At 37.4% G+C, this 118,238-nt stretch overlaps 8 protein-coding genes and 1 long non-coding RNA gene across 15 annotated transcripts; 6 read left to right on the plus strand and 3 right to left on the minus strand.

The window, feature by feature from the left end:
* Window positions 1-33,879: 33,879 nt before the first annotated feature.
* Window positions 33,880-39,147, plus strand: LOC131942755 (uncharacterized). Its single transcript, XM_059302675.1, has 4 exons — window positions 33,880-34,040; window positions 35,342-35,535; window positions 36,388-37,534; window positions 39,004-39,147. Exons 1-4 carry the CDS (start codon window positions 33,880-33,882, stop codon window positions 39,128-39,130), a joined length of 1,629 nt encoding a protein of 542 aa, XP_059158658.1. The 3' UTR covers window positions 39,131-39,147.
* Window positions 39,148-42,948: 3,801 nt separating this feature from the next.
* Window positions 42,949-46,197, minus strand: LOC131942752 (exosome complex component RRP46). The gene is made up of 2 exons (XM_059302671.1): window positions 46,103-46,197; window positions 42,949-43,811 (listed from the first exon to the last, which is right to left on the minus strand). The coding sequence occupies exons 1-2, from the start codon at window positions 46,134-46,136 to the stop codon at window positions 43,141-43,143; spliced, it is 705 nt and encodes a 234-aa protein (XP_059158654.1). The 5' UTR covers window positions 46,137-46,197; the 3' UTR covers window positions 42,949-43,140.
* Window positions 46,198-46,219: 22 nt separating this feature from the next.
* Window positions 46,220-48,727, plus strand: LOC131942753 (p53 and DNA damage-regulated protein 1). The gene is made up of 4 exons (XM_059302673.1): window positions 46,220-46,310; window positions 47,585-47,758; window positions 47,955-48,058; window positions 48,374-48,727. The coding sequence occupies exons 2-4, from the start codon at window positions 47,628-47,630 to the stop codon at window positions 48,529-48,531; spliced, it is 393 nt and encodes a 130-aa protein (XP_059158656.1). The 5' UTR covers window positions 46,220-46,310; window positions 47,585-47,627; the 3' UTR covers window positions 48,532-48,727.
* A 1,677-nt stretch (window positions 48,728-50,404) lies between these two features.
* LOC131942761 (annexin A7-like) lies at window positions 50,405-59,204 on the plus strand. Of its 2 annotated transcripts, none has more exons than XM_059302683.1 (17): window positions 50,405-50,477; window positions 51,526-51,550; window positions 51,707-51,830; window positions 52,066-52,175; window positions 52,421-52,519; window positions 52,639-52,668; window positions 52,976-53,053; window positions 53,468-53,723; window positions 54,410-54,504; window positions 54,963-55,076; window positions 55,508-55,598; window positions 55,889-55,989; window positions 56,490-56,571; window positions 56,946-57,121; window positions 57,328-57,403; window positions 57,550-57,662; window positions 58,107-59,204. In XM_059302683.1, exons 2-17 carry the CDS (start codon window positions 51,539-51,541, stop codon window positions 58,230-58,232), a joined length of 1,683 nt encoding a protein of 560 aa, XP_059158666.1. In that variant the 5' UTR covers window positions 50,405-50,477; window positions 51,526-51,538; the 3' UTR covers window positions 58,233-59,204. The 2 variants fall into 2 exon arrangements, with proteins under 2 accessions (XP_059158666.1, XP_059158665.1); XM_059302682.1 differs by lacking the exon at window positions 50,405-50,477 and adding an exon at window positions 50,679-50,802 and having other exon boundaries at window positions 58,107-59,203.
* A 6,337-nt stretch (window positions 59,205-65,541) lies between these two features.
* Window positions 65,542-70,621, plus strand: LOC131942757 (signal peptide peptidase-like 2B). Of its 2 annotated transcripts, none has more exons than XM_059302680.1 (4): window positions 65,542-65,681; window positions 66,698-66,848; window positions 67,208-68,035; window positions 68,522-70,621. In XM_059302680.1, the coding sequence occupies exons 2-4, from the start codon at window positions 66,765-66,767 to the stop codon at window positions 69,251-69,253; spliced, it is 1,644 nt and encodes a 547-aa protein (XP_059158663.1). In that variant the 5' UTR covers window positions 65,542-65,681; window positions 66,698-66,764; the 3' UTR covers window positions 69,254-70,621. The 2 variants fall into 2 exon arrangements, with proteins under 2 accessions (XP_059158663.1, XP_059158662.1); XM_059302679.1 differs by having other exon boundaries at window positions 65,542-65,673; window positions 68,522-70,620.
* A 607-nt stretch (window positions 70,622-71,228) lies between these two features.
* Window positions 71,229-76,059, minus strand: LOC131942751 (uncharacterized). The gene is made up of 6 exons (XM_059302670.1): window positions 75,825-76,059; window positions 74,309-74,578; window positions 73,456-73,620; window positions 73,216-73,284; window positions 72,542-72,777; window positions 71,229-72,008 (listed from the first exon to the last, which is right to left on the minus strand). The coding sequence occupies exons 1-6, from the start codon at window positions 75,901-75,903 to the stop codon at window positions 71,736-71,738; spliced, it is 1,092 nt and encodes a 363-aa protein (XP_059158653.1). The 5' UTR covers window positions 75,904-76,059; the 3' UTR covers window positions 71,229-71,735.
* Window positions 76,060-81,891: 5,832 nt separating this feature from the next.
* On the plus strand, window positions 81,892-86,408 carry LOC131942763 (vesicle transport through interaction with t-SNAREs homolog 1A). The gene is made up of 8 exons (XM_059302686.1): window positions 81,892-82,109; window positions 82,912-82,970; window positions 83,103-83,213; window positions 83,416-83,490; window positions 83,928-84,012; window positions 84,588-84,658; window positions 85,187-85,248; window positions 85,439-86,408. The coding sequence occupies exons 1-8, from the start codon at window positions 82,019-82,021 to the stop codon at window positions 85,533-85,535; spliced, it is 651 nt and encodes a 216-aa protein (XP_059158669.1). The 5' UTR covers window positions 81,892-82,018; the 3' UTR covers window positions 85,536-86,408.
* Window positions 86,409-92,875: 6,467 nt separating this feature from the next.
* On the plus strand, window positions 92,876-106,945 carry LOC131942756 (axin-1). 3 transcript variants are annotated; one of them, XM_059302678.1, is made up of 10 exons: window positions 92,876-92,977; window positions 100,298-101,330; window positions 101,638-101,775; window positions 102,091-102,199; window positions 102,477-102,629; window positions 102,865-103,523; window positions 104,823-104,957; window positions 105,418-105,639; window positions 105,764-105,931; window positions 106,408-106,945. In XM_059302678.1, exons 2-10 carry the CDS (start codon window positions 100,369-100,371, stop codon window positions 106,535-106,537), a joined length of 2,676 nt encoding a protein of 891 aa, XP_059158661.1. In that variant the 5' UTR covers window positions 92,876-92,977; window positions 100,298-100,368; the 3' UTR covers window positions 106,538-106,945. The 3 variants fall into 3 exon arrangements, with proteins under 3 accessions (XP_059158661.1, XP_059158659.1, XP_059158660.1); XM_059302676.1 differs by lacking the exon at window positions 92,876-92,977 and adding an exon at window positions 93,279-93,430; XM_059302677.1 differs by lacking the exon at window positions 92,876-92,977 and adding an exon at window positions 97,569-97,683.
* A 1,749-nt stretch (window positions 106,946-108,694) lies between these two features.
* Window positions 108,695-116,433, minus strand: LOC131942760 (uncharacterized). 3 transcript variants are annotated; one of them, XR_009386809.1, is made up of 4 exons: window positions 116,273-116,433; window positions 113,265-113,362; window positions 112,607-112,734; window positions 108,695-109,072 (listed from the first exon to the last, which is right to left on the minus strand). It is a non-coding gene; the product is annotated as an uncharacterized LOC131942760 (long non-coding RNA). The 3 variants fall into 3 exon arrangements; XR_009386808.1 differs by lacking the exon at window positions 108,695-109,072 and adding an exon at window positions 112,216-112,269; XR_009386810.1 differs by lacking the exon at window positions 108,695-109,072 and adding an exon at window positions 112,425-112,444.
* Window positions 116,434-118,238: the final 1,805 nt, after the last annotated feature.

Raw genomic sequence — 118,238 nt, forward strand, 5'->3', positions numbered from 1 at the left:
AATTAGTCAGATATACTGAGCTTAAGTACCCTAAAGTCTGCGTTGAAATGACCCTCTGTTTTTCCCATAAAATACAAAGATTATATAGGGAAATACAACTGGTCAGTTTTGACCGCTTTACGAAGTTTTCCCAGATATGCCGAGTTTTTTGTGACACCCCTAGGTGTTCTTCTACCACCTCACAAAATATCAAGGGGGGTCGTCGGAGGAAATTTTTTTTCGTAATAGAGCTCATATAAAGAGAATTTCACTCGCGGTCACTTTTTAGCCCTCGTCGAGGGCTTTGAGTAAGACCGACAGTTTTCCCTAAAGGTCAAGCCATTGACCTAGGAGCATGCAAAAAATTAGCCAGATATACTGAGCTTAAGTACCCTAAAGTCTGCGTTGAAATGACCCTCTGTTTTTCCCATAAAATACAAAGATTATATAGGGAAATACAACTGGTCAGTTTTGACCGCTTTACGAAGTTTTCCCAGATATGCCGAGTTTTTTGTGACACCCCTAGGTGTTCTTCTACCACCTCACAAAATATCAAGGGGGGTCGTCGGAGGAAATTTTTTTTCGTAATAGAGCTCATATAAAGAGAATTTCACTCGCGGTCACTTTTTAGCCCTCGTCGAGGGCTTTGAGTGTAACCGACAGTTTTCCCTAAAGGTCAAGCCATTGTCCTAGGAACATGCAAAAAATTAGCCAGATATACTGAGCTTAAGTACCCTAAAGTCTGCGTTGAAATGACCCTCTGTTTTTCCCATAAAATACAAAGATTATATAGGGAAATACAACTGGTCAGTTTTGACCGCTTTACGAAGTTTTCCCAGATATGCCGAGTTTTTTGTGACACCCCTAGGTGTTCTTCTACCACCTCACAAAATATCAAGGGGGGTCGTCGGAGGAAATTTTTTTTCGTAATAGAGCTCATATAAAGAGAATTTCACTCGCGGTCACTTTTTAGCCCTCGTCGAGGGCTTTGAGTGTAACCGACAGTTTTCCCTAAAGGTCAAGCCATTGTCCTAAAAGCATGCAAAAAGTTAGCCAGATATACTGAGCTTAAGTACCCTAAAGTCTGCGTTGAAATGACCCTCTGTTTTTCCCATAAAATACAAAGATTATATAGGGAAATACAACTGGTCAGTTTTGACCGCTTTACGAAGTTTTCCCAGATATGCCGAGTTTTTTGTGACACCCCTAGGTGTTCTTCTACCACCTCACAAAATATCACGGGGGTCGTCGGAGGAAATTTTTTTACGTAATAGAGCTCATATAAAGAGAATTTCACTCGCGGTCACTTTTTAGCCCTCGTCGAGGGCTTTGAGTGTAACCGACAGTTTTCCCTAAAGGTCAAGCCATTGACCTAGGAGCATGCAAAAAATTAGTCAGATATACTGAGCTTAAGTACCCTAAAGTCTGCGTTGAAATGACCCTCTGTTTTTCCCATAAAATACAAAGATTATATAGGGAAATACAACTGGTCAGTTTTGACCGCTTTACGAAGTTTTCCCAGATATGCCGAGTTTTTTGTGACACCCCTAGGTGTTCTTCTACCACCTCACAAAATATCAAGGGGGGTCGTCGGAGGAAATTTTTTTTCGTAATAGAGCTCATATAAAGAGAATTTCACTCGCGGTCACTTTTTAGCCCTCGTCGAGGGCTTTGAGTAAGACCGACAGTTTTCCCTAAATGTCAAGCCATTGACCTAGGAACATGCAAAAAGTTAGCCAGATATACTGAGCTTAAGTACCCTAAAGTCTGCGTTGAAATGACCCTCTGTTTTTCCCATAAAATACAAAGATTATATAGGGAAATACAACTGGTCAGTTTTGACCGCTTTACGAAGTTTTCCCAGATATGCCGAGTTTTTTGTGACACCCCTAGGTGTTCTTCTACCACCTCACAAAATATCAAGGGGGGTCGTCGGAGGAAATTTTTTTTCGTAATAGAGCTCATATAAAGAGAATTTCACTCGCGGTCACTTTTTAGCCCTCGTCGAGGGCTTTGAGTGTAACCGACAGTTTTCCCTAAAGGTCAAGCCATTGTCCTAGGAGCATGCAAAAAATTAGCCAGATATACTGAGCTTAAGTACCCTAAAGTCTGCGTTGAAATGACCCTCTGTTTTTCCCATAAAATACAAAGATTATATAGGGAAATACAACTGGTCAGTTTTGACCGCTTTACGAAGTTTTCCCAGATATGCCGAGTTTTTTGTGACACCCCTAGGTGTTCTTCTACCACCTCACAAAATATCAAGGGGGGTCGTCGGAGGAAATTTTTTTTCGTAATAGAGCTCATATAAAGAGAATTTCACTCGCGGTCACTTTTTAGCCCTCGTCGAGGGCTTTGAGTGTAACCGACAGTTTTCCCTAAAGGTCAAGCCATTGTCCTAGGAGCATGCAAAAAATTAGCCAGATATACTGAGCTTAAGTACCCTAAAGTCTGCGTTGAAATGACCCTCTGTTTTTCCCATAAAATACAAAGATTATATAGGGAAATACAACTGGTCAGTTTTGACCGCTTTACGAAGTTTTCCCAGATATGCCGAGTTTTTTGTGACACCCCTAGGTGTTCTTCTACCACCTCACAAAATATCAAGGGGGGTCGTCGGAGGAAATTTTTTTTCGTAATAGAGCTCATATAAAGAGAATTTCACTCGCGGTCACTTTTTAGCCCTCGTCGAGGGCTTTGAGTGTAACCGACAGTTTTCCCTAAAGGTCAAGCCATTGTCCTAGGAACATGCAAAAAATTAGCCAGATATACTGAGCTTAAGTACCCTAAAGTCTGCGTTGAAATGACCCTCTGTTTTTCCCATAAAATACAAAGATTATATAGGGAAATACAACTGGTCAGTTTTGACCGCTTTACGAAGTTTTCCCAGATATGCCGAGTTTTTTGTGACACCCCTAGGTGTTCTTCTACCACCTCACAAAATATCAAGGGGGGTCGTCGGAGGAAATTTTTTTTCGTAATAGAGCTCATATAAAGAGAATTTCACTCGCGGTCACTTTTTAGCCCTCGTCGAGGGCTTTGAGTGTAACCGACAGTTTTCCCTAAAGGTCAAGCCATTGTCCTAGGAACATGCAAAAAATTAGCCAGATATACTGAGCTTAAGTACCCTAAAGTCTGCGTTGAAATGACCCTCTGTTTTTCCCATAAAATACAAATATTATATAGGGAAATACAACTGGTCAGTTTTGACCGCTTTACGAAGTTTTCCCAGATATGCCGAGTTTTTTGTGACACCCCTAGGTGTTCTTCTACCACCTCACAAAATATCAAGGGGGGTCGTCGGAGGAAATTTTTTTTCGTAATAGAGCTCATATAAAGAGAATTTCACTCGCGGTCACTTTTTAGCACTCGTCGAGGGCTTTGAGTGTAACCGACAGTTTTCCCTAAAGATCAAGCCATTGTCCTAGGAACATGCAAAAAATTAGCCAGATATACTGAGCTTAAGTACCCTAAAGTCTGCGTTGAAATGACCCTCTGTTTTTCCCATAAAATACAAAGATTATATAGGGAAATACAACTGGTCAGTTTTGACCGCTTTACGAAGTTTTCCCAGATATGCCGAGTTTTTTGTGACACCCCTAGGTGTTCTTCTACCACCTCACAAAATATCAAGGGGGGTCGTCGGAGGAAATTTTTTTTCGTAATAGAGCTCATATAAAGAGAATTTCACTCGCGGTCACTTATTAGCCCTCGTCGAGGGCTTTGAGTGTAACCGACAGTTTTCCCTAAAGGTCAAGCCATTGTCCTAGGAACATGCAAAAAATTAGCCAGATATACTGAGCTTAAGTACCCTAAAGTCTGCGTTGAAATGACCCTCTGTTTTTCCCATAAAATACAAAGATTATATAGGGAAATACAACTGGTCAGTTTTGACCGCTTTACGAAGTTTTCCCAGATATGCCGAGTTTTTTGTGACACCCCTAGGTGTTCTTCTACCACCTCACAAAATATCAAGGGGGGTCGTCGGAGGAAATTTTTTTTCGTAATAGAGCTCATATAAAGAGAATTTCACTCGCGGTCACTTTTTAGCCCTCGTCGAGGGCTTTGAGTAAGACCGACAGGTCTGCCCTACGGTCAAGCCATTTACCTATAAACATGCCAAAAATTAGCCAGATGTAAACAGGGTAAGTGCCCTAAAATCCGTTTTGAAATGACCCTCTGTTTTCCCCATAAAATACAAAGATTATATAGGGAAATACGACTGGTCAGTTTTGACCCATTTCCCGATTTTTCCCGGACATGGCGAGTTTTTTGTGACACCCCAAGGCGTTCTCCTACCACCTCACAAAATATCAAGGGGGGTCGTCGGAGGAAATTTTTTTTCGTAATAGAGCTCATATAAAGAGAATTTCACTCGCGGTCACTTTTTAGCCCTCGTCGAGGGCTTTGAGTAAGACCGACAGGTCTGCCCTACGGTCAAGCCATTTACCTATAAACATGCCAAAATTTAGCCAGATGTAAACAGGGTAAGTGCCCTAAAATCCGTTTTGAAATGACCCTCTGTTTTTCCCATAAAATACAAAGATTATATAGGGAAATACGACTGGTCAGTTTTGACCCATTTCCCGATTTTTTCCCGGACATGGCGAGTTTTTTGTGACACCCCAAGGTGTTCTCCTACCACCTCACAAAATTTCAAGGGGGGTCGTCGGAGGAAATTTTTTTTCGTAATATAGCCCATATAAGGCGCCGGTCAGTCGAGGTCAGTTTTGACCCCTTCTCCGTAGACTTTTCGGCCAACCGTCACCGGCCTTCGTGTTCTATTGCCCGAAGGCACCATCGTGCCAAATTTGACGCGCCTGCGGCGCCGGGAAGTGCCCTATCGGGCACTTGACCACTTTGCTTTATATATATATATATATATATATATATATATATATATATATATATATATATATATAGATATATATATATATATAATATTCTCAACGTGGGGACCATGCGGGACACCACCACGTACGCGCGCCGACCTGCCCCCTCCCTCGCTCTCTAGGCATGCACAACAAGCCATATCGATATTAGTTTTTAAAACTATTTGAAACTAAGGGGAGGTAAAGGGGAGGTAACAAGTTCTGCTTAATCATTTTCATTGTCGTCTGTAAATTGTCGTCACGGACGGCTGCTTTCACTGGAAGGGAGGGGGAAGGTTAATCATCCTTCATGAGCTACTGATAGTGTTTTAAAGCAAAATATATTTACATCACAGCACTGCATCGAATTCACAAATTATGAATGGACAGAAAAGTAGATAATAAAACAACTAAAAACGCTGGTCGGCTCGTTTAAGATATTACATTGACAACAGTGAATATATGATTACATTAAGGGGAAAAAACTGATTTGACGCTTATGGCGAGGTGGGTGGAGTCGTAATGAGATTGTAGGAGCAGGGATTTTTACGGCCCCTTTCTTTTGATAGCTGTAGTTAATTAAACATTTGGCTCAGCGTTCGTTGGTAACGGAGAAAGTTCAAAGTTGGAGCTTGGAGTAAAAGAGGCCAAACATATTTGAGATTGGTTTTATTTTGTGGTGTCTATGTTTACTTGGTTTACGGAATCTCATTTCGGATAACTGAATATAGAAATATACATTTACTTACACATCTATGTATATAATTCTCTTCATGGAGACCATAGAAAACACCAAGTTGTAAGCGCGCCTAGCAGCCCCCTCTCCTCCTCTCTATGCATATCCCTACCACCCCACCCCCCATGGTCTCTTAAGCTGTGGTTCACGCTAAATGTTTAGTGACGGCTATTTAAGGCAGATAAATTAGTTTGAAACGATTTTAAACTTAGGGGAGATAACTAAGAAGAGGCTGCTTTCACGGGGAGGGGGGGGGGGTAGGGTAGGGATTGGGGGAAAGGAGGGTGGGGGGGGTATCGTCCATAACGACCTACTGATAGTGTATTAAAGCAAATATTTTCAGTGGCATCATTGGTACTGTCGAATTCACAAATTATGAATTACTGAAAAGTAGAAAATAAAACAACTAAATAGCGGCATATGATACGCCGCGGGTCGGCTCGTTTTGCTTTAAATCGCTTTTTGACATGGCTCTTATTTTCCGGAAACCATGAGAGTGAACCGCAAACTTTGTCAAGAACAATTTTCCTGGAACCTACCTGCAAGTACCCAATCTAATAGGTGTGCAGTGTTTCTTCCAGACTTTTTTTCCGGGGGGGGGGGGCGCACTTGAAATTTTCGGGGGGGGGGGGGGGGGGGGCGGTAGACTTTCTTCGGGGGGGCGGACACTGTTAAAAGTATATATTTTCTATATAAATTATATAAATTTCATTTCGTTCGGGGGGGGGGGCGGTACAAACTTTTCGGGGGGGGGGGGGCTTAGCCCCCCCCCCCCCCGAAGAGATGCCTGGAAGAAACTCTGTAGGTGTGAGAAACAACCCCCCCCCCCCACTTTGCTCCTCATGATTTAGAATAATAGACATCTAGGAAATATTTTTTTCCGCATCAGACATGTAATTTACAGCGTCAGTTTGCCTTGCATGTTCGCTTTAGTTTTACAGTTTTCGTCATCGGCTTGTGAGGTCTGATTGATACCAGTGGCGTAGCCAGGATCGTCTCAAGGGGGGGGGTCCAATTTTTACCCGGGGGCAAATTTTCGATTTGCACCCCCCACCCTCAAACTTTCGATTTGCACCCCCCCCCCCTCAAACTTTCGATTTTCACCCCACTCAAACTTTTGATTTGCACCCCCCCCCCCCTCAAACTTTCGATTTGCACCCCCCCCCCTCAAACTTTCGATTTGCAACCCCCCCCCCTCAAACTTTCGATTTGCACCCCCCTCATACTTTTTATATATATACCGAGGGGTCTATGGGGAGTTTATGACCCCCCCCCTACCCCCCCCCTGCCTACGCCACTGATTGATACAGATGTACAATAGTAATACTTCTTTTTTACATACAAGTAGGCTTTTGGCCATGATCTGCATTTTTTTTTCTGCTAGGTCTATAGCAGACTCACGTATAGTGTACACGTTTTAAAGCGCCATATCTAAGACTTGTCAAAACTGGCCATGAACTGTTTCCTTATACTTTGCTTCAAAATAGAACGTGTCAAAATACGGCCTTGAACAGTTATCACACTTCCCACTGCAGTGTCACATGTCTTTTCATGTTGTAGTAAGTTGAACACCGCTTGCCGCTATCGCTAAGTTAGGTCTAAAGGGGAACAATTTCCTTTCCAAAAAAGAAAAGTTAACACCACCCTCAACCCATTTGGTATCCAATTAGTCCTTAGAATCTACTATGCATCTGTTTTTCGCTTTCCATCTTTTATTTACATATTGTTAATATTTCCTATTAATTTCTCACGCTGTTTATATTGTAAAAAAATTATCAACAAAACTGTAAAAACATTTAAGACTATTATGGTAAAAATACCATTTTTGTATTTCTTTATTTCTAAAATTGTTATCGACAAATCCTTTTTTTTTTATTAATATTCACCATTTTCTTCATGTAATGATAAATTTTGTAAATGTTTGAATCATGCTACAGACTTACGCACACACACACACACAGAGTTGTATATTCTGATGTAATTATTTCTATCTATATATATAATTCTCTTCTGGGAGCCGCTAGAAAACAAGCTGCAAACGCGCCTAGAAAACAAGCTGTAAACGCGCTCCCTACCTCCCCACCCCTACATGGTTTTAGTGAGCTGTGTTCACTCTAAATGTTTACAAGCAGAGCCAACGATTTTAAACGTAGGGGGGGGGGGGGGGGAAGGAAAGGGGGGGGGGGGGGGTTTATGGTCCTTAACGAGCTACGTATAGTGTTTTAAAGAAATATTTTCAGTGGCAGCGTTGGTACTGTCAAATTCACAAATTTTGAATTACTGAAAAGTAGAAAAAACAACAACTAAATAGCGGCGTATGTTATGCCGCGGGCCGGCTCGTTGAAAATAAAAGCATTTAAAAAAATGTAAAAAATAAAAAAAATGCCATTTACTTTTAACATTTAACCACTATGTAAACACTTTTATATGGTCATGTTTATGAACTGCATAAAACAGGGGTCAGCAACCTGCGGCTCGCGAGCCGTATGCGGCTCTTTTGATGTCGAGATGCGGCTCTCCAGCTCCTTGCACAAATATCAATATTTATATTATTTCATTTTTAAAACTTGGAACAAATATTATACTGTAAAGAAACAACTTCAAACAGGATTAAAAAAAAACTCATCATAGAACAGTGAGTATAGGTGCAGTAGAAGCAGACAGCCGTTAAAGTACCAGGTCAAGAGCCGTGCTGCGGACAGCCACGTTGCAACAATTCCGTGCTTGCCACTGCCCAAGTGACCAGAGTTTCTTCCAGGCATCTCTTCGGGGGGGGGGGGGGGGGGGTTCCCGAAAAAATTCTACCGCCCCCCCCCCCCCCCCGAACGAAATGAAATTTATATAATTTATATAGAAAATATATACTTTTAACAGTGTCCGCCCCCCCCCCCCCCCCGAAGAAAGTCTACCGCCCCCCCCCCCCGAAAATGTCAAGTGCCCCCCCCCCCCCCGGAGAAAAAAGTCTGGAAGAAACACTGCAAGTGACGACTTTAAAAAATATTGTTAAATGGGGAATGCTATTTTATTTAGAATGCATTTCCCTATCCGTCAGTAATTATTAATTTGAAATGAGTAACGTAGTTTTTTTTTAGTAATTAGCTTCCTACGGTCGAGTCTGCCTACTTGACGGTGGTGTACAGGTTTACCCTGCGTTCAGTGGGTGGGGGAGGGGGGGGGGGTGGAAGTTAAGCCTTGTGAATCTAAGTACAGAAGCGACAGATACACGGTAATCAAACCGATATCCAAGCCAGTTAGTCGGAGTTTGGCGTGTTGAGGCCTGCCTGGCTAATGGGAGACACCTCCTGAGCCGGTGATATCCGTAAATAGAGAAAAATAAAAGTTAGCAGCTTCTCAAGTGGATTGGGATAGTGCTATAGTTATATTATTTGATAACTAAGTTTATTGTTATGGCGAAACACGTGTATTTTTATATGAATAAATATTATTTCATATTTTAAACAACAAATAAAATGTATTTAACTAATCCAAATCAAGTAATAAAATATTGAAAAACAATTGTTAGTGGCTCTTTAAAAACTGGGAAATTTTGAAAATTGTAACTTTTGGCTCTTCCGTCTCAAAAGGTTGCCGACTCCTGGTATAAAACTACAAAATAAATGTCCCAATGTAGGGATCCAAAATTTTTTACAATATTTGAAAAGTTGTCAATGGTCACTGAGTGGTTTCACTGATGTATAAGCATAACTTAATGTAAAATTAATGGGTACATGTTTTATTAACTAGCATTTTATTTTCATTTGTAATTTGAAATATTGAAAAATAGACACATTTTCAAAAACATATTTAATAATTTTAATTTTATAAATAAAATTTTAATGAAAATGTTTTAAAATATATATTTTATTGTCCTTATTACTGGTTTCATGCATTTCTTTGAGATTGTCTCCCTTGAAAAATGTTTTGACTTGCAATTTCTAATTGCGGTCAATGAGAGTTTCATCCCACTCCCCTCCAACAATGTCTGTATTCCCGGTTTGGCGTAACCCCCTCCGCCGAACGATTTTAGTATTGGAACTGGATAAAAACATTGTTTCGACGGTAAATTTTACGATTTTTCTAATAAACATTTGCTCGCTATGGCATTCGACCATTCGAAAAGCTGATGATGATGAACATCCACTCCAGTGGCGTAGGCAGGGGGGGGGTTAGGGGGGTCATAACCACCCCCCCCCCATAGACCCCTCGGTATATATATAAAGTAATCGAAAGTTTGAGGGGGGGGGGGTGCAAATCAAAAGTCTGAGGGGGGGGGGGTGCAAATCGAAAGTTTGTCCCCGGGTAAAAATTGGAACCCCCCCTTGAGACGATCCGGGCTACGCCACTGATCCACTCTACCTGAAACGATTGACATTACCAAATAACATCAAACCACACCTACATAACCACATCGCCCTAATCTATAAATCCACATCATCATTCAGAATTCACAACAGCAAACGCCATGAATCCACATCACCCAACCCTTGCAAATCAACATCACCCAAACAAAAATCCACATCACCCAAACCCCTTCAAACCCACATCACCAAAAAAAAAACGACATCCACATAACGTTAATCCACCCCAAGACATCCCCCACCCACCTACACCCCCCCCCCCCCCTCTCCCCACCCGATAATTGATGAGAAAAAATGTTAGTTCAAGATGATGAAACAACCCCAATCTTCTGCCTCGCAAAATGCCATTCTGTTTTAACGTCGGCTTATGATGAGTTGTCTCCCCTGCGCCTCCAGATATTATTATTCTCCCAATATTTATCTCCCCTTCCATCAACAAACAACCAACGCGAGTTAAAGCGATTCGAAAAATTCCTTAATTCATTTACACGAACCACAGACAGGATCTCGAGTAATGGCACAATTCTGGAAGAACGTGGGGGGTGGGGGGCGATCCGTCCCAGATTGGAAACCCTGCCTTTGAATGGCCTGAAAGGATTGAACCTCCCCAGCAATCTTTGACTAGTCCAACCCCTGCAACCCCAATCAGGGCTCCGGCGCTGGTCCCCGCCTAAATTGTGTTGACAGTATTCGTGGGGTAGACCTAATGTTAGAGGGACGCAATTAAGCCAAACATAATTAGCTTAGCGCGGGGAGGCGGGGTGTGTCCGGAGGAGCGGGACGTTTAATTAAGATGAACATATTAGTTAGGAAATGGCTGTTTGAATGCTCAACCCAAGCTCAGGCAAGCATTTTTTTTTATATTAAAATAATGTAACGAAAAGAAACGAATGGGATTTCGGGCGTACGAAAAAAAAAGCGAAACAAAAAAATAAGATCCGGGTAATAGAATTACAGTTGATGGAAAATCTCGAGAAGATATGAATCGAAAAGTCGGCCGTACGTTTTGTATCAGCTTCAGAGTTGGAGGAGACTTTTGATCGTTATCGCTTGTGGTATTTTTTGCATGTATGGGTTGTTAACTTTGAAGATGTTTTATGATAGAAAGAGATATATTTTTAAACAATTATGCTGTAATAATATTGTTGTTACTATCTTCAGGCGTACACGAATATGTATAGTTATTTATAAGTTGCAACTGATGTGTGTATTAACATATAACAACATAGGATGGTTGATTGGATGGATATACGGACTGATGGATGGGTGGATGAATAGATGGGTGGATGAATCGATGGGCGGATAGACGGAAGGACGGAGGGACGTACAGGTAGACAGACAGACAGACAGACAGACAGACAGACAGACAGACAGACAGACAGACAGACAGACAGACAGACAGACAGACAGACAGACAGACAGACAGACAGACAGAAAGACGAACGGACAGATAGACAGAAAGACGAACAGACAGACGAACAGACAGACGGACGGACGGATGGACAGAAAGATAGGCGGACAGACAGACGGACAGACAGACAGACAGACAGACAGACAGACAGACAGACAGACAGACAGACAGACAGAAAGACGAACAGACAGACAGACAGATAGACAGAAAGACGAACAGACAGACGAACAGACAGACAGACGGACGGACTGAAGGATAGACGGACAGATCAATGATCAGATGGATTGGATCTTTCAAAAATATGCACTCAAGCTCCGCCATAACTAACCAAATGCTTCAAGATGTATTACTCCGCGGGAATGAAATAACCTGAAATATTTCTTCATGGCCAGCGTCTGCTAAAATTCTAACCCCCTTCCCCGGGGGGCCCCGCCATCTTGGGAGCACTGGGCCCAGCCCAATGGATGATCGGGATTAAATAGATGGTTTCACTAAATGGGGAAATATAGAAGCAGGCACTTAGTGTCACATCCGATTCCTGTACCCATTCGTTTTTTCATTCGGGGGTTTTCTGGCACCAACGGCCGAATCTCTACGGTCGGCGGAACACTTTTCATTCTGGGACGTGTGGATCCAAATTGGGATGGGTGTCATCCACCAGCCGGCACTTAGGGGTGGCCGGTCCGACATATTGTTTTTGACACGTGACACACCCAACCAATCACGGGGCGTTTTTAATCTCTGGGAATACGACGGAGGTAAAAGTATGAAACTTAAAGATTGAACGGTTTGGCTTTATGCACTAAAAACGAGCATTGGAAGACATACAATTTGGGCGTTTTATATTTTAACATAGGCGGGGATTTAACATGGGGTGGAACTTCAACTTGGGAGGTATTTAAGGTTGGGTGTAGCTTCAATTTTGGTGGGATTTAATGAGGTGTGGAGCTTCAACTTGGGCGGAATTTAATGTGGGGTGGAACTTAAACATGGGATGGGTTTTAACCACATTGTCTTTCGTACACCTCTTCATATGCCCCCCTTCCCCCCTCCCCCCCCCCTCATCTTCACCGGAGAATAAAGTATGAAAGAAACACTGGTTTAATCCACAGCGGGGTTTTAACCTGGGCGGGCTTTAACATGGGGTGTAACTAACTTTAACCAGATAATTGTTTTCATCAGAGCAGGGTTCTAATGGTTTTAATCAAGACGAGGGGTTTCGCCAGGACTTGGGTCGGCGTGGTCGGGTCGGTAAAGCTCATGGCTGCTAAACCGAAAAGTCTCGAGTTCGAACCCTCGGGCAGATGAGGCTAGTTAGCTGGGGACAGCCACTCTTCTAGAAGAGACCACTCCAAAAACAAACCCATCCCCCTCCCCCACTCCCACACACCATAAAATATGGAGATTTTGTGTTATGTCTCACATAACAGCAAGACTGCTACCAGAAATTCTCGAGTTCGAATCCGGGTTCAACTCAGCATAATATCTACGCGTCTGTGAGGGGTACCTAACTCACGTTAGGGAAAGTAAGTGCCTCCGACGCTATCTCTTCATATACAGAGGTCACAGAAACAGGTGAACGCTACTTCACTTGCCCAATGGACCCCCAGGTTCGAAAAGGGAACTTTACTTTTTACGTATGCACGTAATCCCTAATGATTTTATGTCTAATCGAGGGTTGGTTTTTGTTTTTCATGAGGTTTACATTGAGGATTTAAAAACAAAAAGCAAAGTACCCTTTCGAAACCTATTTGGCAGGTGAAGTAGAGCTCACTTGTTTCAGTGACCTCGGCATATAAAAGGATTGTGTTGTCAGCACTATGTCAAGACGTCTCAACTTTCCTTCAGAGCTGAGTTGACACAGAGCGTTCTGCACATTCAATTTCAGACCGAGATCCTAACTCGGCACTTTTTGGTTAGCAGTCGAACGTTCTACCATGCGTTGAGAATTAGTTTTTATTGTTATTGTCGAAACCCTGCGATTTTATTTCTGTATTTGATTACTTAATGACTTAATGACTTTATGTAACACCTAGTGGCAGAGGCGTAGCGAGGGGCGGGGGCGTGGGGGGGACATATGTCCCCGGGCGCCGACCTTAGGGGGGCGCCAAATTGAAAGTTTGAGTGTGGTGCAAATGAAAAGTTCGAGGGGGGGGTGCAAATCGAAAGTTTGAGGGGGGGGGGGGGGGGGGCAAATAAAAAGTTCGAGGGGGGGGTGCAAATCGAAAGTTTGAGGGGGGGGGCAAATAAAAAGTTCGAGGGGGGCTGCAAATCGAAAGTTTGTCCCCGGGCGCCGGGAAGGGTCGCTACGCCTCTGCCTAGTGGAGTACTCGTATTGTGATGATCATAGTGATGCTGGTTTTGTGGTCGTTGTTAATGATGTTGGCATTGGGGTGGTTCTTTGTGATGGTGGCATTCTGGTTGCTCTTTGTGATGTCGGCATTGGGTTTTTTTCTGTGATCTTGGCAATTTCATGGTTTTTTGTGATGTTGGCATTCTGGTTGCTTTGCTCTTTGTGATATTGGCATTGGGGTTTTTTTTTGATGTTGTCATTTGGATGGTTTTTGTGATGTTGACGTCTTAGCCACTGATGTTAACATCCTGATAGACATTGAGATATTCTCATTATAGTGGTCATCGTGTTCTTAACACTCGGATGGTAATTAACACGTTAATACTCTGGCAGTTACAGTCTTTAGCATCGTGCTGCTTCTTCTTCTTAGTTCTTAATCTTGATGTTGGAGGGGGGGGGGGGGTTCCCCCCAACACTATGAAGTATTTCGTGTCAACGTGTTATGCAGCATTTGGGCCCGTTGACTCTGACTCGGCAATCTTTTCTTTCTGAATTTGCGTCCAAAGATGTGCCCACCCACGGCGTAGCCTAAACGGTAGAGCGCTGGGCTGCTAATTTGAATGTCTCGAGTTCGATTCCATGTCCAAGTCAGTAGAACGTCCCTGAGTCCACACAGTAGATGGAAAGTAAAGGCGGCTGGGCAAAGTGCTGACCACACCATCATTTCATATGCCCAGGTCAAGAAATACATGAACTCTACTTCGTCTGTCCAATGGATCGCTAGGTCTAAATAGGATTCTTCTTTTTTTACTTTACTTTGTCCACCCACGAACAACCTACAAGGCGACGGTTGCTTGATCTTGGAGTTTTACTTTCTACAGCTGTTGAGATCACCTACCCGGGATCCGAACTCGGGACTTTCGGAGTGAGTAAGCATACTATTTTCCTCCCTCCCTACCTCCCCCCTCTATCCCTCGACAACTCCGCCCCCAGCATTAATCATACAATTTTTTAAATTAAAAGTATAAAATCTAAACAAGTATAATCATCTAGACATCTATACCTAGGATGTTTCATCATTTATACATCATCTCCCCCCCCCCCCCCCAAATGAATTCTATAGCAACAATCACTATGAAACAGTAATCCATGTCTATTTGACTTTACATCAACAATATCTTAGCTAAACATTAACAATCTCATAACTGTATCAGCAATCCCCAAATATATATCAACAAGCTCCTAACTACATTAACAATCCCATAACTATCTAACTACATCAACAGTTCTCTAAGTATATCAGCAATCCCCCAATTACATTAACAATCACATAACTGCATCAACAGTTCTTTAACTATATCAACAATCCTATAACTACATCAACCATGCCATAACTACATCAACAATCCCCTAACTACATCAACAATCCCCTAACGACATCAACAATCCCCTAACTACATCAACAATATTATAACTACATCAACAATCCCCTAACGACATCAACAATCCCCTAACTACATCAACAATTCCCTAATGACATCAACAATCCCCTAACTACATCAACAATCCCCTAACTACATCAACAACCCCCTAACTACATCAACAATCCCCTGACTTTATCATAAATCCCCAAGCTCTACATCAACAATATCCTAAGTCAGCATCAATAACCCCTAACGCAAAATCAACAACTCCCCCCCCCCCTCCACACACACTTAAACTAAACATCAACAGCTCCTTAACAACCCCTCCAACTCACCATCAACAACCCACTTACACACCAACCACCCTTTTCATCAACAACCATCCCCTCTTTACCTCTTCAACACCCCCTCCACCCTCCCTTTCTTTTCCTAACTCAACAGCTTATTTTGACTGGAGGGCGGGTATGACATCCATATTTGTGCAGCATCTCATCTTCTGGCACTCGTCTGCCCAGCAGATTGCGGCGAGTAGCGTCCCCTCGATTGTACGGCCCTGAGCCACCAATCAGACGCTGCTCTGTGGCGCCCAGCATAAACCACGGGGGAAAATTTTCAGGGGCCCAATACCGTGTTTGTGTTCACGGCGTATGTCCATCTCTATGCCCGCCTCATGTTCAACAAAAAAAAAAGATAAAGAGGAGGGGAGATGTTAATGAGCAACCCGCCCTTCTCACACATCGCCGTCACAAGATGGACCAATCGCGTGTGACGCTGAGTATTTTTTTTTTTTTTTTTTTTTTTTTTTGTGTGTGAATGAAATCAAAGTGACGGGGTGCTACGGCACGCGAAGACTTGGAAAAGGTCTTTAAGAACAGACTGACAAAAGTCCTCGGCTTGTGGATATCGCAGTCACACTCGGGCAGCTGAGGACACTCTTACTTGAGCCCCGGGGCCGTCTGGACGGGTCTGTGTTTACTTCTGGGCAGACGATATTATAAGCACCCAGGAGCCGATCCGAGACTTAGTGTTTACTTTCTGTTTGTTTTGGACTGTCCGCTAAGGTAAGATTTGTCGCTTCTTGGTGCCTTACAGTATTTTGGTCATTTTGGAAATTTCTTGTATGTTTTAGTTGTATTATTATTAATTGTGTCTTAATATTATATTTTGCTCCGTCTTCGTAATTTAAAGACGTTTGATCATTTCTTTGTGTCTTACGATATTTTGGTAATTCCCTAGTTTTTACATTTTTTTTTAAATTTCTTTGGCTTTAAACTATTTTGGTCTTCTGTTAGTCCTTAAAGTATTTTGGTCATATGCTTGGATTTCAAAGTATTTTGAAAATTGATTCATGATTTAAAGCTTTAAAGCTATGTGGTGATGTTGTTCGGTTTTAAAAGATAATTTAAAACATTACGATGAGTTATAAAGTATCTTTAAAACATTGCAATGAGTTGTAAAGTATCTTTAAAATATCCCAATGAGTTATAAAGTATCTTTAGAACATTGCGATGAGTTGGGAAGTATCTTTTCAAAATGTGATCTCTAGAGATGCGACTTCAAGACCTGGTTTCAGGTTAAGACTGTCTAAGGGAATCGTTGTCTAAAGATCCCCGAAAACAATTTTATTATCCTCAACTAGGATAAGCCATATTACCGGATTTAGGTATAAACTATACAAGAAGTTGTTTAGGCCCCCCCCCCCCCCCCACTTTGTTGGGGCCCCCCTCCAATTTTTTTTTCCAAGTTAGCAATAGTCATGTATACCATATATAGCTCTATTGTATGTCCCAATAAAAACTCCTTAGACCATTTAACAGCTTCGGTAACATAATATGGGATTATGCCGGTTGAAGTCTAAATCCGGTCAGGATTAGTTAAACTATCCTAGGTACCCTTCGGCTTAAAGTTAGGGTTGACATACCAGGCCTTTCTACAACACCGGATAACTTTTATTTTTTGACGGTTTGGATTATTGATGGCTCTAAGTGGTATGGCTAATGTGATTGGCATAAGCGATTTGTTTTTTGTTTTGTTTCGCTGATCGAACAGTACCCCCCCCCCCACATACACTGAAGAGTCACTGCTAAGCGAACAGCACCTAATCTTGCACATGTGTGCTACTATTAAGCTAATAGTGCCAAATCATGTGCTAGTATGATACAGCTAAGCTAACAGTACCCAATCATGCGCTAGTATAATAACATTAAGCAAGCGGTACCTAATCCTGCACTAGAGATATCACTAAGCAAACAGTACCTAACATTGCACTAGATAATATATCACTAATCTAACAGTACCTAATTTTGCACTAGATAATATATCACTAATCTAACAGTACCTAATTTTGCACTAGATAATATATCACTAATCTAACAGTACCTAATTTTGCACTAGAGATATCACTAATCTAACAGTACTTAATCTTGCACTAGAGATATCACTAATCTAACAGTACTTAATCTTGCACTAGAGATATCACTAATCTAACAGTACTTAATCTTGCACTAGAGATATCACTAATCTAACAGTACTTAATCTTGCACTAGAGATATCATTAATCTAACAGCACTCAATCTAGAATAACTACCGAACTAGTCTTCCAAGCTTAACTTTCGTAATACAGGATTTTTGTGATCAATGGAACTAAAAATTTATTTTTAGAAAGTCTTTCATCAGTGACGTGTCAAACCTAATGCGAAATCAAAAGGGGGGGGGGGGTATGACTTGTCATGATTTAGCGTGTTTGCAGGGATCGGGTAAGGGAGGGGGAGGGAGATTCTTAGAAACATGTAACATTTCAATAGCATTGTATGCAGTTGCGTGGGCAAACTGTGTTACGTCATTTTACAGAAGCGTGTGTGTGTTGGGGGGGGGGGGTGTAAAAGCATGTTACTAAATGGGGGGGGAGGGGATATTTGTAAAGATATCTTTTTGTTGTAGGTGTTCGATTTCTTTTGTTAAAATAAAAATTTTCTTTAGCCTAAAGATCGTCACCATCTTTAACTATGTAATTAACCATATGCTTAAAAAAGAATCTTTCTTCTTATTATAATAAGATATTAACACATTGGAATATCTCAATCATCTCCACTACCCAATCAGAAGCGAGTTCAAAAGGGAACCTTAGCTTCTTGAATAAAATTATATCGCCTATATTTAAATTCAAAACTTGGCTTTATGTATATCCTACACATACATAGGCATACACATTAGATTATTAGGTAACTAGATTAATATTTTAGTCACAAGCATATAACTAATTTTGCCATGTTTTTATCCAATAAATAAAACTACTATCAACAATCTTTTTTTTCTGTTGTAAATTGTTATCAAATTGTAATTTCAATTTAATTACAAGTTCTCTCCCTTGGTTTCAATTTTTATTTCCTTAAAGGGGAAGGGAAGTAGTTGTTTGTTTTTGTTTTAATTATCCCCCTTGCTACTACTGATTAAATTTTCGGTTTAACTCGCGCATGAGACCAATGGCTATCAAACTATCCTCATTTTCTAAAATAAGACATGGCCCATTTACTAGGCCAGGCCTGAAATTTCTAAAAAAGACATCGACATATGAAGGGATAGCGTAGTCAGCACCATGCCCAGCCGCCTTTGCTTTCCCTAACGTAAGTTACGTACCCATCAGAGCTGGGTGGACTCAGGGACGTTCTACTTATTTGAACACGGATTCGAAGACTCTCGGGTTAGCCGTCTAGCTTTACTTTCCCTAACGTGTGGGTAGACTCAGGGACGTTCTGCAGACTTGAACCCGCATTTGAACTTGAGACTTTCGGATTAGCAATGTACCGCTCTACCGCTATACCACGCCATCCCTATAATATTATATTATTGCGTGTTTATTAGCCGCCACAACATATTCACGTAGTATTACGCCTTAATTAGACATAATGCATATTATAGAAACATAACGTGTTAATTAGCCATACCCCCATATCCTCGTAATAATCTGCAATAATTAGCCATACGCATATAGTAGTAGTAATAGTATTCCGTCTTTATTGATCATACACATATTATCTTGGTAGTGCATGTTAATTATCCACACCAACATATTTGTATATACGACGTGTTAATTAGCCTCTAACCTCATATTTGTATATAAAAAGTTTCCCTTTCAAACCTGACGGTCTATGGGGCAAGTGAAGTAGAGTTCACTTGGTTCTGTGACCTCGGCATATGAAGAGATGGTGTGGTCAGCACTATGCCCAACCGCCTTTACTTTCCCTAACGTGAGTATATTTGTATATACAGCGTGTTTATTATCCACACCCACATAATTGTATATACAATGTTTTAATTAGCCACACCTACAAATTTGAAGTGCTAGTAAACGTTCGCAGCCATACATTAAACGTTAAAAAATAACCAACTCATTAATTAAACCTAAACCTTACAGGTTAGAGTATCGTTAACTTCGATACCACCTAATCCGGATCTTATATTTGTACAATCTAAATCACAGTTTAACGGCAAATGTCTACGATATAATTAGTAAGTGTCAAAGCGAAGGGAAGGCCAGAAACAGGGTTGACATACATGCAGGGGTTTGGCGACCCCTCCTCCCCCCGTGGGAGGAGTATGGAGTTTGGCGACCCCCAGACACAGGGGTTTGGCGACCTCTACTCCCCCCGACACAGATATAGGGGTTAGGGTGTGGAGTTTGGCAACCCCCAGACACAGGGGTTTAGCGACTCCCACCCGGCGACAAAGATGCTGGGATTTGGCAACCCACGACAGTCGTAGGGGTTTAGCGTTGGATTTGGCAACCCTCTGACATAGATCCTTGGGTTTGGCGATTCCCCTCCCCACCCCGAGGCAGATGTAAAGGGTTCGGTGTGGGGTTGGGAGCCCACCCCAACAACCAACCATTCTGTTTAGTGAACAACTACTATCGATTCAACAAGAAGTCAACTTTTCCTTACGACTTTTAACAGTGATTGGTTTTTCTCCTCCAATTTTTAATCATCTTGCTAATTATCTAATTAAATCTGACACGTTGATTGTTGAATTCTTATAGATTTAAAGCTTGTGTTATGTACTTTTTATGTACCTGTATTGGTACTTCGATAAATAGAAGTACTTTTAAGTGTTCTTTTTATAGGTAGAGGTACTTTTATAGGAACATATCTTCGATATATAAAGGGCAGTTTTAGATGTTCTTTTAGAGGTATATTTCAAGGTAATTTTCAAGTTTCCTTTAGATGAAAGCTACTTTTATAAGCACTTTTAAATGTACTTTTTAGATATGCTAATGTTAACCCATTACGCAGCATGTATTATTTGTCGTTTGGGCATATCGCTATTTCATGTGAGCGCTCCATTAATTAGATATTAAAGCCAGGGTTTAAAGGTCAAGGGTTGAGTTAAGGTTAGGTTAGAGCAGGAAAGAGGGTCGGAATGGGAATCGATACGCTTGACAAGAGCAGTTGTGGGTCATTAATGTGGGTCCAGTTCACATTAACGGAAAATAACTTAGGAGTAGTTCACCAAAATGGAGGATATCCGTTAAACGTTTTGTGTGTGATGTAAGTAAAATGTAAGATTATGTATGGTAGGAATTTAAGATCTAATAGGTCGGATGTTAAAGCGTACCACTGCTAATTCGAAAGTCTCGAGTTCCAATTACGGGCTTGATACCCTAGCAGTCATTGAGTCTCTACTACGCAATCGACCCATTTAAAAGGGTAACTACAGTTGTGGAGTTGTTTCGGTGAGTAGTTGTAGGGGGATTGTTGTGTAATGTTAGGGATTTTTAAGTTATGTCGTGTGAATGCCATATTATGATGACGAATGTTATGTTATGTCATGTTATGTTAGGGTATGTTATATTGTGTGAAGAATTGTTATGTAGTGTATAGGAGTGTTAAGGATTGTGTTGTTATATTTTTTTTGTAAGGGGGGGGGGGGGGGCGCTTGGCGCTTGTGATTTTTAGTGTTTAAGATTGTTACGGTTTGTTTTAGAACTGACAGGAATCGATGAAGTAGGAGAGCATGTTAATTAATTTAACTTCGTTCTTGTTAATTAATGTAACAAAATCTGCGGGGGTTGTTTTTTTTTTTACAGAAATATGAATGAGGTGGTTGGGGTGGGGTAGGCAGTAGAGTTGTTCGAGGCTACATGAGTGAGTACTTCCAGTAGTGTAAACATGTGCTTAGCTCTGTGTGTTGGGGTATCGTGTTAAACAAACGCCACCCCCCTTCACCCTCACACCCCATTCATCTCACGGACTTAGCCAAGTTTCCTAAACAGATAAGCTTTTTAAAGCCATCTTTTATCCTACTCATTAAATTATTAAGAATTAAAAAAAAAAATTTCTTTCTTAATTTTTTGGCATACTAAAAAAATAAAGCCTATGTAAAGTCATAATAAGAGAAAGAAAAAAATGAGACATTAAGTCACATTGCTATCTAGAGTTTTATTTTTGTTGAGCAAAAATAAAATAAAAAATAAACTGCCCGATGACCTCACGGGTCAAACCCACCCCCACCCCCATCCCCACCCCCACCCCCTCTCACCCCTCGCCCAAAGCACCTCCAACAATCACCCCGTCTTTGATTAAAACGGATTTCATTTTCCGTGTACAAATATCCTAGACTGGGCCCAGATATTCCTGGAGAGACTCGCTTCCCTTTTACTTGCCGTCCCGGCTAGGCGTCGCGCGGGCGTCATCCGCGGATGATTTATGGCGAATTTATGACGAGCGTTTGAAAAGGTTGCAGATGAGGCTCGGATGGGGAAAGCATTACCGGCCGAGACAATTATTGGGGAAGCAGATTGCTAAAATATATCCGGGTCATAGGTCAGCCACCATACGCGAATCTCGTCTCTTCTGGCACGGGCCCACCGCTCGCGCCCCGCACCCCGCAATAGAATTAGGACATCAGAATTTACTTGAGGAAATAATTCTAAAGGTTTAATGTGGCGCATATATATATATATATATATATATATATATATATATATATATATATATATATATATATATATATATATATATATATATATATGCAGAGAGAGAGAGTGGGGGGGGGGGAGGATCGTTCCGAAAATAACACATATTTCTCCAACACCAAATATCAACAGAGCTTAAAACCATAAAGAATTAAAGTTAAAAGTGTATGTGATGCATACGTATTAATTAAACATACGCCCCTACTTGAAACACCCTACAAATAAATATTTTCATTGAACGTTTAGATTTATTTATCTATTTATTTTTTTTTTTTTTTTTTGGTTTGTCATGCGGATGAATTATGGGTGTTTTTATTTCTTTTGACGGCTTGGTGGGCATGGATACGCTTTCAGGCTCACTCGCAATGTATGCGAGTCTTCTTAGCAGAGACATTTAGCTTTCCCTAAAATTTTCACACAACTTTGTCTATGTGTGTGTCCGTCTTCTCTTTATTCTCTGGCATGTGATTTTGGATAAAATGTCACAGTGATAGATCCACCACATAATTCACAGACGTAGAACCACACACGTCACAGTTTCAAGATCTTCATACATCGCAACTTTACCCCAGGTACGTCCCGCTGTAGTTCAACATACGTCACAGCTTCAGATACACCTATGTCACAGCTTTAGACATACATACGTCACAGATTTAGGTATACATACGTCACAGATTTAGATACAAATACGTCACAGCGTTAGATACACATACGTCACCTCGTTAGATACACATACGTCACCGCGTTAGATACACATACGTCACCGCTTTAGATACACATACATCACCGCGTTAGATACACACACGTCACAGCAATAGATCTTCTCAAATGACGTGCCTATTCATCCGTCATTCCTAGACCACAGACGTCACAATTTTAGAACCCCCCATCCGTACACGTCATTTTAACCCCCCACCCCTACCCCTATCCACCAATCCCCCCCCCCCCCCACCCAGCCCACCACAAAACTTTACACAGACCCACATCACCTACATTTACTCACCCTGTCTTAGTCCTCCCCCCTCCCCTCTCTACTCCTCCCCCTCCCCAATCAATCGAACTGTAATATTGTCATGAACGGGTCCAAATGGACATTATTTTCTCGTCAGTAAAGTCCTACCCTGACCCCCAGAACAAATATCCCCCCTCGTCCTTACATACATCAGCTCCCGGGGTCAGCACTGAGAGCCGGCGTCAAGAACCGGTTCCACCGGGACCGCACTCCTTGTCGGCCGGACCCGGCAATATTGTTTTCGCTCCTTCGCCAAATGGAGAAGCCATCCCCACTTGTCTGTTGTTTGAGCCGGCACGAAAAAGGGGCGACAACACGACCAGGATGAAATTACTTCCCCATCGGTATGGGCTTTCGCTTGTGTCTAAATATGAATATGTCAATCATACGAGGGGGAGTGGGGAGGGGGAGGATGAAGGGTGTGGGGGGAGTTGTCAGCTGGCGTAAAAAGTAATGGGAAAATAATTTGCTGTTGGTCGAAAAAAAAAGTTTCCTGGGTAGATAATCAGGGTACGTTAACAAGACAAGTCCTATCAACACTAGAACAGTTGTATCAATACTAGAAAAGTTGTATCAATACTAGAACAGTTGTATCAATACTAGAACAGTTGTATCAATACTAGAACAGTTGTATCAATACTAGAACAGTTGTATCAATACTAGAACAGTTGTATCAATACTAGAACAGTTGTATCAATACTAGAACAGTTGTATCAATACTAGAACAGTTGTATCAATACTAGAACAGTTGTATCAATACTAGAACAGTTGTATCAATACTAGAACAGCCGCATCAATACTAGAACAGTTGTATCAACACTAGAACAGTTGTATCAATACAAGAACAGTTGTATCAATACTAGAACAGTTGTATCAATACTAGAACAGTTGTATCAATACTAGAACAGTTGTATCAATACTAGAACAGTTGTATCAATACTAGAACAGCCGCATCAATACTAGAACAGTTGTATCAACACTAGAACAGTTGTATCAATACAAGAACAGTTGTATCAATACTAGAACAGTTGTATCAATACTAGAACAGTTGTATCAATACTAGAACAGTTGTATCAATACTAGAACAGTTGTATCAATACTAGAACAGTTGTATCAATACTAGAACAGTTGTATCAATACTAGAACAGTTGTATCAATACTAGAACAGTTGTATCAATACTAGAACAGTTGTATCAATACTAGAACAGTTGTATCAATACTAGAACAGTTGTATCAATACTAGAACAGCCGCATCAATACTAGAACAGTTGTATCAACACTAGAACAGTTGTATCAATACAAGAACAGTTGTATCAATACTAGAACAGTTGTATCAATACTAGAACAGTTGTATCAATACTAGAACAGTTGTATCAATACTAGAACAGTTGTATCAATACTAGAACAGTTGTATCAATACTAGAACAGTTGTATCAATACTAGAACAGTTGTATCAATACTAGAACAGCCGCATCAATACTAGAACAGTTGTATCAACACTAGAACAGTTGTATCAATACAAGAACAGTTGTATCAATACTAGAACAGTTGTATCAATACTAGAACAGTTGTATCAATACTAGAACAGTTGTATCAATACTAGAACAGTTGTATCAATACTAGAACAGCCGCATCAATACTAGAACAGTTGTATCAACACTAGAACAGTTGTATCAATACAAGAACAGTTGTATCAATACTAGAACAGTTGTATCAATACTAGAACAGCCGCATCAATACTAGAACAGTTGTATCAATACTAGAACAGTTGTATCAATACTAGAACAGTTGTATCAATACTAGAACAGTTGTATCAATACTAGAACAGTTGTATCAATACTAGAACAGTTGTATCAATACTAGAACAGTTGTATCAATACTAGAACAGTTGTATCAATACTAGAACAGTTGTATCAATACTAGAACAGTTGTATCAATACTAGAACAGTTGTATCAATACTAGAACAGTTGTATCAATACTAGAACAGTTGTATCAATACTAGAACAGTTGTATCAATACTAGAACAGTTGTATCAATACTAGAACAGTTGTATCAATACTAGAACAGTTGTATCAATACTAGAACAGTTGTATCAATACTAGAACAGTTGTATCAATACTAGAACAGTTGTATCAATACTAGAACAGTTGTATCAATACTAGAACAGTTGTATCAATACTAGAACAGTTGTATCAATACTAGAACAGTTGTATCAATACTAGAACAGTTGTATCAATACTAGAACAGTTGTATCAATACTAGAACAGTTGTATCAATACTAGAACAGCCGCATCAATACTAGAACAGTTGTATCAATACTAGAACAGTTGTATCAATACTAGAACAGTTGTATCAATACTAGAACAGTTGTATCAATACTAGAACAGTTGTATCAATACTAGAACAGTTGTATCAATACTAGAACAGTTGTATCAATACTAGAACAGTTGTATCAATACTAGAACAGTTGTATCAATACTAGAACAGTTGTATCAATACTAGAACAGTTGTATCAATACTAGAACAGTTGTATCAATACTAGAACAGTTGTATCAATACTAGAACAGTTGTATCAATACTAGAACAGTTGTATCAATACTAGAACAGTTGTATCAATACTAGAACAGTTGTATCAATACTAGAACAGTTGTATCAATACTAGAACAGTTGTATCAATACTAGAACAGTTGTATCAATACTAGAACAGTTGTATCAATACTAGAACAGTTGTATCAATACTAGAACAGCCGCATCAATACTAGAACAGTTGTATCAACACTAGAACAGTTGTATCAATACAAGAACAGTTGTATCAATACTAGAACAGTTGTATCAATACTAGAACAGTTGTATCAATACTAGAACAGTTGTATCAATACTAGAACAGTTGTATCAATACTAGAACAGTTGTATCAATACTAGAACAGTTGTATCAATACTAGAACAGTTGTATCAATACTAGAACAGTTGTATCAATACTAGAACAGTTGTATCAATACTAGAACAGTTGTATCAATACTAGAACAGTTGTATCAATACTAGAACAGCCGCATCAATACTAGAACAGTTGTATCAACACTAGAACAGTTGTATCAATACAAGAACAGTTGTATCAATACTAGAACAGTTGTATCAATACTAGAACAGTTGTATCAATACTAGAACAGTTGTATCAATACTAGAACAGTTGTATCAATACTAGAACAGTTGTATCAATACTAGAACAGTTGTATCAATACTAGAACAGTTGTATCAATACTAGAACAGCCGCATCAATACTAGAACAGTTGTATCAACACTAGAACAGTTGTATCAATACAAGAACAGTTGTATCAATACTAGAACAGTTGTATCAATACTAGAACAGTTGTATCAATACTAGAACAGTTGTATCAATACTAGAACAGTTGTATCAATACTAGAACAGCCGCATCAATACTAGAACAGTTGTATCAACACTAGAACAGTTGTATCAATACAAGAACAGTTGTATCAATACTAGAACAGTTGTATCAATACTAGAACAGCCGCATCAATACTAGAACAGTTGTATCAATACTAGAACAGTTGTATCAATACTAGAACAGTTGTATCAATACTAGAACAGTTGTATCAATACTAGAACAGTTGTATCAATACTAGAACAGTTGTATCAATACTAGAACAGTTGTATCAATACTAGAACAGTTGTATCAATACTAGAACAGTTGTATCAATACTAGAACAGTTGTATCAATACTAGAACAGCCGCATCAATACTAGAACAGTTGTATCAATACTAGAACAGTTGTATCAATACTAGAACAGTTGTATCAATACTAGAACAGTTGTATCAATACTAGAACAGTTGTATCAATACTAGAACAGTTGTATCAATACTAGAACAGTTGTATCAATACTAGAACAGTTGTATCAATACTAGAACAGTTGTATCAATACTAGAACAGTTGTATCAATACTAGAACAGTTGTATCAATACTAGAACAGTTGTATCAATACTAGAACAGTTGTATCAATACTAGAACAGTTGTATCAATACTAGAACAGTTGTATCAATACTAGAACAGCCGCATCAATACTAGAACAGTTGTATCAATACTAGAACAGTTGTATCAATACTAGAACAGTTGTATCAATACTAGAACAGTTGTATCAATACTAGAACAGTTGTATCAATACTAGAACAGTTGTATCAATACTAGAACAGTTGTATCAATACTAGAACAGTTGTATCAATACTAGAACAGTTGTATCAATACTAGAACAGTTGTATCAATACTAGAACAGTTGTATCAATACTAGAACAGTTGTATCAATACTAGAACAGTTGTATCAATACTAGAACAGTTGTATCAATACTAGAACAGTTGTATCAATACTAGAACAGTTGTATCAATACTAGAACAGTTGTATCAATACTAGAACAGTTGTATCAATACTAGAACAGTTGTATCAATACTAGAACAGTTGTATCAATACTAGAACAGTTGTATCAATACTAGAACAGTTGTATCAATACTAGAACAGTTGTATCAATACTAGAACAGTTGTATCAATACTAGAACAGTTGTATCAATACTAGAACAGTTGTATCAATACCAGAACAGTTGTATCATGACTAGCACGATGCATCAACACTAGCACAGTTGTATCAATACTAGCACAGTTGTATCAACACTAGCACAGTTGTATCATCACCAGAACAGCCGCATCTACATTACAACAGCAGTATTTACACTAGAAGTGCCGTATCATCACCTTACCACAACAGCCGTAATAACACTGGAACAACATAAACAACTTTTTTTTAACAGATCAATCAAAACCCACGATACAAAAAGTGACATCAAATATTGGCACAATGTGACTCAAATTTCTATCTGAGTCCCATTTCAATTCACCAATACAAGCCAGTAATTACTAGATGGGTGCTTATTTATTTTTTAAATAGTTCTGTTTCAACATGAAAAACTATGGGGCAGGGGGGGGGGGTACGACAGGTGAAGTAGAGTCCATGAGTTACTATGTCCTTGGGATTGCGTGGTCAACATCACGAGCAGCTGTGCTTGTTCGCCAGTTCATTGAATGAAACTTTCAGAGTCGTCTTATAAACACCGATCGCCAGACTTTCGGGTTAGCATGCGTTTGCTCTATCACTCTACCACGCCCCTCCCCCCCCCCCCTAAGGAAAGAAAACCGATCACCAAACTTTGGGTTTAAGATGCGTGGTCTTACCATTCGACCACGCCCCCCCCCCCCTCCCCAACCCAACAGAAAACCGATCACCCACACTTTAGGGTTAACACACGTAAGCTGTACCACACGACCACATCTGCCTACGCATCCCCACAAGTGCATATGTGTGTTAATTCATCTAACGAAAAACAAGTTTAAAAGGGTGAGCAAAAATGTGTTATTTCATCTTATGAATTTTTCTTTTCTTAAATGAGTAAAAATGTGTGTTAAGCTAATCCTAACGTGTAAACAAGTTGATCCTTGCTCGTGAGGCGTCTGAAGAACGTGCTTCACACCTCACGTGATTATTATTTATAGAAACCCTAGAGACGCCTCGTTTCACGTGACGCACAACTCTTTGCAGCACGCGTGACGTCACGGGCCTTCTCTTCCCCCCCCCCCCCCCCCCCCCCACTGATGACATCATCGGACACTGTCGGGTGGTGTTTGCACCGTCATTTAGCTGAAAAACAATTTCGTTGTGTTTTTTTTTTTTTTTTTTTGTCCGTCGCACTAATGTGACACTTGAGAAACCTAAAAGATTTCCCCCGCCCTTTCCCCTTCCGGCCGTCTGCCGGCCGCTGGTGCCGATTACCGGCTGATCAGTTCAGCGCTTTTCCCTCTGGGGCCGCCATCTTGGGAAGCAGTAAGCTTTGTTGATTGGCTACTTCTGGACCTGCATCCAACGCAATTTGGACCACATCACCGCTAAGATGGGCCCAGGGGAGACAAACCAGGTTGAATTGATGGAAATGGAAAAAAAGACAAACGGGTTGGCCGATCGGAAAGGAAATTTTCAGGAGAAAAAGGAAAGGGGGTAGGGAGAAGAAAAAAAAATGTCCACGTTTAAGATTTTAGGAACGTAAGACATCTTTCAGATTTATCTATTCCCGGGGCTTCGAGCGTCGCTACCGGTTTCGATTAGGGCGGATTGATTTCTGTGTACACAGCGCCGCGCTACGGTCAGGTAACTGAGTACTTAACAAAAAGTTCCGCAAGGAGTATTAGGATTTACATTTTGCTAGTATCGTTATCCTAACCCTAGCTCTGGCTCTAATTAACACATACCCGGCCACTAACAGTAATTATGACAAATAACCCTGACCATAATTCTACCCTTGATTGTAGTTCTTCTTCTGCGTTCTTAATTCTAGTGTCTGAAGAGACTCCCTCCAACACAATAAAGTTTTATGTATCAACTGGTTATGCGCCATTGAGGCCATTGACTCCGATTTCAGCCTGCTTTTCTTTTTGGATTTGGTCCCATAGCTTTTGTCCAAACAAGAACAAACTACAAGGCAGCAGTTGTTTGGATTTGTCTGTCGAGCCTCATCTGCCCGAGGGTTCGAAATTGAGACCTTTCGGTTTAGCAACTATGAAGTTTACCTACTCGACCACACCGACCTCCTTAGATTGCAGTAATAGCATATGATCCTGTATTATGTACACGCTTTTATAAAACATAGTAAAACGGCCATAAATGATGGAAGGGGGAGGGGGGAGAGTTCAGAAAAAAGAAAATGACGTGTTATAATTATACAACCCTTAACTAAGTTGACGCCTTTGGTCACAATTCATGGAATTTTTAAAGAATTCTACACGATGATTCTGGGGTGTTCTTAATACTGTTTTTCATACGTCGCATTCCATATGTTATATACCGTATGTTACATTCCATATGTCATGTTCAGTATTATGTCATGTTAAAAATGTAACAACCCGTGTGCCGTATTCTATTTGTCGTGGTTCATCCATATGTCATGTTCCATCCATATGTCATGTTTCATATTATGTCATGTTCAAAATGTCATACCCCATATGCCGTATTCCATACGTCATTTTCCATCCATATGTCATATTCCAAATGTCATACCCCATATGCCGTATTCCATAAAGTATTACCCAACAGATCCACATCGCTCCCCCCCCCCCCTCAGCTACCAATCATGAGGGCTAAAGCCTTTACTCACGTCAACGATGGCGGCCATCTTTCTTCTGGGGGCCGGGGAAAAAAAAGACATTAATTACTTGACAATGTGGAGAGCGCTTTCTGTCTTTTTTTTTTAGCTCAGTCATTTATTTTAGCTCCGTCGTTTGTTTTAGCTCAGACAATTGTTTTGAAATGTGTTTCTTTCACACTAAGTCCATCCGAATATACTTTCGATATTAAGACGCACCCCCCCCCCCCCCAAAATTTAACCTAACACACACACAACTATCATCACACATTCACTTAGGGGTCTTCAAATAAATGACGTCACACTCGTAGCGGGGAGGGAGGTCCGTAATTTTGTGACGGTGTGTAATGAGGAGGGGGGGGGGTCAGTTGGTCTGGCGTCACACTTTTGCATTTTAAAAAAGCATTTTTTTTAACTAATTTTAGCCGCTTTTTCGCGTTTTACATAAATATTTTAATCAATTGTAATAGGAATTGATTAAGCACTCTATTGTTGGCAGAGTTTACACAAGATTTTGGAAAAATATCGTATTTTAAGAAAAATTCAACTGGAATTTTTCTTGGGGGGGGGGGTTGAAGGCTGAGGTGTGACGTCATTTAGGGGGATGGGCGTGACGATGTGTGAAGGAGGGGAGGGGAGAGTTAAAAATCGTCAAGAAAAACGTGACGTCATTTATGGATGACCCCCTTAACCTCCACCCTCGCTTCCCTTCCCCCCCCCCCCAATTTCATCAGGTCTTAAGTTAACACTAACGTTGAGTGGTCGGGCTATATAGCACAGATCCACTTAAACCAAAAGCATCCCGTTTGGATCCCGGGTCAACCCAGCTCTAAGTTGTCATTGTCCCTCATATTGCGACAAAGCTTAGGTTCCGCCTGTTCTGCTTAGGTCATGCTTAGCTTAGCTCCTCCCTTGATCCTGTCTAAATTCTGCTTATTTCCTGTCTAGTTCCTGTCTAGTTCCCGTCTAGGTCCTGCCTAGCCAGTGTTTTTTCCAGAGTTTTTTCTCTGGGGAAGCACTTAATATTTTCGGGAGGGGGCGGTCAACATTTTCCTGGGGAGGAAGGGCGAACACTGGTAAAAGTATATATTTTCTATATGAATTCCATTTCGTTCGGGGGTGGGGGCGGTAGACTTTCCGAAAGATGCCTGGAAGAAACTCTGTGCCTAGCTCTTGTCTAGGACCTGTCTAGATCCTGCCCAGATTGTCCTGCTTGTTTTAGTTAGTTTTGATGTCACGCCCGTGGATGGTATCTCTATCCCCCCCCTTCCGCCTCTTAACACTGCTGGGGAGGACTATGTTAATCGACTGGCAAACTGCTACAACTGCCTGATAGTTTGAGGTTGTTGTTTTTTAGTTTTGGGTTGAATTTATAAGACTGCTGACTTTATGTTTGTGTTAACTTTATGACTGGGTTGACTTTACGATTGTGATGACTTTATCATGAAGGTGATGAAGTTGACTTAATAATTGAGATGGCTCTGCAATTAAGATGATTTTACGATTATGTTGAATGTGTTGTCTTTTTTTCCTTAGGATTAAAATAGACTCGGGCCTTAAATTAAAAAATCTAAGAAAAACAAACCTTCAATGTACAGTTTACACACTGTCATTGTTTTCTTTCTCGCAGAGCCCTAGCTAACGAGACAAAAAAACGAGAAAGAAAATGCCACTCCATCACAAAACAATTTAGCTCCCAGCCATTTTTTTTATCACACAGTATTTTTTCTAACGCCTACCTCACCATCTGCTAGAGATCGAACTTTTTTTTCCCCCCTACCCAAAATTTACGACGATAATCTGACACGAAGCCGACTCTGCCATCTCCCCCCACACATGAGATAGTCCGGCTAGCTGTAATCAATTCCAATTGACTCTATTAACGGGCAAACAGGTTTTTCATTCGGCGGGCCTTTGGCTTGCTGTTATTGGGTCCTACTTGAAATCACTTAGCTGGCTACAAAACATATTTTCGTCTCAGCCAGGCGTATGCGAGAGCGGCTGGCCTTTCTCAATCAGCTTAGCCGGAGACCCCCTTCTCGTGATGCGCTTGCCCCGGAAAATGAAGTGTGGAAAGAAATTACGGGTGGAGTGGGGCCTGATTGGTTTAGCCGAGTCACGTGAACCTTTTGGAAAGGGGGTAGATTGGTTTAGCCACCGGTCACGTGACCGACGGGGTTTATTACTGTTAAAATAGGGGAGGGAGGCGGGGGGGGGGGGGGGAGACACACGCTTGGTGGGACAGTTAAGTGGCTCTAGCATGATAGGACACACAGAAGTGACTTTAGCATGGTAGGACTCACAGCATGGTAGGACACACAAATGTGACACTAGCTTGGTAGGACACACAAAAGTGACTCTAGCATGATAGGACACACAGCATGGTAGGACACACAAATGTGACACTAGCTTGGTAGGACACACAAAAGTGACTCTAGCATGATAGGACACACAGCATGGTAGGACACACAAATGTGACACTAGCTTGGTAGGACACACACATGTGACTCTAGCATGATAGGACACACAGCATGGTAGGACACACAGCATAGTAGGACACACAAATGTGACACTAGTATGGTAGGACATCAATAGTGACTCTAGCATGATAGGACACACAGCATGGTAGGACACACAGCATAGTAGGACACACAAATGTGACACTAGCTTGGTAGGACATCAATAGTGACTCTAGCATAGTAGGATGTAACAGTGACTCGAGCTTGCTGGACACAAAAGTGACTCTAGTGAGACGCACAAATGTGACTCTAGCTTAGCGGGACACCAAACACTAGCCTTGTTGAGCACCGAATACCATCAGGGTCCTATTTTTTCCATACCCTATCGACCTTAGCATCCTAACCAATGAGCTACAATTTCAATAGAATTATCTGATCCTAGAGAATGCCATAAAAATATGTTTCTGTATTCCATAAATCTTCAAGTTCTGTAGACAAAAAAAAATGTCTTTTCTTGAGCTTCGACAATTTGTGACAGCCACTCATATTTAAACTAAGCAAACCTACTATATGTTTTATTGTGTCACGTTTAAACTAGAAAAAATTACCAACGGCAGGTTTTTGTAACAGACACTCATATTAAGACTAAGAAAACCTATAACATGTAAACTTTAAAGAAAAATACAAATCGAAGTGCAACTCTCATTTAAATTTAAAAAACCTACTAACTATAGGTTTTAGTGTCAAACTTTACATTAATTAAAACTAAGAAAACCCACCACATAAAAAGGGTCTATTGTGTCACTCACGTTAAAGCTAAAAAAAACCTACAAACTGTAGGTTTTTGTGTCAGACACAATGATTTAAACTAAAAAAAACCTACTACATGTAGGTTTTTGTATGATAGCCACTCACATTAATCTAAGAAAACCTACATGTAGGTTTTTATGTCATTCATACTAACACAAGCAAACCTGCTAGGTTTTTGTGTGAACCACTCATGTGTAAACATCACAAACCTATTACAACCTACATGTTTTTGTGTGAACCACTCATCTTTAAACCTCACAAACCTATTACAACCTACTAGGTTTTTGTGTGAACCACTCATGTGTAAACCTCACAAACCTATTACAACCTACAGCCCCCCCTCCCTCACAGAACTCTGGACCATGGGTGTGGTCACCATCACCGACATCGACTACGGTCAAATCTTCGGCCCCTTCCCAGCACACATCACTGACCCCGCCTACGTCATCGGGATGTTGACCAATGACAAGCCGTCAAACGGAGCGGTCGTACGGGTAAGTCTGACGTCATCTTGTTTAATGACGTCATAAGTCTGTGTGTTGTGTCATGACATATTGGTGTCGTTCAGAATCAGTATAACTTCATGTTACTATATAACTGCTGGCGTCTTGTCGCTATATTTGTTGTCTTGTGTCTTGTTAGTGTCTTGTCTTATCATCATGGCATGTCTTCACGATGTTTGACATGTCACAAATGCTTGTCGTATGTCACCTACTGCCATCTTGCTAGTGCGTCATGTCAGCTTATAATGTCATAATTACCATTATCTACAATCATCAGTTTGTAATTTTCGATTTTTATTTTGCGCCATTAATTTTGTTTTTCACGTTCGTATAATTAAACGGCGGAAGAAATTCGCATGTCAGAAATAGCAAACATGATATTTTTTAAACTGCTATTTGTCGTATTCAGTTTTAATTTTAGCCGTTTTCTTTACCAAAAAAAATATTTTTATTAAAAAAAACCACATTTTTTTTATAATCAAACCAAACTATTAACATCCTATCACCAGTATTTTTTTAGGCATTTAACTCCAAAGAAGGGGGGGGGGGAAGATTGCGGGCTGTAAAACCTTCCAGAGTTTCTTCCAGGGATCTCTTCGGGGGGGCGAAGCCCCCCCGAAAAATTTTTACCGCCCCCCCCCCCCCCCCGAACGAAATGAAATTTATATAATTTATATAGAAAATATATACTTTTAACAGTGTCCGCCCCCCCCCGAAGAAAGTTTACCGCCCCCCCCCCGAAGATTTCAAGTGCCCCCCCGGAGAAAAAAGTCTGGAAGAAACACTGAAACCTTCCGTGAAGGAGTTAAAACGTCCGGAAGGGGGTGGGGGGGGGGGGCACTCATTAAAGTACATATTTTCTGCATAAATTATTTGTTTTCTATGTTGTTCGGGGTGGGAGCACCCCCTGAAAGACGCCTAAAATAAATCCTACCCATCATACGTATCTAACATAATCGCTTACTACTTGAAAAGATAATAGAATAACTTTTTTTACGACGAAATCTTGACTGTTTCTTTAAAACCAAAAATACCATTTTTTTACTTACTATCAAATGCTAAACAAAGGACAAGAGGTTTAGTTTTACAAGCTTTTATTTAACTTGCTTCCTGTCTATCGTAATAAATCAAAAATGCCGAGCAAAATTTCGAGCACTTCTAACTTACCGATTCGTTTCAAACTTGGCACGTGTTTCAAGACCCGATAATAATGCAATTAAACATCAAATTTGACTTAATTAGATGTCTAATTAATATTTTACGAATATTTTACAATTTTTTTACAGGTAGACACCCAAGATCGGTCGCCAGGTTTTTGTAGCGTCGACTGGTTGCCCTATGTGTCTGTGGCGAGGGACGGTGACGAGCAGAACATGGAGGCGTATCCCAAAGATGGCGGCGTCTACTACAGAACGCTGAGGATAGTCAAGGCCGGGGAGGAGCTTCTCGTCTGGTACAGCAAGGATTTCACTCAGCTCTTAGGCGTACCGGAGCTGCAGACTAACTGTAAACGAGGTATTTATAGGTTGCATTCTTTTGGCGTTTTTTTTAAACAAAAAAAAAGTATCATGTAATTCTAAAATAGGTTTAAGGTGTCTTCTATTAACGATGTCACACTCCTAGCCTTGGGGGGGGGGGGGGGGGAATTATTTGACGATGTGGGACAAGAGGGTTGTTCGGAAAAATTATAAAAGTATGTAAGAAACTGAATTTTAGACATTATTTTGCATTTTTAAAATGCTGTTTTTATAAATTGTAATAAAAAATAAATTGAATATATTCAATGTTGGTCCAGAAAAGAAAATATTTTACAGAGAAAACGATGCTTTAAATGTTTAAAAAAAAAAGCAATGTAGGCGGAAGATGGTACGTCATTTTAGATTTATAGGTCTGGCTTTTTGTAATGTGTAACAATGGAGAAGGGGGGGGGGGGTGTTTGAGGTAAAAAAATATCTTCAAAAGCGTGACGTAATTTATGAATGGCCCCTGCAGTAGTTCCTTTCGAAGTACAATGCATTTTTAAAACCAAGAAGTTAGCCTATAAATAGAAGAGTTACGATTGTTGAAAGAAGTCGCCCATCATCCGATGTCGCACCTACAGCGTCACAACCTCCCCACCTCCCACAGATAGCCTCTACCTCCCTACCTCTCATAAATCTCCCGCTAACAGTTTCTTTCAGGCATCGGAAGAACGTCGACCCCCCCCCCCCCCCCCCGTCACACACACGCCCTTCCCTCACCCCCTAAATGAAATAGAATGTATAGAGATAATATATACTTTTAACCAGTCCCCCCCCCCACCCAGAAGAAAAAATTATGAAAGAAACACTGCCCCACTAACCGTCTCTTTCTCCTTTTCTTTCCCAGACGACGAGCAGTTCATCTGCTCACACTGCGGGGAGATGTTTGACTTCCCCTACCCGCTCAGGGCTCACCTCAAGTTCAAGTGCACGTTCACCGCCGACGATCTCAAACTCTCCCGAATTTTACCGGCGTCGCCGAAAATAAACGGAAACACAATCTACAGCAGGATAGCGAAAGTAGCTGAAGAAATGGGAAACCCCGAAGATCACGAACATAAACTGGCGTACCTGAACAACAATAACAACAACAATGGCGTGGTTTCGCTTTTCCATAAAAGAGCATACATCGGTGAGATGACGGGGGACGAGCCTTTCCCCAAAAAACAGGCCATTGATATCGAGAGGAAGAAAAAAGATTCCGTCATCACCCACTCCATCGAGAACTTGAGTAAAAGTCACGTGAGCAGGCTCAAGGACGAGACGCCGCGCGACCAGGGCCTGGAGTCCCACTCGGAGAGCATGAGCGCCTTCAGAAAAGTCGAGAAGCTTCAAACGACCTTGACATTCGCAGCCCAGTCGCCCTCCTCCCCGCCCGTCTCCCCCACGCGTCTCCCCGACCCCTCCCCCACTTCCAGATCGCAACCCAGCGAACCGTGTTCTTCTTCCATGCCGCCCCCTCCCCGCCCCCCAGTTAAAACCATCTCGTCACCCATGTCTTCATCATCATCATCATCATCATCATCATCATCATCATCATCCCACGCCGAATCCCCACGGGGGTCTGTCATGGGGCTGTACATGCCACGCCTACAAATGATCCCTCCGACGTCATCTCTCGGGGTCTCCAGCAGCTCTCTCATCGGCACCTCCCGGGGGATCCCCCTCCCGCACTCGGCATTCCCCGACCAGATCCCCCCGGGTCTGCTAGAAATGTGCCGGGCCACCATCCCCACCGTCGGGCCGCTGACCGAATCCTTCGCCGCCAACATCAGAAACAGCGAGTCCTTGGCCAAGCAGGCCCTGTTCGCCGACAGACACATCTCCACGCTCGGCTTCCTCAAGAGCACGAACCCCATGGTGGAGAAGCTGCTTCAGAGTACGAACCCCACCATCTTGTCCTCCCCTATGAACGCTCTAAACCTGTCGCAGAACTGGTGCGCCAAGTGCAACGCGACCTTCCGTATGACATCAGACCTGGTCTATCACATGAGGTCAGTAGGAGCATTGGTCTCTATTTAAAAAAAAAACTCTTCAACAAGATATATTTTAGGCTAACGACAATTATTTAAGTATTATGTTTAAGATTTGGGCAGAGTTTCTTCCAGGCATCTTGGGGGGGGGGGGGAGGCGCTCCGTCCCCGTCCCCCGAAGAAAGTTTACCGCCCCCCCCCCCCCCCGGAGGAAATGAAATTTATATAGAAAATATATACTTTTAACAGTGTCCGCCCCCCCCCTCCCGAAGAAAGTCTACCGCCCCGCCCCCCGCCCCCCCCCCCCCCCCGGAGAAAAAAGTCTGGAAGAAACACTGGATTTGGGATGGTGTGGTCAAATGGTAGAGAATTAGGCTGTTAACGAAGGTCTCGAGTTCGGATCCCGGTTCGGACCAGTGACTGTAGTACGTCCCTGAGTCAGCCCAGCTATGATGAGTACCTAACATACGTTGGGGAAAGTAAAGGCAGCTGATTATTGTGCTGGCCACACCATCCATACATATGCTGAAGTAAAAAAAAAACATCTACCCAATGGATCTAAAGGAATCTTTATTTTTTTTTATCTTTAAGATTAGATAAGCAATGTTGATGTCGATATTCTTAAAATAATCGGTGTTGCGAAAATTAAGGGGAAAAAATAATTATTATATTTGGCTTGAAATTGGTTTGTGACGTAACTTTTAAATGTAGATTTAAGATATAAGACATAACTGCTCCGGTTGTTAGACATGATTTACATAACGGTTTTAAAAACCAAGTTAGTGTACGCAAAGAGCGTGTATACTCCTGTACACTTAACAACAGACTGTAATGGCTGCATAAAACATGCTTAAAATAACTAGCGAGACGTACACCATATTGTCGAATTAATAACTGAAATAATTACACATGCGTGTCGATTAGTAAGTGGTGTCTTTTGTCATCACAAATATCTACTTGTCAATTGTTGACTATAGGGTCTGCTTGACATTCTGGGTTAATCAGCTCTATTGAGTACCCAGTTGGGTTTGGGAAAGTAAAGAAAGTTTTGAAATTGGCATACCAAAGCAAAACAAGATGAACTCTACTTCAGGAGTATTATGAGATTGTGAGGGTTTTGTAAAAATTATGTTAGCCCTACAGTTTGGTTGGGTGGTTTGCATTTTTACGAAAACAAAATACAAAAGTTTTGCAAAGCTAAATTATAATAGGTCTAATTTTAAATCTATTTACACACTTCTGATTGGTCGAATAGGAAAAGTCATGTGCCAGAAACAATCATTTAAGTAAAAAAAATTATATATAATGAAAATAATAAAATAATTAGATAAACAATGCCCAAATTATGATTATAATATAATAATAAAACCAATCGAGTTCCTGTAGCACTTTTAATCAGAAGCAAACTATCGATTTTACCGCGCGGACACCGCGCGTGATTGAATTAAGCGCCTCCTGCTGCCACTTCTAACGAGGCAACTATTTTTCAGATCTCACCACAAGCGAGAGTTCGACCCCATGAAACGGAAGCGCGAGGAGAAACTCAAGTGTAACATTTGTCACGAGGCGTTCCGCGAGCGACATCATCTCACGCGCCACATGTCGTCCCATGCGTGACTGCTGACAGATGGATGACGTCACTCCCTGTGCCAAAAAGTTTTAAAGTGTAGCGTGAAATTATCACTGTGCCAAAAAGTTTTAAAGAGGGTTATGTAATCTCGCAATATAGTGCCGGAAATTATCCGGTAATATTTGTTGAGTTTCCTAAACATTTAACTTTATTACGTACGGTAAACCATACATTTGACTACTGAAATACGAGTCACCATACATTTGACAACTGAAATACAATGTCGAGTGGGTTATCTCCCAGTATAGCGTCGGAAATTATTGGGTAATTTTTGTTAAGTTTCGTCAACATTAAGTATTGTAAACCATAGTTTATTTGACCGTTGAAATGTAAAGCCTAGTGTACAAAATTAATGTTTTAACTTCATTTCAAGTTTAATCAGCATAATAAGTAAACAGGCATAAAAACGGCGTGCAGAAGATTAGCAATATTTAGTAGCTTTAAATAATGAAGTCAAGTGTGTAAGTAATGCGGGGGTTTGTTCAGAGGCGTAGCGACCCTCCCGGCGCCCGGCGACAAGCTTTTCGATTTGCCCCCCCCCCCCCCCCCTCAAGATTTCGATTTGCACCCCCCTCAAGATTTTGATTTGCGCCCCCCCCCCCCCTCAAACTTTCGATTTGCACCCCCCTCAACCTTTCAATTTATTTTTCCAACCCATTTTGGCGCCCCCTAAGGTCGGCGCCCGGGGACATATGTCCCACCCCGCCCCCCCCCCCCCCCCCCCCTCGCTACGCTACTGGGTTTGTTTTAAAAGAAACACATGTAAAAACTTGAAGATTTGCAACTATTCGTAAAAAGATCATTATTAAAATAGTGAATGATGACTAGAACAGTATTTAGTAGCAGCAATAATTATCAATTAAACACTACAGAAAGTTGGCCTTTCAAAACGTTTAGCAAAACAGTATTTAACATGCAACTAAAAGTAATATATCCAAATTTGTGAACACTTTTTAAATAGATGGCGCCAGATAAAATATGGTTTACAGTACTTCCGGCTTCCGCCAATGTTTCTACTGTTTTTGTTTTTTGTTTATTTTAACAATTTTTACTGCTAAACTATTCCAGAATAATATTCCAACGCTACATTATGAGATTACCAAGGGTCATTATTTAACAGAAAGTAAAGCGTTGTAGACTGTAGATTATAAACTTTTGGGTTGTTGTTTTTTTAAATCGTTGACTTCAGCAAAAGACAATCAGTGTGCATACATGATGTTTGCATTTGTACATACATGGATATGTACATGGATATGTACACAAAGGATGTGAGTGTACATAAAGGAGTGTAAATGTACAAGAGTGTGCACAACACATGTGTGTCGTTGTACGCAAAAAAAATTGTTTTGTGTGTACACAAGAAAAGTGTGTACAGTGTACACAATAAATGTGTGTGATTGTTCTAAATAGATGTGTTACTGTACACGAACAATGTTTTTTGAGCGTACACAACGAATGTGTATGCGATAGAAGTATTGATTGTAATTATGCACAAAAAATCGTTTGAGTGTACATAAAGAATGTGTGTACTTTAATGATGTGTGTGATTGAACTCAATAGATGTATGATTATGCCAAAGGAAATGTGTTTGTAGTCACAACCAAACGTCTGCTTGTTCATAAAATTTACGTGTAAGAAGTGTTCACGAGGAATTTTTTTCAAAACACTCTCGTTAGATGAACGTTTATACAAAACTTCACTGAGGCGCTATGGAAATGTATGATTATTTAGCAAGTGGAATGTATGATTATTTAGCGAGGGAAATGTATGATTATTTAGCTAGGGGAATGTATGATTATTTAGCGAGGGAAATGTATGATTATTTAGCTAGTGGAATGTATGATTATTTAGCGAGGGAAATGTATGATTATTTAGCTAGGGGAATGTATTATTATTTAGCTAGGGGAATGTATGATTATTTAGCTAGTGGAATGTATGATTATTTAACAAGGGGAATGTATGATTATTTATTTAGTTATGTAGCTGCACGAGGTATATTCGTATGATTATGTATGAATGTGTTTTTATAAAACGATGTGTATGATTATTTCTATGAGTGCGTGGTTTCAGAGAAACATATGCCCATAAGATATGTACTTAAAAACATGTTTATGTGATCATGCAAAGAAATGTGTAGGGTTCTGATTACATAACATCAAGAGCTTATTTCAGGTATCTCTTCGAAACATGTCCACCCACGAAATGGAATTTATATAGAAAATATATAGGCCTATTTTTACCACCACCCCCCCCCCCCCCCCCACAAACACACACGAAGAAAACCGCCTGAAAAACTCTGCAAAGTATACTTGTGTGTGACGATAAAAATAAAATGTACAAAATGTGTGCACCATTGAACCATTAAACCAGACTACAAGCACTAACATAGGCTGTAAGCACTGTCTGTGTAAGCATTTCCCAAGATGTAAGCACGTTGTCTTAACTGGCCCAGAACTAACCAGCATGTAAGCATTTATTTTTGATTGAATCATCATATAATCATTGACATAGGCTGTAAGCATTATGTAATCGTTTACCCAAACTGTAAGCATCATGTAATCATTCACCTACACTGTAAGCCTCATGTAATCATTGGCTTACATAGTAAGTATCATACAACCATAGACCCATAATGTAAGCATCATGTAATCATAGACCTACGCTTGTTCTTACTACTGCTGAGATTGGCTGTTTTATGTGTATTGTCTGTAAACACAGAATGTTCTATAAATAGCTGCACGGATCACGTGCCACTGTTTTTCAAGTGATAACAAAATTGTATTATGTATTTTGAATTTTCGAATCCGACACATTTGCTTTAGTTGAGCGGAGATTTTTCTGCCCAGTGTAGATAGTGGACATATGAGCTTGGTTGCAATAAAATCATTTTTAATAATTTTAGTGTTGTTTCCCTTGATTGTGATGTTTATTAAAAATACCAACAATAAAAATGAAGGGACATAACTCTTCAATGGTGTTATGAAACTACAAGGTTGGCCATGAGAATGTGTCACCTTTTGAAACCAGTTGTGGACAGGGTCACCTTTGAGACCAATGGTATAGAATGCTTCACCACTTAAGGCAGAAGTGACTGGGTCACCAATGGGACCAGCAGTATACAATGGGTCACCACAGAAAGCAGTAGAGAATGGGTCATCTTTTGCAAGAATATTTAGACTGGGTCACTATTTAGACCAGTAGTGCAGAACAGGTCACCACTGAGACCAGTAGTAGTGGTGACTGGGTCATTGAAAGCAGTATAGACTGGCTCACCATAGGAGACCAGTAGTAGTGGTGACTAGGTCATCATTGAAACCAGTAGAGACTGTGTAGCCTTAGGGGCCAGTAGTAGTGGTGACTGGGTCATCACTGAAAGGAGTATAGAATGGGTCACTATTACTATTTGGACTAGTAAAGACTGGCGCACAATTGGGACGAGATGCAGGAGTTTGTTGGAGGGATTACTCAGTTAGTGAACAGTAAAAATATTACTAGTGCTCTTCATATGCTCATATCTCCTTTATTTTCTCATTTTACTCTAGCAGCCCCCACCCACCCAACCACTGACTGAGAATCTGGGTTTGATGATCAATTACGTATACACCTACAATTTCTTATAATCAAAACTTTAACTAAACAATCTACACCATCTAAGTCCAATGGGGTTTTTTTAATCAGTCTTAGAGTTGCTACCTAACAAGTATTATTTTATATCAATGACCAGCTTGTCCCTATATAGATCATATAAATACATGCACTTCATATGAATAACAATTTGAACTATTAAAAACTTTTACATCTGGATTTTTTATTTCATTTTTTACAACAATAAACAAGCTGTTATTAATTGATAACATGCTTGAGGAATATGTGCCGGGTCAAACATTAATTAGTGAGTATAAACATATTTTATTTTGGCCAACAATTTTGTTGTTTTTCTGGCTAACAAGTCTAGTTTATTTTATAAAACAAAGTTCTACACTCTAGATTAAAACCGTCACTTGCAGAGATGAAGCAGCTTCCTCGAGACAGATTCCCTGAAGAATGTGAACACATTGACGGCAGCCAGACGAGATAACTCCAGCCCTTGCTTGTACTCCTCATGGGTGAACTTCCCTGTCGTCACGACTGTTACTATTTTTAGATCCACACTCTCAAAGACAAAAGTCAAGTTAGCCCTGGCCTCCTGTTCTTGCTGGAGCGTGGGGTCCAGCTGAAGCTGCCCGGACTGCGACACCGCCACGGCGACGCCGGCCAGCAGGAATTTTAAACTGACTGCCGCATCGAGCAGCGCCATACATGCTGCGTTAATACAACAAGCTAAGTACGAGCCTGTATTTTCTGTCTCCTGTATAATCACCGTGATAGACGATCGAGGGTGTAGGCTTGTCATTATAGCGGCGTCCAGTGCATTTTTTAAAACAGTTTCGTACTTTCTGTCAGCTGGACTTGTCATCCCCACCTTGGGTTTGTAAATCAGCTCCACTGTTGCCCGGTCTATGAGCTCCCTGACCATTCTGACCTCAGCCGGTCCGTAGGTCACAGCTATGGCGGTTGTGTCGCCTTGGGATAAACTCACTGAGCCATCCTGACGTGTCAGGCAACCAAATTCTGAAGTTAAACATCGCAGTGTGTGGTTAGGCTCCTTCTGTTCTTCTGCCTCCAAATCTAATATAAAAAAAACAAATTGCTTTGGTAAATCATTTGTTTTATTAATAAATTCCAAAATGGTAAAAAAAAAATCTTTAACTGAAACAAGCCTGGTATAACAGATTTTATTGTAACTTAAATGGGCTGCTAATTATGACTATTGGTGAAGTCTTACAGAGCTTGTTTGTTTTCATTTTCCTTAAAATTAGCACCCCATTTAAGTTGAAATAAATTAATTTTAGTAATTTACTAAATTTTCAACACGATTTTAAAATATTAAGTTGGAACATTTCAACATATTCATACAAACAATCTGAGTTTTTAGAATATAAATATATAAAAGTTAAAATTTAATTTTCTATGAGAGTGTTACATAACCTTGCTGCATGCTTCTTCTACATACTCATATGATATCGCACTTTATAAGGGGTTGGGGGTTTGTAATTTTGTGATATGTGATGAGGTTTGGTCTGATAGTGTGATGCCACACTTTTGCATTTTTGAAAAGTAACGTTAGAATCTGAATTTCAGCCACTATTTCACATTTTAAAAAGATGATTTTGTAAATAGTAGGGCCTGGCCAATATAAATACTAAAATAGATTAATATAATGGCCGATGCTAGCCGGAATAAGATACGCATGTGATAGATGCTAGCCGGAAACTACGACTTGCAATTAATAACTTTGATAATAAGAATTCATTTATACTTTCATTACTAAATTTAGATCTAGACCTAGATCTAGTACTCTCTTGATTTAATATACATTTTTTGGCTTTGGTCTATGAAGTATGAAAGTCTTTCTCTCAAGGTGGGAGGGGGGGTTGAAGAAGTCCTTAAAATGCTGTCACACTTTTTGACACTTTTTACCTCACTTCTCACTGCCACACATAAGCACAAAAAAGCCATACTCTATCCCTCCTCAAAATAGCAGTTTTATTGTTTTTAAACATTAATTTCCTTTTTTAAAAATTGACTGAGCTCATTCAACATAAAGTAGATCTATATTATATTACGAAGTGACTACTCGGAAGAAGATTTTTCTCCCCAACGTCTCCACTTAGTCGGCAAAAGATAGCTCTGCTGCATGCGCAGTGACCTATGGCTAGGGTTAGGGTTAGAATGAGGGGTAGGGATAGGGTTAGGGCTAGGGTTAGGGATAGGATAAGGGCTAGGGTTAGGGATAGGATTAGGGATAGGGATAGGGATAGGGATAGGGATAGGATTAGGGTTGGTGTTAGGGTTCAGCGGTTGTAAACACACGCATGCGCAGTACCATCGAAAACATCGCCGCGAAGGCAAGTCGTAGTTTCCGGCTAGCATCTATCACATGCGTATCTTATTCCGGCTAGCATCGGCCTTATTATTAATACTAATAGGCTAATAAATTGAAAACTGAATTCTAAATCTAAGTACTAAGTATTAGTAAGTTTTATAAATCTAGATCTAGAATCTAGATAGTGGATAGATTCTAGATCTAGATACACTTGTTTACACTAGACTTGACTAGACTCTAGATTCTAGACCAAGAGACTCTAGACTAGAATCTAGATCTAGTTCTAGCTAGACTAATACTTTCTAGACTAGGATAAAATTTAAAAATCTAAATCTGTAGAGTAGATCTAGTCTAGAAAGAATAGGTAATCTATCGTTTTGGGTACGTAAAATCGCCCGCGGCTATTTATGTACGAAAACGTTACCTCATTGTCAAGGCTTTAATAGAAGTAATAGAAGTAGGGCCTATATTGTTATACTTTTGTGTCAAATATTATAGATAAATGAATAATAAACCTAAATCAATAGCTAAATATATCGATATAGGCCAGAAATTAACTTTAAACAGTGTCTGAGAGCAAGATTTGCTATATATTACAGCAGCCATTTGTAAAATAGAGTGGCTTCCTCCTGAATCTGGCGCTAAAGCTTATAAAAATAAAACTTAGACAAGATGGCTGCTATAGTAAATGAGCATGGTTGCATCTGTTGGAAACATCGCTAGTCTTCATTTATTACGGAAAAGTTTTAATTCAATTGTTTAAAAACAGGTACACAAATGAATCAAGGAAACATTTTTGAATTTTTAAAACATAAATCCTCCTCAAAATGTGAAATAATTATTAAAATTTAAGGAGTCACCTGTTTTTCACATTACAAATCGCGGGCGATTTTACGTACCCAAAACGATAGATTACCCTAGAATATGACTGCATAGCTGGATTGAGTCTAGATCTAGAACTTCTAAGCTTTTTAAAGTAGAATATAGAGATCTATTTATTTTAAGCTCCTCAAGTACTCTTTAAACTCTTTACCTTCTTTTTTCACTATTCGAAATGCCGCTGCCATGCTGAAAGAAGATTATCGGCGTGTTTTATCTTTTGTGTTTGTTTGGATACTTTTAGATCTACTTCCGGGTAAAGGTCACTGATGGAAGAAAAAGTGATGAATGGAAGAAGAAGCGGGTTGAATGATTTGAGCACCTTTGTTGACCAGATGATCTAAAGGCTAAGAGTAGTAGATGTAATTCATATTATTTTTAGGGATAGGGATGATTGCTTATACCAGTGTCTGACAATGTGTTCATCCGGCCAATGGTATGCAGTGGCGTAGCTACCGTAAAGTCGCGCGTAAAGCTAGGGTAAGCAAGCAGCAAGGCATAGATGATAGGGGCCCAATGGCCCAAGGCAAATAGCCTGAAATAGGGGCCCTTTTTCGAAAGTTTGAGAGGGGGGGGTGCTACGCCTCTGAGGGGCCCACTAACACTTTTTGCATAGGGGCCCAAAAATCCTAGCTACGCCACTGAGCCCATGCCATAGATTAGATAGATATAGATAGAATATAGATTATAGTAGATTCAATATTGACTCTAGAGCAGTTGTATTTCAAGTGCATAAAAATTAGTTTCTTTATTCTCTCAATCAATGTATGTGAATGATTATGATGAGGCATCTCTTCGAGAAGTAAAGGGGTAGGGGTCAAGCACGACTTACCCCTCCCCTCCCCCTTGAACAACATTATTTTTTATTCAATATACAACCATCCCCCCCCCCCCCCCAAAAAGTTTCACGTTCCTCCCCCCCCCCTTCCCCACCCGAGAAATGTTTGAAAGAAACATTGTTTAACTAATAACTAGTCAACTAATAACAAATAATTATTACTATGCTACTACAATTACTGTGGGATGGAGTGGTCTAGCGGTAGAGAACTTGACTGCTAACCCGTAAGTCTCGAGTTCGAATCCGGGTTCAAATCAGAAGACTGTCCCTGAGTCCACCCAACTCTGATGGGTACCTAACGCACGTTAGGGAAAGTAAAGGCGGCTGGGCATAGTGCTGACCACACTATCTCTTCATATGCCAAGGTCACAGAAACAAGTGAACTCTACTTCACTTGCCCTATAGACCGTCAAGTTTGAAAAGGGAACTTTACTTTACTACAATTACTAGATTTAGATATTTACCCTGCTAGATTTACTAGTTTAATTTACTACATTCTGTAAACTACTTGATTTCTAACTACTACTGACCCAATACCAGTAAAAAACATTTATCCAACATAAGAATAAATTATCGATTACTTACTGGGTCTTCTTTTCTCTATTTTCATTATTTTCTATATTAACTAACAGCCAAACACTCCTATTGTTGAAAGTATTTTTGGACACAGGTTGGAAAATTATACCCCCTTATATTTCATAACTTATAGTCTAATGCTCTAATAACTCGTTTCAAAATAAAATCATAATTAAGGATTTAGTTGGTGAAGTAGCATAACTGTTTATTATCAATTAACAGGTCTTCAAATACACATGCATTAGCTATTTGATATAAGCAAGCCATGGATAAGGATATGAATCAAATGCTGGAGGACTTGTCTCGGATTGAAGTGGTTGCTGAAGACATTCTTGCTGGTCGCAGAGAGTTAATAGACTTGGACAGACAACGAAACAAAACAAGAGAGGCTATGAGGTTAAATTGTCTGTTTGTATTTAGAGTTATAATTTCACCACCATTAGTATTGTTTTCTTCATAAAATGCATAAATAAAATAAATCTTGCAACAAATTATTGAGTTTAATATATCAACTTTTCAACAACCAATTTTTTTTCTAGCAATACAATTTAATATTATTTAGACAATTTTATCATACTTTCCTCTGTTTCAGAGCACTACAGCAGGATAAAGGAGCGGATAAAAAGGCATGGATTTGTGCGGGGAAAATGTTTTTAAAAGTTGATCAGAAAAAAGCAGTACAGATGTTGTCTAAAGGTAACAGCTTTTATTTTAAGTCAAATTAATCAACCATTTAAACCAAACAGCTTTATCTCTGAAATTAAAATAAAATTTTAGAAATATGTTTCCTATAGAATTAGGAAATTATATATCTTAGAAACATTTTTTATACATGTATCACAGGAAAATATTAAGAAAATTATTTATAGCTCTTCTTTCCACCCCCACATGCATATTACTGTTTTTTAGTCAACTCTTTATAATGTATATTTTTATTTTATGTTTCATTTAGCAGCACAGTATTCAACTGTATTGTACTTGGTAATTGGAAGTAATTTTTTAATGTTCTAGATTACGATATTCTTGATGGTGAAATGAGCAGAGTTCGTACAAGTTTAAAAGTTAAAGTGAATGAGCTGCATGATCTAGAACATAAGGACCATCTAAAAGGATTTAATCTCTCTCCCCTTTCATCTGCTGAGCTCAAGTCTGTACAAAGTCTTTTATGATTTATTTTTTGTTTCTGGCATTTTTTCATAGGATATTCGTACATTTTACCATTTTGTTTTTATCTGTAATGGCTTGTATAAATATAATGCCTCATGTTCAATGCTTGTTGATTTTGAAGTTAATGTTTTGAAATAATGTCATATACTATTTAAGATTTTACTAGTTGAATGTTTATTTATTAAACTGTTGATTTAATATCATATTTTGTTGTTTAATTCGTTAATTGATTTTAATTATAACCTTTCTTTAAATTTCATATAATATATATATATATATATATATATATATATATATATATATATATATATATATATATATATATATATATATATATATGTATGTATGTATGTATTTATATTATACACACATAATTATATACACATTATAAACACATCTGAAAATTTAATTGGAAGAAGGTGTTTTGTAATACACCCCACCCATTTAAAAAATACTGCTCAAAACACTGCAAATAGTCTAATTGGCACTGTACTACACTCTTCTTGGGGTAAAGGTGGATAGGCATAATGTTGACCACGCTATACCTTCACGCGATCCCTTCGTACGCCTAGGTAACAGATGAACTCTACTCACCTGTCCTGTGGACTGTTTTATTTTGAAAAGAGTACTTCACATTTTTTTAAACAGGAAAATCTTTTTATCTGTACCAAGAGTACAGTTAAGTCACAATATGGGTTGTAAATATTTAATCAGGTAAAATAAATAATCACAAGGTCATTCAGTACTTGGTATACAATTACCTCCCTTTAGTTTCAGATCATTTAAAAACTGTATTATCTGCCCTTAATAGCCGTCATTAATTCGACCCGGCTCTACAATTGTAAACATTCAGCAGGAACCTCAGCACAACAGACGGGTGGGGATAGTAGCGATATGATCTGTTGAGCATGCTTGGAAGGGAGGGGGGGTGTGGGTCGGTGTGCGTATAAGTGGTGGTGTCCCTCATGTTAGGTTGATGTAGAGAATTATATATATATATATATATATATATATATATATAAGATGTTTGATCTACTATGAAAATAAGCTGCAATAAACATTTTATCCTTATGGTTATGTGGGCCTCATAAAATGTACAAAGAAAAAAATGTTTCTTTAAACTGATGTGTAGTTAAAGTGTATGGGGATAAAGTAATACAGGGAAGGTGTGGGAGGTGATAAACATTAAACAATACACTCAAGCCGTACTAGTCAAACTACCAAACAAAGTAATTAAACTGTGATAGATTTTATGCAGACAGCAATATAACAAGTGCTGTCTCAAGCACTGAAAATAAAACTTGAACATTGCCATTATGTTTTTTATGACACGCTATTACAATCAATAGTTAAATGAATCAAGAAGAGACTTGAAGGATAAAGTCAATTAAATTGAAGAGTACATTCGTGTTCTTGTACATGGTCATGGATTAGAATATATGGGAGGGGATACATTTTTTTTACAATCCATTATAAAATATTACAATTTCTATAATTAGGCTTTAACTGCAGCAAGACTATAGACCTAAACAGGTATAGCTAAACAGATTTTTTTTTTTGAAAATTGTTATTTTAACAGATTCGTATTAATCAGTTTGAATTTCATTCTATTCATGTTACTAAAAATAATTTCTGTTATGTAGATCCTATTTGGGTCACGATTGTTTTTTAAAAGCATTAACTCTACCACCCTCCCCCCCCCCCCACACACACACACACGCATAAAGTTACACACAATCGGGCTTTAAAAGTTATTTTTAGAAATATTGCCAAATCGATTTCCATAGACCAGCTATACAGTGTAAAAAAAATATAAAAGGGGCTTTCGTTGGTGGTTACTCTGACGTACTTTTTCTATTTTCTTTTAGTTTGTTTACAATCACCATGGTAGATTTTCCATACGTGCTTGACGTCAAACACTTTTTTATTTTCTAGATTCTATTATTGGGTAATTTAATATTTTTGTAGGGCCTATTAATCTAAATATAGGCCTATACTATGTATATAAATCTAATCAACGTGTTGAAAATAAGTGGATACTAAAAATATCTCTTAATAAACATTTCAGTATTATTAATATTTCAGATATCGACTAGGACTAGGGTCACTAGGCGTAGGGCGTAGGCCTACTAGTACTCATCTTAATCTATTCTATTATCTAAACCTAGATCAATATCTCCTTACTAATACTATAGGTTGCATAGGGTTTTTGTATTACTTTGTTACCTTGCTACTGCCAAATCTGGACACTACTCACTACTGACTGGACACTGGTAAGTAAAGTGAAGTCAAATTCAAATAACTCACTATCTACTAATCACTATAAAAGGCCTTGTGTTAACTTTAACTTTTATTTAGAATGCTGTTACCTACTTTTACTTATATATATATATATATATATATATATATATATATATATATATATATATATATATATATATATATATATATATATATATATATATATATATATATATATATATTTGTTTTAAAATGAGATATAGTTCTAGTTATTAAAAATTACTACATTACTATATTAATTTTGAAAAAGTTTATCCATATCAGAATTTGAATTAACACTACCTAACTAGTTACTAGTTGATAAGCTACTACTCAACTAATGTACTACTAGAATAAAAGAGGAACAATGGATAATAATGCAAACGTCTTTAAACTGAATGTTTTCACATCAATTAGTTTATTTGTATCCCCTTCCTTATATGATTGCAATCCATACTATAGCTAGGCAAAAAGACAGTCAATAGGTCCCTTTCGACTATAACTAAAATGCCATTAAGAAGTACCCCCCTCTCCTTGAATTGACACAATAAAATGATAATTGATATTTTCAATAAATTTATTTCTTAAATATTAAAATTGAATTATGTGGGGCCTTTTATTAAACCCATAGCATATTACCATAAAAGTCACCCCCCCCCCCCTCCTTCCTTACTTGATTATTCAATAACATATTCTTTCTTTTTATATTTATACAGAAAGGACCTTAAAATGTATTATCAGGTATGTGATGTACATTATATATATATATTTGTATTGAGTTATTATAGATAATGAAAATCAGAACCTCATAAATCTGTACCTAAGAAATTATTTGTACAATTTAAAACAAAATGAAATTAATTTTTTTGTAAAATGGTTTACTTATATTGCTTTCAGTCTAACTATCCGCCATACAACCCTGGGGATTCAGTGTATCCTCCACAGTACCCCAACTCCGGCCCTCCACCACCCCCTATGGCTATGAATGCATACAGTGCATATAATGTCAATCAATATCAAGGTATGTTAAAAAAAAAATTTTACATACATTAATTTGTTTCCAGTTTCTTAACTTGTTAAGTTATATAAATACTATGAATCAAGCATATTTATAAAAAAAGTTATCCAATATGTTTTTAAAAAATTGAATGCTAATTCCAATCTATATTGAAAATAAAAATAATTAATTATGGTTCAATTGAATTTAATATAATATTCAATGTATGTAATTTTTCTCTGTTACAAAACTTTCTCAGTGCCATCAAACAATTATACCTATTACCAACCCCCTGGCATGATTCCTGGCTTTGCAAATGTCCCCAATGTACAGCAGATGCATTTACAGTCTCTGCAAATGACAGAGCAGGTTTGTTAAATATCTCTGATATCATTGGATTCATTTTTTTAAATATATGTTTGTTAATATTTTTTAAACAGATTTTTCCCTTCTTCTCTCTCTTTTATAAATTTCTTTATCCTTTTACTGCTTTGTGTAAACAACAAGGTGGTTTAAATGAGGCAAAAAACAACAACACATTAAGCCACATGTCTTATAAAAATGTATATATCAATTGAGTGATCGATAATCGTATATTATTTTTTACCGATCAGCCACCCCAAGTGATGGATATGCCTACATCAACCTACCTGAAGACAATGGACTCTCACCTGCAGTTTTACCAGAGGCAGAAACAGGTGGAGCTAATGGAGGTAAGAACTTTAATTAGCTCGTTATCTGTGAAGATTAGGATATGTATCTTGTGGGAAAGATTGAATTTATATCTTCTTTTTGCATTTCTTTTTCTATAAATTTTTTTTTTTTTTTACAGAGACTTGAAGAAATGATAAGGAATGGACAGGTAAATTTTTTGTATTTATTTCAATGTCTTAAATCAAATAAGAATACTTACTTTACTTCACGTGTCATCTATGTGATGTATGCTTATATACTTCATGCACAACGAGTAAAGCGATGTGTCGCACGCTTTAAGGGTTAAGAAGATCAGTGATGTGGGCAGTATTTTGTCATGCTGGGTGATTTTCAAATTTTAAAAAATATGATGGTCCATTGAGACCGCAAAATGGAGAATCTGTTTCTGTAATTTCTGCGTACAAAATACATGATCAGCACTATGCCCAGCCACCTTTTGTAAATTATATTTCCAGAATGTGAAAGAAAAAAAAGCAGAAGAGATCCTAGAGCCCCAGCCAGTTCAGCCTGCTGAGCCAGTAAAACAGGTTCCAGTAAGTAATACACTGCTGTTCCCTAACATAATTTATACAGTTATCTCCCTACAAGAAGGAATACTCTTACTGCAGGTCACAGTGATTTTTTTTTATTTAAAAATACTTTATTTTCATAGCTTAATTTTTTTGTTTTTCTTATTTTGGCTTAATTAATTCGAAAAGCTTCAGTTATTTCTAAGGTTTTAACAACATTCTTTTTAAATGTTTAAACATTTTGTCCGTATTAGAGTAAAGTAAATTAACCCTCAGGAACCCGATTGCCCACTGAACAGAGAGTTCATCTTTTTTCTTGACCACAGCATAAGAAGGGAGGGTTAAGTCAGCCCAAGCCCAAACGCCTTACTTTCCCTTGTAGGATTAGAGTAATGTACCTAAATCTCTCTACATAGACCTCATTTATTGTTTTAACAGACACTGTCAGAAGAGGCCATCAAACAGACACTTAAGGAGGAGATGAAGAGAGTGTTTGTCGCTGAGTTACTGAGACGACAGAAGGTTTCCGGCACCTTTGACATGACGGAAGGGACTGTGAAACCATTCAAGAAGTACGAGACCGGAGACCCTGTAGCTGAGTGGTACCTCAAGAACAGAAGCATGAGCATGGTTGGCAAAGCCTGGGACCCAGAGTGTGATTGCGAGTACCTAAGGGCGGCCATGAAGGGATTAGGTTTGTGTTTTTTTGTTGATATCTGAAGTAATGTTTTCTTTTGATTGTAAAATAGTCAGTGGCTTAGGCAGGATTTTGTTATGCAAATTGCTTGAGTTCAAATACCGGGTTCTTGATTGTAGAATGTCCCAGAGGTATGATGGGTACCTGATTCATGTTAGGGAACGTAAAGGTGTCTGGGCATAGTGTTGACCACACTATCCCCTCATATGCCAAGGTCACTGAAACATGGGAACTCTACTTCACCTGCCTTGTGGCCCGTAGGGTTAAAAGGGTATTTTACATTTTTATGGGACAGAGAGCTGGACTTCTAACCCGTTAGTCTCGAGTTCAAATCCGGATCCAAGTCAGTAGACCGTCCCTAAGTCCAGCCAGCTCTGATGGGTACCTAACTCACGTTTGGTTAAGTAAAGGCGACTAGGCATAGTGCTGACCACACAATCCCTTCATATGGTGAGATCACAGAAACTAGTGAACTCTTCATTTGCCCCATAGACCATCAGATTTGAAAGGGAACTTTACTTTACTTACATTTTTTTTAAATTAATGTAACTTAACATGAAAAGGGAGTCCATAGTGGTTTTTCCAAACCCCCCCCCCCCCCCCACACACACAATACTCATTACATTGTATCTTTACTACTTGAAAGACTATGGTTTAACACCAACTTTTTTTGTATCCTGCAGGTACAAATGATGATGCCATTATTTTAGTTGTATCAACCAGATGCAACCAACAAAGGCAGGAGCTCAAAGATATGTTTAAAACTCTATACGGCAGAGTAGGTTATTTGTTGTTGTTGTTGTTTTTTTTTATCTTTCATGTGTATATAAATCCTTTTTATGGCAGTATAAGATTTTTTTAATAAGTTTATGTAAGCCTACATTAGATAGGTATTAAGTACATAAATTGCAGAATTGTTTATCTGATATATATAAATATATATAATAAATATATCATTCATTTTCATTTAAACTTATATAAATTAATGTATCCTAGTAGGCCCCTCACTAACCATTCTTTATTACTATTTAAAATATTGAAACCAATTTAGTTGGAATTACATTTAAGGAGTATCTGAAAATATAATGATTATCATTACACTGATTTCAAAGTGTTAAGCATGTAGGTAGACAAGTTATATTGTCTATTTAAAAAACACAAACTTCACTAAATAAATTTATTTTTTCTATTAATAACATTGATGAAACTGAATGAAAATCTGTTTTTTTGTTAAAGGATTTAATCACTGACTTGAAGGGTGAGCTAAGTGGTGACTACAAGGAGCTGGTCATGGCACTGTTTGTCAGCCCTGCTGAATTTGACGCCTGGTGTATAAAAGAAGCAATTTATGTACGTAAACAATTGCTAGTGACTCTCAATGAATTGATTAAATTTATTAATTAATTTAAGTTGCCAAAGCAGGCATAGTTGTTTTCAAAGTTAGTTACTCTTCATTTTATTTCTAACAACATTTGTGTGTACATTAATAGTATTCTATTGGTGCTTTTTTTACCTTGGAAAAAATACGATATTGTATGTTGCTGTTGGATTTACTTTTTTGTAGCGTAAATTATGCAGGCTTTTTTTTTAATAATTAAAAAAGTATTTAAATTCTCTTTTCATTTCCTAAATTTTTATGACATCTTTACTTGATATGTAAGCCTATACACATAAAATCATTGATATTTAAACATTGTAATGGTTGTTTATTTGTTGAAAGAAAACTCAAAATATTTAATTTATATTCTTAAATTAAGTTTTATCTATCCCAATCTTAATAGGGTCTAGGTACAGATGAGCAGGCACTTGTGGAAATATTGCTGACACGCACCAATGATCAAATAAAAGAAATAAGGGCAGTTTACCCTAAAGGTAGATTATCCAGTTATTTAAAAATCTAACATTCATGCAATCTAAGGGAGGTAACTTCATAGAGGATAAAATGATATTGCAGACAGAAAAATCAGTAGTTAACTTAAAAATAAAAAGTAATCTCCCATCTCCCACCACCAGAAATAGACAATAATTAAAGTTTCCTTAGTAAAAAATTATTTAATTGTGTGAATGCCTTTTTTGGTGTTATGATTCCCTGGTAGATCTATTAAATGTAAATATTTGTACAGACCAATGATTAACTCCCTTACGTTCCCCCCAAAATGTAGTTGTCCATAAAACCAAACTTGCCAAGGACTCTCAGTTTGAGAAAGACATAAGAGATGACACAAGTGGTGACTTTAAAAGGCTTCTCATCTCAGCTTCAATGGTAAATAGCTAATTTATTCAGGGTTGTTTTTTTCTTTTGACATTAGTCCTTCAGTGCTTCTATATAGCTAGCGTAGAGGCTCATAACAAAGTCTTTATATAAAGTGTTTATTATTAGAGTAAGCTCCAAATGAAGTTTAACACTTTGATACTAAGTGCTATAGGGCCTCTATATAGCTAGTGTAGAAGCTCATAATAAATTCTTTATATAGTGTTTATTATTAGAGTAAGCTCCAAATGAAGTTTAACACTTTGATACTAAGTGCTATAGGGCCTCTATATAGCTAGTGTAGAAGCACATAATAAGGCCTTTATATAGTGATTATTATTAGAGTAAGCTCCATATGAAGTTTAACACATTGATACTAAGTGCTTTATAATTGGACATTAATCCTTCAGGGCTTCTATATAGCTAGTGTAGAAGCTCTTAATAAAGTTTATATAGAGTTAGCTCCATATGAAGTTAAGCACATTGATACTAAATGCTTTACAATTGGACAGGGCAAGAGATATGAGATCCCACCGGAGAAGTTAGAGGCTGCGGTGGAGGAGATCATCAACCCACAAGATGGAACAGGAACAGGTAACTTTTGTTCACTCTAGCAAAGGGGCAATAAGTCTGTATGCTTCGAGAGATAAATTTCTATAAAACTTTTAAAGGAAATTTTAAAACTTCTAAATTTTGTGTTGGAGATTGTTATAGTGTGAACATATTTTTTTGTGAATTTCTAAAAATTCTAAAATTGTTGGTGCAGTCATTATAATCACCATTAGTATCTTAATTATTTGGCCATGTATTCTGGACAAATACAGGAAAATATTATCTTAATTGATACAAGTTCTAATCAAACTGAAATACATTTCAGTATGTTGACTTGTAATAGCTAAAAAAAAATGTTTTTAAATCTACTACACTCCTATACTAAACTCCTAATACTAATTGTTGCTTTAACTCAGGAATGTTTGAAGTCAACTACAGCAAACTTTGTGACCCAGAGAAAGCTAAAATTGAAGCACAGCAACTCTACAAGGCTGGGGAGGCGAGATGGGGAACTGATGAGGAGACGTTCAACAGAATCTTTTCATCCCGTGACTACTACCAGCTACGGGCCATATGGGACGAGTATGTCAAAGTGAGTTACAATAATAAAAACACAATTCTGATTGTAATATTGGATTTATTTATAATTTTTGTAATGATAATTTTTTGAAGAATTTATGGAAATGTGTTTTTGATGTCAGTAAATATTATTTATATAAATATATTGCCTTGAATTTTAAAATTTACCATGTTATAATTGTGGACCATGTAAATTTATTATTTTAATAAATTCATCAGATAACGCAGAGAGATATCTTAAATAGTGTTGACAGAGAAACCTCTGGAGATTTTAGGCAAGGCCTCAGAGCCATTGGTAAGTAATTATTAAGGTTTTAATATCCATACATACATACACATTCACATACACACAAAAAATACATCACATAGCTAAATACAGTTGTTATTCTCCTAGCTATTCTTTTTTTTTTAATTTAAACATTTTTTCTGATGAATATTCAGTTATGAATATCAGAAGTCGGCCCATGTTCTTTGCTGAAAAACTAAGGGATGCCATGAAAGGTCTAGGCACTGATGAGAGAACCTTGATTCGTATAATAGTTTCCAGGTCTGAGGTATGTAGTTAAATCTGCCCTGGTGTTGGCAGTTTGAATCTAGCAAGAATTATTAAGACATTATCAGGCCATTTCCATGGGAACACGATCTGACAACTGTCTTCAGTGTTGCTTTATAAAATATTTTTAAAAATAGGTATTTGAAAATAACTATGTGGTTCAGATTAGTTATGTTTTGGATATTAGTTATGTGTTTGACATTAGAAATTTGTTAGACATTAGTTATAGGTTTGACAATAGTTATGTGTATGAGTAAAGTTATGTATTTGACAATATTAATGTATTTGACAATATTAATGTATTTGACAATAGTCATGTATTTGACAGTAGTTATGTGTTTGACAATAGTTATGTATATGAGTATAGTTTTGTATTTGACAATAGTTATGCTTTTGACAAGAGTTATGTATTTGACAAGAGTTATGTGTTGACATAAAATTTCAGATTGACATGGTGCAGATAAAAGAATGTTTTCTCAAACTTACCAACAAGACATTGTGGCGATGGATTAAAGAAGATACCAGCTTCAACTTTAAGAAACTACTTCAGGCTATTGTCGGGAAAAATTAACTTTTGTTTTCTTTGTACTTCTTATATAAGAGTTGAAATTTTCTATCACAATATTTATTTGAATGTGATAACCCATTTACTGTAAGCCACATGATAAAGTAGTGTTCACATAAATTTAGTAAAAATATTTGTTAGATGTTTCTTTTTTCCTGTCTTTCAGGATTTGGGTTAAATTTGTTTATGTAAGGTTTGTTTCTTGACTTTATTTACACATTTTATAATTATACAAGAATATAATGAAAAGTTATTTTACAATATTTTAATTTTATATAATGTAAATGAACTTATATTTATTTTTGTATAGTAATGTATAGGACGATTTTCTCATATAAAAACATGTTACATTTATTTCAGTTAAAATAAAATAGCTATTTCAGTTTTTTATAAGGTTTTTTAACCTAAAAACCTGACCTTCAAAACAAAACAAAAACAAACCCACAGTTATAGATATTATTAGTATACCATTGACATATATTTGTGTTCCCTTTACAGTTTTATTTTTTTATCCAGTCAACAATATATTTTTTTACCTTAGGGCAATAAGATTTTAATTACTGTATATACACATTTAATTTACAATCTTATATATTTTATTTTATTTTTAATTTGTCTCCAGCACAATGTATATTTCATTACTCATGTTGTTAAAATGTAAGTAAAAAGTTTAGTAGTAGATGATAATGTATGATAGCGGTATGACTTGTATTTTTTATTACAAAATATTCTTTAAAAAATAAAAACTTTTGAATTAAATTTAAATTATTTTTACCCTGCAAAAAGCTTTATGGAACTTTCTAAACTTTTGTATTGTTAAATAATGTTAGGGAGTGCAGATTCCTGTTATAAAGTGTTAAACTACTGTTTTATTGAACATATCTATAAAAATTGAAACCACTGTTTTATTTAAAGTATCTAAAAAAATGTATTATGTGCAGTCCTTATACTATCAATATTGCATATCAGAATTATATATTAAGATACAATACAGCATCCTTTAGATAACATATTTAAATGCATTATATATATATATATATATATATATATATATATATATATATATATATATATATATATATATATATATATATATATATATATATATATATATATATATATATATATATTTGTGTGTTTCCAAGAAAAATGCGCAAATGGAAAACTGCAATGGAAACCTGCACAAACTACTTATATAATACACTTTAATTTTGTCATAATTCATGGAAAAGTTTTTTTATTATGCTACATTGTACATGGGTAATTCATTGCTAATGTCTATAAATACTTGATTATAGGAAACAAAAAAGCCCTTGCGGCACTCTTTTGTGCAGTTTTCCATTGAGCGTCTTTCCAGTCACCATTTATATATACAACTAGAACTAGATTTGTAGTATCTTGTCATAATCTGTTTTTATACTAGAAAAAAATAAAAATTTATTAAAATGTTTCAACAAAAATATGTGCTTATTGTAAGTATATTTAAAACTAGAGTTTTGTGAGTCCGGATAGCTCCCCCCTTAATGAACAACTTGTTGTTCTAGCAAAGATGTGATAAGGGCAATCTTTGAAGAAGTATGTGTTACATTATTTAAGTTTGCTTTGTAAAAAGTTTCCTTAAATCTGTTTTGTTGTGTTGATGTCTAAATAACCAAACAATAAACCAAATGATTTGGTTTTGCAATAGTTGTTACTTGATAAAAAGTATCTAATCTATATGGTGTAATTGTATATATATATTTCAGCTTTAACAACAAAATGAGGAGGAGGTTTTATTTTTTTTAAATTGGCACCTTAAAGACAAACCCAAGAATTATCACTAATTACCAAAATTTTAAGTATTGAATTAAAAGAAAAGTAAACTCTAGTGTTTTTAGTGAATCTTTTTATGAAATTGTATTATTAAATATATATTGGCTATTATAATTATATATGTATGTAATACCAAAGTTTTTTTGCTTTGAGAGAGAGCTCCTTTATAAAATGTTATGTAATTGTGTGGATCTAGGGATTTGGCATAGATCTGAAAATGGCAAGTTTTTGTGTCATATAATACATGCACAATCCAACTCAGTCATCTAGGGCAATAGAAGAAACGGTACTGAGTGATGGGTAACTATTTACTAAACGTGATGTATCCCGAGGGATGTAAGAATACACTTCCACATGATTCCCTATATGATACTATAGATGTCAAAGATAAAGTTGCTATTATGATGATGGAACGACAGGACATAGTTACGTAGTGGCGTATATATATATATATATATATATATATATATATATATATATATATATATATATATATATATATATATATATATATATATATATATATACTAGCCGTCCCGGCCAGGCCCTGCTCTGGCTTCTGTGAAAAACCTTTCTGTTAAAGACCATTACCTGTGTGTTTAGTAATCATCATAAACCCGGCATTGCCCACCCAAACCACAACCAACCAAAACAACAAAACGCAAACATAACGCTAACACAATTACAAATACAAACGAAAACAAAAACCTAACAACAAACCCAACCACAACCACAAACACCAATACAAACACAAAGAAAAAACAAACAAAAAAGCAAACGAAAACAAAAACCTAACAACAAACCCAACCACAAACACCAATACCAACAAAAAAAAACAAAAAAAAACCGAAAAAGCAAACGAAAACAAACCAAATCCAAACGCAAAACCAACCAAAAACACAAATACAAACCCAAACAAAAAAAAACAAACAAAAACGAAAAAAGAAAGAACAAAAACGAACCAAATCAAAACGAAACCACTAACGCAAACCCACCTAAACACAAAGAAAACACTAACGCGAACATAAACGCCCGGGGCGGAATCACCTGTTTTAGCTTAATGAACGACTATAGTACCCCAACTTATTCATAGTCTTTTGCACTCACTTAAACGAACGCGCCTGTTTCAATTTAATGAACAATTTTAATACTCCAAGCTTATCCGTAAAATACCTACAACATTTGCACTTGATCAATCCCCGCTAATTATGTAATTATTTTTTTTTTCCCAACACCAAAACAAAGTTATTAAAATGTAAATTATTTACCACAAAATGCAATGGTTTTATAAAGGGAAGTAATTTTGTTTTCCTAATTTATCAAAGGGAAGTAAGTGCTATAGGACTAAATAAAGACATAATTAGAATTTTTGTAAAAGATGATATTTTTTTAAAACTTGTGTTTAATGAACATGCCGACAATTATTATTATAATTTGAAAAATGAAAATTATTTCCCAATACTTTCAATAGTAATTTTTTAGCTCATAAATTTAGACAAATGCGCACGATAATTTTCTAACACTTAAATTCATCCAAGACCAACGACAAACATATGCATTACATACAGAACTGAGCTTTATATATATATATATACTAGCCGTCCCGGCCAGGCCCTGCTCTGGCTTCTGTGAAAAACCTTTCTGTTAAAGACCATTACCTGTGTGTTTAGTAATCATCATAAACCCGGCATTGCACACCCAAACCAAAACCAAAACAACAAAACGCAAACATAACACTAACACAATTACAAATACAAACGAAAACAAAAACCTAACAACTAACCCAACCACAACCACAAACACCAATACGAACACAAAGAAAAAAACAAACGAAAAAGCAACGAAAACAAACCAAATCCAAATGCAAAACCAACCACAAACCCAAAGAAAAAAACACAAACGAAAAAACAAACGAAAACAAACCAAATACAAACGCAAAACCAACCACAAACACAAATACAAACACAAACGCAAAGAAAATAAAACACAAACGAAAACGAAAAAAGAAAGAACAAAAACGAACCAAATCAAAACGCAACCACTAATGCAAACCCAACCTAAACACAAAGAAAACACTAACGCGAACATAAACGCACAGTGCTCAGAGTCTAGCCCGGGGCGGAATCGCCTGTTTCAGCTTAATAAACGACTATAATACCCCAACTTATTCATAGTCTTTTGCACTCACTTTAATGAACGTAGGCGCGAAACCGAACACGGGAGGCCCGGGACCCCAAATAGCACCCTGTCTGGGCGCCAGAGGACGCACCATGACGTCACCGCCTTATTGAACTTAGTAAACGACTATAGTACATAACTTATTCATAGTCTTTGGAACTCACGCGAACGTAGATACCATAGCGTACACCGGAAGGCCCGGGGCGCCAAATAGCACCCTGTCGGGGTGCCGGAGGACGCCCGGATTTGATTCACTTAAAGACTATAGTAACCTTTCTTATCCATTGTCTATCGCACTGTTCAAAACAAAATTATGCAGCATAGCGCTCACATGATAGCCCAGGGTGCCAAATCGAACCGTGCAAGGGCGCCGGCGGACGCGCCTGTTTCAATTTAGTGAACAAAAATGATAATACTCCAAGCTTATCCGTAAATGGAAAGAAATAAACATATAGGATTTGTAGGACCTGGCTTATTAAATGTTATTGATTTAAAAAATAATAATTATTGAACAGTATGTTCAGTGTATAGAATAAATAAAAGGCAGTGTTAAAAATACCTAACGACATTGCACTTAATCAATCCCCGCTAATTATGTAATTATTTTTTTTTCTTAACACCATAAACAAAGTAATAAAATGTAAATTCTTTCTTCTTAAGAATTTTTTTTATTAAAGGGAAGTAACTGTGCAGTCAATACATTTCCGATACAATTTTAGAAATTTTATAAACGTCGATACACTTTTTAAAAATTTTATGTCGCGTTCATAATTGAAAATTATTCTTCTAAGTAAATAGAGTGAAAATTGTTTTTAAAGACTTTCAATGGTAATTTTTTGAATCGTAAATTTAGACTATGAGCACGATAAAAAATCTAACACTTAAATCCATAGAACTGTCAACGACAAACTTTTTTGCCACACGTTACAGAACTGAGCTTTATATATTAGACTAGCCGTCCCGGCCAGGCCCTGCTCTGGCTTCTGTGAAAAACCTTTCTGTTAAAGACCATTACCTGTGTGTTTAGTAATCATCATAAACCCGGCATTGCCCACCCAAACCACAACCAACCAAAACAACAAAACGCAAACATAACGCTAACACAATTACAAATACAAACGAAAACAAAAACCTAACAACAAACCCAACCACAACCACAAACACCAATACAAACACAAAGAAAAAACAAACAAAAAAGCAAACGAAAACAAAAACCTAACAACAAACCCAACCACAAACACCAATACCAACAAAAAAAAAAAAAAACAACGAAAAAGCAAACGAAAACAAACCAAATCCGAACGCAAAACCAACCAAAAGCACAAATACAAACCCAAACAAAAAAAACACAAACAAAAACGAAAAAAGAAAGAACAAAAACGAACCAAATTAAAACGCAACCACTAACGCAAACCCACCTAAACACAAAGAAAACACTAACGCGAACATAAAAGCCCGGGGCGGAATCACCTGTTTTAGCTTAATGAACGACTATAGTACCCCAACTTATTCACAGTCTTTTGCACTCACTTAAACGAACGCGCCTGTTTCAATTTAATAAACAATTTTAATACTCCAAGCTTATCCGTAAAATACCTACAACATTTGCACTTGATCAATCCCCGCTAATTATGTAATTATTTTTTTTCCCAACACCAAAACAAAGTAATTAAAAAGTAAATTATTTTCACGGAATGCTATGGTTTTATAAAGGGAAGTAATTGTGTTTTTCCTAATTTATCAAAGGGAAGTAATTGCTATAGGACTAAATAAAGACATAATTAGAATTTTTGTAAAAGATGATATTTTTTTTAAAACTTGTGTTTAATAAACATGCCGACAATTATTACTTTAATTTGAAAAATGAAAATTATTTCCCAACACTTTCAATAGTAATTTTTTAGCTCATAAATTTAGACAAATGCGCACGATAATTTTCTAACTTTTAAATTCGTACAATTCCAACGATATACAAATGCATTACATACAGAACTGAGCTTTATATATTAGATATATATATATATATATATATATATATATATATATATATATATATATATATATATATATATATATAGTTATATATAAAATTAAAGGTTTGTGAGCCGTGCATGAAGAAACAAAAAGGCGTAAGGAAAGAAATAGTAGTGAAGCCTTTGGTATTATCTTATTTTTAATTGCGCTGCCAAGTAGATGTAATCGACTTTCAATTATAATGGTGTACCAAAGTCATCTCACCAAGTTTTTGCTTCTCAGGCCATTCAAAACAAATACAGTAGTAGAAGTAGCTCACAACTTGATCGACATATTTACCTTGTTTGATGCACCATTGATGATAGACATATTTACCTTGATTGGTGCACCATTGATGATAGACATATTTACCTTGTTTGATGCACCATTGATGATAGACATATTTACCTTGTTTGATGCACCATTGATGATAGACATATTTACCTTGATTGGTGCTCCATTGATGATAGACATTTTTACCTTAATTGGTGCACCATCGATTTTACAGTCCAATAACGGTCGTGAATTTGCAAATAAAGTGGTCAGGGCCTAAGGGTACACTGGTCTACTTTGAAGATTGCATGCACACGAACGAGTACACTCAATCGTACACATACATGCTCACACAATTGTACACATACACGTATACTCACAAGTACACTCCCACATACATGTAGGCCTACACTCACACATACAGTACCATGTTTCTTCCAGACTTTTTTCACAAGGGGGGGGGGCACTTCAGGACATACATCAAATTAGTATATATAGGCCTATATACATATACATATACGTATACGTATACCTATACGTATAGGTATACGTATGCGTATGCGTACGCATACACATACACATACACATAGGCCTATAAATTATATTTATATATATATATATATAGGCAAATATTTATATAGGCATATATATATATTATATAAATAGGGCCTAGAGAGAGAGATTGGTAATACAAAATTTAAAATCTTATCCCCTATCCTAAAGTAACAAAATCCTGCTGTGTAACTTTGTATCATAATAATAAAGACTATGATTTGATTGTTAATTAATCATGACAAGAATCTTACTAAACGGCTATTTTAAATGCCCCATTCCCAAGTTTAACTCTAACACAAAGTGTTCGGGGCTTGGAAGTTAATTGATTTTGGATCTATCAAAATATTCACATTTTACAGATTGCTAGGCCTATTTTTGTTTTATTCGGTACATTCAGTAACATTCGTTTCTAGCTAGCATTTAGCGTAACCCTTTTGGTATCGATACTTTTTAAAAGGATTGCTTCATTTAGATCTATATTTATAAACATTCTTTACGAATCTTTAGACCTAAAAAATAGACTAGAAGAATCTATTCAAGATTATCTCGATTAGTCAACAGGATTAGACTGCCTTCTAGTAAATGGAAGTTGAAACTAATGTCTCCAAACAAGCAGGTCAAAAGGTTTAATCGATAGTAGATTTAGATTTTGATCTCTAGGCTGATAACTAGGCTACTTAACTGTAAAAGTATCTTACTACCCTAAATAATAATAGTATAGTATAGGAGTATAGGCAATTATAATAATATAGCGGCAATATACTATAGCCAATAGGCCAGTTAGCAGTATGAGTATTTTTATTTTAGGCAGGCCTCCTAATTACTAATTACTATAGCGCCTATCTAGAATCTAGCCTAACTCTAGTCTAGAATTTTTCTAGACTCTATCAACTCTATACTAGACTATATCTAGATCTAGAGACTAGATTCTAGCTAGAAGTCTAGATCTAGAATCTATATCTTATCTAGATTCTAGACTAGATTAGTTTAGTTACATGTAGACTGTAGACTCTTTTTGTAGAGTATTGTAGAGAGTAGAGAGAGCCTTAGAGTAATTTTTAGCGCAATTTCCATACGGACAACTGCGATTATTAACTCGTCATTTCTGGATGGATGGATGAATGAATGGATGGATGGATGTGTGTCCGCAGCTTTAAGTCGTATCTCCTCCTCAACGAAGCAATATCGAGGACTAGTTCCAAAAGCAAATACGTTAAGCAAGTTCCGACGATGATTGTGGGCCAAAAAAATTCCCGGAATTCCTTCCTGGATTTCCCGGAAAAACCAAAAAACCTTGAACAAATGGAGTTTTTGCTCCATATCTCGGCAACCAGACCACTTAGCGACTTGAAACATTTACCAATCGATTCCTGCTATAATTTAGACCAATCTTGCCGAAGAAAGTTTTCAAAAATATCCTTTCGTTTGGTCACAAAAAATTAATTAAGAACATTTAAACTGAGCATCGTGTAGGCCTAGGATGATTTAAACTGAGCATCGTGTAGGAGTTTATATTTATTGGATGATATTTACAAAAAATTAAAAATTGTTATGGATAACATGAGAAAATTGCGCTTATATTGTCACTACACTTTTTATTAACTTGTTTAGACTAACTTAAATAAAACTGGATTCCACAGACTTCTGCCTCAACTGATTGATAATTGAACTAGATCTAGAATCTAGATATCTAGTTGTAAAAAGAAAATGGGTGGAATCAAAGTAAAATCTAAAGGACTAGGAGCCATTCTGAACACTTTTTCAATATTCTTCCTTATTTGCCAATTCAAGGTAAGCTTTTAATTTACTTTTTTCACAACTTTTTAAGGCAGACCGAGATCTATAAGACAAGTTTAGTTTAAGTAAATAAGCAGGCCTTTTGGCCAAGTTTATTCATCACACCAGAGCATACACTACCATTTTATCACATTATTATTAAATTTTCAATTTATAGGCCTAATTAGTTTTTTAGTAGGCCCTAATTATAATTAATCTCTGCTCAAATGACTAAACTAATCTTCTGATAATCTCAAAGTGATTTAAGCTATTTAAAGTTTAAAATTAGATTACTAGCCCATATATTACAGATTGTACTACTCTATAGCTATGGTTAAGCTTTGAATTTTATCAAACAATATTCAACCCAACAGTTATGTGGTGCTGGTGGCAATGCTCTTCTGGAAGCAAGTGGCAGTGATGGCAAGAAGATGACCTTCTGCGTTTACTACAACAATGAATTCCAACACCTCCCCAGCTCTTTGGATAAAACAGTACCACATAATTTACTCGACTTTTCCACATCTCAGGGGTGTAAACCTTCTGACTTTAATTCGTCTTTAAAGTTTGAAAACTCTGCCGTGGCTGTGTCCAGAGGCGATTGCACTTTCACCCAGAAAGCTAATTTGATTGAGGCGGCGAAAGGAAAAGCTGCTATAATAGTCGATGATAAAAATTCTAGTAAGATTCCAATACCTGGTGGGAATGCATCAGACTATCATTCTACTAACATCACTCTGGTCATTATCTCTTTCAATGATTACCAGCAAGTTTTGCAGCTTTCAGGACCTGTGGTGGTGAAGCTGTTTGCTCCGGTACAGCCAGAGTGGGATGGAAACATGCTGGTTATCATATTTTTTTCAACACTGTTTGTAATGCTCGGCGCAGGCTGGGCTGCATACAATGAAGCGAAACTAATGTCAAGATCGCTTGACAGGAGAGATGAAGACATGAAAGGAAAAGAATCCAGTGAGCCCAGGATAGAGTTCACAGTCTGGGTTGTCGCAGTGTGGTTCATTGTCATCTGTGCCGTCCTGTTGCTACTTTATTTCTTCTTTGACGTCATGGTTTACTTCTTCATTGGAATATTTTGTCTGGCCTCCTCGTACAGTCTTTATCAATGCCTGTTGCCATTGTGGTCAAAAGTTGTGCCAATATCGTATGATATACCTGTGAATAGGCTTCCTTGCATCAAATCAAAGGTAAGTTAGTTAGTGGATAAAAGTTACCTTTAATTTTATCTCCTTTATATTCTAATTATGAAGAACCAATTTTCAATGACAGACTGTTTTATATTCATATTCATTATGAGTTAACCAGGGTGTAATAACTCATGTCAATACAAACTGTTGAGATCTTTTCTCTATCAGTGCAGAGTCCCTGACAGGTCTTTTGTGATTATGGCCTTAAATAAGCAGTTAGCACTAAATCACAGCTTATGAAATTGCATTTGTATTTTAATAATAAAACATTTACACTAGTTTTTAACTTGAAAACATGGCACGTATAAGTAATAAATTACTCAGTATCACACTGGAATTTGTTTTATAAATTCTAAAAGGAGTAAGTTATAGATTTTTAGTAAGAAGATATACCAGAAACAGTTATTATTGTTTATTTTTTGTATTGCTATAATGATTGTGATATTATTTGCTTAAGATTCAATGTATTTTTTTATCATATTGCAGATCAAGCTTCGAAGTTTTCTGCTGTATATGCCTTGCCTGACCCTCGGAATCTTCTGGGCCGTTGAACGCCATTCCAAATTTGCCTGGACAATCCAGGACTTGCTCGGGTCTTCCTTCTGTATATATTTTATCCACAACCTCCGCCTCCCCAACTTGAAAGTGATCGCCATCTTGCTGGTACTGCTGCTAGTGTATGATGTCTTTTTTGTTTTCATCACCCCACTCTTCACCAAAGATGGTGGAAGCATAATGGAGTCTGTTGCCACTGGGGGCTCAAGCCACTCTAAAGAGTCACTACCAATGGTGTTTCTTGTCCCACTTCTAGGCGACAACGCTCTCATCAAATGCAGGGAACGTGCTTACTCTCTGCTAGGTTTTGGTGATATAATTATCCCAGGTATTCTCTTGTCATACAACGCCGTCTTTGATGTCCGTAAAGGGACAAGAATGCTGTACTTAATCTGCTCATCTGTTGGCTACTTTGTTGGCATGCTCGTCTGTATGGTTTCCTTAGTGTACATGAACTCGGGCCAACCTGCGTTGTTGTATCTGGTCCCTGGGACACTGCTAACAACTGTTGTGATAGCGCTGGTCCGAGGAGAGCTGAAGCAGTTGATTCTGGGTTCACACTTGCTGGGTGAAAATTGCAACAACCAGGCTTCGGTCAAGGACGTTGAAGAGGGAGACGCAAACGACAGTCAAGATGAAGAGGAAGTAAATTTAATTAATTAATTTATCAGTTATTATTCTATTTATAGGTGGTCGATAATTGCTGTTATGTTCAGGGCTTTTATGGGGAGACAGAGTTTTACATGTTTTAATAATTTCTAATTTGATAACCTAACTTTTGTTTGTTTTTATGGATTACCGTTGGCTATGATTAACTATATAATAGTTATGTAGACGTTATACAAAGTAGGCCTTGAGGAAAAAGTGTAATTCCACTCCAGCTTGTCTCCTTTAAGTTCTAAACAATGTATGCTAATTTATTTTATATTTAGTCATTATATGAAACTCCAAGGCATTGGGGAGGGGAGGTAATATTCAAATAAATGTAGTCTTTAATATCAAGAACAGAGAGGTAGTGGTAGATATACATTCATTGTGACATGTGGTCCCTTAGTTATTGAAAGTGTTAGTGTTTTGTTATTTGCTTGTTATTTACAATAAGTATTTTGCACTAATATATGACGAACTGCTTTTCCACATTCATCAAATCATTTTAGCTGAGTATAAAGTACCTTATTACCTGATCATTATTACAATTTGAAATTGTTTTTTTTTTATTTATACCCAAGAAGTATGTTTATAATTATAAGTAATATCAAGGGATAAGTGTATAAAGTCGATTTCTTTCTTCCATGTTTATTTAATTAATATGTATGTGGTTTTTCTGAAAATGCAATCATTTTTTCTAAATCTATGGCTTCAAAGGGGCTATATTCCATTGAATAAATGACTTGTTTCAGTATAAGTGTAAAATATAAAAGGGTAATTTTTAACAGTCGTTCTTAAACAATGGTTTGATATAAAGATGTATCTAGACATGGTGTTTAATATACTGGTGTTATAAAGAATGTTTTTAGAGGGTTGTTTTTTTTAAATTGAATTAATAAAAACTTTATTTTTAAAATAATCCCTATGCTTCAAGTTATTCACTTTTTAATTTGAGAATATTGTGTACTGCAAACTTTCATTATAGAACATTTTTTTTTTACATTTGAAAAGAAGACAAAAGTTTGTTTTTTTTTTTTTTAAACTAACAATGATGTTTACAATTTGCAATTAATTCAGATACTAAAATAGTTGTAGGCCTGCTTCTTTGAGAGGTTGTAATTAGAATATTCACAGAATCGTAGACTCATTTTAACAGTGAGTTTCCTTCAGTTGGTAACACCGTCAGGTCTAATACTTTCATTTGTTCACTGTTTTATGCAGCAACTTGTGAAGTAGTGTACTTTCATTTGTTCACTGTTTTATGCAGCAACTTGTGAAGTAGTGTATACTACTAGTTAGTCCCTTCCTCACATGTACTGACAAGCAACATTGTTCTGAACATTATTTTCATTCTTTGTAGGGCCTACTTCTTCTTTAAGATGGTGAATCATTTTTAACACAATCCATTACAGATAAGAATTAAGTCTCATTGTATTTCCAGTCCTGTTAGGTATTTAAGTTCTCACTGAGTAAACCCAGTTCCGTGGGTACCTTAAAGGGGAATAGTGCTGACAGTGTAATACTTTCATATGCCAGGGTCACAGAACTTAGTAAACCTTCAAGCCTAAACAACATTTTACCTTTACTTGAAAACATTTTTTTAAAATATTACATGGATCATCTTTTCCCATTTGTGCCCAAGACACATGGTGGAGGTAAGCCGATTTGATCTTTTACAATGACCTCTCTATACAAGGGGATAATGTGGTCATCACTATGCTCAACCACCTTTGTTTCCCTAATGTGAACTAGATATCCATGAGAGCTGGGTGGACGTTCTACTGACTTGTACCCAGATTCTAACTCGCGTCTCTCAGGTTAGCAGTCTACAGCTAGGCCATGCTGTCTCCTATTGCATATATAACAACCTGTTATCATTTTTTCATAGCCATCCAATCTTTTATCTATAATATGATACTAACAACACAAATTCTATGTTAAGCTTTGTAACTTCTTGAGGTTTTTTTTTTAAATTTTCTTTAATAATTCTAAAAATGTAAATTTAAAAAAAAACAACAGTAAATGGCATTTGATAAAAATGTTAATAAAAAATTTGTTAAAAATGTGTACGTCATGAATCAAGCATGATTTTAACACAACATGTAATCTACTGATATGAAATTGCATTTACATTTGGTCACAAGACATTTGCACACACCGGTATTGCACTAGGTGGGTTAAAGTAAAGTATAAAAACAATAATGCTGGAACAGTTGATTATTAAGCTGTTGTGGACCGTTCAACAAATACCACAATCTACAGTATTTGAAATGTCTATCTTTTAACACGTACTGTGGTCGCCTACAACAGTTGCGATGCTTCTAGCTAGATACAAAGCCTGCTGTGGGCTGTCTCTGTTATGAAGTTTGATAAAATTACAAGCAGTAATTTTTCTTCTTCTCCTCTACCTCTGAGGTCTACTGAAAGTTTGACCTGTAGAGGAGTTGTGTTTTTTTTTTAATCTCTGTGGCTTCTACAGAAGCCTTCAAGTGATCCTTCACGGCAAGCTCTCATAGAAATTATCTCCCGCAAAGTTCGGCTTCTCTTCGTTGCTGTACGTGTGGTTGTCTCCCTTACCCAGGCTTTGCATGTCCACGTACTGGTCACATTTGCCACACGGTGGGGGTGTAAACGACTCACTGGACTTCATGAGGGGTGTGTCCACCTCAGGGTCACTTCCCCCACAAGCCCCCTCAAGCGCAGGTCCACAGTTGCAGGTAGTCAATGGGGGTGGTTTCATCTTTTCAAGATGATTGTTTGGTTTAACCACCTACGAGCCAAGACAACATTAGATTAAATTTTAACTCTATAAATCCAGTGGATGTAAATATATAGTAGGATTATCAGTTAAGAGTGATAATACAATATAGTCAGTATTTAGGGATTTACTTCTATAGTACAGATTTATGTGCTACTTCCACAGCACCAATTGTGCAGTCTGTAATATGATTTAGCTTTCAATGTAAAATCCATGTGGTGGAGCTGTTAGTGTATCTACCATGTGCTACAAATGTCAGTGTAACTACCATGTGCTATACCTGTCAGTGTAACTGCCATGTGCTATACCTGTCAATTTATCTACTATCTCATTTATGGTCATTACCAGCTCAAGCTATTGGTCATTAGCCATGCGGACCAGAACAGGGTTAAGAATCAGGCATTTCTCTCACATCCTACCACTAGACCATGCCACCCCCTTTAGTGTATCTACTATGTGAAATAACTGTCAGTATAACAACTATATTTGTCAGCATAAAACTTATGTGTAAGTATAAGAATAATATATATATGTACACAACCAACCTCAGTATAGAGTGGAGCCATACTCTTAGGTACAGCTGGTAGAAGATCAGTTGTTATTCTGGACTGCTCGGAGACAGGTGCAGACGAGCTGTGTGAAGTGTCGTTGTTAAAGTGTACAGCAGCCTCTGGTGTGTTCTTCTTTAAATTTTGGTAGTGGAAATGCAGCACGAGAACAATCAGCACCATGACTAGCAATATACAAATTGTCAGGCTGATGATGATCACAAGAATATTGCCTGAAATGATATTCATTTTCTTCATGAATGTTCTAGCAGAACATGCACATAAAGTTTTTTAAATAATAATAAAAATACTTAATGATGTTTTCTTATTAAAAAAGTTCATTACATAGCCAACGCAGTGACAGAATTTTAATTTGTCACTGTTTATTCTAACAGAAGAGTGATAGCATGTTTAATCATTTAAATCAAAATGTTGTCTATGTAATTCAAGCACTGCAGACATCTGTATGGTGTTTCTAAATATTTTTACTACGATGAACAGTAATAACCTATTCAGCTCCCATTTAAAAAATCTACTAAATATATTCAATGGAAGTTCAAAATGTATAGAGTATCTAGGATTTTTTTGTCAGAATCACTGATAGGATAGCGATACACCCACCCTACAAGCAAAGCATAGAAAACTATCTAGGACTATAAAAAGAATCTTACGATTTCCATTATCCTCAGCCTGTATTTGGGACATGGCTGACACTCTGTTCTCCCCTGACTGCCTGATGGCTAAAACAAATAAAAGAACATCAATTATACATTACCCAGACATCCTTTATAAAATTATTACTACAAAATGTTATACCAGTAGACTAGTTCTTAGTGTAAATGTGTTGAAATTATTTATCTTCATTTTTTATGGAGTTTTAATTAAATTTCTGTATGGAATATAGTACTTACGAAACTGACAAATATAGTTGTAATGAAAGCGCAAAGAGCCACAAATTGAATCATGCCAGCGCCAGTTGCTGTCTTTCCGCATTACACTGCACGTCTCTACAGTAAAGGGTCCCAATACTTGACTAGGTTGGCCATCTTCCCAATATTTATAGTTCATTATTCGACCTGTAAAAAATATAGCGTTATATGTCATAAACAACAAAATGTAGTGAAGCTTTATTATATTTTGTAAGGATTTGTTGACTGTGCGTACTATCTTCTACTTCTGATTTAATACCACTATTCATTTGTCTGAAACACCACTATAGCAGTGCCATCACTTTCACTAAGTCCATTGCCATCGGGTGTGGTAACTGAGGATGTCACTCCACCTCCAAAAATTGTTGGTGCCGGCCATCTCTTTACTATTTTATTATTTTTAACCAGATAACTGTTTAGATAGTCTTCTTCTTCTTCGTTCTTAATTGTAATGTTGGAAGACATTTCTCCAACACAATTGGTGTCAACTTGCAATGTGCCATATAGGCTGTTGACACCGATTTCAGCTTGCTTTTCTTTTTCAATTTGCTTCCATAGCCTTTGTCCAACCAATAACAAACTACAACATAGCAGTTATTTGATTTTCGAGTAGTCTCTCATAAAAAGGTTTCTGTGCCAAGCTATCGAGCCCGAGGATTCAAACTCGGGACTTTTCGGTTTAGCAACCATGAGCTGTACTAACCCAACCATGCCAACCTCCTTGACAGTAAAGTAAATGTTATGATTTTTTGATTTGGTGACACCACTTAAATGGTATGACCTGCCTTCTGACAGTACTGATATATAGCCCTACCACTGGAGCTGCACAACTCACCGTTTGTAAACCTCCAGGTGCCTCTTTCCAAACTTGCTCCCAACCAGACACCCTGTCTCTTCCAGCGCAGCTCAGTAGAATCCAATGTTTTCTTGACAAACTGCATGGCGTCCTCGCTTTCAATGGCCAGCATCTCACCACCTAGATCCCAGCAAGCTGACCGAGCCTGTTTCCAGTACACCTCTCTATCAACAAACAGGTAGCATATGCTGTTGTGTACAGCTGTGAAGCCTTTGTTGACTGTTGTAACATGATCAGGACACTTTTCAGCTAGGAAACAAAGATGTATGTATGCATTGTAAGTTATTCAATCTTTAAGCTACATAGCAAATGTATATTCATACTTTAAATAGATGCATATTACTACTAACAAGCAACTTCAATATTCATATATTTATAAAATTTATAATAACTTAATTAACCTCGCTTCATGTAAGTACCCCTTATTCATTTTTTTTTAAATAGGCTTGATCTAGTAAACCTAGAAAAATAAAGGTAAATTAAATTACCCCCACCCCATTCATAAATATAAAAACAATGTATTATTTAGAATTAGGCCTATGTACTAACTATGTAGTATGTAGGCCCACCACATATTTACTAGATCTACTTAGGGGTTGTCCATAAATGACGTCACACTCATAGGGGGAAGGGGGGTCCATAATTTTGTGATGGGGGGGGGGGGTGCTCAGATGGTGCGACTTACACTTTTGCATTATAAAAAACCAATGTTAGAAAACAAATTTTAGGCATTATTTCGCATTTTAGAAAACTGTTTTAATAAATTGTAATAGGAATTGATTAAAATATTCTATTTTGACATAGTTCAGACAAGATTCTAGAAAAATATCGATGTTTTAAAAAAAATTCAACTGCAATTTTGAGGGGGGTAGTAGGCTGAGGTGTGACGTCATTTTAGGGGGGGGTCTGGCTTTTTGTGACAACGAGTGATGGAGGAGAGGGGGGGAAGGTAAAAATCATCAAAAAAGCGTGATGTCATTTGACATTTATGGATGACCCCTTTAAAGTATTAAATTGTTAGATCTACAATAACTAATACCTAACTCTTTAGTCCATAGGCCTCGATCCTATACTTAACTAGTATTAACTACTAGATCTAGACTAACTACTAGATCTAGTTACTAGACTTCAGACTAGAGTCACTAACTAACAAGAATAAATTATTATTTATATTAATTATTTAATAATTATTATTAATTTTTTTGCCTTGTGTCACTTTATTAATTTAGACATACCACATAGAATTCTACATCTAGGGAATCTAGGCCCTAGTGATTTATTTATTTAGTTAATAACGTTAGATCTAGTAGTTAGGCCTAGATCTGTCAAATTTTATTAATTATTAATATATTATATTAATATAATATATAATAAATATATAATATATAGATCTACATATAGATCTATATAAAATGATATAGACTATATAGTATATAGTATATAGATTCTAATATATATTATTTATAATAATTATAATTTAAATTTATATTCTTACCACTTCCAAACAGTGCCAAAGGCACGGTGAAAAGAACAGCAGCTACCAAACATTGATGATTGTGATGGAATAGTTTCATTTTATTTAAATTCAGTATTGTAGGCCTATCCCACAACTACTTGTCTAAATGGTTGCCTCTTATATCAACAATACCAACAGTCCAACCACAAAAGTAGTCCAGAATCTAACTGCTGAACTCGGCCTGGACTAGACAAGATTCAACAACCACCTCTGTGGCTACTTAGCTATGGCTATGAATTTATCAAGGATTACTCATGCTATGACACCCCATGACCTATTTTACTCTTGTTTTTATTTTCCGTATTTTCTGTATTTTCATTGGTGAACTATTTTTAGACATATTTGGGGGTTGTCGTTAATAAACATTTATTGGAAAAGATATAATTTAACAGTGATAGTTTTCTTGAACTCAGTAAACAACAACATACTTTTAAAAACTTTTTAATTTATTGCATATCTTTAAGTGTTATTAAAAACAAATTATCAATATTCAAAATGTTTCGGTATTTTATTTTAAATGATCAGTCTATCGTTTATTATGGGGTGAGTAAGTCCGGGTGAGTAATTTCCTAAACTGTATAACAGAAAGATTGCGCAACATTGCTTCCATTATTTTTTTTTCTCCTAATATTTCGGTGCCAACACCTATATACTATAAACTCTGGGTATCAAATTAGTGTATGGAGTTACATGCGGTTAAGTTCCATAAAATTATAAAATACATTTTGATACCTTATAATTTATAATATTATAATATTTATAATAACTAATTTCACTCAAGAGTATCGATTGCATTCTATCAGCGACTTCTAATTTGTATAGTATATATATTTTCTTTATCCATAAAGAGTTATAAATACCATGGAATCCGAAGTGAAGTGTTTGTATCTGAACAGAAAAATAACCTAAGTGCCATTGCGGGTGAAAGGGGATACAGTTTTGCAAAAATTAAGGTTATAGTAATTAAAAATTGCCTTTAAAAAACCGCGTAGATTCTAGTACTTTACCGATGTTATGTCAGTAGGACTACATTAATTGCAATGTCACCTTAAAGGTAGTAACTTAATAGTTGGCAAGTTTATTTAGATCGAGAGTATCGCAGTAGCGTAGCGAGGGGGGGGGGGGGGGACATATGTCCCCGGGCGCCGACCTTAGGGGGCGCCAAAATGGGTTGGAAAAATAAATTGAAAGGTTGAGGGGGGGTGCAAATCGAAAGTTTGAGGGGGGGGGTGCAAATAGAAATCTCGAGGGGGGTGTGCAAATCGAAAGTTTGAGAGGGGGTGCAAATCGAAATCTTGAGGGGGGTGCAAATCGAAAAGTTTAAGGGGGGTGCAAATCGAAATCTTGAGGGGGGGGGGGGTGCAAATCGAAAGTTTGAGGTGGGGTGCAAATCGAAATCTTGAGGGGGGGGGGGGGGTGCAAATCGAAAAGTTTGTCCCCGGGCACCGGGAAGGGTCGCTACGCCTCTGGAGTATCGTACGTCTTTACTACAACCGTTTTTACTGTAACAGCTCACCATTGAAATTCATCAATGATAGCAGTGATGAGTATTTGACTGGTTGTTGCGTAATACACGATAACTGCAGTGGCGTCGGGTGTCACCTGGTGAGGTATTTGGTGGTGTCAACACGACCCCCCCCCCATTCTAAACGATTGCATTATCAGTTTGGTATCACCCAACCATCTACCCTTTCATTATTTTAAATATTCTGACATGAAATTTTAACAATCTTTTTTTAGGCTTGATCTCCCCCCCCCCCCCCTTAAATGGTGTCACCTGCATCGAACCACCTTTACTAAACTCTTATATTCATTCTTATTTTGTTTGCTTTCTCGAGGAGCTTTGAGCAGAGACAACATTTCGTCAACGAAATTGTGGCTACTCTTTTCACTTTTCAACCCCAACCCATAGCAGTTTACAATATCTATATTTCGAACGAGCACCTTAAGTCCTTTATATGACACTTTTAGCCCAATTTTCCTATTTCTAGTGCCTGTTTATAACTGTCTTACTGGGGGTATGTCTCCACCATCCCCACTACCTTTCCTTATGCTGTTCTCCAGTGCTTGTCTGAATATCTTTCATAGGCATAGCTTTGAAATTTAGTTTGGTGAATATGTACTTTTTGAGTTTCTGAGGATTACTTGATTTTTATCTGTATATTTGAGTCTTAAAACTAAAATAGAGTTTACATTAGTGCCCTAATGGGGGGGGGGGCATCAGGGAATGGACTTTTTTGCCCGTTGCAGAATCACAAAATAACTTAGCTACTTAGAGCAGCAGATGACGTAGAAAGGGGTTAGAAAATAATGAGAAAATCAACTGTGGTACCCCAACGGCTTCATGAGTTAAATTACGAGATGATTGGTTGATTAAAGTGATTTTTAGTTCAGTGTTTGTCGACAATGCATTTAAAGTACACACTGTCTTAAGAAAGTTATATTCATTTCCTTGTAATTCTGATTCCTGACGTCTTGATCAATACCATTTGACACTACACCTCCAAGTATCACTTCTTTTAGTTTGTTTTCATTTATCTTCATTGTATTGTTGCAAGTTGTCAATATTAAGTCTTCTTCTACATCAGAGGCGTATCCAGGTTTTCGTTGTAGGGGGAGCGAAAAGAGCAAAAAAAGGCGCCGAATTTTTAACACGTTCTATATACGTGTATTATATATATATATATATATATATATATATATATATATATATATATATATATATATATATATATATATATATATATATATATATATACAAGCTGTATGTCATTACTTCGCTATAATGTAAAATAAATTGAAAGTAGCACTCTGAAGAAATAAGAAAAAACAAGGGCGACAAAACAGAAATTGTATCAATCTATACAAAATATATATATATATATATATATATATATATATATATACACTACAACCAAAAACAATTAACGTAACACAATCTGTTTTGTAATTCTTGTAAAAAAAAATTCTTACATAATAATTCCTGGGAAATTATTTAAAAGACAAATGAAATAGGGGAACTAATCACTCTACTAATATAAATATGTATATATCTACACATTTAATTATAAATGTCAAAACAAAAAAAATAATTACTTTAGAATATAATAAAATTGCTTAACAATATATATTCGTGTTTACAAAATGTTTTGTCTATAATCAGAATTTAATATATCGTCATCATAAATGCTAAGGTATTACAGCATAATGAAAGTTTTTTAAATCAGAGTTGGTATAAAAGCACGCTTTTCAAATAGAAAAGAAAAACATTCGGAATAACAGCCTGTATTTAACTAAATATCGGTCTTTTAGTTAAGATCATATATTTGAAGTAACTACTGCTTCTTTGTGTTCTTTAAAGATCATTTTTTAAAATAGTGATAGGTATGGGTTAGATCACTGTATTGATCACACACCTTTTTACTGGTAATTGCAAAAACAAAATTCATAGAGTTTTACGTTTAAAAAGCTAATTTTCTGGCGGCATGGTACTTTGGTACATCATTACGTGTTTTTCTACATGTACTTAACATCCGTTCGGGGTAGGTTGGGGAGGGGGGGGGGATTCAACTTCATTCACCACTGTCCGGTCACTTTAGGTCAATTATCCAACCCAGTGTATACCTAGGTGTGACATTAATGTCGCTCTACACAATTGTGGTGGTGAGGTGTGGGGGGGGGGGGGGGGGGGGTGGGGGGGGGGGAGATAACCAACTCAGAGTGAACATAGCGTAAGTTTTTAGATGACTGTTCTAAACATACATATATATTACACAAATATATATTACACAAATATATATTACACAAATATATATTACACAAATATATATTACAGAAATAGATTTAAATAAGTAGCAGTGGTATTATGACAATTTTTTTTTACAGAGGGGTCCATGGGGGAGGGGGGTTGTAACTGTTTCATATCATTTGTAATCGTAATCACTATCGCCCAACCCAAACTGTAAGAATACTACTACTTGTCAAAATTTCCCCACCACTACTCAGTTTGCTCATAAGTAAATTTATATAGAGATGCCACATCAGTTGTATTTGTTTCTGTATTGTAATTTTTTCTAATTTAATTATTCGTAAGCAAATACATTATACAGTTGCCTTAAACTTAACACCCCTCTTGCCAAGTGGTACTAACGTAGAGGTTTTTTAACACTGCAATGCATCGTAATGGTTATTTTTAGAATGGCAAACTGATGCAGCTGTTAATACGTGTTGTAAACGTAGACACTACTAGCCTAGTACATTTCATTAATGCTTAATTGCTGCATGAAAAGAAATCTTGTGATTTACATAGATGTGCCGACCAAAAATATTTTTTTTAACAAATATCATTGTTTAGAACTTTGAGTTTAAAAAGTTTCCAAAAAGGCGCCACTTTGCTGAAAATGGCCAGAGGGGGAGCGGCCGCTCCCCCCGCTCCCCCCTGCGTACGCTACTGTTCTACATTCTTATTCTTCGTTCTTAATAGTATTATATTATCTATAATATAAGCGGGCTGTGTCTGTCCTTCCGTCCGTCATCGCTATAGATTTTTGGACTATAAAAGTAAACTACGCACCATGCTGTGCTTTTCAGTGCACCGCAGTGTCTTATTATAAGAAATAGAGTAGGGTTTGTTTATATAATGACATAGATCTATTTTATAATTTCCACTGTTTGTACAATTTTGCATAACGTAAAGAGAATATTAAATACACGCACATTGCTAAAACATATTAAAAGGATCAATGTCAAATATCGTTTTCGTTAATATTCCCAGAAAAATTGGATACATATTAATAACATAATAACAGTACGGTAGAAAAATCTAATTAAACTGCTTAGTAATTTTGCCAATGGAGGTAATTCAAAGATAAATTGAACTCACGCTAAAAATGTGAATGCAAAATCTGCAAGACGGAATAATTGTTGGAATAATATAATTAGCAAACTGTGAATGCAAATTATGCAGACGTGTAAGAGCACATTATTGTTGGAATATTATTATTAGCATTGATTGATAAAAGGCTATCTTTTATTTATTTTATTCACAGAATGTACTGCTTACTAATTATAATTTTTAATCAACTATTCTCCATTACTATATTAAGTCATCACGTTCATTAGGTGCGCAATGGTTTTAGTCATGAAACTTTATTGTAAATTTTTAAAAGTACTGAAAAAATGCATGAATTTATAAAGTGCAATATGGTCGGTAAAACACGGATATTCTAAATACTGCCTTTAATTTATTTGCGGAAAAGCTAGGGGTTTTATAACAGAGGCGTAGCAAGAGGGGGGGGGGGGGTGGAAATCGAAAGTTTGAGGGAGGTGGGAGGGTGTAAATCGAAATTTTCCGCCGGCGCTCGGAAAGGGCGCGTTTTGGCGCTACGGGATAGACTGTGAGCAATATGCCTTTATGATTACATTTAAATTGAGTTTATGTTGAGTGTTGTGTTTGTTTTTTCGTTTTTGTTTTTTCTTTGCGTTCGTTTGTGTTGTATTTAGTTTTGTTCTGTTCCCAACTTGGTACATTTAAAAAAGATTTACCGTGTGTTGTGGTTGTGGTTGTGTTGTGGTTGTAATGTGGTTGTGTTGTGGTTGTGTTTTGTTTGTGTTTGTGTTGTGTTTTTGTTTGTTTTGTTCTGTTCCAAAGTTGGTATATTTTAAAAAGATTTACCGTGGCGGAGCACGGGATGCAGCTAGTTATTTATATCGGAGAAATAAAACAACAAGACCATCGACGTTATCGAACTGGACGGTGTTTGACAAATTTGCGGGCTCCGCATACAATTTTCTTTTTATTGGGGTCAGAGTCTAGACCGCGTTTGATCTTATACGCAGCCTATTCATTGTGTCTCATTTTGGCATTCTGAACTGTGGTAGCCTAATGCTGTTGAATGATAATAATATAGATCTAGATCTAGTCCAATTTTGACGTGGAATGGGTGTTGACAGAACCCCCTCAACACCGCCTAGTCTATTTTTAATTATTAAATGGAAGATCACGTGACATTTGTTTTTAGCCAACCAATCGGATTGCTTTATATTCCTGTTCTGATAGCCTAAATAATAAAAATTCAGTGAGCAAATCCAAAATCGATATCAGCCAGCTCTGTTCCGTAATTTATTATTTTTTTCAAAGATACGGATGAGGTTGAATTTCTATTAAATCAAACATGAATTTAATACAAAGCTACGAACAGCAATATTCAACGGTTACTGCCGATATTACCCATAATATCGGAAAGATAGCGACTTCTCAAGGAGGTGAGGAGTATTTTACTTTTTTACAATACAGATAGTCCCAGTACTCCAGTAGACTGAGTAGAGTTTTAGTCAGTTTTAGAGAGTTTAGACTGAGACTTAGAATCTTGGATACTTGGATGACTTAGCTTAGATTAGTTAGTTTATTAGTAGTTAGTAGATCTAGTTTAGCTACTGAAGTACTAGAAATTAAGAAATGATCATTGATTGTGATAGCCACAATAATCAATAATCATATGTCATTTTTGCATATTTACAATAATTAATAATTAAATGTTTGGTGGGTAGTCATCATCTACAATGGCAGAAATAAATAAAACAACCTAGGGCCTAGATTAAGTATTAAGTAAACTTACTTTCCCAAGAACATTAACTTCTGATGTAGAAGCCTACACCTAGCATTAAAGAACAACCATTTTAAAACATAGAATCTAAGTAGTAGATCTACGTCTTATACATAGATCTACTGACTTATAGTCTTGTCTGCAGTTGGGATTTGGGTAGTTACTTTTCCCTAGTAACAATTATAAGAAAGGGTTGAAGTTTAATATTTTCTATTTCAATTCCATATTTTTTTGTAATTGTTCAGGAGAGGGGGGGAGGGGCGCATGCATCAAAACTTTTATAAACTCTTTCTGGAATGAAAAGATAATTTACTAATAGTCATGGTGTAATAGTGTTGTAAATTTTTGTCTTTTGCTAATTAATTATCTAAACTTGAAACCCAGTGATTGGATCATTTTTAGGCAGTATTCAGTTCAGATTAAACTCGCATACTTAGAAAATCTTTTTTTTTTCATTTCAGTTGAGAAACAAAATTATGTTAAACAAGCAGAGAAGTTATTTGAAGAAGCTAATGAGTTGGTGAGTATGTGTTTATTTAATTTGAATGAAGTTTTGTGTTTATATCACACTTTCTAGGTCACAATAAATGTATTATTGTATTCACATTTTTAATTAAAACAAATTGATAAATATATAAATATTATCTTTCAGCTGGAACAGATGGATCTAGAAGTAAAAGAACTTGAGGCAAAAGACAGACAAAAATATCACACCCGGGTGAAGAGCTTCAAAATCCAGTTGACTAAACTACAGGCTGATTTGGTATTCACTTGTCTTGTTTAGTTGCTTGTTTGCAACATTTTTATTATGCAACATACAACACATTTTATTATGCAACATACTACACATTTTATTATGCAACATATTACACATAGCATTCTTTCATTTGAATACCATGAGCTAAGCAAAGGTTAAGAAACTCCACAAGTTAACAGGTTAACTAATACAGAATTTTTTTTTTTAGAAGAGAGCAAAGCTTGGAATAGATGCAAATAGAGATGAATTGCTGGGAGATGACACCCATGACTCAGAAGATCAGGTAAACTGTTATTCCTAATCTGTGATGCCTAAATCATGTTATAATGTTTTAGTTGTGAAGCAATTGGTTCTATTAATCTACTGCTATGAAAACATTTTGGCAACATACCAAACAACAACCAACAGACAGGGATATTAAAGTCCACAAAAGGGGATGGACAGGGCATACACTGCGAAGGGAGAGGAGACAACCACATTCTCAGGAAAGTAGGCCAGCCAAGGAAGTCCTGGAAGAGGAAAGTAGAAAATGAGAAAAAGGCTGCCTGGCTTAAGTGGGCACAGCTAAAGAGAGCTACTAAATACTGAGTCTGATATAGAGGTCTGGTTGCAGCCCTTTGCTCCTCAAAAGACTCGGTTAAGTGAAGTATTAAAACAATGAAATTATTGCCTTTAAGTCTAAGCGTACTTAATAATTCATGCAAAATTTTTCTAATGCAGCGAGCAAGATTACTAGACAACTCTGAGACTCTAGAGAGGACAAGTCGGAGGCTGGACCACGGCTACAGAATCGCTATTGAGACAGGTAACCATTTTTAACATACTTTTTTTATAAAATCCAAATTAATTTGAAATCCCAAGTGTGTTGAAGTACAGAATTTTGTACATTTCAATTTTCTTATTAAAAATTGTGCTTTTCTATGCATTATCTTTAAAAGCCAGACAATTGCTTTTCTTATTTAACATACAACAGCTGTTTAAGAGAATCCTACATTGTGTTTGTACAAACTGATGGTAAAGTTAAATAAAAGGCAGGCACTACTTTTAGATAACCCTGAAATGAGAAATGGCGATAACATTGAAACTAGGGGACTAGAGTCATGGGAAAATGTGTTATTATGATCAAATCCCAAGCTGATATTTTAGTACAGGTTGTCAAATTTAGATGCTATTATTGTAAACAAGTGTTAATTTAATTTATTTGTTTAGGTTAACCATTCTCAGAAAGTTTATTACAATCGTAGTACTTCATCAATTTTTTCAAACCAAGGAAATACTTGTGTCTAGAACCTCATTTTATGAAGTTCTGTTCTGTTGCTTGGCACATGAGAATTTTCACCTTGGCAACATCAACAAATAAAAAATGTATTTTTGTTCCAGAACAAATGGGTAGCCAGATTTTAGATGATTTACATTCCCAAAGGCAGACAATAACACGATCCAGAGGTCGGGTAAGTCAGCCATTTATTTAAATCATTATTGCTACAGAAAGAGAAGAAATGGTCTGTTAAATTCAGTGAGTATATCTAAAAAATTTATTGGTCAGGCATAACCGCTGAGTAGGTTTGAAGACTGGGTTTTTATCTGCTCAACTAATAAAAGCTTTTGGCCAAAAGTACCTCTTGTGGACCATAGGGCATAGTAGCTTCTTATCCATTGTTTGAACTGAATAAACCTTGAACAGCACTCTTTAATATCTGGTCCGCCAACCCTGTTGCTGTAACTATACACCCAGCATGGTTCTTAAAACTTATCACATTTTTTTTATGAACCAGTTATTGTAAAATGACAGTAAACCAGTGCATAGTTGAAAAAGAATTGTTGTCACTAGAAATCCTTCAGTATTTGTGTACAAACAATTAAATAATGAACATAAATTATACTGGCACTGCAGTGTTACCCTCTGTTTGATTCATGTAAATTTCATGCATGTGCTGAAATTGTCATATCATCACACTAAGTAATTTATTTTATTTTAGCTTCAAGAAATGGATTCAGCATTAGGTAAAAGCTCACGACTGCTTTCAGGAATGATGCATAGGTGAGTCAAATCCTTGTCCTAATTTAATAATCAAGTAAAAAAAACTGTTTTTTAAATTTTATCAATTGCCATTTTTGAAAAGATTTTTTGTTTTTAATTTAGTATGATCACATTGATTTTCAAGACTATTTTAGCTTAAATCAATCATTTTTTCCCCTTGTTTCAATATTATCGCCATTTCTCATTTCAGAGTTATCCAAAATCGTGTGATGCTCCTTGGTGTGATGTTGATTGTGCTCATCGCTATCATCCTGTTCATTTATTTCATGGTCAAGTCACACTCTTGATACTCCCAGCCACAAGTAACAACACACAGCAAAAAATTGTATCATTCAGTCTTGTATTAGAGGGATGGCATAGATGGACTGGGTCCTTTCACCAGGAGTCTCTGTGCCAACACTAACAAGGGCATGAGCTTTGATTTCACTCTTACACACTCATTTTGTTTTTATTTGAACAAGTGTCTCGTGCCATAGTAAAGGAATAAATGCACTAGAAGAGGTACAGAGAAAGAGTCAAATTTAAAGAAAAGTAGTATTTAAAAATAAAAAAAAGAGAAAATATGATGCAAAATTGTTTTTTTGCACAAATTAGGTGGCCAATTGTTTAAAATTACTAGTATAAGTTATACAGTATAAGCGGTTTTGTGGCTGGCCGATGAGAATTTAATCATCAGAGGATGTTGCTAAAGGACCTAACTCTAGTATTAAAGGTTGAAGGATCAGACCTCAATTTTAAAGGCCTTGCTTAAGGACTTTACTGCAATGTTGGAGGATTTCCTTAAAGACTACTGCAGCATTAAACTTGTGAAATCAAAGACATTGCACTTAATTTTAATATCTTGACCTCTGGCCTCATTTTGAAAAAAAATTTTTACTGCTATGAATTTAAAAATTCAGTGTTACTTCATTGCTCTAATGATTGACGCTTTTCAAATTTGAGTTAGTGACCCTGCTTTTATTAAATTTAAATTAAAAACAGAATTGGTCTGCTTTAATTAAGTAAATAAACTACGCTATTTATTTCAAAATAAAAACAAAAATCCAGTTACTTCCCTTTAGCTCTGGGGTTTTTTTTTTTTTTTCTAATTTGGGATTATCATTCATGAAATAACCTCTTAAAAATTTGGACCAGTTTTTCTGTTACTTTATATTTTATAATTTAACACTATTGATCTAGTCTGTTATCAATTTGTTGAAGGCTTGTGACAGTACCAAACTAAATGAAGATAAATGCCATGTTATCAACATTCAATCAGAAACTGGTGTGTGGGTCTTGCATGGATGGGTGCAATCTGGGTTGTATTAATCAAATTATTATTTAAACAAGTAACCATTGAGGAAATGCTTTGTTAATTTGTTTGTAAATGTGTATGGTTAAATTATTTTAATGTAAAATATAATTGTGAATTTATTAAAAATGTGTCATATCTACAAACTTGTAGTCCTCAAATTTTTTTTAAACAGAAAAACAAGTTTTTTCAAAATGTGTCTATGTGAATCAAGCTACTGAGTTTGTATGTAGATTCCTATACATTGCGGAGTGTACAAGTATAACTGCTACAATTCTCTTTCCCCCCCTCCCCAATCATTGTGGATTCATTCAATCTTGATGTGCTAATTTAATAGACATATAACATTAATAACAAGCTTAGCAGACACAATATTACAATACTTAAGCAAAAGTACAGTAATATTACTTTTCTTCTAGGTAAAGCTTGTGAAATGTTTTTGTAGAGAGGTTTAATAATTAACAAACAAAAAAAAATTGGACAGTATAGAATATAATATAAAACTGTGTAGATGTTTACAACAAATCATCTATATCAGTGTTTCTTCAATCTAAATCGAAACAAGAAGTACAAATTGACCTTACATTGTTAAAACCTTGCGGATCCTAATGCACTCTTTATGTAAGTTTAATGTAAGGACAGGCATTAGTGGCGATGGGGATTAGAATGGGCCAACCAACACCCACACACACACACACACACACACACTAAAACCCACTCAAAATATTATCAAACGTCAGGTGAAAGCTATTGGCATGGGTTGCAGTCGTGTGCACTTTAAAAAAAAATGCTTTCATTTTCTAAATCGTGACTTTCATAAGAGCACAATTGTATGGTCACTAAAATTTCCCGTGATATATATTGTATAAGCCTGCTTGTTGTCTGTTGAATTCTCATAAGTATTGGCGTGTCACCAAATTTTCCACGTTTTCTTGTTAGATCCGAGAAATAACACAGTTTGTCTAGAATGGCGTAATTTACTGGATGGAATAAATTTTTTAGCGCAATTTCCATTCTGGTGAATTGCGTTTATTAACCCGTCATTTCTGGATGGATGGATGTATGAATGAATGTGTGTCCGCAGCTTTAAGTCGTATCTCCTCCTCAACGAAGCAATATCGAGGACTAGTTCCAAAAGCAATTACGTTAAGCAAGTTACGAGGATGAACATAGGCCATAAAAATTCCGGGTTTCTTTCATGGATTTCCCGGAAAAGCCAAAAAACCTCGAAAAATGCAGTTTTTGGCCCATATCTCGGCAACCAGACCACTCAGCGACTTGAAACATTTACCAATCGATTCCTGCCATAATTTAGAACAATATTGCCGAAAAAAGTTTTAAAAAATATCCTTTCGTTCGGTCACAAAAATTTTTTTGAATTAATTAAAATTTGGACCGAATTAGTAGGCATGTTTATCCAACCACACCACACGCGTCATCACGTTCAATAGCTGCGCCATCACGTTCAATGGCTGCGCCATCACGTTCGGTAGCAAGGCGCGCAATGGTTTTTAGTCATGTAACTCTATTGTAAATAAAACATGTAAAATACTGAAAAAAAAATTAATAAAAAACGTTTTAATAACTAACCAATGGTTTTACTAACCCTGCTCTTGATTTACGCTACGACAGAGCTATTTTTAGATAACATAAGGAAATTGCGCTAAAATTGTCACTAGACTCTTTAATTACCTTGTTTGTTACAATTTTTCTTGCTTAACATTCTTCCTTGAAATATGATTTTTTTTTTCATATTAAAAATTATTTTTAGAATGTCGTTTCTCATTTTGTCGATTAAAACTCATTTTCTGTTTCCGCAGATTAACGATAGCTAACTAGAGTTTTTAAATCTAAGGGATCATTTAGATTCGTATGGCAAAGCGTCTGAAGCACCATCTGGTTATTGGGTCATCCGGGTAAATGGCGATCTTGTATCAGGAATATCTGGCCATTTAATTTAGGGGAGAAAAATCAGGCCATATGGCCATCAATCTAAAGGACCAAAATGTACCAATCAGAGTTTCGTTACCCCACCCCCCCCCCCTGAAAAAAAATTACCGCACCCCGAACGAAATGAAATTTATATAATTTATATAGAAAATATATACTATTAACTGTGTCCGCCCCCCCCACCCCCCCGAAAAAAGTCTACCGCCCCCCCCCCCCCAAAGATTTCAAGTACCCCCCCCCCCCCCCCCGGAGAAAAAAAGTCTGGAGGAAACACTGGTGCCAATAGGACCAAACATCTAAATTACCTGACATATAATTGATGAAGGACAAAAATTTAATGATAGTACCATCCGGATAGAGGACAAAAATCTAATTATAGTACTATCCGGTTAGAGGGCAAAAATCTAATTATAGTACCATAAGGATAAAGAACAAAAATCTAATTATAGTTAGTATCATCGGGATAAAGGACCAAAATCTAATTATAGTATTATCCGGATAAAGGATCGAAATCTAATTATAGTTCCATCGGGATAAAGGACCAAAATCTAATTAGAGTACCACCAGGAAAAAAAGTACAAAATCTAATTAAAGTATCACCGGGATAAAGGACCAAAATCTAATTATAGTACCATCCGGATAGAGGACCAAAATCTAATTATAGTATTATCCGGATAAAGGACCAAAATCTAATTATAGTACCATCCGGATAAAGGACCAAAATCTAATTATAGTATTATCCGGATAAAGGACCACCGGGCTCCATACTAGGCCGGTGGTAGGCGGGGGCTGACGAATTACCGCCCTTTGAACTTCAATGGACTAAGGCAACATGGCGGCGCTGTGTCTCTGATGTCATCAAAGGCCTCCACCGTCTTCAATGAGGCGTTTCGCACGCTTGTGTAAGTGGACGTCAGGTGACCTTGACCCACACCTTCCGACATGGTCAGTACATTTTCACCCCCTCGCCGCCCCTACCACCTTTTATACCCACAGACGTACTATACGGCGCTGGTAGGGCGTACCAATAGTGTTCTGATGGGGAAGGGGGGTGGGGGTTATCTCTTACGTAACGCGCTAGGATGAAAGCGCGTGTCGTATCAACAGTGTTTGATGTTTGAAATCATTGCGGCTTAGATTAAATCCCCTTTTTATTGGTGGACGCGATATTTCAGGTAAAACACATGTGTGCTGAATTTGAATATCACATCCAGCGTAGCCATCTACAATAGTATATTGTTAAAGTTTATACTTATAAAGTCCTACTACACGACACCAAAGCCTACGTTAAAGAATTTTGCAGCTGTATTTAATACTTCTTTCCTTAACAATAATTTATCACGGAAGCGCAGTATTTATGCGAGTTGCTTCCCCTTGCGCAAGAGCCCACACATTTTGCAAGCAATTAAATTGAGTGATACCACGACTGGAAATCGAGAGGTCTGATCCTTGCTTTATACTCTTGGTGGACACTCCTTGACAAAATGGATTCGGTAAACTAACACGAAAACTTGTATCTTCACACAAAAAAAAACAACCCATCATAACAGATAAAAAGAAAGAAATCCAGGAAATCAACTATGGGGGGGGGGGGGGGGGGGGGGTGGAGTTACAGAAATAAAGTCACTTTAGCGAAAATAACAATAATTTACAGCCTCAGTCGAAACACTCATGTTTAACTGAAGTAAGCCTAGTGGCGTCTGCAGGGGGTGTTATGGAAGGTTAACCCCTTCCCCCCCCCCCCCCCCCCCCGCCAAAAAAATTGTCCACTTTTTCAGATAGTTACAGCACTATTTTTATCCACAGGGGTCGTCCGTAAATGACGCCACACCCGTAGGGGGGAGGGGGGGTCCGTAATTTTATGACGGTGAGTGATGAGGGCGAAGGGGGGGGGGTCAGATGATGTCACGTCACTTTTTTTATTTATAAAAAAGCAATGTTAGAAAACGAGTTTTAGCCGTTATTTCGCGTTTTAAAAAACGGTTTTAATAGTTGTAATCAGAATTGATCAAAATATCGATGTTTTAGAAAAATCCAAAAGCAATTTCGAGGGGAGTTGTAGGCTGAGGTGTGACGTCATTTTAGGGGGGGGGGGGGTCTGGCTTTTTGTGACGACGAGTGACGGAGGGGAGGGGGGGGAGGTAAAAATCGTCAAAAAAAGCGTGACGTCATTTATGGATGACCCCCACATGGCTATATACATTTATTTTTTATCCTTCCTCCCCCCCCCCCCCCCGACTAAATCCTGCCTACGCTTGTGTTTAGACTGCAGGGATGTCATGACATGAGAACATGCAGTCGGTCTGTGTGTGTGTGTTAAGGGGAAGGGGGGGGGGGAGATCCATAAATGACGTCTTACACATTTAAGACGGTATGCTACTCTTGTTTTTTTTAAAAAGTTGTTCATTTATTATTATTGCTGGAGTTCAGTAGTACAGAAGTATATTTTCAATTTAGAAGGTAGAGTTAAATATCAAATAGTTTAGGGGCAGATAAATAAACTTTTTGAGAACCTCTGCCTAGTCGAACTGCTAGTGTTGCCACCATTATTTCCCCCTAATCGCCACATTTACAAACTGGTTATTTTATCATAGTTACTTCCCTTGTTTCATTTTTTTCTTAAACGCATTCTTTTACCAACTCAGATCATAAAGATAACTAAAGGGGAAAAACTCCATTTTTATCTTCTTTGTTTAAAAAAAAAATTCGCTCGCTTGCTCAGATTCAACAAAAGGTTTCAAGACCCACCTCCCCCTCCCCCTCCCTCCCAGCGTCTCCCATCTTTCTTTGATTAGATAAATATTTTAGTTGTAGTCGGTCTAGTTGGGTATATCGGTACTGTACACACCCCCACATCACAGCTCTCGTTCTAATCATTTAACGAGCCTGCACGCCGACACTTCCGCCCCCCTTCTCCTCCTCGCTCAGGCCAGCAGTACCGACGCCGCGGGCGAGGCCTCGTACATGGGGGAAAACATGAAAGCCCTTTTTACCTTGTCTGCGCCGACAGCGAAGAGCCAGGTGGCTCCGTCTCAACAGCCACGGAGCCGAGTGACCAACAACCCAGCTGAGCCAAGTAGTAGCCCTGTGCAAACGGTGAACTTAAAAACTGTAAAAAAATTATCCGTAAATTGTCGTCTAAACTGTTAACAATTAAGACTAAGAGTCCTAGATGTAGATTATTTGGTACAGAATTTTTTACCAACATTTATAAGTACTTGTACCAAAAGTGTTTCCGCTTTTCGGTTAGCCGTACCCCTATAATCCAATTATGTTCAAACTGTTAAGAACTGACTTATCAGCGAATTGGATTCGTCATCCTACAAAAATAAATAGATAGGCCCACTAGATCTAGCCATAGACTAAATCTATTTTTCAAAATGTCTGGGAATTAAAAAAAAAAAAAAATGGAGCCACAACAGAGCCGAGTCTCCCGAGCCAACAACGAGCCAGCCCCAAGCCACGATAGAGCCAGGTGGCGCAGCTACACACAGGCCAGGTTTCTTTACATTCAGCTGACGGAAACCACCAAATAGCCTCGCAGAGACGGCGAGCTTCTTTGATCTCCCAGGCGTTAAATGTACGGTTTGATGTTACTTATTGATGTGCTCTTCTGAAACATCATAATCTCGTATATAAATGGTACATTTTGGGGGAATTTTTCTTGAATCAGAAAGAGAAGCTTTTTATTTTAATACCTACTTGACATGCATTTGAAAAAACGCCCCCACCTCAGTCATGTGTTTAATTGTCTTCATCCTAATATTGTTAACAACTTTCGGTTTTTATGTTCTGTGAATCTACACTATGTCGATACAAACGTATAGATCACCAAATCATATACACATACAATCACACACACACACACACACACACATATATATATATATATATATATATATATATATATATATATATATATATATATATATATATATATATATATATATATTCCATATAGTGTATAAAGACATTAAATGTATAAACAATTTAAAACCGCATTCAAAATCTACCGAACACGCAACCCCACCCTTTTTCTCCCTTTTGCTCTAATGCTGCCTTTGATGTCTAGAGGTCCTTTGTAGTTGAGCCGAGGGCCCGTTTTTTATCTCTACCTTTGAAGCGGCAATAACAAAGAAAAAAGAGAACGGCGGCGTGGGGGATTCCGGGGAGGCGAGGGGTTGGAAGGGAGAACGCCGTCTAGAGATCAGTGACTAGAAGGGGAACTAACTTGTTGATGTGTTGGGGGTGAGAGCGGCAGCCTGTGCTTGTATTGGGAGAGGCGGGATCGCATTCAACCCGCCATTGCTTGCAAAATAGGATATTCGATTACCAATGTAACTAAGTGTGCTGTTTTCACGTTGTGAATTTTACTACACTGTGTTTAGAACATAGGTTCTTTACATATGTTCAAGGAGGATAATTCTGTAGCTTCTTCCCCGAAAAGCATCGCAAATTTATATAGCCTGAAAGAAAATTCAAAATAAGGTAAATACATTATGTTAGTCCTAGTCTACATTGACCTACATCATGTCTAGACTTTTTCTTAGTTTTAAGCATAGAAATCTTCTTTGCAGATTATTTTAGTCAATATTTATTTAATGAACATTCATTTACCATCTGCCTAGGTCTAGGCCCTATAAGACCTAGATCTAGATTCCAATAATTAGATTAGGATAAAAAATAAAATCAAAATGGGAGATGAATGTAATATTTTAAGTTTTGGTATCGTTTCAACGTAACGAACAAGAAAAGTTGAAATCGGGTTGGTCCACCTATAGTATCGGGTCTGAGTTGTCGGTTAGACTTAGACTAGAGGTTCGTGATTGGATTTCTACCACCTATGATTGTGTTTAGTATTTACAAAATTTAGTGTCATTTGATTATATTTTCGCTGTACCGTTTTACGAAGTTGGAAAATGTCTCATTTATTCAAATGAGGTAAGCATTTTATTATTATAATAGTTAGAGTTAGTGGAATATCTATTCCAGATCTATTTTCGAGACTAGAATCTAGATCAAGCATTTTTGTTTCGTTTTCAAATCAACTTCAACTCATTCCAAATTTGAGATTTTCAACCGCGGCCAACACTAGATCTAGACTAGAGTATAGAATCTAGATATAAATCTACTCTAGATTTTCTAGACTAGGACCAAGTTTCTAGAGTCTAGATCTAGATCTAGATCTTAGAGACGATTGTCGAGGCGACCCCTTGTATTCCTAGCAAAACGGACCTTCCCCCCCCCCCACTAATCTACTAGATCTAGTAACTACTCAAACATAACTATTATACATTATACACTATTATTACATTACTAACTAATCAAAGCATTACAAGCACAACACAGGTACTATTTTGCAAGTAAAAAATGAATTGTAGGCCTATACTATAGACTATAGTGACTATAATAGTGTAGTCTAGAGGCCCTAGAAATCTAGATTTTAATCTAGATCTAGATCTAGAATGAAAAGATTTAGGCCAATTGGTCTAGAAATCTATCTATTTACAATTTATTCTATAGAATATAGAAGCCTAGTAAACTACTGAACTTGATTAACTTTAGTGAACTTTAGTGATTTGAAGATGTGATGATGTAATTTTCTCTCTCTAGATCTATACTCTTTAGTTAGTAGTTAGTAGGCCTATAGTATTTTATAGTTACAATGGCAGTTGAAAATCTAGTAGTCAAGTATTAATCTAGAAGTCTAGATCTAGATATAGAATCTAAGACAATGACCTAGAAATCTAGATCTTTGTAAGTAGAGTAATAATAATTTAATATGGCCCATCTTTTGTACTTGTCTACAGAACACTAGAGAACAATATAGATCTACTATAAACTAGTATAAACTACTCACTTATGATACCACATAAATCTCTTGATCAATGTCTTTTATACCAAAAATTGAAAGTATCTAAATTCTTGTAGTCCTGCACCTAAATTCTGTCTGTGAAATAATACTGTGATACCATGTACCAGTCTTGTTATACTTAATTGGATGTAGCCAACAATAATTATAAATAAGAACCATTTTACTAAATAGACTACATGCTTAGCTACTTTATATTTCTTTTTTAAGTTATCCTTTAAGTTTAAGATTTTAAAAGCTTGATTGAGTTTACATTAGAACTAGGCAATCTGGTTATGTAACTTCAATTCTGGATTTAGATACAAATTAAAGCTCATACTTAAGATTAAAAAGGCGCTTTAATTTATCTCAATGAACTAATATAAAGAAATAATCCCCATCTGAAGTTAAACAAAAAGTAAAATGAATATAGTTTAGAAATACAGGTAGGCTATTATTCAACCCATGGTTGTGTTTCATCAGTGTTATAACAAATCTGTTTATTATAAATGTTGTAGTGATAAATAGTCTTAAGTTAAATTAAAGATCCTATACAAATGTAAACAAAAGTTGTAGCTGTTTTTTCATGGACCTGCTGCTCCCATATAGATCTAGATCTCTTTCTCTAGGTTATCATTTTACTTTTTTTTTCTCTAAAGAGTATCATTTTTTCCATCTGGACATGACTGTTTTTTAAAAAAAAAAGGGGGAGGGAAAGTCTATTAAAAATCATTGATAACTAATTATATATAGAACTATGACTAGTGAATTTTAAAAAAGGGCACAGCTTTGAACTTTTTCTAAGTTTCAAAAGAATTTATTTTAATCATTTAACACACAAACTTTTAACCACTTAAATCAAACACTTTTTTTTTAAAAAAAGCATGTTTTTATTTTATTTTACAAAAACGAAAAAAAAAATATAAATAAAGCGAGCAGCCTCGGATTGAGATGAAAGAAACCCCTCAAGAAAACAGAAACTCTTCATAAGCCTAGAGTGATCTCCTCTTCTCACCGTAAACACATGTAATTAGAACCTTTTGGCTACTGGCGGCAGAAACTCTTTGATCTTCTTGTTAGCTTTGTTCCGCCACTCACACCCCGCCCTTTGATGTTGCTTCCCCGTAGTCTTCGTCCGCTCCTGTCCCTGGCAGCTTGCACGCGCTGTGTCGCGCGGAACAAACAGGGGGTCTCTGTCACAGTCCCTTTGATGTGAGCACAAACCGACATCTGTTACTCCCCCCTCCCTCCCTCTCGACATATCTTCAAAGGAAGGTAGCAATGATTTTATTTTTAAGTGGCAATCGTTACTAGTGTGGTAGTTTTAAGCGCAGTTCGTTGCAAGCATTTCATCTGAACTACACGCTACTGGTTTATACTTCTGCTACACGCTAGTGAGGGTTTAGACGGGTAAAATTAGTGGGTTCTCTTCGGTTAGCCGTACCCTCTAATAAAATTGCCCTCTCACTGTATACTTGTACCTCGATGACATTTAAATTCCCAACCTTATACTAACAATTTGGTTTTTAGGGTACGGCTAACCGAAGTGGTTATCAGGTTGTAGGTTTGTAGTGTTTTTTTCTACGATCCCAAAGGTGCGGGGAGTATTAGACTTGAATGTGTGCTTTACCCAAACTGTTTGTTTAGCAGCATCTCTTGTGTGAGATAACGTTTCAGCTATTAACACAAGGGCCCAGTTTTTAATTTAAAAAAAAATTGAAACCTATGACCTTTGGTCGCAACCTAGTTGAATTTCTTTTCGGTTAGCCGTACCCTAATCTAACACGTTTCATGTGTAGGTGATAGAACTAGTTCTTTTATCCACTGGATATTTCGCATTCTTTGTTTCGTATATTTCTCATTCGTCAGGACTGTTTTGAGTAGACCTTTGAGTCTTGTTTTTTACCGTTACAGTTTGTCCTCTCGCATATCATACACATTACATGATCCGTATAGCATGTGTTCGAGTTTGGCTAAATTTTAATAATTCTACTTTTTCTCCCCCACCGTATCCCGGACGCAGAACTGACTCCCGTCCGTTTAAAGCTGTCCCAAAGAAAACTTGACTGCTGTATAAAGCTGTCCTATAAAAAAAAACCCACTACTTTTGGCTTTGTCAGACTTAATGTAGCGAAGATCAAAGAGAGAGCTGGAGTGTAATTTATAGAGCTACCGGGCCAATGCTGTGCGAATAATTCTCTCCCCTACCCACTCTTTTTACTTGAAGGCTGTGAACGAAAACGATCTATTTTAAGTTTTTACCTTTGCTGTCGGGAGACGAAAGGGAGAGGCGAATAGAGGGGGAATCGTTTGGCAATATAATATTGCAGTAATAATATTTAAGAAAAAAAAATGAAAGATTGTTTATTTTGCAGCACTTCAGTAGAATAACTTGTCAGAAAAGAACAGACAACTAAGCCTTAAACGAATGTTTGAATTTTTTTTTCATAGAAATAACCAGTTTAAATGGTTTTGTTAGGCTCACTATTAAAATTATTTTTACAACTTTAAAAAAAATACACACAGAGAAAATACTGTGATTCATCTTCGCTGTTATGTCTTGGTTTCTCAAATATAAATTGCATAATTCTTTGATCTTAAGCTTTGCCTAAAGAACACTCGTTTCGCATTATTTAGGCCTATAACGTCCAAATAAAATAAATGTAGATCTAGTCTATCGTTTTACTTATAACCCCGAATACTAGCTCTACTTTTGATCGATGTACGCGATAAAAAATAGATTCTGCATATAATTATAATAATTATGGACAGGCTTGTGTATTTGTTTTCCCCATGTCTTAAGACATAAAACTGGTGCTTGGTCATTTATAGGTTTACTTCAATGTGAATTGTAATACCCACGTAATTAAACATCGCCTATCATTATTAGCTCTAGATCTAGATTCTTGAGATCCATAATGTGAGCTACTTCTAGTTTCACCCCAAAAGAAAAAGTGTTTTTATCTTCTTAGCTTTCAATTCATTCACAATTTATAACAATGTTCATGTGTGAATAAAAAAAAAGTTATATGAATAACGAAACATCGGATCAAGTTGCTCTTTTTGTTGCTATGACTGGCAAAAGAAAGCTTTCCCCCCTCCCGAGCATGCTAGCCTAGCTTAGAATATTAAAATTGTTTGGCCTGAGAGTAGGGATGGATGGAGGTCGAGGGAAAAGATAAAGGAAAAAAAATAAAGGTATTTTTTTTTAAAGTTATAGTAGCGCCCCCTATGTGTCCGATCGGTGAACCAGAATGGCGTTCATGGCGGCTTGTTTCTTTAGCATGGAATAACCGGTCTGCTCTTCAAATGGAGAAAAATTGTTTATTCTTCTACAGCATTTGTAAGTTTTCACTTTTATTTACAGTCTAGATCTAGATCTATTTCCAAACAATGCTAGATCTAGATTGTAGATCTAGATCTAGTATAAGGTTAAAATAGATCATTGCTTACTTGTTAGCCGATGCTGTCTTCTTTACGCGAGTTTTTTACGGTCTTTACGTCTTGTTTTACTAGAATCTAGATCTAGATTAGATCTACAATCTAGATCTAGATTCTAGATCTAGAACTACTAGATCTAGTTCTAGATTCTAAATCTATGTTAGACATCAAAACATTTAATGTTCAAAAACTTTTGTCTTGGAGTCGGGAGTCTGCCGTCCATAAGAATATGAATTTTATCATTTTATAGATTCTATATTAAAATTTAATTTTCAAAAAAAAAATATTTTAATTTATGATCTTAAAGTAAAGTAGAAATTTACTTAAAGTTTAAAGTGTTAGATTTCTTATAGATTCAAGAATTCTAGATCTACCAGATAATCATAATGAATGGCACAGTAATAGATCTAGAATCTAGGATTTTTTTTAAAATGGAGTATTACTGTTAGTTTTTAGGTTTAGGACTTGGGTTTTAGATCTAGTGTAGTGTAATGCTACTGGTAGTTAGATCTAATTAAATTTTAAATAGGCCTACTAATCTAGATTCTAAATATTACTTGCTAATGTCAATTCAATGATAACCCTACCCCATACCCTAGTCCTATCATATTTCTAACCCTATTTCCTAACTATAAAAATCTAGATACAATACTTGTGATAATCTACTAACAACCTACTTGCCAATTTGCTGAAGTTTATTGTCTGACATTGTATCCTCAATTTACGGTCCTGGTACCCAGTTTTCTTGGGATTGTTTTGTTAGTGTGCTAAAAATACTTAACTAGATCATGTCACTCTTTGGCTTCTATCAATATAATAATACCAAAAGTTTTAAAAAGGAATCTTTCATTGTTCTTAATAATTCTGTTATGGTTCAATAATTTATTGTTTCAGCATTGAATTGTCCATATTTTAAGCTTTTTTCTAGTACTAACTCCATTCTAACATTCAGATCCATAAAAATTGCAGACTAATTAATGTTGTGGGCACTTTTTTTTTTTGTAATACATGTCAAATGAATACTTTCAACATCTTGGGGGCAGTTTATTAAACACAACTCATCCCTAACCTTTTTGAAAACTTGTCACAAAATGTCAAAACTCAACTTTTAAAAGAGCATGCACCAAAAGAAACAAAAAATACAGTGTTAGTGCTGAAAACGTAAATGATTCTAATTAATATTACACAATTTTGATTTCTAGATATACACTCATTTTAAAGGTATACAGAAGTATTTGACAAAATAATTATTTTGTGGGAATATATTCCTTTATAATTTTAGTTTTTACCAATCCATTTAAATACAACAATTTTTATCATAATTGAACTTCTCTTATACACTTAAACTCCTGCTGAGGAAGTCTTTTTATTGACCACCAGTCTTTTCTTTTATTAACAAGGGGGAAACAACCCGTTCTCAATGCTTCTCAAAGCTGTTACCCAAGTGTTTGCAAACCTATTCTATGTTATTATTTACCCATCACTGAACTGTACATAAATAATAATAATGCCAGTTCAAGCAGATGCAGAAGTCTACGTCTACTTTTAAAAAACAACTTGCTTTGATTCACTAATAAAATGAATAATTTAAAAAAATTTTAACATGTTAAAGTATACTTGTAACATAAAATTAAAATAAAAGAAATATGCTTTGAATGTTTTTAAAAGGGTTTTAAAAAGTCAAAAAACTTCGATTGTACATAAAAATGTAGAAGTAAAGCATAACTATGTTAAAGCTGTTTGTATTGGTCAAAGAAATAGTGTACGCTTTGATTGCTCTAGTAATCTGCTTGTGATACCAGCAAGCTTGATGTTAAGTATTTTACCAGGTAGACAGCTAAAGGCTTGGGGGATTGGGAGGGAGGGGTATGGTTCTTTTGATGTTCTCAACAGCTCTAAGCCTGTTTCATTTGAAAAACATTTCTTGTGTAAATGAAAAAAAAAGATGAAAGAACTGCACACAGAACTGCTTTCTTCTTTGGAAATAGAAATAAACTCTTAATAGTATAGCTGAACAAAATGGAAATATTAGAATACTTATACCAACATCTACATATAATGTTTTTTTAAAAACACATGTGATATTAAAATAAATATTATCACAATAAAAACCTGTCATGTATTAAAAAGGATGAATATTCTCGGCTCATTTAACATCTTAATATCACATTTGTTTAGTGGCTGTTTAGTTCAAAGTTCTCAGATCATTTTTTTAAGGAAGAAACCTTTAAAATTAATGTTTTAGCTGGTTTTAGTAAAAGTTTAGTTTAGCTGTGTATTATTACCTCATTAAACATTAGTGCCCATCAAAGTGCTAGGATCTGAGCAATAATTTCTTGTGTATTAAATTTTTTCTATAAAGCCTTTTTTCATTAGACTAATGGCTTTTCTCTATAAATATAAGTCTGATATTTTCTAACTAGGATTAAAGGAAATTCATTGTAATAAATCTAGAACTATAATCATTTTTATTTAGATTTTCAAATTAATAAACTTACCTTTTTTGTTTGTTACAGGTAATGTTGAAGAAATAACAGTTTTTCTCATTTGAGGTTTATTTAGACCTCATGGAATTACCCTGGTTGTCATGACCACCAAAGTTGTTGACTTCTTAAATGAATCTGGTGGCAGTAATTTTACTGAAACTGCAACTCGACCACCTACATATGGGGAGGAGAATGAGCTTCAGTCTAATGGAGGCAATTCAACCAAAAGCAGCAGCTCTCATAAGAGCCATGTATCCAGCAAATCGTCCTCCAAAAGTGTGGCCTCCACACACTCACCCGCCACCACACCTCGAAAGTCCAACTTGGAAGGGCTTAAAATATCTGATACCATGATCCACACTAGTCTCTGTGAGGACAGCGAGATGGCAGCACCGCTGGGTTTTGAACCTGAAGGTAGTGTTGCCAACTCACCTCCTTACTCTGAAAATGGAACACCTCCTCATCTAAAATGGGCTGAAAATTTAAGTTTTCTTTTAGAGGATTCGGAAGGTGTGGAGCTTTTTAAATTTTTCATGGATCAGGAACTAGAAGGAGGTTCTGAAGAACTGCAATTCTGGTTTGCATGTCAAGGATTAAAGAGAAAGATAGGTGTTGATTCTTTGGATTGTACAATTACAAATATCCAGAAGGCCATTTATAAACGTTATGTTCGCAGTGAAAAGGTAAAATGCATATCAAAGGAAGTTAAGAGGGAAATAGCTGAAAAAGTTTCGAGTAAAAGTACACTGGACAAATGTATTTTCGATACAGCCCAGGAGGAGGTGGAAAATTATATGCGCAGTGTTACATACCCTGCATTTTTAAGATCAGATTATTATGTGCAATATGTTCAAAATTATGTAGAAAGTCCAAAATCAAGTAGGTCTAGTGGTTCTAATAGTGCTCGGCCAGTTTCTCAATCTGGACTTTTACCTGTTGTACATGAAGATAAGGAATTAGAAAGCAAAGATTTGAATACATCCATGCCGTTACCTGTGATCAAGGCTCCATCATTAACAAAAAGATCAGATTTATCAGTGCGTAGAACAGAAACTCTAACAGGGTGAGTTCTTAATGCTATTTTTGTTAACATAGCTGTTTAAAAACTAATTATTATAACGCTAGGGTTCAATATACTAAAAACAAATAATTGCATTAGTTTTAAATTTCTAAAGATTTGCCTAACATTTGTATGAAATTAGTACAAAATGTCTTAAGGTTTAAAAAAAAGGGTTTCTGTGAAAACATTTGAATAGTTTTAACTTTGCTAGGTTCACTTCATCCGATTATAATCTTATACAAAATTATGTTTGTGTTCCTATTCAAATTTGAATTGCATATTTAAAATTAGTGAATGTGTTTACTGACAGGTCACCATTGTACAAAACACCATCATCATACCCTGCTCATGTGTCTTATGCACCAGTCTCTGCCCAAGACAGTGAACTACAGAGTTTATCAAGTGATGCACTTACAGATGACACTATCTCAGTAACAGACAGCAGCTTGTAAGTCCAACATCCAACAGATATTGATGAATTTTTTCTGATAAGTATTACAAAAGAGTCTTTAGAGAAAAAAACACAAGCCACTTCTTATCAATGAGTTGTGCAATTAATACAATGTACAGACATTTTCCGTAACTGAACTCTAATGCCCATGTCTTAGTAGACTAATCTACATGTCTTATATTTAAAGTAAAAATTGGCAAAAAATTTACTTAAGTTGTATAATGTTACAGAATGTGTAATGCAATTTACTGCAGGTTTTCTAATTAGGTTATTACATACATTATCATTATGATGTATTTCTATAATTTACAGAGATGGGTATCCTCAACATTTTCGTAAAAAACACAGAAGAGCTATGATGAAAAGTTTAGCTCAACAAAACAGAGAACCAAGAACAGGATTACATTCACAAATTATACCTGTAAGTAATTCATACATTCTTAGTAATAGATTATTATAAAATAAATATTTTTAGTATGTGGTCATTGTACTAATGAAATAAAGGAATAAAAAGGATGTGGCTTTATTAATTGCTACCAATTTAACTTGAACATTTACATTTGTAACCATGTTTATTATAAATATAACATCTTTACTTTAAAAAATATTCCAGCTGTGGCTATTTGTCCACTGAAAAATTAACTTTACCCAATAAAGTATTTTGACAACCCTCTCATTTTATTTATTATAAATTTTAGCGAACTGAGCATGCCCCAAAGGATAGAAACATTGCTGAAACTGAGCCGTTACGATTTGCTCAGTTACTGATTGATAAATTGTCTAAAGTCCTTGAAGAAAGAGAGTCCTCAGCTAAAATGGAAGAAAAACTGAGAAGCATTAACATTAATGAGGTGAGGCTTCTTTAATATGTATATAGATTTGAATACATTTTAATTATTTTCTAAAAATGTAAACTGTTTGCTAACAAAATGGTAGATCAAGACTTTAAAATTTTCTACTTTGTGAGAGCAACCGGCTTTTAAAATGACAAGATGTTAATAATTTATAGTCTAAACAACTTTCACATAAAATATTTAATACTGTTTTGACACTGTATTTTTTTTATCATCAATTTAAAAAAAACAGGTGGATAAATCTGATGTAGAAACCAAGATCATTGCATGTTTTGCGAAGCCTTTGTGTACTTCATTAATACCATCAACTAAAGCTCCCACCTCTGCATTGATACCCCCCATGGATGAGGAATCTGCAGAAAGTATACTAGATCAACATTGTTCGCGCATATGGGCATCTTCCTCACATCACACACCATCCTATTCACCAACCGGGTCTCCTCCACACAGTAAATCTCCTGACAGACACCAAAGGAAGAAAATTGGACTGTCTGCATCAGTGTCTACACCAAATGCCTACGCATCTCGGGCATATCATAAAAAACGGGATTTCTCGTCTGTATCATATGATAGTGGCATAGAAAACTGTAATCTTATCGTCGGCACAGAGACTCATCGTCATATACATCACCATCACCACCACCATCATTCAGCTAGGGAGTCCTCTAACAAAAAGAACTTGGTAGAAGTGGAGGCTCAGACCACATGGAGGGCAGATAATCCATCCAATACCTCTGATTATCCTGATAATGCAGGCAGAGGAAGGACTAGTGTTAGAAAAAGTAATGTTTTACGCAAGACCTGTGAGACAAGTAGTAATATTGACAGTGGTATCAGTGGCATGGAGTCTGTCAAGCTTGCATCCAATTGGAATAACCCTACAAGTGAAAAGTATGTCCATTTTAATTTCCTTATTTTTAACACTCTTATCATATAGTATAGGTTATTTGAATACAACTTAATTTCTTTCAATGAGAATGCTAAGAAGTGATAGTAACTTTTATAATAACACCATAGATTTACAAATTCATGTTTCAATTTGCCAATATTTAAGTGAATCAGTTCTAGATCTAAGGCGGTGTAGGCCATTAACCTTTTGACTAAATGAAAAAATTGTCCTAATTTGCAGATCATTAATGAGAACAAGCACTATTTATTCTACAACTGTTAGTTTTTTTCTTACAGTATTTATATTTTTAAAAAATTCTTATATGAATTAGAGATTTCCCTCTATTATATTAGTTGGCTTCTAATATTGAACATTCTAGTGTAAATGTAATTTAATTAAAGCAATTATTATTTTTATTATTTTCTGTGAAAAACTTTTTATTTTTGCAAATGCATTAATAACTGTAACAAATTTTATTTTATCTCCCTTAAAAATAGTTAGTTCCTAATATTCCTATACTTTATAACTTTAGGTGCTAATAAGCTGTTGAGTAGTTCAGTTATACAGATATAACTCTTGAGAAAGTGGATAGAATATTGTTAAATGCAAATTTAGTCAATTCCTAAAAAGGTGGTATTCAACAAAATGCCAAACCTATATAACAGTGCTTTTGTTTTGTTCTCAATAATGACTTTTTAAAAATAACTTTTAAATTTCAGTATAAGAAATAGCAAGGAATTATGTGAGCGTTTCAGCCATTGTTTTATTGCTTTTTAGTTTTTTATTTGTTCATGGATTATTTTTGGGAAAAATTCCAAATGGTTATCTGTTTACATGTTGGATTTCTCAAGTATGGTTTTAGATTGTTAGCTAATTGGTGATTCATTGTATGACCAACCACCACTTCAACTAATCAAACTCCTTTAGAAGCTTGACTAAGTTCAGGAAGTTTACTAGATCTTGAGTCAAAATTTTCTGAAGGAATTAGATGTAGTTTCCTTTTTATGCAAATAGGGGAACTTTCTTGTATAAAAGTTGGTGCTTTCTATTGGGTTTTTAAGTACTCTTGTTTTACTTTTTGGAAAAATTACTATGAGGTGTCCAAAAATAGTTTTTTTTTTTTTTAAATAGAGAAGTAATTGTATTGATTTTATGAGGAAAAATATCTTAGTTTTTGTGGATACTTTGGAGATTTTTTATGCATGTTTTTTAATGATTTTATCTTTCTGAAATTATATACCCTTGAAGTATTGAAATATAAGCAGTTGAGGCATTGATTATTTTTTTACTTGACCATTTAGGGTTATGAAATGGATGCTAGACAGTGAGACAGTCCAAGATGTGTCCAATATTCTGCCTGATGTTGACAAAACTTCATCCACCCACAAGAGGTCTCATAGACTTAATCAATCTGCAACACAGCCTACTCGACAAAGGTCAGACATTTTTCTTTACCATATTCTTCTATTCAAAACCATCACTTAATGTACGGATTTTAGACACTTAACTTGAAAACCTTACCTTTTCTGCCAAGAGTATTCATTTTCAGCTTTCATATGTAGTTATACTACTTAAATGTTCATAATCCTCCGTTTAAAGGACACTTGCTTTGAATCTAATGGCTTGATATATTTAAACAGGCAGCTATAAATTGAGATTCTAGGTTGTCATTCAATCAGTTTCCATATTTAACAAAGAAAAAAAATGATTGATTTTTTATTTTTGTATGAAATTTATTCAGACTGAAAATTATTACCTCTTTCTTTTACATTTTGTATCTGTATGATTTTTGGTGTCATTTGTAAAGATTAAGTAGTAAAAAGTTTTATGTCTCTAACTAGTTGATTTATTTGAAGATATGTTGCTAATTAGATAAAAATAATTTTTGTGTAACAGTTCCAAGTCAAAGTCAGGCCAAAGATCAACATCTGTTGAAAGAGGTGTACTGTCTACATGGAATGGTGCAACACCAATACTACCTAATCAACCTTTTGCACAGGATTCTTGTATGCCTTTACTTACACCTCCAAATCCAACAACGCAATTAGAAGAGGCCAAACGAAGATTAGAGACACAATCACAGTCAAGGACAATGTGTCTTTCTCCTGTCAAATCCAAGTCAGTATTTACAATTTTTATTTTGGTTTATCAAATTCTTTTGTAGTAGTACATTAGTATTTAAAATTTACTTTGTTAAATCAAGTCCTGAAACAATTGTGACTATGTATTATTATTTATACAGCTCACGGCAGCGTCAAGCTACAAGTGTCCCTCCAAGTGTACAGCCTACAGAAACTATTATTGGCATTTATATGGGCCAAGAGCCCATCCCTTACAGACATCAATTACCCGGGCGGGTCATTACTCTAGCACAGATCAAAACATTAGTTACCAAACGTGGTGTTTTTAAGTGAGTAGATATTTCTATTTACTGCTGTTTTTTTTTTTTTTTTTTTTGCAACCTTTATCTCATTCATTGATATTCCATCAAAAGATTACATTAATTCTTTTACTATTTTTACAGTAAAAGACATTATTGTATTTATAATTAATATTATCTGTATGCTGGATTTGTCTAAATTTTTAAAAATAAAATTACATTTAAGTTACATGTGGTACCTACAAAAACTATTTTAAAAAATGTACTAAACAGAAAAATCCATAAAAATATACCCCTCTAATGCTACCAAGCACTAACAGTTCAAGCTATGTTGTAAAAAAAAATTTAAAAAACTTTTAAAACAATCAAAAGTTCAGAATATTCACAGCGTATAAAAAGTGCTTTTATTTTTTTTTAAATTATGTACGTATTTGCAATAACATGTTTTTTCTTGCACACCTTTTCCCCTTAAATCTCAATGTAATTATTACTTTGTATATTTTCAGATATTATTTCAAAAGACAAAGCGATGAATTTGGAGAAGGTGCTGTTTTTGAAGAGATATCAGACGAAAATACAATAGTTCCTATGTGGCAAGGGAAGATAGTTGTCAAAGTGGAGCGAATAGATATCTGACTTTAGGTTGTGTTTGAATGTTTGACTGACTGTTGTTATGTGTATGTGTGCTCACATGAAACAAATATTGTTTAGATGAATGGTGGGTTGAAAGTGTCCTATTTGTATATTTGAAGGCTAAAGGGAAATAACCAGTGTACAAATGTTCTACTAGCCAAGTTGTACATACATGTCTGTAGTGTGCCATCATTATCTCAGGGAAACTAGAGCATGTTGGTCTAAATGAATCTATTTATAGTTTGATACAAGTTTGGGCCATCATAACAAATATTGCCTTCCACTATGATATTTTATAGGTCATGTTTATTCTTAGTAGGGCTATGTGGCTTCTAACTATAGTTCAATGCAACACATGGCAATTGCAAAGTTGTAAATTTTACAAACAAAAAAAAAGATTTATTAACTTTTTATTGTGTTTTGTCTTATTTTAATATACACCTTTTCACTGTTTACAACATAAGGATTTCTAAGAAACACAATTGTTGGTGATTCAAGATCATCACGTAAATGTAAGGACTAGATCAGACATCTAAATGCAGACTTTACTGATTGCCAAAAATGTATTAACCTGGTGTATTTAAAAATATTAGTTTAGTACACATTTCTTGTTACTATCTAAAAGTGCACATAACAGGAATTATAGTTTTGTATAAACATTCATTAGATTGTACTTGAAAATTGTTAAACTAATAAATAATTTGCATTATTTAAAAAAAATGAATTAAATTGTGGGGCGAATGGCTCCTAGGCAATTAAATTAAAGACGGCTAAAGAATTTGAGTCTCTCCAAACTGGCGAATCTAAATTTTAAGCTATATAAAAATCACCATCAGATCTGGTATTTATATTTGTTACAAATTTCCTACATGCAGTGTTTAACCAAATCTCAATTTTATGTGGTGTAAAGAAGTTATACCATATTTACCCAGAAACTGAAGAAGGCTATTTCAAATAAATTTCACAGTTTGGGTACATAATTTTCTATATTGATAAATAACATCTTCTGTGTCACATACTTTTAGCTAACAGTACACTCAAGACATACAATGGGCAAATTAAACAACGCTACTAGGAATGAGTGAGGCAATACACTCCCATCATCCTCCTTTCATCATAAACTTTTGACACTAATTCATGAATATTGCAGTATAGCATATTTTACCCAAATTATTGGACAAGAAAAAAAAACTGCATTTGTACAAATATTCCCACATATCTGTTCATCTTAGCTTCTGTTGTTCACATTTTCCTGTGAAGAGCTGAAACTTTTATTTAAGTGAACATTTTAAGTTGGAATTAATAGTAAAAAAAAAAAATCATCACCAGCCAATCAAAAGTTAACGATAATTTAAAAAAAAAGTTCATAATCGAGCAATCTTTATTTTCCCATACTAGTATTACTAGCGTCACAACTAAGCTAATGAATGCATGTTAGATAGTGTCGTAAGATGTTTTAAAGTCTGTTCATGGCGGGTGACAGGGGCTCTTACTTCACTGTTTGCATGGACTGCAGATGTATCTGGTAATGACTGTATCATTGTCTCTGGTACTGTTATCTTACGGTTTAACAGACCTTGCAGATGTTCTTATCTGGCACTGTAGCCTACGGTTTAACTGACCTAACAGGCGGAGATACTGGATAGTGCATCCAGACTTAGCTGACGGAGTTATCTGTAAGTTATATGACGGTTTAACGGACCCTGCAGATGGTATATCTGGTGCTGTATCTAACGGTTTAACGGACCTTGCATATGTTCATATCTGGCAGTTATCTAATGGTTTAACGGACCCTGCAGATGGTATATCTGGTGCTGTATCTAACGGTTTAACGGACCTTGCATATGTTTATATCTGGCAGTTATCTAATGGTTTAACGGACCCTGCAGATGGTATATCTGGTGCTGTATCTAACGGTTTAACGGACCTTGCATATGTTCATATCTGGCAGTTATCTAATGGTTTAACGGACCCTGCAGATGGTATATCTGGTGCTGTATCTAACGGTTTAACGGACCTTGCATATGTTCATATCTGGCAGTTATCTAATGGTTTAACGGACCCTGCAGATGGTATATCTGGTGCTGTATCTAACGGTTTAACGGACCTTGCATATGTTTATATCTGGCAGTTATCTAATGGTTTAACGGACCCTGCAGATGGTATATCTGGTGCTGTATCTAACGGTTTAACGGACCTTGCATATGTTCATATCTGGTAGTTATCTAATGGTTTAGCGGATCCTGCAGATGTTGATATCTGGTACTGTTATCTAATGGTTTAACGGACCCTGCAGATGTTGATATCTGGTACTGTTATCTAATGGTTTAACGGACCCTGCAGATGTTGATATCTGGTACTGTTATCTAATGGTTTAACGGACCCTGAAGGTCCCTGAAGCAGGTGTTGGTCTCGCTGACGTACGGGTTCCATGCAGGTATCCTGTGGGGGATCTCTGGCACCCATGTCGGACAGCTGGCGATGGTCATGTACTCGGTGGGCGGGACGTGGCATGGTAGGATGGTCAAGTCATTGAGTCTGTGGGTTAGAGAGGATGGTCATGTACTCGGTGGGCGGGACGTGGCATGGTAGGATGGTCAAGTCATTGAGTCTGTGGGTTAGAGAGGAGGGTCAAGTCATTGAGTCTGTGGGTTAGAGAGGATGGTCATGTACTCGGTGGGCGGGGCGTGGCATGGTAGGATGGTCAAGTCATTGAGTCTGTGGGTTAGAGAGGATGGTCATGTACTCGGTGGGCGGGACGTGGCATGGTAGGATGGTCAAGTCATTGAGTCTGTGGGTTAGAGAGGATGGTCATGTACTCGGTGGGCGGGACGTGGCATGGTAGGATGGTCAAGTCATTGAGTCTGTGGGTTAGAGAGGATGGTCATGTCATTGAGTCTGTGGGTTAGAGAGGATGGTCATGTACTCGGTGGGCGGGACGTGGCATGGTAGGATGGTCAAGTCATTGAGTCTGTGGGTTAGAGAGGATGGTCATGTACTCGGTGGGCGGGACGTGGCATGGTAGGATGGTCAAGTCATTGAGTCTGTGGGTTAGAGAGGATGGTCATGTACTCGGTGGGCGGGGCGTGGCATGGTAGGATGGTCAAGTCATTGAGTCTGTGGGTTAGAGAGGGTGGTCATGTACTCGGTGGGCGGGGCGTGGCATGGTAGGATGGTCAAGTCATTGAGTCTGTGGGTTAGAGAGGGTGGTCATGTACTCGGTGGGCGGGGCGTGGCATGGTAGGATGGTCAAGTCATTGAGTCTGTGGGTTAGAGTGGATGGTCATGTACTCGGTGGGCGGGACGTGGCATGGTAGGATGGTCAAGTCATTGAGTCTGTGGGTTAGAGAGGGTGGTCATGTACTCGGTGGGCGGGACGTGGCATGGTAGGATGGTCAAGTCATTGAGTCTGTGGGTTAGAGAGGATGGTCATGTACTCGGTGGGCGGGACGTGGCATGGTAGGATGGTCAAGTCATTGAGTCTGTGGGTTAGAGAGGGTGGTCATGTACTCGGTGGGCGGGGCGTGGCATGGTAGGATGGTCAAGTCATTGAGTCTGTGGGTTAGAGAGGGTGGTCATGTACTCGGTGGGCGGGGCGTGGCATGGTAGGATGGTCAAGTCATTGAGTCTGTGGGTTAGAGAGGATGGTCAAGTCATTGAGTCTGTGGGTTAGAGAGGGTGGTCATGTACTCGGTGGGCGGGACGTGGCATAGTAGGATGGTCAAGTCATTAAGTCTGTGGGTTAGAGAGGGTGGTCATGTACTCGGTGGGCGGGGCGTGGCACGGTAGGATGGTCAAGTCATTGAGTCTGTGGGTTAGAGAGGATGGTCATGTACTCGGTGGGCGGGACGTGGCATAGTAGGATGGTCAAGTCATTAAGTCTGTGGGTTAGAGAGGGTGGTCATGTACTCGGTGGGCGGGGCGTGGCATGGTAGGATGGTCAAGTCATTGAGTCTGTGGGTTAGAGAGGATGGTCATGTACTCGGTGGGCGGGGCGTGGCATGGTAGGATGGTCAAGTCATTGAGTCTGTGGGTTAGAGAGGGTGGTCATGTACTCGGTGGGCGGGGCGTGGCATGGTAGGATGGTCAAGTCATTGAGTCTGTGGGTTAGAGAGGGTGGTCATGTACTCGGTGGGCGGGGCGTGGCATGGTAGGATGGTCAAGTCATTGAGTCTGTGGGTTAGAGAGGGTGGTCATGTACTCGGTGGGCGGGGCGTGGCATGGTAGGATGGTCAAGTCATTGAGTCTGTGGGTTAGAGAGGGTGGTCATGTACTCGGTGGGCGGGGCGTGGCATGGTAGGATGGTCAAGTCATTAAGTCTGTGGGTTAGAGAGGATGGTCAAGTCATTGAGTCTGTGGGTTAGAGAGGATGGTCATGTACTCGGTGGGCGGGACGTGGCATGGTAGGATGGTCAAGTCATTGAGTCTGTGGGTTAGAGAGGATGGTTATGTACTCGGTGGGCGGGACATGGCATGGTAGGATGGTCAAGTCATTGAGTCTGTGGGTTAGAGAGGGTGGTCATGTACTCGGTGGGCGGGACGTGGCATGGTAGGATGGTCAAGTCATTGAGTCTGTGGGTTAGAGAGGATGGTTATGTACTCGGTGGGCGGGACATGGCATGGTAGGATGGTCAAGTCATTGAGTCTGTGGGTTAGAGAGGATGGTCATGTACTCGGTGGGCGGGACATGGCATGGTAGGATGGTCAAGTCATTGAGTCTGTGGGTTAGAGAGGATGGTCATGTACTCGGTGGGCGGGACATGGCATGGTAGGATGGTCAAGTCATTGAGTCTGTGGGTTAGAGAGGGTGGTCATGTACTCGGTGGGCGGGACGTGGCATGGTAGGATGGTCAAGTCATTGAGTCTGTGGGGTAGAGAGGATGGTCATGTACTCGGTGGGCGGGGCGTGGCATGGTAGGATGGTCAAGTCATTGAGTCTGTGGGTTAGAGAGGATGGTCATGTACTCGGTGGGCGGGGCGTGGCACGGTAGGATGGTCAAGTCATTGAGTCTGTGGGTTAGAGAGGATGGTCATGTACTCGGTGGGCGGGGCGTGGCATGGTAGGATGGTCAAGTCATTGAGTCTGTGGGTTAGAGAGGAAGGTCATGTACTCGGTGGGCGGGGCGTGGCATGGTAGGATGGTCAAGTCATTGAGTCTGTGGGTTAGAGAGGGTGGTCATGTACTCGGTGGGCGGGGCGTGGCATGGTAGGATGGTCAAGTCATTGAGTCTGTGGGTTAGAGAGGATGGTCAAGTTATTGAGTTTGTGGGTTAGAGAGGGTGGTCATGTCATTGAGTCTGTGGGTTAGAGAGGGTGGTCATGTACTCGGTGGGCGGGATGTGGCATGGTAGGATGGTCAAGTCATTGAGTCTGTGGGTTAGAGAGGGTGGTCATGTACTCGGTGGGCGGGGCGTGGCATGGTAGGATGGTCAAGTCATTGAGTCTGTGGGTTAGAGAGGATGGTCAAGTTATTGAGTTTGTGGGTTAGAGAGGGTAGGATGGTCAAGTCATTGAGTCTGTGGGTTAGAGAGGGTGGTCATGTACTCGGTGGGCGGGGCGTGGCATGGTAGGATGGTCAAGTCATTGAGTCTGTGGGTTAGAGAGGATGGTCAAGTTATTGAGTTTGTGGGTTAGAGAGGGTAGGATGGTCAAGTCATTGAGTCTGTGGGTTAGAGAGGGTGGTCATGTACTCGGTGGGCGGGGCGTGGCATGGTAGGATGGTCAAGTCATTGAGTCTGTGGGTTAGAGAGGATGGTCAAGTTATTGAGTTTGTGGGTTAGAGAGGGTAGGATGGTCAAGTCATTAAGTCTGTGGGTTAGAGAGGATGGTCAAGTCATTGAGTCTGTGGGTTAGAGAGGATGGTCAAGTCATTGAGTCTGTGGGTTAGAGAGGATGGTCAAGTCATTGAGTCTGTGGGTTAGAGAGGATGGTCATGTACTCGGTGGGCGGGAGGTGGCATGGTGGGTATTAAATTGATGAGAAGGTCTTAAAAGTTTTCAAATAGATGCCTGTGGAAGACATCCCCCCCCCCCCCCACTTGTTAAAAAATAAGAATAAAAAGAAAAATCATACCTCCCAGAGGAGATGGTCGCGGACATCTTGGGCATTGGCACTGTCCACATGGGCTCCTTGGGGTACTCGCTCCAGTAGACCGGGTTCCAGCCCACTCGCTCGGGCCGGGCGCTGGGCGGGAACTTGTTCTGAAACAGGGAGGTCATAATGAAGAGATCTGTTGAACGTAATATTGCACTAATGTGGTCCATGTGTAACAAAAAACGCAGGTCGAATGCGAGCAAAATAATCTCCCCGGGGACACCAGCAAAGCTGCCTAACACCAGAGGCGTAGCGACCCTTCCCGGCGCCCGGGGACAAACTTTCGATTTGCACCCCACCACTCGAACTTTCGATTTGCACCCCCACCCCCTCAAACTTTCAATTTGCACCCCCCCTCCCTCGAACTTTTGATTTGCACACCCCCCTCAAACTTTCAAATTGTTTTTCAAACCCATTTTGGCGCCCCCTAAGGTCGGCGCCCGGGGACATATGTCCCCCCGCACCCCCCCCCCCCCCTCGCTACGCCCCTGCCCAACACCCCTACCCAAACTTAACTCCCCCCCCCCCGTCCCCGGGAGCACGTCCACCCCTTATGCTTATGTACCAGCCCTAAGCTTATGTACCACCCCTTATGTTTATGTACCTCCACCTCCACCCCCCCCCCACCCCTACTTACAATTCGAATTTCTTCAGGTTTCGGGTCCGTTTTCGCTTCCTCAGTTCCAACAGTACTCCCTCGTTGATGCACACCCCCGCCGCCATTTTGTGGTCCATCTGCTAGGCCAATTAGAGGGTAATTAGAGGTTGCAATTAGGCGTTCATAAGACAACATGGGTGGCTTGTCAGGAAATAAGCTTAGTGAATGTGTCCCGGGGTACAAAATTTGTGTCTCGGGATACGAACTTAGTGCCCTATTGTTTGATCGTAGTGTCCCGTAGTACGAATTTAGAGTAACTGAAAACGAACACAGTGTCCCGGGATACGAACTTTGCATCCTGGGATAAGAACTTAGTGTCCCTGGGTACGAACTTAGTGTCTCGAGATACGAACACCGTGCACTTTGGTGCGAATGTAGTCTCCCGTGGTATGAACTAAGTAACTAGGTTCAAACGTTAGTGCTCCGGGATACGAACTTAGTGCCCTATTGTTCGATCGTAGTGTCCCGATAGTACGAATTTAGAGTAACTGAAAACGAACATAGTGTCCCGGGATACGAACTTTGCATCCTGGGATAAGAACTTAGTGTCACTGGATACGAACTTAGTGTCCAGTGGTACGAATTAAGTGTCTTTGGGTACGAGCTTAGTTCAGCTTAGTGACACCAGGATACAAGCTTAGTATCTAGAGAAAAATCTCCGTTCCAAGGCAGACAAATTTGGTAAGGATGAAAAAAAATACTCCAATAACATACACTGGACATTTTATGAAATCCCTATACAAGCGGATAACCAGTAGATGCGCAAGCCGGGATGTGTTTTTACAGTAGTTTCCCTTTATTCATGGTAATTGAGATCACCAATGTATTTTTACTAAAAACATAAATAAACAGCGTCAGAAGTAATTAAAAAAAAACCCACAACAGACACATTAAAGCTATGTAAATGATAATTTTCTCTGCAGTCATTTGTTGTAGTTCTTGGTGAAATTATTCAAAATGAAATGGCATAGGGCCTGTATACATTTCCGAAATCTAAATGGCCGGATTGTTACACTCAGAGGCCGTAGCGAGGGGGGGGGGGGGGTGGGGGGTGCGGACTTGCACCGGGTGACACCATTTAGGGGGGGGGGGTGACACCAAGGCAAAAGATAGCAAAATATATAGAGAAAAACTTGAGGGGGGGGGGTGCAAATCGAAAGTTTGAGGGGGGGAAGGGGTGCAAATCGATAATTTGAAAGTTTGTCACTACGCCTCTGGGGGGTGGACACCGTTAAGTGCCGCACCGGGTGACACCCGACCTCGCTACGCCACTGGTTACACTTACCCACAAAACAGAAATGAACGTATTTAATTATTCTTATATCATAAGCTGCTACTCTCCTTCAGTGTTTCTTCTACTTTTTTCTCCGGAGGGGGGGGGGGGATTTGAAATTTTCGGGGGGGGGGGGGGGGCGGTAGACTATCTTACTGTTAAAAGTATATATTTTCTATATAGATTATATAAATTTCATATCGTTCGTGGGGGGGGGGGGGGGGGGGGGGGTGGGGGGGGGGCGTAGAGATGCCTGGAAGAAACTCTGCTCTCCTTGATAATAACCAGACGTTATGAGTACAGTCCTAGGCCGTGTTAAGGTCATTATAATCTTTGGCGCTGGGCTTTATTTTTTAAAAATAATTTTTGTGTGTGGTGCATTCTTAGGCCCAACCGGCAACTGCGACCGTTAGCCGTGCTCTAGACCTTATATCGCAATAGATACAGTTATGTTTGCATTGGGGAAAAATCTGAACTCGAACACTGTTAAAATTAATATTTTCTATATAAATTCCATTTCTTTCGTGTGTGGGGGGGGGGGGGGGCTTGGCCTTTCTCCCCCCCCCCCCCCCCCACCCCGAAAAGGTGTCTGGAAGAAAACTCTGGAAGCACCATATAGGCCACCAGTCTATAACCCAGCGGCATTGACTTTACAGTAACATAACGGAAACGTTATCCTAACTCCAATAATGGACCCCAGAAGAAAAAGTCGAGAAGATTCCATTACATATTTTAAAATGGAGGCGAGCGAGTTGACGGATTCCTTCCATAATGTTGTTGACATGGAATAAAAACGTGCCTTTTTAGATTTAGACTGTAAAAAAAAAAATTAAAAAAAAAACTTAAGTCTAAAATTAATTTAGAAATTTTTATATTTTTAGAATAAATGCTATAAGAGTTGCAAATCCAGAGAACTTGAAAATAATTTGTTGAGTTTAAGGCTACATTTCTATTTATTTTCATCAAGCCTAAGTTATAACCGGATGTTTCACTTTCGTAAGACAAATATTGATTGGCTGTACAGTAACTTAGTGATCGATAACTATTTGTTTACAAAACTTTGCAGATCAAGTTTTTAAATAACAATGCAAATTTTAAAACCCCATGACCTAGCTTTCTATTTTTAGCTTACAATGTGTACAATAAAAATCAATGGCGGCCTATCCAATAGCAGGATGCCATTGTTTATGTCGCCATTACACGTGAAAACCAAATTGTTTTTGCTTTTTTTTAATTTTATTTAGTTACCGAAAATATTATAAACATCAAATACATCCAATCTTTAGTAAAGTCCGAAAAAAACCAGACAGACAGGATTTTATAACCATATTAATTGTAACTACGCTGTGCATGATTTTAAATGAATTTATACACCTCTCAAATACCTTTGAGACTTTTCTCGCTGGTGTCCATTGCGTGCGGTTTTTATTAAACAAAATGCGATGACAACTTGGTAACCCATATCGGAAGAGTAGCGTTTCGATCGAAAGCAGAGTTTCTCTTCCAAGCATTTCTTCGGAAGGGGGGGGGGGGGGGGGAGAGAGCTCCAAGGGAAAATGTTGACAGCCCCCCCCCCCCCAAAAAAAAAAAACCAATCTTATACGAACCTAGATCTAGCTGGATCTTCATCTGATAGTAATACAAACCCATCTCTAGATCTAGAAATCTAGATTCTAGAATCTAGACCTAGACTAGATGTTTCTAATCTACTCACTGTTATTTCCGAGTGGCGACAACAGAGAGGCCGTATTTGAAACAGCCGTCAACCCTACTTGGCCGTCCCCTGTTACCTGACACGTCAACAATCAGCTATCTCATCAGTAAAAATGATTGCGTGTCTTGTTTTACCCTGCTTTTCAAATAAATAAAGAAATAAACATTGATGTCGTCACGAGCGACTTGACCTCATACAGGGAAGTAGAGGATTGAAACAAAAATAAACTTGTGAAAAACATCAAGAAAAAGACATACAAAACATCGAACGTGTGTCCGGGAAATTCTAGGATTTTAAACTTGCTGTTAGGTAATTGGTTTATCAATACGATTATGAATGAAATATCTAATTAGAGGGTTTTAAATAGAATTATTTTTATAAACAAAAGTGGCGCTAGGCTGTAGCATCATTATCCCAACCATTACCATCCTTTCAAATAAAATAAAATAATCTCTCAATCTCCCATGGAGACCTACGGATTCTCAAAACTTGAAGTCTACTTTATATAAATGAACTAAGATTGCGTCTTCTTCCAAGTCTGTCTCCCCTATCACCTATTCATCCTAGCCCAACTCTGCCTTTTAGCCGTTTAATTTACAGACGTTAGGCTAACCTAGAGGGCGTAGCGACCCTTCCCGTCGCCCGGGGACAGACTTTCAATTTGGCGCCCCCCCCCTTCCCCCCCGGAACAAACTTTCAATTTGGCGCCCCCCCCCCCCCACCCCCATATATTTTTTATATTTATAATGCACAACTGCAGCTAAAATGAGCTTTTTTTCAACAAATTTTGGCGCCCCCTAGGGTCCCCTAGGGTCGGCGGCCGGATACACATATACCCCCCCCCCCCCCGCGAATCGAATGATACAATTAATTAAATCGAGCCACTGTTAATTTTAGTGCAAGCAATACAAATTTGAAAATGTTCTTTGACATTAAATAATTAGAGTTATCTACAGATTAATAAACTTGATTGCCTCCCTTACATTTAGAATTCTAGCCGAAAGAAACGTTGAGCGAGGCTTGGCAGGTCTAAATTAGTTAAAAATAAGAAACGGAAGTTTGCTGAAATCAGAAACCATGACGAGTGGAATTTATGCTGGACGGTAACCCTCGACCCCTTCGAGTGGACTACCCGATTTCTGCGGGGTACCCAACGGTCAGAGATCGAGACCGGTTCAGGAGTAACGTCATTGTCCCCATGGGTCCCCTGGTGGTGAGTGTCATTGTCCCCTTACTGTCAGTGTCTAACGTCATTGTTCCCTGACTGTTAGTATCTAACCTTATTGTCCCATTTGTCCCCTGATGGTTTGTGTCGAATGTAATTGTCCCCATTCGTCCCCAGCCTCTATAAAGAAAATCTCGAGTACAGGTTAACTGGGCGATTACTGCCCAGGCGATTGTGTACTCGGCGATTACCAACGAGGCGATTACCAACTATTCGATGAAATCGATGAAATATACAATTATTTAATTTAATAAAATAATAAACAAACTAATTAGCTGCATTAATTAATCTACAGGGGTAATGTTAGACTGCAGGGGTCTCCAAACTACGGCCCGCGGGCCGGATGCGGCCCGCGATGTCCTCTCATCCGGCCCGCGGAAATCTTTTTGTCCACGGAAAAACAGTTTGTCGGTGATGGCTGAGGAACTTTGCCCAGAATAATCAAAGACATGCCAGGAAGAAAACTGCCCCCGAACTAAAATTTGATAGTTAATGCGGCCCTCGGACTGAAAAGTTTGGAGACCCCTGTGTTAGAGTATAAAAGTAGTCTATATAATGACGTCAAACTCCTAGAGGGAGAAGGGGGAGGGGGGACGATCTGTGATGAGTGGGGGGGGGGGGGCAGATAATGTGAGGTCACATATTAGCATTTTAAAAAATGAATGTTTAAAATGAATTTTAGCCCTTAATTTAAGTTTTAGAAAACTGTTTATGTAAATCATAATCTGTTTCTCTCGTGGA

The sequence above is a fragment of the Physella acuta genome, unplaced genomic scaffold (assembly GCF_028476545.2).
Source record: "Physella acuta isolate Inbredline_101_S28 unplaced genomic scaffold, ASM2847654v3 ptg000425l, whole genome shotgun sequence".
NCBI classification, from domain to species: domain Eukaryota; kingdom Metazoa; phylum Mollusca; class Gastropoda; family Physidae; genus Physella; species Physella acuta.

Bases quoted from the DNA above. Each gene is read 5' to 3' on its own strand.
- LOC131942755 (XM_059302675.1), top strand. From the start codon at position 33,880: ATGGGTGTGGTCACCATCACCGACATCGACTACGGTCAAATCTTCGGC. The intron at 34,041-35,341 runs GTCATAAGTCTG...AGGTTTTTGTAG, and splicing joins ACGTCATCTTGTTTAATGAC to CGTCGACTGGTTGCCCTATG. The intron at 37,535-39,003 runs GTCAGTAGGAGC...ACTATTTTTCAG, and splicing joins GACCTGGTCTATCACATGAG to ATCTCACCACAAGCGAGAGT.
- LOC131942752 (XM_059302671.1), bottom strand. From the start codon at position 46,136: ATGGCAGCGGCATTTCGAATAGTGAAAAAAGAAG. The intron at 43,812-46,102 runs GTAAAGAGTTTA...TTTTTATATTAG, and splicing joins TCGAATAGTGAAAAAAGAAG to ATTTGGAGGCAGAAGAACAG.
- LOC131942753 (XM_059302673.1), top strand. From the start codon at position 47,628: ATGGATAAGGATATGAATCAAATGCTGGAGGACTTGTCTCGGATTGAA. The intron at 47,759-47,954 runs GTTAAATTGTCT...CCTCTGTTTCAG, and splicing joins AAAACAAGAGAGGCTATGAG to AGCACTACAGCAGGATAAAG. The intron at 48,059-48,373 runs GTAACAGCTTTT...TTAATGTTCTAG, and splicing joins AGTACAGATGTTGTCTAAAG to ATTACGATATTCTTGATGGT.
- LOC131942761 (XM_059302683.1), top strand. The intron at 53,724-54,409 runs GTTTGTGTTTTT...TGTATCCTGCAG, and splicing joins GGCGGCCATGAAGGGATTAG to GTACAAATGATGATGCCATT. The intron at 56,572-56,945 runs GTAACTTTTGTT...GCTTTAACTCAG, and splicing joins ACAAGATGGAACAGGAACAG to GAATGTTTGAAGTCAACTAC.
- LOC131942757 (XM_059302680.1), top strand. From the start codon at position 66,765: ATGGGTGGAATCAAAGTAAAATCTAAAGGACTAGGAGCCATTCTGAAC. The intron at 66,849-67,207 runs GTAAGCTTTTAA...TCAACCCAACAG, and splicing joins TCCTTATTTGCCAATTCAAG to TTATGTGGTGCTGGTGGCAA. The intron at 68,036-68,521 runs GTAAGTTAGTTA...ATCATATTGCAG, and splicing joins TTCCTTGCATCAAATCAAAG to ATCAAGCTTCGAAGTTTTCT.
- LOC131942751 (XM_059302670.1), bottom strand. From the start codon at position 75,903: ATGAAACTATTCCATCACAATCATCAATGTTTGGTAGCTGCTGTTCTT. The intron at 74,579-75,824 runs GTAAGAATATAA...TTTGTTTCCTAG, and splicing joins TTTGGCACTGTTTGGAAGTG to CTGAAAAGTGTCCTGATCAT. The intron at 73,285-73,455 runs GTAAGTACTATA...TATTTGTTTTAG, and splicing joins CAACTATATTTGTCAGTTTC to CCATCAGGCAGTCAGGGGAG.
- LOC131942763 (XM_059302686.1), top strand. From the start codon at position 82,019: ATGAATTTAATACAAAGCTACGAACAGCAATATTCAACGGTTACTGCC. The intron at 84,013-84,587 runs GTAACCATTTTT...TTTTTGTTCCAG, and splicing joins CAGAATCGCTATTGAGACAG to AACAAATGGGTAGCCAGATT. The intron at 85,249-85,438 runs GTGAGTCAAATC...TTCTCATTTCAG, and splicing joins CTTTCAGGAATGATGCATAG to AGTTATCCAAAATCGTGTGA.
- LOC131942756 (XM_059302678.1), top strand. From the start codon at position 100,369: ATGACCACCAAAGTTGTTGACTTCTTAAATGAATCTGGTGGCAGTAAT. The intron at 102,630-102,864 runs GTGAGGCTTCTT...TAAAAAAAACAG, and splicing joins GAAGCATTAACATTAATGAG to GTGGATAAATCTGATGTAGA. The intron at 105,932-106,407 runs GTGAGTAGATAT...GTATATTTTCAG, and splicing joins ACCAAACGTGGTGTTTTTAA to ATATTATTTCAAAAGACAAA.